Source organism: Dermacentor andersoni, chromosome 1, assembly GCF_023375885.2.
Source record: "Dermacentor andersoni chromosome 1, qqDerAnde1_hic_scaffold, whole genome shotgun sequence".
Lineage (NCBI taxonomy): Eukaryota > Metazoa > Arthropoda > Arachnida > Ixodida > Ixodidae > Dermacentor > Dermacentor andersoni.
The window spans coordinates 199,959,612-200,086,909 of record NC_092814.1 but is presented as its reverse complement, the minus strand read 5'-3'; the positions used below and the strand labels follow the sequence as shown (position 1 = coordinate 200,086,909).

Below are 127,298 nucleotides of genomic sequence, written 5' to 3'. Positions count from 1 at the left end.
AGTGAAGGGAAACAGCAGTTTTCTACAGTGAGAAACCAGAATACAATAAGAACCAAATCCAGAAAACTGGATTGTGAACACCAGCTTTCTTGTTGACCATGTTAAAGGAGCACTAAACACTTTTTAAACACTAAAAAAACGCAAGAAAACATTCCTGATCTGTCATTAATGCGTGCGGCAAGGGACTTAACAGTCTTGCGTAATAAATTGCTTTCTCTCTCCCACAGCTTTTATAACCCCACTTTTCTTCCACCTTGTGCAATGCAAGTGGTGAAGTTGCATGAAGCCTGGTGGCCCATAGACTGTGGCCATTGGACACATGCATGCACACCCTTCCATATTTTCTAGGAAATGAAAAAGGGGTGATTTCTCGCATGTCCTTGTCTCTGCTCCTATGTAGCCCTCGGCACCTTTTGTCAGATGCCAGCATCAAGAAAATGTCGCAGTTTCACACGAGAAATGAAATATTGATTCGATAGCAAATGATTAGACAGCTATATGAAGTAAGAATAGTAGTTTTATCGGCCGTATAAACTTGTAAACATTTGTTTACAAACTAAATTAACTAGCATGATGTCACACATGCACAGGCAAATATGAACATATCTCACTCGATGACCGTGTGCACTTGCAGTCAAAACACTGGCGTGAGCGAGGAAGGCAGCAGCAGCGAGAAAATTGCCCTTCGTGCTGCCTCTCGCTTCAACGCAAACTAAATATTAAGAACACGGTGCACACGAAGTTAGGCTAAGTGTGCAGTTTGGCACTACTTTACTGGCCTTCGCCCAGCTCTGCTGGTCTCTGGTGTTTGCAATAGCAGAGCCACGCACAATTTTTGGTATTGTGGAAGGGTAATTGACTAACACAGCTCAAATCAGTCTCTTTAGTGTCCCTTTAAAGGTTGCTGTCAGAAGCTGTGGTATCTATAATCTACCTTAATGCATTTCATTACAAAATTTAAGTAGTAATGCGATGTCATAGCTTGGCACCCGCTACTAGAAAATTTGCTGTGTTGCAACAGATCAGCTCATTCCATGGTATTGCAGCAATTAATTACACACACTATCACAGTGTTTGTCAGTGCTCTGCCAAAAGTACTGAGCTGTCTGCGAAGTTGATTAGGCACACTGCTAGCTGGCCAACTTCATGCATTGGCATTTTTCAACCTCCATGCAGTGGGTGCACATATGTGCAGACTTCGAACTTTGTAACGTGTGTAGCACATAACTATTCTTCCTGTTGTTTATTGATTTCCTTCCTTTTTATTTATTTTAAAATTTTTGTAGACCTATTCCAAATGTTCAAATTATGGTAAAGAGTAATATGAGACAATCTCTTCACTGTTCTGTATTGCATGCTTGAAAGTGTGGGGAGCAAAATATTCAAAGCGCTAGACTGAGATGTAAACAGGTTAAAGATCAAAGGGACATCTCGACAACCTGCACCTTTCAGATGGTGTTATCCAGTTTAGTAATGCTGGAGATGATTAAAACATGTCTTCGGCCTCGCTGGCCCCGTCGCAAAGGACGCTTTCCTACTGCTTTGGGGTGTAGGAGGCAAGAAGGGTACGGGAGAGGGGAGAGACTGGAGATGTCTTGCAAGACAATATAAGGCTAGGATTAATACTGTTAGCACAACAAAGTGCAACCTAGTACACAAACACGCATACAAGTCATGTCTTAACTGAATTTTACTGGAGCAATTTATAATGTAATGAGATTTAATGGTGCTTAATCATTGTTTTTTTCCAGTGTTTCTTTATCTGATGTGTCACTGAATCAAGATCATGTGCACTTTTGAGTACATTTGATTCATGCCCATCCGTTAAGCCCTGTGATACGCCACTTGTCTTTTTTTCTTCATGTACTGTGTCACAGTGTATTGCACTGACAGTATTAAACCTATCAATGTAGCCCAGCTTTCCATCCTGTTCTACGCTGGGTTTGCAAGGAAGCAAGAGCTATGATTCGTAACCAGCCTTTTGAAACAGTGTACGAGTACTTTTGCCTAGGCCATTAGACACGGGGACTCGGGTAATGAGAATTGAGTCTGCAATAAACACCACTTTGAGTCTATTTGGTAGACAATCCCACATCATGAATATTAGCTTGCTTGCATCCACCAGAAGAAAAGCATGTAAAACATTATTCTGTCGGTAAAAACTAATTGTGCTGAAACTTCGACGATAAAAGAACTTAAAAGGAAGCTAATAAGGACTGCACAGCAGGTAATAAAAATCATTTATAAGCATGAAAGACAGGAAAATAAATATGCTTGCCAAGTCTGGGACCTGAAATTTCCTACCCTGCTCTCATTACCGGAGCATTTCTGGATTGCACTGCCTGGTTTGTAACCAACGGCTATTCAGTCAATTGCCTAGTGGGATTCTCCCCACTACCTGTCTATCTACACTGCTGTCTAAACGCCAGCAGAACAAGCGGTCCCAGTGAGTTGTTACTAGTAGGAAATAAGCAGTTTCACAGGTTGTAATCCAAACTTGTATGGATTACAATTTACGAGATGTTTTGTCACTACTTGTCTTCTGTTTTTACTTTGCGAGAAATATTTGTTGCTTTACATTATGCCCAGCTGTACTGTCTTCATTGGCACAGTTGAATCTCCAAAAAGATTATATTCCAGTTAAAAGTAATAGGAAGAAATTTAGTTAGCCAGGTAATAGTATAATGAAGCAGATAGCTGGCTTGCTCTGTCAGGTAGTAGGATAGGCATCAGGGAAAGATAAATACAGTAGGTGATATTAATGCAGAGGAATACAAATGTGAAAAGCATTTATTGCATGCTCCAGATGCACCAAGCATAGCCAACTTGAAGGTTAATGGAAGGAAGAGCAAGCGGTTCGTGTTCTTTTCAGGCAGAGTCTTTGATGTCACAAAAAGTACCAAAGCCAAGTTCGTAATGTTATTGAAAATTTTGCTCCTAAGCCTTGGATTCTTTGTGAGTTTTCCTTGCTTTCCCAGCACTTCCAAGGCCTTCATACCTTACTCAATAAGGACATCTCTAAGAAAGAAACATGCTCCATTCATATGGATAGAAGATTATGAGCAAAATCGTACAGAGCTTGACAAAGTCTTATCTTCCGTCTGTCTTGATAGGTGTTCCATTTGCGTGGAGTGAAGATTACGAGCAAACTTCTAAAGAGCTTGACAAAGTCATATCTTCTGACTGTCTTAATACCCCTGGAGTTTAACGGCTCCGAAACCACCTCAGGTAGTTATAGAAACAATAGAGTGCTCCTCTCCAGGCTTTTCTGCTCCCTTCTTCACATGTGATGCCAACAGGGTCATGAATGCGACTTCACCAGGATAAATGCAGTCACTTGGTCCATACACGAGAGCATCAATTCTCATCTGTCAGTTGGCACACCAGCAACTGAGCAGCCATGTAGTCACATGCCCTCACTTCCTTGTTGTCTCACTTGGTTGTCATGTGCAATTAACTGATTTCACCTCATGTAACTTGTTTTGCACTGTGCATGCAGTGCAAAACAAGTATGTATGTAGCCAAAAAGCGTGGAGTACTGACAAAAACAAAAGTATGTAGCCAAAAAGCATGGAGTACTGATAAACTGAAGTTGATAGTATTTTCAAACAAGGGTGCCAACACTACACATGGTACTCGCCTAGTGTCCGTGTGGCTTTTAGAGAAGTGCACAGCAAAAAGGAAAAAGTACCTGTGGGGAGGGTAGCATAGGTGAAAGAGAAACTATTCACCTTTGAGCTGAGTGGTCTTGTGGCTTAAGAAGCCTTTTGACTTCTGCATAGACACGTCACTCTACATAAATGGGAGCAGTCCTTCACCTGCGTGGCAACAGTCACTAGGGCACCAGTTCAAGGCTACAGGTTATTATTCAAGCACCCTTGCAGAACAAGAAAACTATGCTATAATAAATAGGAAAGAGAATGTTCTCATAGCGGTGATGGCCATCGGGTATTTCAGAACATAACTTGAAGGTTGACAATTCAACATTTTTAGTGACAACCAGGCTTTTACTCAACTTGTGAATCACTTGCAACTCAAAGGCAGAATTGCAAGGTGGATCAGAGAATTGTGGTAATTCACATTTAAGTGGCACATCGACCTGGCAACAAGCTCGCAAAGACTGATGCACTGTCAAGGCACCTTTTGCCACCACCAGATAGCAAAAAACTGTGTGCCAATGATATCTGGGAAGGCGTAGAGGAAATACAACTGCAGAGCAAGAAGTTCTACGTACCAGAGACATGCCAACCAAGAATTTTGTCTCTCTACTATGACAGCCTCAAATCAGGTGGGCATGCTGAATTTTGGACGACGTTTAGAATGATAAACCAGCATTTTACATGGGAAGAAACAATACAAGTGTAAAAGTATGTCTGTACTTGCCACCCATGTCAAACGTTCAAAGCCAAATACACACTCAATGTAAAAGAAATTGTCATTCCTACATAAGGCAACACTTGAAGCAATCAACCTCAGCTTCACTGAAGTAAAAAGAAGGGGAAAGGAGTGCAAAAGACATAGGTTTTTCTTATAGTGACTGAGGATAGTACTATAAGTATGGCAAAAACTAAAAGCAAAAAGATAGGATGCCAATTGGGATTGCCCCTCATGGAACGAGATCTGTTAAAGACAACAAATTTTGGTCTTTGATAAAAAACATGCATTACGCAGCAAAATATAGGCAGAACAAGAGGTATCAGATGTATTAAAATTTTTTGGACACCATACCACCAAGGAGTCAGCACACTCGTAAAATGGTGGATTCTCGACCTAAAAATGTGTTTGGATGTATACTCTTATTTCTCTGGTAGGTCACTGGTGCAACCCAAGCCAAAGTGACCTACAACACAGATGGCTTGGGTTGCAGTTTATACTCTGCACATGGAAGAGACCCTTGGCTCCCAGCAGGTCACTAGTGAGGAATCATCATGGTCTCATTTCTCTTCAGGAGACAGCTGAACAACAAAGTATATATATATATAACTATATGACAAAAGAGGAATTACAGAAAATGGGTGCTATTGCAGGTTGCCTGCAATATTGAACCCATTAATTTAATCATCAAGAAAGGAAGTCACCCGCCGTGGTTGCTCAGTGGCTATGGTGTTAGGCTGCTGAGCACGAGGTCGCGAGATCGAATCCCGGCCACGGCGGCCGCATTTCGATGGGGGCGAAATGCGAAAACACCCGTGTACTTAGATTTAGGTGCACGTTAAAGAACCCCAGGTGGTCGAAATTTCTGGAGTCCCCCACTACGGCGTGCCTCATAATCAGAAAGTGGTTTTGGCACGTAAAGCCCCATAATTTAATTTTTAATTTAAGAAAGGAAGTACTCAGTGGCTCCAAGTGCCAATTTAACGGTTCATACATGATCGTGAAGACAGCAAAGAATTCTCCAGTGAGTTTAGAAAGAGATTCCTGGGAAGACAACTGAGCCTAGCTTCATTGGGAACATTGTCCTGTACCACTCCAGGAGGGCTAGAGTTTAAGGTCTTGGAATGTGGAGTGTTGAGAGAACAAAGTGAGGAACATGACAGAAGCAAAGAGAGAACAATGGGCTCGTAAAAAATGCAGGAATGGTTTGACCAGTCTCCACTGAGTTCGCAGTTTTCCAAAAATTAAAACCCCTGTTTATGGTGATATAAAAGTTATTTTTGAATATAGACAGCAATTGAGAGTTTCATCAGCTAACTCTAGGCAAAATATAGTACATATACAACCACTGAGAAATAAATGTTAGCCAACCTGAACTCAGAACAAACATCATTGTCAACCTGCATTAGGTGTCTGTGTTCAAGCTGCAGTAGGTGGTGTGGTGTCGAGCAAAGTGAATTGAGACTTGCAGCTATTTTCATTAAATTCTGACACGATCACTTTTTTAATATGACATATATTTACATTCACAGCACATAATGTGACCTTTACTGCATCAAAGCAGCAATCAATCTTCAGGATAAATCAGATCTCATAATTTCTGAATTTTCTCAGCAATTCATCAGCAGGTTCCTTGCTCCTCCAACTTGACAAAGCATCACTTGAATCATCCACACCTGCAGTACACAAAGAAGTACATATTGCACAAGTATCAATAAAAGATGGAAAAAAAGTACTATTCTGACATGTTCTCTTCCTGCTCTACACTTCCCTTATTTTTTATCAGTTAATGCACTGCCTAGGCCCCATGTTTCTCAAACCCAGTACCAGTAGTTGCTACTCAGGGCCTGTAGCATACATCAAAATAGAGAAACTAATGAACAAGTATAACCCATTCCATGCCGCACTATCACAAATTTTTACAAAAAATGTCCAAATTGGCAAGTGACTATGCTACAAAACATTTAATTACAAAAGTGGCCAATTCACTCCATTACGGCATAATTTCTTATGAAAAACATTGCAGACATCTTAAGTGTTTACTTAATGACAATCTCACCCATTATTGCAATACTGAAGCTTTACAGCACTATACCATATACCATGTGGTAGGTACAAAAAGAGAACATGAAATTGATGTTCGCCTACAGAGTACACTTGTAAATACTCCACTGGGTCACCTGTATCCTCCACATGAAACGTCTAAACTAGAAATGCCAAAAATTGGAAGTGAAGCGGGCATGCAGGGGCTTTGTTTACGTCGAATTTGCACTGCTGTCTTGTGATGTCAAAATTTCCAGAAGCACTGCTCTTGGAACACGAGCTCAGTGCATTAAGGATCGCTGTGTCTTCTTCACTCAAAGAGCAGTACACTTCATCTTTGAAATAGCTCAATTCATTGCTGAAGTCAGCTTTTCTTTTTCACAAAGAATCCAACAAAGCTTGAGCTTCCTATGGAACCATCTTTAAAAGTGCCAGTTGCCAGCTTCTTTTACTTTCTCTGCCAAAATAAACTCACTCCTGCTTGCGCTGCCCCACAAATTGTGTGCTACCATCCACCAGCACTAAGACGAAACTAGCTCGGCCATGGCATTGGCAGAAAGTGAAAAGTACCATCAACGAGCATAGCTCATCCTTGGCAGCTTTTACCAGAAACGCATGAACGAACCCAGCTCATCCAAAACACAGATAGGGTTAAAGATCTTCCACACACAAGCACAGAGCACTATCTTGTGGCCAAAGGCACAATAAAATGTTTCCTTGGGTGTGCAGATGCACATCTTTCACTTCACGTGCTGGCACTCGTGACAGAGACCGCTAACTGAAACAGACTGTCAATAAACGTTAAAGCAAAAGTATGTTGCTACCTTTGCTCTAGCTGTTTTATATGATGCTATTTAGAATCAGAACTAAACTACAGTTATGTACTTGGGAGATTTTTCTCATGTGCAACAGTCAAATAAGCAGCTCCATTATATGGTTAGAAATTTTGTTAATACATTTGCAAGTGTCGTCCACAAAGCACTTGCTTTGTGCACGACAGGGCTTGAGTGCATGCTTGTGCTCATATGCTCGTCTGGACCATGCTATGTGGTGCAGACTAGCTTTGTCCTTCACCAGCTTGACCGTCGAATAATAGCCACATCCAACTTGCATGTGCTATCAATAAGTCTGCCAAGGCATCTAACCAGGAGCAGCCAGGAGTTAGCGCACGCTAGCAATCATGCATGTGGTGTGTGTGGTCTGGCCTTAAGTTTTGCGGGGTTCAAGGCTAGTTGAGAGTTCAAAACTAGTCAAAATTAGCGAGACCCGATGGCTACGACACCGATAAGCAGGGTAGCCAAAGCTTAATTGCTACACAGGCAGCCGCGGCCGAGCGTGAGCAGACGACAGTGAGCTTCTTCGGGAAGTACGTAATTATTATTGAAATTCGAAAGCAGATTTTCGCTTACTTCAGCCTGTTTATTAAACTTCGTCAATAAATATACACAGTAACAGTAGGAAAAAGCAGACTGATCAAGCACCCTTCTCGATTGATGTCAGTTGCTGGCCAAAAGCAACCGCATATGGGAATCCGCTGCACTACGAAACAAAGCGTCCAGAAAACAGTGAGGAGCAGGCTTCTGTTGAAAAGAAAGCATCTGAGAGAAAGGCGACTTTGCATTCCGCTAGCTAGCTCCATGCACTGCGTATGACTGCAATACTTTGCTGAGGTGTTCATATCAGCGTATGCTATCTGCAGGCTATGCCTTTTCACGAAGCCCAAGGGGTCGTTCACGACCCCTTTAAAGCAGCATGTTATGAAATTCTCAATGAAGCATTAGAATGCCATCATCATGGGCTGTTAAGAGGCATTTCCTAACTACTATTCAATGGTAGTACGTATTATGGTTAACTAGTAACTATAGAAGTGATTGTACAAATATTTTCACCAGCTTGAAACTGCTGTTCTTGAGAGTAATCCAGCAAAATTTAAGGAGTCTTTAACAGCACTTTTTGTTTGATCCTTAAGACAAAACCTTTTGTTCAGATCTTGTATGTCTTGTGTTCAACTTTTGTTACTATACTGCTATTGACACGTACACTGACAAGTGAAGATAACAATTCTAATTTTGTTCTTAATTGTACTTGCTTTGTACTTAATTTTGTCATTGACTGTCAATCTGCTAATTACTGTTAATCACTGTTCTCGTTTTTTAAATTTTTCTGTTTCCCTTTCTTCCTCCCCCCCCATTATGCAATGTCTGTTTCTGTCTGTTTCTCCCAATACTTGTTACAACTCACAATTTCAATGGTGAAAATGTTCTTTTCGGTTGAACTCACTTCATATTCTATATCTGGAAAATGGCTGCTGTTCTGCTGGTCATTGCAGTCATTTTATGACGTGTCCTTTTTGTCATTGGTTCTCCCCCCCCCCCCTTTATTTATTGCCCTATAAAGGGCCTTTAAGAGCAAAATAAATTATCATGATGATGATGTTAAAGGGAAACTAAAAAGACAAATATCCGAGCTGCATTAGTAACTTAGCCTTCTACAATACCAAATAAGCCACTCTTATCATGAGAGGAGCCTGAATAAGCCAGAAAAGAAAAAAAATGAAATATGGATGATGCTAACAATTACATGGGTGAAGTTCCCACACAGCTAGACATGATGTCATGAATTCTGACAGCGTCTGATCGAGCCCATAGTTAATTTCTGATCAGTACAGATGGACTACATAGTGGTCTAAAAGAGCCAAAGACTAAACTAGGCAATCTTCAAAAATGTTTACTAAGCCACAACCACCCAAATATGAGATGGCACCTTGAAATCTAAGACTTCACACAGACATACTGGCACTGTAGTTTCAGCAGGAAATTCAACAAATGGAAGTTTTACATACATTTACTGTTCTACCTATTGCCGTGAAATTTATAAAAATAAGGTTCTCAAGTTTATCACTCATTATTGATTTAGTTTTTTCTTCAGTGTCCCTTTAAAGTGAGAATGTTCATATTACAGCTAAGCTGACAGTACCCATGAACTCATAACTAAATTAGTCTCTGCACCTTTTTGTATATTTCACCAGTACATGAAACCTCAACTAATGAAACAGTATTTGAGATCTCTTGATGTTTCATTTAGTTTTACCATATGTGCAGATAAAAAAACTATGCTCACGAGTCATTATGCACTGTATGGTAACAAAAGTGTTTAAAAGACTCCACAATGGTAAATTTGACAGGAAACAAGATGTGGAAGTATAAAAATGCCTGTAAAACTTGCCCATAAGCAATAAAACAAGCCGATTTTATTCCCAAACAAAGTAGATTTCCAAAAAATTGTTTGTTGCAGTGCATTTTGCACAACTGCTGTGACATGGCAAAATGTTAAAGCTAGCATTACAGTACTGGGAAATGCATATCACCAAGATGAACTTGTCTGCACACATGGCAGACTGAGCACAACATGGCTGCAGTCGGTTTGGCAATTTAAATCAGTAGTGCCACACAACACAATATATCAAATAATGCTACTTACGCATTTGCATAGGTGCCTGATGACAGCAATCCATCAGCATTGGTTCCTTAGTCTTTTTGGTAACCCAGTGTAGAGACTGACAAAAATATTCAAGTAAAACAGTAATTTTAAAGGGTGTAAAAGTATCACATTAAGCATTGTAGCATTCATGCAATCAATGAAGCACAAAAGTTCAATAAGTATGCTCAACTGCATCTTTTCTTTTATACAATTTGTTCTAACAAATATCTACACCTATAGATTTGACTTTTTCTTTAATAGCGATATTTACACACACTTGTGCCAGCACGTGTGGGCAAGTGACTATGCTACAAAACATTTAATCATAAAAGTGACCAATGCACTCCAACTTGAATATATAGTAGCTTGTATGGTACACTGATGACTTCTGTAGGTTGCAACATAAATAGATTTAAAAGTTCCAGGTTAATCTGAACCACACAAAAAAATCCACAGAACTTTATAGCATGCGCACAGTAGAGGAGGTCAGCCATGTCTCTGTAGTGATGCATCAGAGTGAATTTAAGCTGTTAGTCATGTGAAGATATACCTAAATTAAGTCACGTTTTTACAATTTTTATCCATTTTCCAAAGAGGGAGGGAGCAAGGAGTGACATCCAGGTGACACTTGCACACAGTTTTTTCTGATATTACTGCTGTATACTCGCTTGCATGTTGCAGTAGATGCTCAGTTGCAGTCAGCACAAGTGCCCTGTCTTCCATCTTTACTTTGTCTTTCATTCTAGGTGCCTTTTCAAAAATGAACCAGCACCAACTCTCCCAGCTTGCCATTATTCTGTAGCCCTTCCTGCACACATTGGTGGAGACATTCTGACGGTAAGCCTACCGAATTGGGGGGCTTATTGACTAAGGGAGAGCATGCAGTGCATGTGCACCATAACAGACCATAGTTGGAGGTCAGCACTTGAAAGAGATGGACATGTCAGAGAATCCAGTGGCGTTTCTGCAGCGACTTGGAGCATGGACGCCAGCCTCATTTTGTCAGCGTTTAGTCTAGGTTCATTTGAACTGCTAAAAAGGACCACTTTTGTTCCTGTTTTAACTAACCTCTGGGCTCGCTACACTTGCTTGTTTACAATCCACAGTTTCCTACAAAAATCACTAGAGGGAACTCAGGCACTGCAATCATTCAGCTACCACGGGAGTTATGGTTAGTTGATGGATTTGTCTAATACTTCATGCTTGTAGTTTCAATCATTCTTGTGACATGATTTATTACGCATTATTTTTCTAAATTTTCAAGTACTCATAGTTTTATAAATGCAGCAAGGCAATTAGTCTCTGTGCACATGAATGATATGTGAGAATAGTTGCATTTATAATGCAATATGTTGTTCAAAAGAATCAATTTATTGCAAAGCCACAAAGCCGTTTGAAGCCAGAAGCTGGGGGAAATTCAAGTACTGGCCATCATTCCTATGTTGGCTGATCCACCATACTTGCAGCTCCTGTAGGCATTGTAGGACTCTATAGCACCAGAGTTCCTTCCAGTGATTTTTGTAGGAAACTGTGCTGTAACCATGGTAAAAGTGCTACCAATTTTCATGAAAACAGGCTACAGTATATGCATGTTTTCTCTTCATGCATGCTGTGAGTGCTTGGTATTGGCTGCAATATTTCACACTGGTAGAGTGGCAAAATTAAAAATTAAATTAAGGGTTTTACATGCCAAAACCATGACATGACTATGAGGCATGCCATAGTGGGGGACTCCAGATTAATTTCGACCACCCGAGGTTCTTTAATGTGCACCCAATGCGTGGTACATGGATGTTTTTGCGTTTCGTCCCCATCGAAATGTGGCAGTGGTGGCCAGGATTTGATCCAGCGCCCTCAGGCTTAGCAGCACAATGCCATGGTCACTACACAACCACGGCAGATGACTGGTGAAATGGGTAAGGTTATGTGCCAAAATTTCGAATCAGAGGAACTGTTAACTAATGTGTATGCTGAAAATTTTCAGCTGAATAACTACAGAGCACACAACTCCTTTTACGTCTGTCATCACACAACATTAAAAACTGATCTGAATCATAATCAGCACCATCTCAAAAAAAAAAAAAACACTCGAGGAGCACTTTAAATTCAATGATGAATGCATACAATGATTACTATGAGCCACATGTAACACCAAGAGCAGATCAACAAAACCTTGGTTTTACAAAGGCTGGTACACCTACTGTAATGAATTAGTCTTGGAACAGCAATCTGCAAAGTGGTATGAAAATCTTCCCACATATATTTAGCACAGGCTGGTGCACCTTCTCACCTCTTTCTCTTAACCTGACATGATACAACCTGCCCACCAAAAGGTAAGTAAAATTCTTTCATGAATAACGTGAGAAGAGGCAATCCATTCATCACTTTTCATTACTTTTTTTTAATTAGCCTTACAGATTTAGAGCTTTGCAGCTATTGAAGGCAATTTACAGTGCAGCAATTTAATTTCTCAATTAACAAAAACATGGGATGAATGAACAAAATATATGTGCAAGTAATTGTCAGTTGAGCAGCATAACTAATGGTTTTAATATACAGGTTGTCCCACATAACTTGAGCCAAAGTTTTGAAATTGGAAGGCACTCCAGACGCAAGTTGAACTGAATGCATAATGTTGGCACTGGCCTAAAGTTACTCGGGCTACTTTTTATTTTCCTCTTAACTAACAGATTAGTTATGCTTAATTAATCAACTGTTTAAGTATTGGCTGCAGACTCGAAGTGTGATACGCAATGTTGTAGAGCACCTTGAAAAACCTCTCAATCAATTGTTTCCAACACAATACATCTCACGTGGTTCTTTTTTCCACGTTCCAAAGAAAGCCCGCGAAATATTAAAAAATACCACGTGACGGGCCGCTTGCGCACTGTTACTGTACTGCTCTCAAGCGTGCGATGCATGAACAAGGTCAGCTGCAGCGAGACTGGCCCGCGACAGGGCGTTATGACTGGTGTAGGTATCTGGGCATGCGGCTTTTATCGCATGATGGCGCAAATGCGTGCTGCTGGCCGAGCGGTGCCGAAGCGATAAAGTGTCTAAGGCGACGAAAGAGAACAAGAACATAGCTTTATTTTTTTTATGCTTGAAATAGGCAAGAGCTGGCAGTCTGATGACGGAGTATAAAGGGGTTGAGTGGGGAGGCGGCGTTTGGGCCAGAATCATTTTCCAGTGACCTTCAATCCAAAAAGCGCCCTTTGATTATAATGCGTGTTCAAAGAGGTCACCATCTGCTGCAATGCACATTTGGCATCTCATAGGCACATTTTCCGAGGCGTTCTTGATCATGGTATCAGGGATGGAGTTGCAGACTTGTTTTAGTTAGTTCTTCTAGGTTCTCTGATACTGTGGTTGGTGTCTGGTATACTTGATCCTTGACGTAGCCCCACAGAAAGAAAAGCTTTGCTGCTGCCGAGCACGGGAGCACCGTCATGCTGGTACCAAATATCCATGATCCTAGCCAATGGAACTTTGCAAAGAAAATCCTCAAGCGCTCCATCAAGGATGTCGATGTATCTTGCACCTGTAAGCGTGTTATCAAAAAACACTGGGCCAATGATAGTGCCACCGTAAATTTCACTCCACACATTAACCAACCACTGATATTGGTGATGCATCTTCAAAACCCAGTGAGGCTTTTCGTCACTCCAATAGTGAGAATTGTGGATGTTCACTTGGGCATTACGTGAGAAGGTAGCTTCATCGGTCCACAGTATTTTGTTGACAAAGCCTGGGTCCTCTTTCTTCTTGATTATAATCCAGTCTGCTAAGTCCTTTCGTTTCTGGAAATCGCGGGGCTCCAACATCTGGTGCAACTGCACGTGGTACGGATGAAGTTGCCTATTCTTAAAGGGCCCCTGAAACGGTTCAGACAAATTTTGTAGACATGTAGGGTACAGCTAAAGTTAGTCATTTGCACCACAATTTGTATGAAGTGTCTCATATTGAGAGAGCTACAGACAATTACAAGTTACCCTCATCCATAGCCATGCATTTTCTCCTCAACTCGTTTGCCGAGTGATCGGGGCTAAGCTCTGCCTTCACTGGCACTGTGTCATGACGGCACGTTGCGTCGTCTACTTCCGGTTGTCTAGGAGCAAGTGCGCAAAGCCTCTCCAACTTTTCCGCGAGCTGCTTGGCAGTCGACTCCAAGCGAGAGCTATCAAAGCAGCGTGCGTTGCGAGCATTCTGTCGCAGCGCCGAATGTGTCTGGTATTGCGGTAACCACAGGCGAGCTGGGCATTTTGATGAATGGGTGGAGGCATAAACTCAAGCCGATGAAGCAACTTTATTAGCATAGATGTACATCAGCGGCATGATCGATCTGCACAGTTCAACCACCTCTTGGCGCAGAGCTTAACCAGCCAAACAAAGAACTAATATTGTTCTAACTAAGTGTAAAACATTTTAAACATTTACAAAAACAGCATGTTAATGATTAGGCTCCTGCGAAAAATTTACACCAGCAGCGAAGAATACACTTCATTACTGCTACTGTGTTTGGTTGAGCTCTGTGCCACCAGGTGACTGCATCGTGCATATCATTCACATTTGCGCTTCTGCTCATCCCGTGAAATGGCACAGTGAAGCGGCCGGGCCCTGTCCCCTCGCTTGCGTTTACCCGAATACCGGACTCGCGAAACGCTATTGTGGTAGTAATCCTCCGGTGTAAAGTAGCAGCCGCAAACATGCAAATCCTGGCGCCGATCGGATACCGATAGTCAGATGCGCTGCAGCCACTCCGCTCGTCTGCTGCTTTGCCGAAGCACACGATGTCGCAGCTTGACATATTGCCAGTCGCTACATTTGCAGCCCACAGCGCAACAGAAGCGATTCATGGTGCTCACGAAAAAAAAAGACAGACCGACACTGACCACGGAGCTCTCGTCAAGACGGAGCACGTTATAACACAAGCAGACAACACTTGCTGTGTGCCGGAAGTGCTTAAGTGTACTGAAACATTGTTATGGTGCATTCTCTTCATGTTACTTTCTTTTTATAAAAACAAATTAACTACCATTCGAACTATTACGAACAATATTTGATCACAATAATGTTGGAAAAATTATTGATGACGCACCCTGGGTAGCCAATCGGATAGCTCGCCCTACTGACATCATTAGGGCAACTTACGTCAAATGTGTAGGAGCGACTGAAAATTCAGCTGAGCAGTGTGCTGCAATCGGCAGCGACATAAATTTTTAATACCTTATAATAAATTACACGCTTTACGCGGATCACCTAGATGCGTCAATTAATCATGAGAAGGTCCTACTCTAACGACTCAGTACGTTTGTACAAAATCGTCAAAATCGTTTAAGAGTCACTTTAAGTACTCTTGCTGAAGACTTTGACACTCCAGCTTCAGCACCCACTATACGAACGCTTGCATGTGAGCCTGAAGAAAATTTTGACAGAATATCTGTCTCCACATCCTTGCCCAGGATTGAAAATTTATACTGTTTCTTCGTAAACGTCCCAGTCTGTCTAAGCGTTTCATATGCACGAACAATCGTCGTTGAGCTCGGACGCGTACCTGGATGCCAGCGTTGAAATAGCTCAACTGCGCGCCTTCTATGTCCACTTGACGCACCTAGAGCCGAAACCATATCCGCTCTTTTCTCATTGGAGTAAGCCATATCTGCTGCTCAACGTTGGTCATAGCCAAATAGTGTTGCTGTGGAGAACATGCAGGGATACGAGCGCCTGAGGAGCACTGGATATATTGCAGTTCGCTGGGATTGGTTCAAAGGAGGTGCATAAGGTATGATCTACATCCGGTAAACTGGAACAGCCTGCGGGCACACACTCTCAGGGACTGACGCGTCGGTCACGGTGCGCAAGTCTGAAGCCAGATGCGGCCACCCGATACTGCAACCATGAAGCGATGCGCACATGCGGGATGTGAGATCAAAAAAGAACATCTGGCAGACAGTAAGTGTGAGAAGTAGAGCAGATGGGACCAGTGCGAAAAGAGTCATCGCCTGAAGAGGACATGCGTAATCTTTGAATATAGCCAAGGTTTTTTTTTTACCATTAGTTTTGTTCCCATGTGATTTATGCGCTGTTATTCGAGCCCTAAGGTTTAAAGTTGTAGCACCATCGTTCAATTCAAGAACTACTTAAAGGTCATTTGTGTAAAAAGGCAAAATTGTAGCAGCCATCATCGCCTTCCATCGTTCCCACGCGCTTCGCCCTTTCCTTCTTTCAAGCAGAATTAAAATGCAACTTTCGTCTTTTCTTTTTCGTGGCCTTAGATGCTTCATTGCTTCGGCAATACTCAGCCAGCAGCATGAATTTGCACCGTCATGCGATAAGAGCCACATGCCCCGATACCTACGCCAATCAAAACACCCTGTCACGGGCCAGTCTCGCTGCAGCCGACCTTGTTCATGCATCGCACGCTTGAGAGCAGCACAGTAACAGTGCGCAAGCGCCCCGTCACATGGTATTTTTTTATATTTTGCGGGCTTTCTTTGGAACGCAGAAACAAGAAACACGTGAGATACATGTATATCGTGTTGGAAACAATTTATTGAGAGGTTTCTCAAGGTGCTCTACAACTTTGCATATCACACTTCGCGTCTGCAGCCAATACTTAAACAGCTGATTAATTAAACATAACTAATCCGTTAGTTAAGGGGAAAATAAAAAAATAGCCTGAGCAACTCTAGGCCAGTGCCAACATTATGCATTCAGTTCGACTCGCATCCGGAGTGCCTTTCATTTTTAAAACTGTCTCAAGTTATGTGGGACAACCTGTGTGCATGTGTGTGTGTGTGTGTGTGTATATATATATATATATATATATATATATATATATATATATATATATATATATATATATATACAGTATAGTGAAACCTCGTTAAACTGTAGTTGGCCGGAGCTCGGAAAAAGTACGTACTCAGCGGTAGTACTGTTTAACCGAAATAGCACAAGATCGCACCCACTTACCAGTTAAAAACGGAACACAGAACTCAGAGAGTGCAATGAAAGGGGAAAAGAACATGCAGTATTTATTCACTTCGCACGACAAAAGTGTTACTTTCGTTTGATGCCGCCGCGGCCTATCAGCGATGACAGCGGCCTCAAACTTACTGAAGATGCGTGCCAGCTTTTCAGCCAGTCCCCTCTTCTCGGCAAACACTCGCATGGCAGATTCCTCGTTGGCATTATGTATTCTCCGTGCATGCATGCGGTAGCCCTGCAGAAGTTATGGGGCACCTTTTTCCTTGCAGGGTGCTTTTCTCGTCGCGACGATTGCATTCACGAGGCTGACGTAACATGCAGCCTCTGCCACTGTCGGGCCTGAATCGCCCGTGCTGTCGCTTTCCATGTCGTCCTCATCACTGTCCCTAGTCGACACTTCGGCAACGATGGTGAAAAGTTTAACCTCGTAGCCGACATCTCTTCGCGGTCGCAGCAGCGCTGCCGAGCAACTTCGTCGCGTTCCAAATGCCACACACCGTAGTCAACAGCAGGTCCCTGTCGCGTGCCAGCACCGACTTCATTGTGTCACGTTTGATAGCACGAATGATGTCTAATTTTTCTTCTATGCTGAGCACCCGGCGTCTTTTTTATCCGAGCTTCAGCATGACGCGAGTCCCCGCTTGCACGATGCCACAATTCCCGGCCTGGGAAGCTCCCCGGCTTCGGTGGCAGATGTAATTGGCGCCACCTATGAGAAGGGCGGAGCGGAAACCCGTTTCCCTTGCACTTTTGTTCATTTTTTGAACGTGCATCACATCACGTTAAAAGAAAAATTTTTGTTTTCGGAAACGAAGTCAATAACGCGAGACCAAAGATGTGTTGTGTTGGAAGTGGAATTTTTTTATGCCCCGGCACATGCTGGTATAAGTAATGCCAATGCACGGCGTAGCGCGCGCATTGGCATTGCTTGCGAGCTGGCTCGTGTTGCGTGGTAGCGTGCGCGCAATAAAAAAAATTAAATACAGAACGCGCTGCATACAGGCAAAAACAAAAGAAAAGTAAGTGGCGCGCGCGGCATGGGGGAATGGGAGCGGAGCGGGTCGGCATAATAAAAACAAAAAGAAAAAAAAAACGCTAGGGGTAGGAGGCGCCTCGCCGTTGCTGTTCCTGTTGCCATGACAACGTAAACAATCGTGTGTGCCGCCATTTTGCTAGAGCATCGCCCTCCTGTTAGGGCCGTAACTGAAGGGAACCTTGGCACTAGCGTCGAAAGAGCATCTGCTCGAAAACAGCCAATGGCAGCCATGCGGAGATTCATCCCTGGGACAATGCTCTCTGGCACGGCGCCGAAATGATGTTGATGTTGATGTGGCTTCACGCACAAACGCACAGGGCACTTGCAGGCCGTTGTTCCGATCTCTGAGGCTTGTTCTGCCGGGCCGCCCGATGGAGACGACGCACCGCCGTGCTTGTGCGACGAAAAGTGGAAACACTACGTGGTAACCAACACGTACGCAAAAAGCTGGTACAGTTTATGCGGATACAAAAAACACATTATGTTCCATGGCCACTGAGTCGGGGATTTGACTTGACTACTTTTAAAACGAAACTACTGTTTAAGTAGTTTGATAATGCTCTCAGGGACGGAGGAAGCCTAAAAGCAGTGAAGAAGAAACTAGGCATTGGCAAGAATCAGATGTATGCGTTAAGAGACAAAGCCGGCAATATCATTACTAATATGGATGAGATAGTTCAAGTGGCTGAGGAGTTCTATAGAGATTTATACAGTACCAATGGCACCCACGATGATAATGGAAGACAGGATGGTCTAGAGGAATTCGACATCCCACAGGTAATGCCAGAAGAAGTAAAGAAAGCCTTGGGAGCTATGCGAATGAGGAAAGCAGCTGGGGAGGATCAGGTAACAGCAGATTTGTTGAAGGATGGTGGGCAGATTGTTCTAGAGAAACTGGCCACCCTGTATACGCAATGCCTCATGACTTCGAGCGTACCGGAATCTTGGAAAAACGCTAACATAATCCTAATCCATAAGAAAGGGGACTCCAAAGACTTGAAAAATTATAGACCGATCAGCTTACTGTCCGTTGCCTACAAAGTATTTACTAAGGTAATTGCAAATAGAATCAGGAACACCTTAGACTTCCGTCAACCAAAGGACCAGGCAGGATTCCGTAAAGGCTACTCAACAATAGACCATATTCACACTATCAATCAGGTGATAGAAAAATGTGCGGAATATAACCAACCTTTATATATAGCTTTCATTGATTACGAGAAAGCGTTTGATTCAGTCGAAACCTCAGCAGTCATGGAGGCATTGCGAAATCAGGGTGTAGACGAGCCGTATGTAAAAATACTGAAAGATATCTATAGCGGCTCCACAGCCACCGTAGTCCTCCATAAAGAAAGCAACAAAATCCCAATAAAGAAAGGCGTCAGGCAGGGAGATACGATCTCTCCAATGCTATTCACAGCGTGTTTACAGGAGGTATTCAGAGACCTGGATTGGGGTGAATTGGGGATAAGAGTTAATGGAGAATACCTTAGTAACTTACGATTCGCTGATGATATTGCCTTGCTTAGTAACTCAGGGGACCAACTGCAATGCATGCTCACTGACCTGGAGAGGCAAAGCCGAAGGGTAGGTCTAAAAATTAATCTGCAGAAAACTAAAGTAATGTTTAACAGTCTCGGAAGAGAACAGCAGTTTACGATAGGTAGTGAGGCACTGGAAGTGGTGAGGGAATACATCTACTTAGGACAGGTAGTGACTGCGGATCCGGATCATAAGACTGAAATAATCAGAAGAATAAGAATGGGCTGGGGTGCGTTTGGCAGGCATTTTCAGATCATGAACAGCAGGTTGCCATTATCGCTCAAGAGAAAAGTTTATAACAGTTGTGTCTTACCAGTACTCACGTACGGGGCAGAAACCTGGAGGCTTACGAAAAGGGTTCTACTTAAATTGAGGACGACGCAACGAGCTATGGAAAGAAGAATAATAGGTGTAACGTTAATGGATAAGAAAAAAGCAGATTGGGTGAGGGAACAGACGCGAGTTAATGATATCTTAGTTGAAATCAAGAAAAAGAAATGGGCATGGGCAGGACACGTAATGAGGAGGGAAGATAACCGATGGTCATTAAGAGTTACAGAATGGATTCCAAGGGAAGGGAAGCGTAGCAGAAGGCGGCAAAAAGTTCGGTGGGCGGATGAGATTAAGTTTGCAGGGACAACATGGCCACAATTAGTACGTGACCGGGGTAGTTGGAGAAGTATGGGAGAGGCCTTTGCCCTGTAGTAGGCGTAACCAGGCTGATGATGATGATGATGACTGTTTAAGTGAGTACAGTTTAACGAGGTTTTACTGTATTTTGGTTCAACATTAAACAATTTTTAGAGATTGCCTATGGCACTTAGCACAAATCTTTACTGAGCTGGTATACTAGAAGAGGTATAAGTTAATCACACTGGAAATCAGTACAAATAACTGAATAATTAAAAAAATTTCACGAATTGTATAAGTGCACATATTGCAAGACACAAATTGAACCCAGTAATTTCGCAAGGCACATTTATTTGGAACAAATTTGGAACTAGCACCAGCTTTGAGATAAGCACTGTCAAACTTGCTGTAAAGATGCACTGTTTGTTAACGTTAATTGTTAATTTTGTTAACGATAAAACAAAACACCCTGTATGTACCGGGTGTTTCTAGGAATACCTTAAGTACTATATAAAAATACCCATTTTGAAATGAAAGGATGGTTTCTTCGGCGACATGCTATCAGTGGTGGCCACCATGGAGTGATGGTTATGCATTGTAATTAGTTGCTAATTAACAAAAATCGTTAATTGACTTTGACTCTTTTAATTTCAGTAGGCTTATTGTAACTGGGAAATTGTAGTGAGCTCTCCGCACAAGCTGCATCAACTTTTGGATCTAGAAAAATGTGATTACCCACGGAATTGTGGAACGGCCGGTTTCAGCTATCACAGTGCGCAAAAACAAAACTGGGAGGCTGCAGCAAGCTCAAAGCCGCACTCCTCGAGGCAACATTCAGCTTGCATCACCCAGCAGTGGGCAGCCGGTGGGCTGCAACAGCTTGGAGCACGGAGCCGCAGCGCACTGGCTGCCCGCTGCTGGGTGACATAAGCAGAACATCACCTCAAGAGGATGGCTTTGCACTTGCTGCAGCATCCCAGTTTCAGTTTCACATGCTCTGACAGCCAAAATTTGTCGTAACACAGTTCCACGGGTAAGTGCAATTTTCCAGATACAAAAGTTGACATCGCTTGTATGGACAGCTTGCTTCAATTTCCCAATTACAATGCGCCCTACTGAAACTAAAGATTTCAAACTCAATTCATGGATTTTTTTTTTTAATTTGCAGCTAACTACTATGTATCACTCATCAATCCATGGTCGCCACCTTTGACAGAAATGCCCATTTATTTCAGAATGGCTAGTCTTAAATATTACTTAAAGTCTTCGTAGAAACACCCCAAACATTCAAACAGCTTGCCCTGCAGCATATGTAGGTATTTAAATGAAAGCCCTCTTCATGTAAAAATTGTAGTTGGTTAATGTTTTCTCAATGTTGTACATTTTTTTATAAATGTGCAATGCAGCAAGGTTGCAAAAGGAACATGTGAACAGTGCTGATTATTTTGCAGTGTTTGCACAGCAAAAAGCACAAAAGAGCAGACCATGACTAATCTTGCTAATGACTGAACTGCTTGGTTCCTTGATCTTATCAACAAAAATTATTTCTTGCCATAAAATGTAGAGGTTACAATTTGAAATGTGTATATGTTTAAAAGACACTCAATTGATAATTCAATTTTAGAGAAAACTGTCAAGAGCTGCACAGTCACTTTTGTTGGAACATTTCCTACAAAGTTTGTTAAACACACAATTTTTTCCATACTATGTGGCAAGTGGAAGCAGAAAGTAAACACAACATATCCAATTCAACATTCCAGTTATAGAGATAAACCAATTAGACCAATCAGGTAGTTACAACAATACAGACAACAGATAAAAACATACCGTAACATTAAGGTTGACATACTGCTGAAATGGCATGCTGAGGCCCGACTTTCTCCACTTGTCATATTTTTTTCGTTTTTCAGGGTCTAACAGGACATCACGTGCTTCTTGAATGTTCTGGAATTGCTGGGCTGGTTGCAAAGAGACAGAGGTGCACTTTCACTGAACCACCAGTTACAAATACAGTTGAACCTTAATTTTGTTTAAGAATTCATTTATAAAAGTTTTTAAAAAATTCTATTAGCAGGCTTTCATGCAAGACTGCACATCTTTTCACAGAAAGGTATAGCAAAGCAATTCTGTATTACAGTTTCATTTAAGAAAGGGAAAAATTGTCATCCAAGAAGTTATAAAGGAAGCTCACATGGGTTACTCAGAAAGGTTCGCAGTTGAAGAAAAATTTGTCATGGGTCTGGGATTTTTTCTAGTTTTTTTTTGCAACTGCAAAACTTTCTAAAAAACCTGTATTTTTTTTTTTTTTTTTTAGCTTCATGCTACAGTCAGGTGGACAATAATTTTTCCCTTTCATGAACTAGTTTCTCCACGTTGTGGGCTTCTGCAGAAATGATTTGCTTGTTTCAGTTTCACAAAACCTTTGCGCACTGCAATTTTTCTTCTTTTTTTTTTTTTGTAGGAAATTGCTTCTCCATTGTATTAGTGTTGTTACTTTGCTCCTTTTGCTTGTTTTCGAATTTATTGCTGTTTATTGTTTGTCATTCCGAAAATGCCCCTCCTGCTAGGGCCAAAGAATTGGCCTGCAGTATGGTTAAATAAATAAACAAATAAATAAAAATTTGGCAGTATGTGCATGAAGGGCCCATTTGGAAGAAGCGAGTAAAACACTTAACCGTAGCATCTGCTAGTCTGGCACCTTCTCAGTACTTGCAGCTGGCACATTACATTCATTCTCATAAGCTCAAAAACAAGGACTGCGCAAAGAGTGATGGAACGAAGAATGCTAGGCATAACGTTGAGACAGAAAGAAAGCGGCTTGGATCAGAGAGCAAATGGGTATAGCTGATATTCTAATTGACATTAGGAAAAAAATGGAGCTGGGCAGGTCATGTAATACGCAGGTTAGATAACCGGTGGACCATTAGGGTTACAGAATGGGTGCCAAGAGAAGGGAAGCACAGTCGAGGACAGGAGAAGCCCAGGTAGGGTGATGAAATTAAGAAATTCACACACGCTAGTTGGAATCGGTTGGCGTAGGACAGGGGTAATTGAAGATCGCAGGAAGAGACCTTCGTCCTGCAGTGGGCATAAAATAGGCTCATGATGATGGTGGTGATGATGATGATTAATTGATAACAAGCAAAATATAATGTGAGCTTCTTTGAGAACAGTGATGTGGAGCCAAGCTTTGCCCAGCACGCCTATCTGATCAACTTTCATCGCCAATGAACTGTAATTAAGTTTAACCATAGTGTTCATGCAATTTATGTGCCTAGGCATTGGCATGGTGCCAACTTGCCAACTTCACCACATATCTGCAGAATACTACTAGTTTGCATTTTTCTCTTTTTATGCGTTTGTATGTGTGTAAAAAAAGGCAGAGGGGGGAGGGGGTTTATTAGCACAGCAGTCACAAGATCAACTGCTCTGAGTGCTCAGTGGGACTCAGTGTGCTGGCTTGCTGCTGCATGGCAAATTTTCACATGCAAAAATGCGTCAGTCTGGTATTATCATGGTTTACATCACCTTAAATTGTTGTTTTGAACATTAATTGTACCTAACCATACCATAGTGAAGGCCTCATGCTCGTATATGGCAGCAGCAGCAGTGCTGCTTTGATAGTTTTTGTGGCTGTCTATATTTCAGTTGTGTAATTATCATCTAAACTTGCACTGAAATATTATTTAACAGTACTCCTGGAAAACGTAGTAGCTGATAGGTCAGATATAAAAACTTCAAATTTGTATATCGAAACCTCAACTTGACAAGATTTTCAATTTCATGATGCTCTTGAGCACAAATACAACTTCGTTAAGGTTTTTCACTATCTGTTAGATTACATATAATCATAAAAACAATGCTTCATGTGACATGATGCACGAACTTACTCTGCTTGCCCAAACTAGACAGCAAAAACTGCATAAGAATTGTATTTTCTAGCCACCTGAAATTTCAAAATGCAGTCGCTGCTTCCAACAAGCAACCACCGGCCCTTCTTTGCCATTTTGTACTTTATTACTGTCGCATCCCTCTCACAATGTGCTGTAACACAATACCAATGGGCCAAATTCTAACTAGCCAAGTCACTTTCAAAATGTACTGTATCACAGGTTGCAGTGTTTGATTTCAAGACTTGCTTGGAGATTCAGTCACAGAGCCAGCAGCACACATGCTCTTATCAAGTGACAGCAAACGAAATGGAACTGTAATGAAAGCAAACTATGGTGCACACTGTATTTCCGTGGCACTATACAAAATTTTACTAATGTATTCTGCAGGCATATCATTTGCCTCCAGATAATAAATGTGTACCTGCTTCAGGGTCGCCTGGGTTCTTGTCTGGGTGGAATTTAAGCGCTTTTACCTTGTACTCACAGAGGAGTTGTTCATCCTGCAATGAGGCGAAAATACTCTGAATTAGGCCAATTCCTGATCAATGTAAACAATTTTGCATACCCTCTACATTCATGCAAAGCTATTATATTGTTTTACTTGTCATCTTACAAATAGTTTCTTTTACGGCTGTTGTGGATGACTAAATTTACGAAGCGTGACAAGTGTAGATATGGGAAAAGCTTTACCCTTAATTTACCACCAGCAAATTTAAATGTTTGACTGTTTTTACAAGATTACAAAAGCAAACGGGGGTGTACCTCATAAGTTATTCCGTATGCATAATTCTTTTTTTTTTTTTATGGTCTAGCCCATCTTAAGTATGCAATTCCAGTTCGCTAGAACAAATTACTACATTCACAATTAATGCAGCAAAATGAACGTATACATATGACAGTCAATTGCATCCGGACGTTAATTAGTAGCTAGATGTAGCTTTATTTGTGCACGCAGGCCAGAGAATCGTAAACACGTCCCCAACGTCCCTTTCACACCTTTTCGTTGTTCTAAGGTAACATACCCTGGCCGATATGCGTACCGATTTTTCAAATATATGCTGGCACATTTCACGCATCGCTTTTCTGTTCATGAACTGTCTGTGTTCAAACGTCGACTGTGCACGTTCACATTTGGATTTTTTTCTTTTTTTGCCATGTTCGTTACAGTCAATCCACACAATAAAAACAAAAATTATTAATTTGAGTTGGCGCGCATGCTACCACCGCCTTCAAACGCAAGCATCAGTTCGAGCAGACATATGAGCTAGATAAAGCGAAAGGAAAGAGGCTAAAGAAGTTCCTATCAGCCACTTGTTGATCTCTCGACGACCTTGCGCGGCTTATCGATTGAAAGCAGTTGACAGCCTTTACAGATGTACTTACCAGTACTACGTAGCAGTAATGTGAACTCTAAGGTCGCTAAAGGTACTTAGTCGCCACAGAATGATGGCACAACAGCGCAACTGTTTAGAGAAATGCCGCGAGACAACGTACCGAAGAGATTTCGTCGCACCCAAGTATCTCGTAGTAGTCGGGCTGCGCTTTGCAACGGCCCTTCATAACGTTTTCTAAAAGGGATTCCATACGCACAAAATAGATTTACTTTTTTTCCCCTGATCCGAGACAGGTAAACGCACAGAACTTGAGTAATGTGTACTTTTCACCACATACAAATCGCTGGGTTTCGCTAGTTTCGCCTTCGCTGCGCGGTTGTTGCCCAAACTACTTGCACTGCTTCTCTAGGTACTTAGGGACGGCACACGAAAGTATTTCCATTGGTATTTCCCTAGCACTTCCCTCTTCCATTCTCTCTCGCTCTCTCTTTAGCTTATCTGTCTTTTGGTGAAGTGGCGAAAATCACCTAGCCAACCGAGCGATCAGAACAAAAAAATTAGGGTAACGCAAAGCAACAGTGGTTACAGCTGCTCATGAAAAGCGTTACGCACAACCACGCCAACCACGCTGGCAAGTAGCGCTTGCTAGTCTCGACAGTTGATTGCTGCCGGCGAACTTCGGAGTGCTTGTGTACGCCCGCTGGTTTACGTCGCGGTTCGCAGTAAAAAGGAAGCGCCTCTGTAGAGTTCGTATTGGTGGGTGTCTTTCTTTTTTGCTTTTGCGTCCGGTAGAATATTTGGCCACACCGAATCAATGTTTTCTTGTTGCATGCACTTAATGCCGTGTTCCGCCTACCAACAAGCGCCATCACTTTCGACAGATAGGTTCGTCGGTGCCGGAACCAGCCCATTGGCAGACGCACTTTTGTAATCTACGCGGCGACATGGCAAGCAATGTTCCCCTCGTGACTCTTTCATCGGGACACAAGATTCCTGCAATCGGCCTTGGAACTTGGAAGGTACAAAACATGTCTTGAAGAAATGGCGCGCTTTTTAAATGGTATGCGAAGTCGCGGATAACCTTATTTTGCAATTGCCGAAACTGCCATATAAATTATCGCAGCATTGCTAACATACACACATGCCATATTCTGTGTGTAAAACACCTGCCAATTGATTTTATGAAATTGTCATACGTATATGCCAAACATGCATGACTGACTTATCACTTTTTAAACGTCGTGTCTTGATTGTATTAACATTGTCGTACAACTTACGAGCATGCTAATATGAAGTGCTGATACGCGCTTGACTTTCTTAAACGTTTTAGTAGGCTCTTAGTAGTGCTGTCAAAACGAGACTCTTTGTACCCTTTTGCCTTTTTAGTTTATTTTGGCTAGGTTAAACATGTAAGGCAGTGAAAGGTATAAGCTAATGGATGTGGCCACATGGCCTGTATGCCTCTAGTTTAAAATGTATTTTTCATAAGGGTACCTCATATGCATCATATAGAGCATGTATTTCTCATCATGCTTTTGGAAATGTATACCTAGCAAGGTGAAATGCCAGAATACATTTTAATTAAATTTTGAATGCAGAAGGGGGCAGAGTTGTTCCATAAAAAAATGAATAACCAACTAAAACATATCACATTCGTTCACTGTGTTTACGTTACATTGCTATCAAGTTAAAAATCATAATTCACTGCGTGCACTACAGCCGCTGCATTAGTTCCTTCAACTAGAAAAAAAGCTGCAACCTTTCAGTTCATTTAGAGGCGACTTACACTCAACCTGCATGGCCTCCTGCATGCTTATAGGTGTGCAGAAAACGGCACATGTCACACACAGGTGGTTTTCCACATCCATTGAGTGAGAGTCTCCCCTTATACTACTACCTTCTCTTAAAAGATGTCATAACCCACTGTGATGGCTGGCGTAGTGGCTTTGTCATTGTGCTGCTAAGCCCGAGGGTATAAGGTCAGTCCTGGCCGCAGCGGCTTCATTTTGATGGGGGCAAAATGCAAAAACTCCTGTGTACTGTGCATTGAGTAAAGAACCCCAGGTGGTATGCCACATGGCATGCCTCATAATCATATCATGGTTTTTGGCACATAAAACCTTGGAATTTGTTGTGGTACAGGGTTGTTTGTGCAATATGTGTGATCAATGGGCAGCTTTCTCTGGCACACTTGCCACAAGCTGCACATACAAGCACTGCATGGAATTTCCACAACAAAGTTGGCTTCTCTACCACCCTACCTGAATTATGGCCATGCGGACATAGTTAAAATTTATGCATTTATGTCTGTTACACCACCACACTGTGGAATTCTTGTTGCTATATCTGTACATGCCAATTCTTCAAACAGCATGCTCACTGCCCTTGTCTTCTTTGTGAATGTACAAGAACAGAAAAACTATTTTAAGAAGCAGTGTTTCATGAGGAGAGGTGCAGCATCTGTGGAACCACGTCACTTAAAAGGGAAGCTGAAGAGGTTTTAGAATCGGAAGATTTATGGTGGTTTGGAAGGCTGCCACTGTTTAATTCAACTCCTAAAGTTATTTTCTTGATTGTGCGAGTAGCAGCTCCACAATCGCTGTTTAAATTTTTGCGTGCCTGGTGTAGCGGAGAAAGACTGGGCGTGATGATGACGTCAACACAGTATTCACGCGAGTGCTCTAATCTAATCATGTGCCTCGCCAATACCGAGGATGACGTCATGATTGTCTTCGCGAACAGATCCCATTAACCGGCCTGTAGCGTTTCCCGCAGGCGCTGCTGCTTGTTTTTGCTAAAATAAAGCAACTTGCGGCAACTTGTGGCCTGTTAAATTAGGACTTTCATGTTCAGGGTGTGAAAAAGCTATATTAATTCACTGAAACCTCACTTTTTGTTCAGCTCAGCTTCCCTTTAATTTTTCAACACCAGCTTCTTTCGATATCGTAGATTTTCATAGCATTTAGTATGCACTAGTAGTTGACTGCTAAACAATAAAAAGAGGGGTACATTGATAGAACAGAAAATTATAGGCATAGCATTAGACTAGAGGCGAGCAGCATGGATTAAAGAGTAAACACAGGTAGTTGATATTCTAGTTGAGAATAAGAGGAAGTGTAGTTGGGTAGGTCATGTGAATGCATAGAGTAAGCACACTGGTTTTCTTTCCATTTAACAGAATGAGTGCCGAGAGAAGGAAAACATAGCTGAGGGCAGCTGAACATTAATTGGCATGATTAGGTTTGATAGTTTTCAGGCATATATTGAAGTTGGCTGATGCGACATAGGGTAATTAAAGATTGCTGGGAGAAGCCTTTGTGCGGGAGTTCTGCTGTGGACTTTAAATAGGCCCCTGCTGTTGACACTGTTCTGATGGTCTAAGCAGAAACTAAACCTGACAACTTTTGTGGACTTCACAAAAGGGGCCCAATATAGAAAAGTGCTGTGAAATTTGCAGTGGCAGACCAACATAATGACATGATTCGGGTTCAAAATTCAAAAGCTTTACCACTCTAATACTTTTTGTTAGCATTAAATAACTGTGGTTTGACCTTTATTCTCTCCATTAATAACCTGCAGCTTTCCACCAAAGAAAGTTAGTTTCCAAGGCATTATTTATCAGTCTAAATTGATTTAGGCCTTCTCCTTATGTCCCTTTGAAAAAGATAAGGACTAATGGGGATTAATGGATAATTATTAATGGTAAAAACACTAAGGCCCAATTAGAAGTACAAACAAAATTTACATGTAACAAATTTACAAAAAGAGGTGCAAGGGAATAAAACATGGCTATAATATTTATCTAGGTACGATAGAAAATTGATGTGATCCAAAGTATTATTTCATTACAAGGTGGCACAGTTTGTGCTGTCGTTATATGTGTTGCAGAAGGGGAGCATGAAGCTGGTGTTTATATGAAAGGCATCGTGATGTGTATATTGGAGTTTGATATCATTCTCTACTTTTGCTTTTAAATAAAGCATATTTGTGCAGCAGATTTCAAGGCGATGGTTTGGCAAACTAGATACCACATTTAATCTTTTATTCTCAGCTGATCTAACGACCCCGTAAATCAAGGAGTGAGAAATGTAGTGTTGTGGGGACCATATATCTATGTGCTACTCTCTATGGCGCAGGAAGTGGAGGTTGACATAAGAGGAGCATGTCACTGAGGGGGGGGATATTGCCAACATTTGCTGAGACTCTTCCATATTTTTGTCATATGAACATGGAAAATTTCCTGCAGTGCCTTGTGCTGCAACTGTGCCGCAGTTTATGATCCCATGCACACACAACTGTTTGAAGTCTGCAGTGTAAATGTGGGACAGCAGCTGGCTTCAAGCAAACTTAGCTGTTCCACATTGAGAAGTTTCAGATTTGGTACTGTTTATTAGCTCCTGAATGCATACATATTACCAAGCTCGGAGAATTATAATTCACTCATTCAACTTGCTTACCCATCTGGAAACCATTCAGATTCTAAAAATTGTTGATTAATTTGCAAATGAATACCTTCACATTTGAATGGAAAGAAAAAAAATGAGTGAACCATATACTGTGAATAAGTTATAGCCTTTCATGCAATCAAGCAAACCATGACTTTAATGCTGCTAAAGTGCCTCATTCCCACTCCTTTATTTACATAACTGTGTATGCAATCAGTATTATGTTGTGCACATTTAAATAGTGCTCTTTCACTACTGAGCAATAAGCTAATTAGTGCAACATTGACTTGTTTTGCTCTGCTGTTGCGGCAAATACATCGATGTCATGACAGCCCACACACTGTCAAAGAGAAACATAAATTTGAGGTTGTTTGGAACATTTTGCTAAAGGTGAGTATGGCAGCCAAGACATGACAATTGCACAAGGGCCACCTCTAGCATGTTACGTGTTCGTATGATCATTGTGGTGCCCCCCGGCAATAGTAGCAAGCTAGAGGAGTATACGTCGGACCTGCTTCTCCATTATATTATAGAGCTAATCTCTCTCGTGTCCTGCTGCTCTGTTTCTTGCAGTAAATGTAGAACCTGCCTGTAAGGCCATCAAGGTGACTAAATATTTTAATTTTCCTTTACTTTACTGGGAGAGCAAAATAAAAATTATTTTATTAGTTAAGTATCCTAGCATCCATATCACCATGGCAAAAAGAAAAAAGTAAAGGTCTCCCACAAGGGGATTAGCTTTATACCACACATTTGCCTATTGGCATGAACCATTGGGACTTGGAGTTGCAAGCTTTCTTTAAATGTGTAAATGCTCATGGGTGAAGCATGTATCCTGCTGAGGATAAGTAGAGACCACTGGACATAGTCTTGCTAGTTTTCTCTTGGGGGGATGGTGAATGTGTGTGCAGAGGTGAGACGGTGCATTTCAAATATATTTAAAAGACCTTGTTAACCAGTCAACATCTGTTTTGTTTACAGCTCTGGTGTTATAGTGCTGGGCACATTTGCTATTTTTCCAAACACCATATGCATATTGCCTTGCAACTAAACTGATGTGCTGTATTCTTTTCATTCAACAGTCTCAAGTAGGTCAGGTGTATGAGGCTGTCAAGATTGCCATTGATGCAGGGTACCGGCACATTGACTGCGCATTTGCATACCAGAATGAAGAAGAAGTTGGAAGAGCAATTGAAGACAAAATTAAGGATGGCACTGTGGAAAGGAAAGACCTTTGGATCACTGGGAAGGTACGTACTGCTTGAATATCTATACGAAATTTCATGGCTAGTGTGTGAATAATTTTTGAGTTCCTAATCTCTTTAAAAAAGTTAGTCCATAATGGATGGTACTGCCATGTATTATGCAGAGTAAAATTGAGAAGCAGTACTCTTTTATTTGTGAAAGCAAGTTTGTGAGAAGTAGTGATAAAAGAGTGCACAGTGTGTGCAGTTCTTAGGGTGGGGATGGGCACATCAGCGCTATCATATAAGAAAATAAGAGCTTGAACAAGGATGAAAGAATATAAAAAATTATGCAATCATTGTGATTTAAATGAAAGTTATGTATCCTCTACTGCTAGAAAACTCGTAGACCCCTACCTGTGGTCTATGAATTGCAATGAGTCCTCAAAAACATTCATTGGGGTTTATGGCCATACGAGAACAGCTCTCATGGGTGCAGCAATGTCAAATACTAAAAAGTACCAATACTGCAAAAAAGGTCAGCCTTTAGTGAGGCTTGCCATATGCATTTTGAAAGAAGAAATTTAATTGTTCAATGTGTAAGTGTTCTTCAGCATACTGATGGGGTAATAAAACTATGCTGGGGTTGCAAGAGATGTCATAGTGTTGTGGAATAATTTTGGCTATCTGGCCCCCTGTGTGCTTGTAAATCTATGTAGTAGACAAGAATTTCTATATTCACTGTGAACTGAGTCGTCTCTCAGTGGGCACCTAAACACACAATAGATCAAATTGAACATCGCAGTTTTAATAGTTTCATGTTATTATTCCACAATGGTCCTATTTTTTAGTGGAATGAGATGGAAATTGAATGTAATAGTGGAATGGGGGGGGGGGGGGGGACCAGAGTGAAACCAGAGCTGGCTTTCATTTGCCACCAGTCTTGCAAAAGCAACAACTTATATACAGAATGTCCCAACTATCACGCACCAAGATTTAAAAATATGCAAATGCCACATAGCTGGACAGAACCAAGGTAATGTTGTTTGCTGTCGTTTGGAGATACTAAGTACTTTTTGCATTCTGCTTAATTACATAATTGCTATTAATTAGTCAATTGACTTCTCAAATATAATTAGATGAAAAGTGTCAGTGACGAAACTGTAGAGCAACATGAAAAACTCTCAATACAGCTTTCTGTTGCTCAATACATGCTACATAAGTTTTTCCGGGTGAAAGAAGCCCACAAATACACGCAAAATTGCCATGCGACTGGCCACTCGAGGCATTTTGCATGTATTTGCAGGATTCTTTCACGCTCAGAACACACTTATATGTAGCACGTATTGAGCAGCAGAAAGCTGTATCGGGAGTTTTTCATTTTGCTCTACAATTTTCTCATTGACACTTTTCATCTAATTATAATATTTGAGAAGTTTATTAAGTGCATTTCAAGTGCAATTAGGCAGAATGCAAACAAACTCTTGCGTATCCCCAAGCAATGACGCATTACCTTGGTTCTCTTCAGCTATGTGGCATTTGCAGATTTTTAAATCTTGGTGCGCGATAGTAGGGGCACACTGTATAAACAAAATATATTGGGCATGTAGGAATCACTGCTAGTATTGCTGACTTGTATAGCTGATCCCACTAAGCTTGCTTTCCTAGACACTCAATAAATGACTAGTTTATGGCTATTTTTGGGCAACGGCATTGCAACCTTTTATACTATCAACATTCTGTGAGAACCTGATGTAAATGGCCGGTAATAAAATTAAAATTCCCTCGAGATCCAAAAGTAAGTAATGGCTTATACATTTTCTGCACTCATTAAATACATGTTATCATGATGTATAACGACCCCATTCATAACAAACATGTGGTCATGAAATTGGCAGTACTGCTGCTATATTGTGATCTACATGAGGGCAGTGGTGTAACAAGCACATTCTTCACTCATCAAGAAGATTGACATTCTGCCATGATGCTCCAACCTTAGTTCTCACTGCCCACCAGTTAGCGCATGGCACATTGGTGCTCATGCTTTTCATTGACATCCCTGCAAAAGCAATGAGAAAGTTAGCAGGCAAACTGCCACACAGTCAGCACATCCTGGCATTGCCTTCTGTGCATCATCTTATGATGTGGAGGTAGCATCAGCTTCTAACCATGTGGTTGAGCCTTAGCACAAAGCAAACTATTAAGGCCCACGTTTAACACCTGTAGTTCCTTCAAGGACACTTGTTTTTGCTGAAATTCATGCGAATGGGCTTCAAGTCAAATAAGTTAAGCTCTGTAGTTTCATGCTCCAAGTGTGGCATAGTCTTTGCAAATGAGTAATAAATATTGGCTGTAAATTCAATAATTACTGGCTCTAAAGTCAATAATTATCACCTAATGTAAAGTAATAATTATAACATTGGCGCTCTAAACAAACATCACCATTTTAAAGATACAGAAGGAAATAATTTTTCTGGGAAGCATGGTTTGTTGAAATCAGCAATAGTATTGGCTATCAACCCTCAAAGATAAGAGCTTTTGTGCAACATGAATGCTGAACTAACAAGGAAATGCCTCAGAAAAGCAATTTATGGTAATATATAAGAAGCCCTTCTTGTGGAAGCCTTGCAACAACTTTTCATTTATAGTGGATTGGAGACTAATGACGCAGTTGTATTGACGGGACGGTAATGTAATGGATCTCTGCCCGTCTGTATGTTGCCTTGCTCAGCTTTGATATCAGTGGATCGGTATTGTTTTACACCAGCAGTTGACTCTACTACCATATATGTGATTTATGTATCACATAAGAAAATGTTGCAGGACCCCTTTGAGTGGTTTTCTGAAGCTGTTGAGTCACTAATTGACCCCATGCAAATGAAGGCATTGATGCCTCAAAGCTGCACGCACAGACATTGGTTTTCTTCAGGAAATTTAGGGATAGAGAAATCGGTAATGATAGAACAAAAATGTGGAGCTGGCTGTCACTGATTGCCAGCCTTTGTCTACAGTAAAGAACTTAAAAACCGCGGTAATATAGTTAACGCTGAAGTCCCTCTTTCTTTTTTTCCAGAATAAATTTTTGACACATTAATCGCCTTATTTTAGGAGGTACAATTTCAGCAAACACATGAATGTAACAAACAAAATCTGCATGACAACCAGGTGCGTTATAAGTGGGCCCAACTTAGTGTTGTCTTTAGGTATCCTGCAGAAAGTTGAAAACAAGCAAGGCTGTGTGTAGGATGGTATGCAACAGTCATCATAAACTGATATATTTTCTTTAGTCATTACTCTAAACAACACACTGCAGGCTCTGTATGATCAGAGTAGTCACTGCACTAAATGAAAAATGTTGCAACATTTCAGTGCTGGAACACTTACCACAGCAGGAGCAAAGTGTTTGAGTGCTGTGAGGTGTCGCTGAAAAAGCTGCGCCTGGAGTACTTTGACCTCTATCTCATGCACTGGCCAATGGGCTACCAGGTGAGAGTGAAAAAAGCCTCCTGTGGTTATAGGAATTTGAGATAGTTTCTGCACATTTTGTGTATGAAATGTTTGTTTTGTGATGGTCTGTCTTTGTTGCTAGCATTACACATAGAACAAATCACAGCTTAGCAAAATGCTATTGCTATTCAGCTCCTTGTATGGTCATTTCTCATGCATTTCTATTTGAGAAAATATGTGTATCCTTTATCTTGGAATATTTGAAAGTGTTTGCAGCACCCATCACGGCACAAAGAGTACCATGTTCTTGCAGTGATGTGCTATAAGTTTAATCCCCACTCAAGGTGTTTTGCATCTATATAAAAGTTGCAACCTAAGTAGGCATTGACCCTTTTCGTTTTTTCTCTCCTACCAATTTGCAAGGGTTGTTGCAAAGAATAGTAAATGGAGCGAATTTGACAAAACTGTGCAAACCCATTTCAGCCACTTACTGCAAGAGACTTAAACTTATTGTCCACAAGACATCCTGCTTTCTTTTTATGTCGGTCAGTGCATAGTTGGACGGTTCTAAGTGTTTTTTCACCATTAGTCTCGATTCTGGGGCATGTCCAAATCATATGGTGAGCATCCACTGCAGATACATGAGCAGAACTTTAGCCGTGTCACATGGTCTTTGGATGTGTTACACCATCTCTAAGTGATGGCAGACGTTAAGGCTGTCCTGGCCTAAACCCTCCATAGAGGGACTTCCTCCACTTGGTAACTGCTATGGAAAAGGAAACAACAGCAATATGGCATCGAGCCAATGGTTATTGTAATTGCTAACATTTTCGAAAGTAACTTCCAGCAATAATTACCTACTTCCCTGCAAGCAGTTTCCTGCTGGAACTGAACCTTCTATGGTCTTGGAACTCTTTTGCTTGTGTGATAGCTTGCAATGGCATCAGCTATTTTCCTCAATTCCTTGCTTATTCTGTCAGAGGTCACATATTGCAAGGCTTCTAGATGGCTTCATTACATTTGTGGCAGTGTTGTCTAAGGGCATATTTGTTGGTGACTGGTGCTACTGCTGTTCCGTGCAGGAAGGTGGTGATATGTTTCCTCGTAATGAAAATGGAGATTTCATCTTTAGTGATGTGGACTTCCTTGAAACTTGGGAGGTAAGTTTAGAAGCTCGATCATCAGAGCTGTTCAGCTCTACATAATGGTCCTTATTTACCTTTTTCTTTCTACTGTCATGTTTTTGTACAGGCCTTGGAAGAATGCGTGGAAAAAGGGCTAGCAAAGAGCATTGGGGTCTGCAACTTCAACAAAGACCAGCTCCTTCGTCTCCTAGAAGCAGCCAAGATAAAACCTGCAATCCTGCAGGTTCGTGCACTTAAAATACATCATGGAAACCAAAACTTAAAATTTAAAGCAGCAAAGGCTTAAGAAATCTCCATTTAGTAGGAATCCTTAGATTACAGCACTTACTTATTTTCCAAAGATAATATTTTTTTTAAATTTGACATTCATCTTCATACCTGTGACAAAAATATCGGTGTTCCTTGTAGCTTCTTCTCTCAGTGCATAAGGAAGGCTGTAGGCACCGTAGAAAGATGCTACCTATATGAAATGCAAGTGTATTTGGAACATTTTTGGGGTGCATATCCCAGAACTAAACCTGGTTTCAGCACTGCTATTAAATGGACATGCTTTGAGCGCCCACCGTCTTCCGTTCCACAATTACATGTGTGCTACGTTAATATAAAAGTTGGTTAACTTAAGCTATTTTAAAGAACTAGTTGCAGTTACTGCCTACTTTTTTACGTGTACAGCTACAAGTATTCGTTTGCCAAAAGAAATCTTTTTTTCCTCTACTGCGCCTTCTTTTTCCTTGTTTTCCTTTTCTTTAATCTTCCTTTTTTTTCTGTCTTTAATTGCATTTTGGCTTAAGGTGGGTTATAGAAAGATTTGAAGGTGTGTTCACTGAAACACCTGGGGCAGAGTTGTGCCTTCTACAGAGCTTCATGTCCGAGACAACACAGATACAATAATCTCACCTTATTGGATCCAATAATAAGTGGTTTTGATTAAGGCAATGATGGTCCAAATGCACCATTTACACCATTTTGCTACTATTAGACTTGCCTGCTCCTGCCTGCGCCCACTCAAGTACCATTTGTGCCAACTGGGCAGAAGTGCGGTATTTTTGCATTTTCACGACAATGTAATGTTTTCAGTAGGGATGCATCAACTATACGAATCAATTTGTGAACATTCAAAATAATTCTATTCATGACTCCATTCTCTACTACACTAGTTTTCATATACAGTAGAGCCTCATTCATACATTTTGGGAAAACGTACGATCTTAAGGAACTAAAAAATTTGAGACTCAACTAGTGTTGACATCTACGTAATGCGAAGCATCGTGAGGATAGTTGTGGAACAAGACGCGTCGAGCTGGCGGTGCTCCCAGCGCCCAGAGGCGCGTTTTGTTGTTTTCCTATTGCGTGGTGTTTTAAGAGCGTGACGGGAAACCGAAACGAAATCGAGCTGGCGGGCGATGCTGGATGCCGCCAAAGCGAAACGAGATGCCCACATCACGCCGCCTGCAGCAGCAGAGAATGGCGGCGTGTTTGTATTATCGCATAAAAGCATGCGGTACGCTACCAATGGCACAATGCACTACGCGCCACGCGCTATAAATCGGATAGGTGAAGATGCTTATCGCAATAGGTTTGGCGGCGATAGCTGTGAACACGGCGTGCGATGAGGCTGGAGATTCGCTGGTACCGAAATAAGAAACTGTGCACGCCATCATTTTCACGTGAGACAGGCAGCTATATACTGTTCTTGATCGCGCACACCTCGCCCGTTTTTTTGTTCGCATGGGGTCTAGAGGCTGGAGAGCGTATATGATCGCAGTCTGCAGCAGGCATGGCACCGCATTTCGGTTATCACATATTAAAAGCGCGCTACGCTTCCGACGGCACCACGCGCTGTGAAACAGATAGGTGAAGGTGTTTATCACAGTGGGATTGGTGGTGATAGCTGTGAATGCCACATGCGACGACCCGACCAGAGATTTGGTGGTACTGAAATGAGAAACTGAGTGCGCGCCGGCGCTTTCACGTGAGACGAGCGGGCGAGTATTGCGGTCAGGCAGCTATTGTTCTCGATCGCGTGCGCCTCGCGAATTTTCTTGTTTACACGGGCTCTAGCAGGCGGAAAACGTATCATACAATCGCAATTTGGCGACATACTGAACGTTGATGCCAAAAAATCATGTTCCGGGGACAGATTAACCGGTAAAACATGAGCGTAACTCTATTGGGTCATTTTTTTGTGTTCTCGATTGCAAACATTGGTGCCGGGAAAATGTACGCAACGGGAACGTATCAACGAGGTTCTACTGTGTTTAATGAAATACTCAGTGGAGATCGATACATTGCATGCAGTGTTACCCCGGTACTCAGTTGGTTTATAGACAAAAGAAAATTTAATTCTGGAGTTCTTACCTCATGCAACCACAATATCATTACGAGGCTCGCCTGTCTTGGTTCAAGGGTCGTCTGGGTCATTAACTCCAGTTGAAACAATTCCTATACCTGGCACTGACAAAGGGAACCGCGACGAAAGCAGCACCAACTCATTAGCCACTGGAAGGCACGCAGATCGTATCGCACATCTGTGTTCATGCATGCAGATTCATGCATTTGCACATACAGTTTAGAACTTCCTGCCAATCTGTGAACTTCTATGCACGATTGCAGTAGTTGCAGGTTTCGATGGTTGTCAAAAACGTGGATGCATGATCTTGGAACTAATGGCCAGTTAGCCACTCATACGAACATGCTAGCGGCAAGGTTTCCACAACGGCTTGTGGAAACCTTGCTGGTCACATCGGCCAACAGCCAATTTTTCGCCATGGCACACTGCCTTAGCTGTTAGGCCTAATCGGTAGTGCTTTGAAAGGTCAGTCGGGTATCGGCGACAAAAGTTATGGTTTTGCACCGAATCGACTTGTATCTCTTCGCAGAGGCCACGTGACGCATGGGAAGCAGACAAACTGCCTCACAACAAAAGCGAGTGTACAGGATGGCACGAACGTTGTTGTTCTCCACTGCCATCACTGTCTTTACAAAACACCATACAGAGGCCTATCATCTTGGCACCGTTCATAGATGCATAGTCCCCTGTCAAGCTTCTAGCATTGTTATTGGGTTTAACACATTTTGATGTGCTGTAGTATGCTTTAGCATACTACAGCACATCTGTCATTTGGAATGCACATGAGACATTTGCCATCGCTTTTTGTTTTGTGCCTGACAGCACAAATTGTTTTACAGTCAAACCTCAATATAATGAAGTTGTACTTGCAGCAAAAAAACTTAGTTAAATCGTGAATTTCGTTAATTCGAGGTTTTCAAGTTTCAGCATTAAAATGAGCTTCACAAATTCCCAGAGCATTCTGGGTGGATAATATCTTGTTAGTAAGCACTTATAAACAAATTGCAAGAATGACGGGCCATCATAGCCCTGTTATGAGCACCAGCGCGTGCAGTGCAGATCGCACCAAGAGCAGTGCATCGACATGGCTGACAGCGTACGAGATTTGCCTATGTGGCGGCGCATGGCCCCGTAAATCATAAGACGCCATAGCTGGCCACGCTTAGTGCCTGCATCCGGTGCCCACAAATTAAAAACAAAAGTGTAAAAAGATATGGATATTGGTCCTGAACCATAAAAAAAAGATAGTTGATGACGGTGGCAAAGGGACTATACAAAGTAAGGTTTGTAGTTTTATTAGTGTCACGCCGCTCAGGCAGACATTAACAGATTTCACTCGATGACCACAAACTTGCAGTCACAACGCTGATGAGCGCTTCGTACCATGTCTCGGAAATTGGAGATAACGCGACCACCAACACTAGACTTGTGGCAGTCCTCCCCACCCCCTACCAACGCGTGCTTGATCACGTTACCGCGCGTTCACTCCCTCCCCATCCCTTCTGCACAGAAGGAATCATCAGCTCTCATGTTTCTCCAAGTTATTTACCAACAGAATGAATGGCGCAATGGTGTTTCCCGCCTACCGCATCCCAGCGCTAGTGCTTTGACAGCGGTTTAGCCCCTCAATCTTTTCATACAGAAGAACATTTGAAATAACTTTTTGCCTCATCTGACATAGTTTTTTTTGCTAGATTTACTAACCATGCAGGCTCCAAGTACATGATTGAAATGGTCGAAAACTTTATTAAATTGTAACTGCGTCACGAAGTTACTTTGTTAAATTGTGGGAAATAAGTACACTGTTTTCAGTGCAACTAAGATTGGTAAATGAAAATAGTTTGTTAAATCAACATTCATTATGTTGAAGTTTGACTGTTAACACATTTGTAATTTTATGTCCGTCTTGCGCTCAGGCACAAATCTTTGTTCTCGTTGGCCCACAAAATTTAGTTGTTTACAGAATTACGTTCCTTACCTACCCAAATAAAAGTACTTGCAACATACCGTGCATAGTACACCGTCCGTGCAGCTTAATTGGTCGCTGTTGGCTTTGTGTCTCACTTCACTGTTGAGCAACACTTACTAATTGCACAGTAATAACAAGCTTCGCCAAATGGCTACAGATTACTGCTGAACTACTCCAAGTGTTCCAAAAAGACAAATTTTTCTGCTCGAAAACTGCTCCAAAATGCTGGTGAGGCTGCACCTAAACCGCTCCAGAACGACATTTTTCCTGCTCCAAAAATTGCTCAAAATCCTAAACAGGCTGGGCCATCACTATTAAGGTAATTGTTTCCATGTAATTAGTGTCATCCAGGCATGTACAATGTGCAAGTGAAGTACCTACTTCTACAGTGTGAAGCCTTCAAGCTCAGTACAGACCTAAACATGCTTGCAAGTTCACAACTTTGCTTGCACCATCTACCATGAGCCACTGGTTGAGATAACTTACTTTGAGCATGTAGATAGGCAGGCCACTATTGCAAGTGCTTTTTGTTCTGAAACTGGCTTTCATGGCTCTTTTTATTCTTTACATCATCCTAGCCTCAGTGGTTGCCAAGCTTTAAAGTGAAGTCATTCCTTGACACTTCACATAGATTCCAGCGTAGATCAATGCTTGAATCTTTGCTGCACATCATCATCAGCCTACTGTCCACTGCAGGGCAAAGGCCTCTCCCTGTGATCTCCAATTACCCCTGTCCTGCACCAACTGATTCCAACGTGCACCTGCGAATTTCCCAATTTCATCACCCCGCTTAGTTTTCTGCCGTCTTCAACTGCACTTCCCATCTCTTGGCACCCATTCTGTAACTCTAATGGTCCACCAGTTATCTATCCTACGCATTACATGGCCTGCCCAGGTCCATTTTTTTCACTTAATGTCAATCCAAATATCGGCTTTTCCTGTTTGCTGTCTGATCCACACCGCTCTCTTCCTGTCTCAATTACGCCTAACAGTCTTCATTCCATCGCTCTTTGCGTAGTCCTTAACTTGTTTTCAAGCTTCTTTGTCAACCTCCAAGTTCCTGCCCCATATGTTAGCACCGGTAGAATGCAGTGACTGTGCACCTCTCTCTCTTTCTTTTTTTTTCCGATGATAGTGGTAAGCTCCCAGTCAGTATCTGGCAATGCCTGCCATATGCACTCCAACCCATTTTTATTCTGTAAATTTTCTTCTCGTGATCAGGGTCCCCTGTGAGTAATTGACGTAGGTCAGTGTACTCCTTCAGACTCTAGGTTGACGGGTGATCCTCAACTCTTGTTCCCCTGACAGGCTTTTATCTTTTTCTTGTGCATAATAATGCTCAACACCGCTCTTACTTTCTTTGTTAAGGTCCTCAATCATTTGTTGCAGTTTGTCCCCAGTGTTGAACAGGACAATGTCATCTACAAGCTAAAGGCTGCTGAAATATTCACCATTGATCCTCACTCCTAAGCCTTTGCAGTTTAATTGCTTGAATACTTCTTCCAAGCATGCAATGAATAGCATTGGAGAGATTGTGTCTCCTTGCCTGACCCGTTTCTTTATAGGTATCTTTCCGGTTTTCTTGTGGAGAATCAAGGGTAGCTGTGGAATCTTTGAAGATATTTTTGAAGATATTCACGTATGCCTCCTGTGCTCCTTGATTACGTAATGCCTCAATGACTGTTGGTATCCCTATTGAAACAAATGCATTTTCATAATCTATGAAAGCCATATAGAGAGGTTGATTGTACTCTGCAGATTTCTCGATTACCTGATGATGACATGGCTATGATCCGTTGTAGAGTATCCCTTCCTGAATCCAGCCTGTTCTCTTGGTTGACTGAAGTCAAATGTTGCCCTTGTGGCGGCCTCACGGTTGCACAGCAGCAGCCAGACACCCTTTCCCCTTTTGACTCGATAAAATATCACGGAGTGTGTGGGAAAGGGAAGCGGTGCAAGGGAGTGCAACCGAGCCGTAGAGGCTGAACGAACACAAAAATAGTCAGTTGTTGCTTGTTCTTCAGGGATGCATCACTCGCTTCTTTCTGCTGATTTCCAGCCGCGCTCGCGTCCCACACTACATTGGCGACCCGGACGAGCAGCAAGTGCTATGGACACACTTCAAGGCACCGAAATTCCGACACTCTCCGGTGTCGACGTCAAATTGCCTCCGTTTTGGACTGCGGACCCTGCATTGGGGTTCATTCAGGTAGAATCACAGTTTGCTGCATGGCGCATCACAGCAGATTCCACGAAATACCATTATGTGGTGAGCGGTCTGCCCCCATCAACCGCTAGCGAAATTCGAGACCTGCTACTTTCCCCACCAGCAGGGAATGTTTACAATGCGTTGAAGGCAACACTCATTCGCAGGATCACGCCCCCCGAAAGCCAACGGCTACAACAGCTTCTCCATGAAGCCAACCTCGGCAACAGGACGCCAAGCCAGCTGCTGTGTCATATGCAGCAATTATTGGGCAGCAAAGTGGATGGTCTTGACAGCCTGCTGTTCCGAGAAATATTTCTACAGAAAATCCCCCCGAACATCAGAATGGTCATGACTGCCTCAAATGAGAACGATCTATCCAAGCTGGCCGAGTTAGCCGACAAGATCATGGCGGTAGCTCCCACATATGTCGCGGCCGTCACAAGCGAACCGTCTCCACATGAGCAGCTTCAAGAGATGAAGAACGAAATCTCGCGTCTCATGTATTCCGTGGCCGCCCTCCATACCGCGTCATGGTCAACCAGTCAGAGTGCTCCGCAGTCGCCTATGAAACGCCAAAAACTATGTTGGTACCATCGCAAGTTCGGCAACGCTGCACACAAATGCGTACCACCCTGCGAGTTCTCGGGAAACGCCCCGGGCAAGCGCTGAGGGCGACCAGCGTTTCTGCCATGCAAGAACAGCGCTCATCAGTCCTTTTCCTAACCGACCACAGCAGCGGTTTCCACTTCCTTGTCGACACAGGCGCCGAAGTGAGCGTACTTCCAGCATCGCTCGCGAACACATCGCATTTGCAAGCAGTCAACAACACGGCCATCGCCACGTATGGAAACCACTCCCTGTCAGTCTGGGCCTGCAGAGAACGCTACGATGGATTTTCATAGTAGCAGACGTGCAATTCGCCATTCTCTGGGCGGATTTTCTGCGCCACTTCGGACTGTTAGTCGACTTGCGTAACCGAAGGTTACAGGACCCTGTGTCACAAAGTGATGTAAAAGGCAAGCCTTCAAGACGTACGCCGCTCAGCCCTACGCTGATCAAGCCAGCAGGCCCTGTTCGTTTCACTTCCATACTGAGCGAATTTTCTGACCTGACACACCAGCGCCAGGTGGGATCCCCAGTAAAACACGTGTTTCACTAAATTACTACTACTGGACCACTGGTTCACGCTCGACCACGTCGATTGTCGCCTGAGAAACTGGTGGTGGCATGACAGGAATTCGACCATATGTTGGAGTTGGGTATCATCCAACCTTCTTCCAGTCCTTGGGCATCTCCCCTCCACATGGTTCCTAAGCGATCATCGGGTGACTGGCGTCCTTGCAGGGACTATCGAGCGCTGAACAGTGTCGCAGCGCCTGACAGGTACCCCGTGCCACATATTCACGACATACTGGCAGGTCTGCATGGGGCCAAACTTTTTTCAAAAATTGATCTCGTGCGGGCATACCACCAAATACCTGCGTCGCCAGAAGACGTCCCCAAGACTGCTATCGCTACATTCTTTGGTCTATTAGAATTCCTGCGCATGCCATTCGGCCTTCACAACGCGGGTCAAACGTTCCAAAGGTTTATCGATGGTGTTCTATGGGGCCTCAATTTTTGTCACGCCTACCTGGACGACTTGCGTATTGCGAGCACCACTCCAGAAGAACATGAAGAGCACCTATCTGAGCACGGCATTGTCGTCAATGTGGCCAAGAGTGAACTTGGCGTGCCTGAGTTATCATTTCTGGGCCACATAATTTCGAGCTCGGGAGTACGGCCACACCCATCTGAAGTGCAGGCCATACAAGATTTTGCACTGCCAACCACACAGCGCCAAGTGCGTGAATTTCTCGGATTGCTAAACTTATACCGCCGCTTTGTGCCTAAATGCGCCCATATCATACAACCGCTTCACGGACTGCTCAAGGCAACGCAAGGATCTTCGAATGACCTGCCTTGGTGGGAAGAAGCGAAAAGGGCTTTCAACCAAAGCAAGCAGGCCTTGGCAAATGCGGCTTTCCTGGCATACCCACGGCCAGGAATTCCCCAGTGTTTAATGGTCAATGCCTCAGACATAGCCATTGGCGCTGTGTTGCAACAGCTGAGCGACGGCACATGGTACCGGACTGCATTCTTCTCAAGGAGGCTGACGCCTACTGAGCACCGCTACAGCACCTTCGGGCGCGAACTGCTGGCCGTCTACTCGAGTAAACGCAACTTCCAGCATTTCTTGGAAGGCGTCGAGTTCTTCATTTTAACTGACCATAAGCCACTGACCTATGCTCTCCGCTCTATGCGTTCGGACGGTGGCACGTACACGGCCCATGAACTTCGGCAACTGGCATACATCTCAGAGTTCACGACAGACATTCTCCACGTAAAAGTGAGCGACAACATTGTTGCCGACACCCTGTCGCGGAGCGCTATAAACATCGTCAACACTCTAGAAGGAGTTAATTTCGACGTGCTGGCGGCAGCCCAAAGAGAAGACGAAGAGCTAAAAAGCCTCCTAACAACAAAAACGGCCCTTAAGCTACAGTGGATGCAGATTCCGGGATCAGGCGACCAGATTCGCTGCGACACCTCCACGGGCAATCCACGCCCCTTCGTGCCTGCCAATCTACGTCGCCGCATTTTCCTTTCTGTTCACAAGCTGTCGCATCCAGGAATCAAAGCTATACAAAAGTTGCTCACAGCAAGGTTCATCTGGCCAGGTATCAACCGAGACGTGCGTTGCTGGGCAAGGATGCATACCGTGTCAGCGTGCCAAAATTCATCGACATACTGTGACCCCGTTGGCAACGTTCGCGCCTCCAGACGCGCGTTTCGACCATGTACACCTCGACATTGTCGGACCTCTGCCGCCTTGCCAAGAGAATGCCTATTTACTGACGTGCATTGACAGATTCACGTGCTGGGCGGAGGCCATACCTATAGCGGATATCACAGCTGACACGGTTGCCCGCACCTTCTTGCACCACTGGGTTGCTCGTTTCGGTGCACCATCTATAATAACAACGGACTGTGGAAGGCAGTTCGAATCATCACTTTTCGCCAGCATTATGCATTTCATTGGTGCATCTCGCATCAGAACAACCGCCTACCACCCGATTAGCAACAGCACGGTGGAGCGTTTCCACCACCAGCTCAAGTCTGCGCTCGCCGCAACAGAAGAGCACAACTGGATGAAGGCACTACCACTCATCCTCTTGGGAATCCGGACAGCTGTCAAGACTGACATCGGCAGCAGCGCGGCCGAACTGGTGTACGGAACGACATTGCGTCTTCCAGGAGAATTCTTCACGGGCAGCCCACAAGACGGTTGTACAGCCACCGCAGCCTACGCACCTAGGCTACGAGACATAATGGAAAACCTTCGCACTACGTCACCGCGACGGGCAGCGCCACGCGCGGTGTACGTACCGTCAGAACTTGCTTCGTGCACATACATGTTTGTGCGCCACGACGCAGTTCATCGGCCACTCCAACCACCATATAACGGGCCATTCCGAGTGCTGCGTCGAGGTGAGAAGCAGTTCACTATCGACGTGCGCGGTCGTCACGAAGTGGTATCACTTGATCGACTGAAGCCAGCGCACATTGAAGAAGCAGACATCGTTTCACATGTGCCGTAATCTCTGACACCACCCTCCAAGGCTCTACTTGTCCAACCACGCCAAGTCACAACAACACGCAGTGGACGAGTCTCCAGGGCACCCCGTCATATGGACTCGTGAACAATTTAAATCGTCCTATGAACGTTCGCTAACTCACTAGGAGGGGAAGTGATGTGGTGGCCTCACGGTCGCACAGCAGCAGCCGGACACCCTTTCCCCTTTTGACTCTATAAAATATTGCAGAGTGTGTGGGAAAGGGAAGTGGTGCGAGGGTGTGCAACCGAGCCGTAGACGCTGAACGAACACAAAAATAAAGTCAGTTGTTGCTTGTTCTTCAGGGACTCATCACTCGCTTCTTTCTGCTGATTTTCAGCCGCGCTCGCGTCCCGCACTACACCCTTATTCTATTGGAAGTTATCTTGGGGAATATCTCATACAGTATGGAAGTAAGCTAATGGGTCTATAATTTTTCAATTCTTTAACGTCTCCCTTTTTGTGGATTAGTATAATGTTGGCACTCTTCCAGTTCTCTGGGACCTTTGAGGTCGTGAGGCATTTTGTATAAATTTAAGGGCCACAAGCTTTTCAAGCATGATATCTCCTCCATCTTTGGTTAAATCAACTGTACACAGTACAACTAGCAGTGGCCTGCCAATCAGACTCTTGCTGATAATAAAAAATTCTCAACCCAGTGACCTGTGGTAAAGGGTGCAAATGCATTCTACAGCACAATGTGCCCGTGCTGTAGGCTAAAATGCAGGTGGCCAGACGCCTTTGTCAGAGTACACAGACCACCCTACGTGCACAGATCTGTTGTTGCTGGGCCCCATGAAGGTGCTTTAACAGCACTCTTAGTTGTCTAAAGAAGCTCCAGACAGCGTCCCTCATAGTCAAAGCATTGGAGCACCAGGGGCACTATAACATAAAACTATTCCAAACTTTTCTATTCCAATTCTGTAGCCCTCTGCGATTGGTCAAAATCTTTTTTGGACCACCCCCACTTCACCTGTCTGTCACACGACATCGTGAAAACTGCGATAGCTCCCCATATGATATGACATGTACACACCGATCATGCATGGTTTGACCGAACAAAAGAAAAATCATTATTTCTGATTCGGCGCCTTTTTGCCATTAGCCCTCGGATATTGCTCAAAAGTTTTTGGGATGCACCCACTTCACCTGCCATTTGTGCGACGTCACAAAACCGCAAAAACTCACCGCGTCAAAGTGACGTGTGCACGTTAAAGATGCATTATTCTGCCAAACAAAACTGAATTTTTTTCTGAATAGCTGCAGGCTGCCCCGTTCCAAAAGGAATAAAAGATGGCTGCTGCCGATCGCTCAGGGACTGGCTACTCGCACCTGCGGGAGAGCATGGGTTTAATTGCATATAATAAAGCTTTTTGCATGGCCATGTAATGCTTTCGAGCACTTTTTGGCACATTTACGACCTCGTTCTGCCCACTCTTCTTTGCTGAGGATCCGTTTTAGCGTCATTCTTAAGCTTCCATTGCATGCCGCCACGATTGTCGACGAGTCGCCGCAAGCTAAGTAAGAGAAAGCGGACTAATCACTGACGCCAGCATCATCCTCTTTATCTGGTTATCGATTTTCAGTGCAGTGGGTCGGCCCCATCGAATCCCTCTCCGCTTGAACGTGCTCCTCGCCTCTTGTCAGCCAATTAGATAAGACAAGCAGCTCAGTGCAGGCAATGTTATTCTTTTTTCAAGCAAACAAAAGTGACCTGCTATGAACGAGGAAAGCGCTTGATTGGTCTGTTAAGACAACCGTAGGGGTGACTGCCCAATGCTTGCGTCTGTGGTTACGCAAATTTGACGTTGGGAGGTTGGAATAAAAATATATTGGAATAGTTTTACGTTATAGGGCCCCAGGGTTGCTCTAGAGGTGCCCTGGAGTCTGCTTCAGTCATGCACACTGCAACCTGTGCACATTTGATAAAGGTACAGAGAAGTCTAAATTAATGCAACAAACTGAGTGGTTTTCATTGATCTTCCCTGATGTAATCGTGAGTAATTTAGCCTGACTTTTTTTAAAAACCACAAGTCCTGAGATAGTTATATGGTGCATTTATGCATGCATTTAAGCTACTTTGGACTTTGTGGATTGTTTAGCTTTCTAAAGCTCTTCTTTCACTTATTGTGATTATTCTTGTGCATTTCTAGATTGAGTGCCATCCCTACTTGAATCAGAGTGAACTGATTGAGTTCTGCAAAAAGCACAACATCGCTGTTACTGCCTACAGCCCCTTGGGTTCCCCTGATCGCCCATGGTAATCTGAATTGTGCAATTGTGTGAGGGATTGTTTTTATTTGCACAAAGTTAATGCTCAAGAACAAACAAAAGCACGCACTATTGCCAGAGGAGCTTTCGCCACATTAAGTGCCTGCATTCAGTGAAGGAAAACATTTGTACAACTTGTACTGTTCTGCTGTGCATTCTTGTATGCATTTCTGAGTACGTTACCCAAGACAGTGCCAGCAATCAGGGTCATCTGTATTTCATCATGCTGGGGCTCTCTACTCATATATACCACTAGCTTTTACTGTATATTTGATAAATGAATTGTTGTTCTATGACGAAAGTGGATAGTACAGTGCGTCGCCAGTTAACAATTTTAATTTGCTTGATATATTTGTGTTGTTGCCTTTATAAATTCATTTGGCAAATCGGTTTACGAATGCATCTTGACAAATTGCCACAGTTAGATGTGCTGGCATAAGTCATGTTTCATTGTATTTAATATATTATAAATTATGAAATGATGCTGCCCAAACATTAAGGAGACACTGGTCATGAAAAACTTCTGATAAATGACAAACAGATGTAAGGATTGCTTTGATGTTCTCCCTTGTTTTGTCTTTTTCGACAGCCTTTGACAGTTTCAAGCTGTATAAACTGTACTATGTAATAGTGTTGCTGGTCATTATTAGGTATGTGCTAAATTGGGAGCTCCTTTACAGTCATAAATATGCTTATCATATATAGGAGAGCTACCATACCAGTGGCCATTTTCCATAAGAGTGGAAAAATACCTTCCAAAGGTATAGCATTTTCCAGGACAGGTCAATAGTGGTAGGCAATATAACACACTCTGCCTAGGAAACTATTTGTTTAGGGTCATGGTGAACCCAGAACTAGAGCACTGGCAATATAACTTATTCTGCCTAGGAAACTATTTGTTTAGGGTGTGGGGAAACCAAAACTAGATCAGCGACAAAAGACATGTAGTTGGGACAAGTTCCTGCAGAACATCTACTTTTTTTGCTCATGCTCATGGCACAGGATCCCAGCAGTCTGTCGCCATCGCCTTCTTCAGACATATCACAATAGTGGGCACTGCATCTTTGTGACATCAGTGTGTAAACAAGGTCTGAAACATGTCGTGTTCCTTACATGCCAAGGCATGCTATGAACAAATATAACTTAAACTGTAAACTCTTAATGTAGCATTTTATTTTTAAGAAATGACTACTCATAAAACTTTCTGCCATGTTTCTTGGCTGTTGTGCTGTTGTACCTTCTACACTTTATGCTGATCATATACTATAATGCAGTACACATGTAGCAGTGTTGAGTAAGGTAGAAAAAATAATGAGCCATTCCACTCTGTGAAGGCGGATGATCAGCAAAGCTGTGTAGCACACAACAAAGAGGTGGCACAGAATTTCGAACAAAGGTACAAACACATTTATTGTCTTGATCGGTGGTCATCGTGACAAAAGGTACGCACACACATTTATATTTATACATTCCACAATCATTCATGCTATATATATAGACATATACATTTGTTATATGTCTTCGCGTTTTCATTTTGCAATATATTGAGGCAAAGAATTTGAGACCAAAACCACTGCACCGACTCGTAGTGTGCGGTCCATGCCTTCACAGAGGTAGGGTATCAAAGATTGGGTTGGGATTACTTGCACTCTCCAAAACGGAGGTGATGGGACGGCAACAAACCCACCCCGCGTGCATTTATGGATGGTTTGACTGCTGACCGGCGATAAGGTCCATGCCTGATCGACCATGGACCAGAGGCATAGGACGGGAGGTGGCATAAAAGCAAACTTGGTTTAATAAAATAAAATCAGGCCAGAGACATAATGAAAAAAATATAAGCAAACTACAAGCAGATGATGCAAAGCTTTGCGTAAAGTGTGCGGGTCACACACAACACACTCTGACGCAACGCGCGACACAAAGTCCACCACGTGGAAATTTACAACACTCGTGAAATAATAAAAAAATATGTGGCGTAAATGAAAAATGCACACGACAATAAACGCGGCAAACACTACACCAACAGAACATACAAAAATAAACACACGAATAATTAAATGAAAGATGAAACGCGATTAAAAAAGTCTGCTTGAAAGTTCTGAGAGCAGGTTGGATAACTAGGCTTATCTGTGGCGTGCTCGCCAAGATGCCAATCTGATGAAATATTGGGCTGCTGGTACCTCAATGCCACAGATTTTGACGGACTTGCACCGTCTGTCGATCTACCGGCGAAGACTCCGGCTTGGGGGTTTCAGCCTGCCAACCACATCTTCAACTGTCTCTCCTCGGTGCAGGACCACGCTGCTCCATCTTCCAAACTACTCTGCCCGCTCGCCGCCGCTAGCTCGTCCTTCATAAAGCTCTGGCGACCCACGTGACCAACCGGTCCCGCGAGCTAAGGAACAATAGGGAACTTTCCTCCCTACTGCCGTGTAAGTGGCGTTGCGACTGTGGCGGCAATGGCAGCCATGTCGAGATGGACATGGGCACGCACTTTGTGACAGAGGGGCAGTATGGGAATGCTAGCATGATGAGCGGCATCGGAGCCAGCTGTGGAGAAGACAACAACGACGAAGGTGCGAGCGATATATTGTGGCAAAGAATTTGAGACCAAAATCACCGCACCGACTGGCATTGGGCCAGTGCCGTCAGCGCCTTCGCAGAGGGAGGGGCAGTATGGGAACGCTGGCATGATGAGTTCTAATGGAGCCAACTGTGGAAGAAGACGGCGACAAACGAGTGAGCAGTGGCACGAGTGTGTTGCTGTGGTTACATCGAAGGGTGCCAACAAGCCAGCTGTGGTAGAAGATGACAAACATGCGAGCAGTGGCATGAGCCATTGCTGATGATATTTTTTTCTCACACAGATTTGTTGACAAACACAAAAATTGCACGGAACCCTAGCCACAAACAGCTTTGCTGTGAAATCCAACAATTTCAACATATGGTTATATCCGAGATAATTTTACATGCCTTTAGTATTTGGTGCAGTAGGCAAAGCTCATCATAATAAACAGCGTTATATTAAGAAGATTGCATTCTATGCAAGCTAGTTGTGAAGCCTATGGGTACAGTGCTTACAGAATGAAACACATCAATTTAGGGCTAGGGAATGCCCATACTTTCATTTCTACCGTCTGCTGTTTGTGTGACATCAACATAATTTTTGCTGACACACTTATATTAGCGTCCGCATCACCCTTACTGACCAGATTCATAGGCACATGACATGGTAATCTCAAGTAATTGCATATATGGAGTGTTCTTCTTGAAGTTTTCCTGTCTTTTCTTATTCCTTGAGCATTGTACATGTGCGGAACTTCCAAAGCACTTCTTGATGGCCGAGGCAATCTCTGTATATTCTAACAAATATCTATTCTAATTTGTTAAATGTTTGATAGGCCCCAAAAATATGACAGAATATTTACTAAATTATATTTCTTCACTACAGAAAATTTTGCTGATGAGTATCTTTATGGGCATTAACATTTCATGTGTGCATTTCATAGGGCAAAGCCAGGAGACCCACTTCTCATGGAAGAGCCTGCAATCAAGGCCATTGCTGAAGCCCATGGGAAAACTCCTGCTCAGGTATATAGGTGTCCCTTTTGTGTTTGCAGCTATAGCACTCTCATGTGAAACTATACACAGTTCAGCATTAATACACCCTTCTGCCTTTCTGGGTGAACTTGAGGGCACTCATAAACATCTGACCGCAATGGTTGGTGAAGCCAGTCTTATATTTAAAATCATTTGAAATTTCTAGCTTATAAATTTTGAATTTCTTCATCAATACTTTTTATTTTCACTATGCTCAGCCAGGTTGTTTAAACATTCCCATTTTTTACACATCTCCAATCACTTGAAGTTCCTAGATGCATATGCTGTGTTCATATCATCACTCGTTTTTAAAAGTGGAACGACCACAAGCATTTGTGTGTTTTGAGAGTATCTAGAGGCCCTTCCTCAAATTGTGTACCACGTACATGGATTGCACACATCTAGTACTTATTGGAGCAGCCATTGTACAAAATGTACATTGAAAATTTGAATGTACATGAACATGCATTGCAGACTGAAATCGAAGGTCTGTTTACACATGCATGCAATGTAATTTTAAAGATGTACTATCACAGAGGCTTGCAGGTACTTCAGAATTTTTCTGTAAGCAGCTAGTCTCATTGCTTTTTAAATAACCCTGATATCGTTGTCTTCCCTGTCAAGAAATAAATTTTTTGTGTGAAGGAATGTGTTGCACTCTTATGATAAAACTGCACACTTTTCTTTTGTGTTCATGCAAATTACTGAACAAACATTAATAGAAATGTACATTCAAATGCCTAGCATGTCTTTTGGAAACTGGCTGTCATTAAAATAAGTGAGCCCAGGATCAGCCAAACAGTACTGCAGCTCAGGTGTCTACACGCTACACAATCTACATTCTGCTAGACAGCAGAACAACGTGGTGCATCAAACAGTATCATGAGACAAAAGGCATCAGAGTTTGGTCTTATCTTTTTTAATTGTAAGTAATGAAGTCGAGGTTTTGACGGAAGCCCGTCTGGTCGGGAGGCATCATGAAGAATGGTAAAAAGAAGGACACCGACCACTGAATGAATACAAGAAAAGACGTTTCGGCTCCCCTGACGGGAGCCTTGTTCACAATGAAATCAATGGCGTGCGATACAATGTTTATATGGTTTTAAAATATGATGTAAGCAGCGCGTGTAGATGGGGGGGAGGGTTCCGTCATTCCGGTTGAGGGTGTTATCTGTCATTTGGATTAGGAGAGATTCCAAGTGGTGTCTTGACGTCAAATCTCTTTCTTTTTCTAATATCTTCGCGTTATCCCAATCAATCCTGTGGTCCAAGTCATCTGCATGCTCTGCCAAGGCGTTTGAGGCGACTTTTTTCTTTTTTACATCGTTGATATGCTGCTTCAACCGCTGCTCGAAATTTCCTGTCTCGCCGATATATACGCAGTCGCAGTCTTCACATGGAATCCCGTAGACGATGCCAGGAAATTTAGTCTTTGGAAGCTTGTCTTTCACGTTTACCAGCCGGTGGCGTAATTTTTTTTTTTTTTTTTTTTTGGGGGACGGTACGTGAGCTACCTGGACGTCATAGCCGCGTGCACTAACGGTTCGGCGCCGGCGCTCTACGGTTTGCCAAAAATACATAAACCTAACGTGCCGATGCGACCTATTGTTGATTTTACTCGCTCTCCGCTTCATAAACTGTCGAAATACCTTCATAAGGTTCTTTCCCCTCTCGTTGGTAGAGGCAGCACGCACGTTCACCATTCTGAAGACTTCATAAACAAGATTCGTCATTTTACTCTCGACGATCAAGAAGCGCTTGTCTCGTTCGACGTCGTGTCGCTTTTTACAAGCGTTCCTATTCGACTCGCCGTGGAAACTTGCACCGCCATTCTGGACGATGACCCTACCCTACCAGAAAGGACGCCCATCGACGTTCCTGACTTGAAGAGGCTCCTCCTGTTCTGCCTGGAGAACACCTACTTCACTTTTGAAGGCACCTTCTACAGGCAAGTGCACGGGACACCGATGGGCGCATCCATTTCGGTAACCACTGCAAATTTAACTATGGAATGGCTTGAGCATCGAGCACTCGCCTCTTTCTACTCGCCGCCCAGAGTCTTCCTACGTTACGTAGACGATGTGTTCTGCATAATTCAGCGAGAACAAATTCCTTCATTTTTGTCACATTTGAACAGTATTGAAGCGTCCTTACAATTCACAGTCGAGGAAGAAAAAGATGGCGAGCTTCCTTTTGTGGACGTCCTCGTAAAGCGTGACAGGCGCAATCTGGCATTCACCGTGTACAGAAAGAGCACACACACAGGCAGGTATCTGCATTTTAATTCAGTGCACCCGATAAACCAGAAGAGATCGGTAGTAGCCTCTCTTGTCGGCAGAACCAAGCGTATCTGCACAACGCCACAAAGCCGTGCTGCCGACCTACAAGAGGTCCACCGTAATCTCTCGGCATGTGGCTACCCGAAGTCGTTTGTGAACTCGGTGGAACCCCATCTGTCTCAGCCCCCAAGGCCTGACTGTGTGCTCCCAAGAAAACGCGCCCCCATACCGTATGTGCCCGGTGTGAGCGAGGGCTTAGCCCGCGTTCTACGCGGCTATGACGTCCAGGTAGCTCACGTACCGTCCCAAAAATTACGCCACCGGCTGGTAAACGTGAAAGACAAGCTTCCAAAGACTAAATTTCCTGGCATCGTCTACGGGATTCCATGTGAAGACTGCGACTGCGTATATATCGGCGAGACAGGAAATTTCGAGCAGCGGTTGAAGCAGCATATCAACGATGTAAAAAAGAAAAAAGTCGCCTCAAACGCCTTGGCAGAGCATGCAGATGACTTGGACCACAGGATTGATTGGGATAACGCGAAGATATTAGAAAAAGAAAGAGATTTGACGTCAAGACACCACTTGGAATCTCTCCTAATCCAAATGACAGATAACACCCTCAACCGGAATGACGGAACCCTCCCCCCCATCTACACGCGCTGCTTACATCATATTTTAAAACCATATAAACATTGTATCGCACGCCATTGATTTCATTGTGAACAAGGCTCCCGTCAGGGGAGCCGAAACGTCTTTTCTTGTATTCATTCAGTGGTCGGTGTCCTTCTTTTTACCATTCTTCATAATTGTAAGTAGTACTTTGCCACATCCTGCAGTTTTTGTGGGTATCGGGCTGGCACAAGCTTGACTCTGTCAGTAGCATTGATCATGGAACATGGTGACGTGATGGCCTCTGTAGCCTATCTGAAGGCTGCACCAGCAGAGGGCACCAGACCAGTAGACTAGCCTTAAGCCAAGGAATTCGGGCATGGGAGTCTCAACCAACTGAGAAAATCATGCTGATAGATCATTAGGCCACTGGGGAATGCAGTCAATACCCATAGAAACCACCAGAGCTGCACATGACATGGGTCCTCGTGGTGTGCTCAGGAGGCAGTGCGAGAGATGGCCAGGTGTTATTACAAGCACTAGACTGGACCAGGCTGGTCTCGTAGATCAAACTCTTCAGAGCATTATTGAGGTCCCTGAAACAGACATTCAGTACAAAGTCAGCTGGTCTTGTGCCAGGGCTACTTAGAAAGCTACTGAATTTGTAGCACTCACATATCTCTTTTCGATGCGATTAGCATTAAAAAAAATTAGCATTAGCTAGCTGTTCGTTTGTCCATCTGATCACCATTTTCCTGCAAATTTGGGTCTCTGGGTAGTCGCATGGTCAAATGGGTAGCGTGTCGGGCTGCTGTGCTAAGGGAACTGGTTTTGAAACCAACCATCGAACAAACTTGGGTCACTTGGTGTGTAGCACTGTATGAACCACTCTTCAAAGAACCTCTCTGACACTGACATGGGTCACTGGGGATGTGGGACTGAGTATGTAACGTGGGTATGTACTGCACTTCAATGAATCTCTTCTACACTGACTTGGAGCACTGTGTTATGTGCCAGTCGGTCTGTGCTGCTCTTCACTGAACTTCTTTGACACAAATTTGGGTCACTATGTATGTGCCAGTAAGTGAATGCCGCTCTTCAAGCAGCATAACTGGGTAATTGCCGTGGGGAATGTGCTACTTTATAATAACAAAAAACATCCTTTTAATTTAACTTTAACTTTAATAGGTCCATTAGATTGCTTTCAGTATTGTAAAAAATATTCACCAAGATAATTTCCAATAGAATCAGCGCAAAACTTGACTTCAATCAACCAAGAGAACAGGCTGGCTTCAGTTAAGGATATTCTACATTGGATTGCAACCATGTCATCAATCAGGTAATCTAGAAATCTGTGGAGTACAGTCAACTTCTCTATATGGCGTTCACAGATTATGAAAAGGCATTTGATTCAGTAGATACGAGAAGTCATGGAGGCATTGCATAATCAAGGAGTCCAGGAGGCATACGTAAATGTCTTGAGAAATATCTGCAAAGATTCCACAGTTACTTTAGTTCTTGGTAGCTAGCTGGGCAAGTCGGTACAACTTTACTATCTGCACGGACTCGCCCAGCTTTACTGTAAGTAAATATACTTTGGTTCTCCACAACAAAAGTAGAAAATCACCTATCAAGAACGGGGTCGGGCAAGGAGACATGACCTGTCTGGTGCTGTTCATTGCATGCTTAGGAGTATTCAACTTCTAGACTAGAGAGGCTTAGGAGTGAAAATTACTGGTGAATATTGACATGTGTACTTATATTTATCGGGCGACCACGTTTCACCGCCTAACAAATCTTATCACACAGCGCGGGACGCGCCTGCATGTATCCGAAGTTTCTGGGAAGTTATCGATGCTTCTATCCGCTGTCTGTTGTCGCCGAACCTTGCGTTATCTGATTTCATCGCATGACGCGAATGGTGTAGAACTTTGTGGAAGGCACACGGGTCCCAACGATTAGTCTGCAACATTCGATGACTGCTGTATAAAAGCCGACGCGCTGGACCCGCTGATCAGATTTTCGACGATCGCCGACAGTGTTCGCCGCTATCGTTGTGCTATAAGTGTAGCCAGTTTTTGTGGGCGCAGGTTCGCCCAATAAAAGTTAGTTTTGTCCTTCACAGTATTGCTACTGTGCTTTTCAACGTCACCACCACGTGACATCTGGTGGAGGTGCTTTTTGTTCATGTACCGGACGACCCCGACAAGCCGTGATCCAAGCCTGGACCGCAAAGAGAACACCAACGTAGTCCCGGACCATCGAGCAAGCCGCCGTCTTCAACCGCTGCCCCCGGAGCACGGACTTCTACCAGAGAAGACCAAGGAGATTGTGACAAAGGCAACCCCAATGGCAGCCCCAGCGTCCCCCATCGTGCTGCAGCAGCCCAGGGAACCATCGATGTTCCGCGGTTCCACATTTGAGGACCCGGAAAGCTGGCTGGAAACGTATGAGAGGGTCGCTACGTTTAACAGCTGGGCAAGCGACGACAAGCTACGACATGTCTATTTCGCATTGGAGGACGCCGCCAGGACGTGGTTTGAGAATCGAGAAGCCACCTTGACGACGTGGGACCTCTTCCGAAGCGGCTTCCTTCAAACATTTACAAGCGTCGTGCGAAAAAAGCGAGCCCAAGCTCTACTGCAGACCAGAGCGCAGCTGCCGAATGAGGCTATCGCTATCTTCACTGAGGAAATGAGCCGTCTTTTCCGCCACGCCGACCCAGAAATGTCTGAGGAGAAGAAAGTCCACCTACTGATGCGTGGTGTAAAGGAGGAACTTTTCGCCGGAATGGTAAGAAGCCCACCGAAGACCATCGACGAGTTCCTTCGTGAAGCGACGAGCATCGAGAAGACACTGGAATTGCGGAACCGGCAATTCGACCGTCGCATTAAGCCAACAAGCTACGCCGGAATTCAATCACTGGCCACGGACGATCTGTGCGAGACCATCAGGGCCATTGTGCGCGAAGAACTGCGCAAGGTCTTGCCATTGTCGCAGCCTCACGTGGCCTCTATCGTCGACATCATGAAAGAAGAGGTGCACCGATCGCTTGGAGTTCCCGAGGTGCAACCACAATTACCGCAGCCCCAGCCAGATGCGATTACTTACGCCGCCATCGCACGCCGTCAAGGTCCCCCTCCGCGGCCGCGCCAGGGCCCTGTAACGCCGCAATTTCGTCGTCCGCCACCGCCAGCACGACCACCCGTCGGCCAGCGCACCTACGCGAGGAAGACGGACATTTGGCGCGCCCCCGACCACCGCCCGCTCTGCTACCACTGCGGCGAAGCCGGCCATGTGTACCGCCGATGCCCATGCCGCGACCTGGGATTGCGAGGCTTTGCCGTCAACGCACAGCGCCCGAGGGAAGGTGAACGCTCTCGTGACATCGCCAACTACTTCGCCGCTACTCAGAGGAGCCCTCGACGACCGTCCCGTTCGCCGTCACCTGGCCGCTACCTGTCGCCGCAACGCCGACCATACACTGGCCCAGCCCGGGGCCGGTCCGTCAGCCCATATCCGGAAAACTAAAAGCAGCAACCGATGGAGGTGCGGTTGCTGTTCGTCGAACTGACGAAGATCCTCCCCCGCGGACGAAGACGCCCAAAAGACTGTCTCGACGACATAACGACGACGACACACCGCCGTCCCGACGAAGTCCGGCAGGAAAGAACACGCTGACGAAAGACCACCTGACGACGCCACGTACCAACCACAGGTCAACGCGACGCAGCCGTGATCCGACGCCAAGGCCTAACTGTAACGCAAGACAAGAACAACCGACCTCGACGTGCTTCTCGACGGCCACGCAGTCACCGCCTTAGTAGACACAGGAGCCGATTACTCCGTCATGAGTGGACCCATCGCAGCCCAATTGAAGAAATTTAAGACTGCATGGGAAGGCCCGTTAATTTGGACCGCTGGAGGACACCTCATCACGCCGAGTGGAATCTGCACGGCAAGAATTACCATCCATGACCGGACTTACCCTGCCACCTTCGTTATCCTGCAACAGTGTTCACGAGACGTCATTCTCGGCATGGACTTCCTGAACCAACACGGCGCAATCATCGACCTGAAGTCAAAGTCAATAACGCTGTCGGAAGATCAAGCGATACCGCCGGAGAGCCCTTGTAGTCACCATGCCTTGAGTGTGCTCGAAAATCAAGTGAGCATCCCGCCTCGCTCCAGCATTGTTATTTCGGTCGGCACCGAAACACCCGGTGACGTAGAAGGCGTCATCGAAGGCGACCAAGGTCTACTGCTCGACCGTGAAATTTGCATGGCAAGAGGGATCGCTCGACTGCACGGAGGAAACACGAAAGTGTTGCTGACAAACTTCAGCCAGGAGTTCAAGCACATCAACAAGGGCACGAGGAACGCATACATCGAGGAAATTCAGGAAACCAGCGATGCGTTTGTCCTCTCGGATTCTGCCGCATCTACCTCGAAGGCCACAGTTTCCGAACCAGACTTCAACATAAATCTAAGTCTCCCCCTGAGTAAGCAGCAACAGCTCAGAAGTCTGCTTCAGCGATACAAAGAGTGCTTTTCGACGTCGTCGAGGATTCGACAAACACCAGCCGCAAAGCATTGCATAATAACCGAAGAGTGCGCTCGACCACTCCGCCAGAGCCCTTACCGAGTTTCGACGCGAGAACGCGAAGCTGTAAGACAACAAGTCGACGAAATGCTGCGTGTCGACATCATCCAGCCGTCGAAAAGCCCGTGGGCGTCTCCAGTTGTTTTAGTGAAGAAAAAGGACGGAACCCTACGTTTCTGCGTCGATTATCGTGGACTGAACAAAATCACGAAGAAAGACGTATACCCCCTCCCACAGATAGACGATGCATTGGATCGGCTCTGCAATGCTAAATACTTTTCATCGACGAACCTCAAGTCTGGCTACCGGCAAATAGAAGTCGACGAAAGGGACCGCGAAAAGACCGCCTTCATCATGCCAGACGGCCTCTATGAGTTCAAGCTTATGCCATTTGGACTGCGCTCGGCGCCTGCAATGTTCCAGCGCGTGATGGACACGGTTTTAGCAGGATTGAAGTGGCAGACCTGTCTCGTTTATTTGGATGACGTCGTCGTCTTCGCCGGAAATTTCGACGATCACCTTAAGCGGCTTGCGAGAGTATTAGAGGCCATCAAGTCATCAGGGCTCACTCTGAAGCCGGAAAAGTGTCGCTTCGCTTACGATGAGCTTCTATTCCTAGGCCACGTCATCAGCAAATCTGGAGTACGCCCTGACCCGCAGAAGACAGCTGCCATCGCAAAGTTCCCGCAGCCACTCGACAAGAAGGCAGTGCGCAGATTCCTTGGCATGTGTGCCTACTATAGGCGCTTTGTCAAGGATTTTTCACGCATCGCGGAGCCGCTAACACATCTAACGAAATGTGATGTCGAGTTCAAGTGGCAAACGCCGCAGGCCGACGCATTTCAAGAACTGAAACGACACATGCAGTCACCGCCGGTACTTGCACACTTCGACGAGGACGCCGATACTGAAATCCACACTGACGCCAGTAGCCTAGGCCTCGGTGCCGTCCTAGTCCAGAGGAAAGACGGAATTGAACGGGTGATATCTTATGCTAGCTAGTCACTGTCAAAAGCGGAAGGCAATTATTCTACGACTGAAAAGGAATGCCTCACCATCATTTGGGCTACAGCAAAATTCCGCCCTTACCTCTATGGCAGGTCATTCAAAGTCGTTGGCAACCATCACGCGTTGTGTTGGCTAGCTAACTTAAAGGACCCTTCAGGACGGCTGGCGCAGTGGAGCCTCAGACTGCAAGAATATGACATCACCATAACATACAAGTCCAGAAGAAAGTACTCTGACGCCGACTGCTTATCACGCGCCTCCATCGATCTCCCGCCGCAAGACGACGAGGACGACGACGCCTTCCTTGGAATAATAAGCGCGGGAGACTTCCCTAAACAGCAGCAAGCAGACCCGGAGCTAAAAGGCCTCGTCGAGTACTTGGAAGGGAACACCGACGTTGTCCCTAGGGCCTTTAAGCGCGAGTTGTCTTCGTTCACGCTACAAAACAACCTGCTCGTGAAGAAGAACTTCTCACCAGTCCGCGCCAGCTACCTTCTTGTACCGTCAGCGCTGCGTCCAGAAGTACTGCACGCCCCACACGATGATCCAACTGCTGGGCACCTCGGATTCTTCCGGACGTTGTCGAGGATACAGGAAAGATATTACTGGCCACGTCTGACCGCCGACGTCGCCCGTTACGTCAAGACATGCCGAGACAGTCAGCGTCGCAAGACACCACCGACAAGGCCAGCAGGATTACTACAGCCGATCGAACCTCCTCGTCGACCATTCCAGCAGATTGGGATGGATTTGTTGCGGCCGTTTCTGACGTCAGCATCCGGGAATAAGTGGATCGTCGTGGCGACGGACTACCTCACCCGCTTCGCTGAAACTAAAGCTCTACCGAAAGCCAGCGCAGCCGAAGCGGCGAAATTTTTCGTCGAGCACATCCTGCTGCGACATGGTGCCCCAGAAGTCCTCATCACCGACAGAGGAACGGCTTTTACAGCAGAGCTCACCCAAGCCATTCTGCAATACAGCCAGACAAGCCACAGGAGGACAACTGCCTACCACCTGCAGACGAATGGTCTCATGGAGCGCCTGAACAAGACCCTCGCCGACATGCTAGCAATGTACGTCGACGTCGAACACAAGACCTGGGATGCCATCCTACCGTACGTAACATTCGCTTACAACACGGCGGTGCAAGAAACAACGCCGATCACGCCGTTTAAGCTGGTTTACGGCAGGAACCCGACGACGACGCTCGACGCCATGCTGCCGCACGTCACTGACGAAGAGAATCTTGATGTCGCTACCTATCTCCAGTGCGCCGAAGAAGCCCGACAGCCGACACTACAACCTCCGACGACGCTTCGTCGAGTACGAGCCCGGCGACCGCGTTTGGGTATGGACCCCGATACGCCGACGAGGACTGAGTGAGAAACTATTGCGATACTATTTCGGACCCTACAAAGTCATCCGACATATTGGCGCACTGGACTATGAGGTCGTGTCAGACGGCATTTCGCATTCACAGCGGCGCCGCGCACGATCTGAAGTGGTCCACGTGGTGCACCTTAAACCCTTTTACGGACGCTGACGAAGTTCCTTATTTTGTTGTTTTCGTTGCTACGAGTGCTTTTCTTTATTACTTTCGTTTGTTTGCAGCATCGGGTCGATGCTTTTTAAGAGGGGGGTAATGACACGTGTACTTATCTTCATCAGGCGACCATGTTTCGCTGGCCAACAAATGTTACCGCGCAGCGCAGGACGCGCCTGCATGTAAAAGAAGTTTCTGGAATGTTATCGATGGTTCCGTCCACTGTCTTTCACCGCAACTTGTGTAATCTGATTGCATGTATGCGCGACGCGAATAGTCTAGAACTTTGTGGAAGACACGCGGGTCCCATCGGTTAATCTGGAACATTCGACAACTGCTGTATAAAAGCCGACGCGCTTGACCCGCTGATCAGATTTTTCGACGATCGCCGACTGTGTTCGCCGCTTTCGTTGTGCTATAAGTGTAGCCTGTTTTGTGGGCACAGGTTCGCCCAATAAAAGTTAGTTTTGTCCTTCACAGTATTGCTACTGTGTTCTTCAACGTCACCACCACGTGACAATATCTCGGCAGTCTTCGGTTTGAAAGGGAAAAAATTGTCATCCACCTGAATGTAGCGTGAAGCTACAAAAGGAAACCCATACGGGTTTCACAGAAAGCACGTTTCGCAGTTGAGGAAAAATTCGTCCTGGTATGGGACTCGAACCCAGGACCAAGGCATTTCTGGGACGGTTGCTCTACCATCTGAGCTAACCAGGAGGCTAGCAGATGGCAGCGCGAGAGCAAATTAATCAACAAGTCGAAGCACAGGGACTCAGAATAGAGCAAATCGGTTCTGTGGAATCCCGTAATGTGGAGGAAGTATTATGAAAGGGAAAAAATTGTCATCCACCTGAATGTAGCATGAAGCTACATTCGGTTTGCAGATGACATTGTCCTGTCCAGCAACACTGGAGATGAATTGCAATGAATGAGAATCTTAACCGAGAAAGTGCGAGAGCGGGGTTGAAGATTATTATGCAGAAGACAAAGGTAATGTTCAATAGCTTGGCAAAGAAACAATATTCATGATTGCCTGTCAGCTGCTGGAGTCTGTAGAAGAGTACATTTATCTACGTCAGTTACTCACAGGGGACTCGGATGTTGAGAAGGAAAATTACAGAATAAAAATGGGTTGGAGTGCATACAGAAGACATTACGAAATACTGACTGCTAGCTTACCACTGTCGTTAAGAAAAGTGTACAAACATTACATTCTACTGGTGCTAACATACGGAGCAGAATCTTGGAGGTTAACAAAGAAGCTCGAGAACAAGTTAAGGACCACGCAAAGAGTGATGGAACGAAAAAGTCAGGGGTAACGTTAAGAGGCCAGAAGAGAGTGGTGTGGATGTGAGAGCAAATGGGGGTAGCCAATATTCTAGTTAACATTAAGAGAAAAAAATGGGGCTGGGCAGGTCGTGTAATGCGTAGGGTAGGTAACTGATGGACCATTAGTATTACATAAAGGGTGCCAAGGGAAGGGGAGTGCAGACGAAGACAGCAGAGAATTAGGCGGGCTGATGAAATTAAAAAATTTGCAGGTGTAAGTTGGAATCGGCTGGTGCAAGGCGGGGTGAACGGTGATAGTTAAGAGGCCTTCATCGTGCCATGGACCTAAACATAGGCTGATGATGGTGAATCTCTCCAGTGCTCGGCAAACCCGCATCGAGTGCAGACTTTACAGTGGCACCAACATACGGTGCAGTGTGTGCAGCGGAAAGTAGCGTGCAGAAGCAGCAATGCAGCGGGAGGGGAACCCGGCTGCATTTTGACCAGTCGATGTTGCGATGGGCGATTTCGGCCTTCCGAATGTACTATTAAAAAACCTTTGAAATATCTCCTGTGCTGGGCAGAATCAAACCCACTTCTCATGGGTTGCTGAAGGACAGCAGCCCGATAGTTTAGCTAGGTGCGCCACAAATACCACATTTCATTGAACGTCTTTCACGTCAACGCTTTAGCAGGCTGGGTCATGAATGCACTGGGTATGTGCCGCTCTTCACATAACCTCGCTACAGCTTAGGTCACTGAGTACGTGCCTTTCAGTGTGGTTAGAGAGGAAAAACTTGCAGCATTAAAACACAACGGCACACCACACATCTCAACTCGGAGGCAATGCGCAGACTTCTCGATAGCACCACTAGGGGTTGCAGTGTGTCTAGAAAAAAAAAAAGCACAAGAGATGAGCTCAGCTGCCACATGATGTGTTTCTCGGTGCTTGCACCAGTACACCATGCATTTCGGAGATCACGTGGAGGTTCGTGGTGGCTGCGGCGCTAGATGGTGCAGAGTGTTCATAGGGAAGGTTGAGAGAGGAGTCCCGTTGCAGTACACGTCTTGTATGTAAGATGTTTCAACGGTGGCATTACCTTATGTCACTATATTGCTTCAATGCTAAGCACATTACCGTCGACAGTCATCATGAGATGGGTTCTGCCAAATTTTTTGTTTAATTTGGCTGGATGTACAGTCACTGTGGCAACCAGCGTTGTCTTTCTTCCGTCATGCCAATGCACATCACCAATATCATAACACTGGCATTAATTTACACTTTGTAACATGAGATCCATGAAAGTTTGAACTACTTTCTAGGCTTCTTCCCTCACAGCCAATGGTGTTGCTTTATGCATTGAAAATAGGCAATTGTGTCCCGTTTGACATTGAGCCATCATGTACTGTTATCAAAATAAGAATTTGCTGCTTTCCAGGAGGTATACAGCGTCAGCTTTTTGTGTTCTTTTTTCCCCAGGTTTTGATTCGCTATCAGATTGAAAGAGGAGTGATTGTCATACCAAAAAGTGTGACAAAAGAGAGGATCATCTCCAACTTGAATGTATGTATGCTCAATGATAACACACATAAGGATGTAGCTGAAATTTTCATTTTGTCTGTGTGCATGTGACCTGGCAAGACATAACACAAGCACTGCTTGTGTTGCTTTTTGGAGCTTGATAGTTTTGCACACACATTTGGTGACTGTTTTAGTGAACCAAGCCACTGTATGATTTGCAGGCTATGTAATATTTGTACTTCGTTTTAGGTGGTCCTCATGTACAACCAAGCCTAAGATTGTGCATGTGCCATTGTTTTTTCTGGAGCTGTCGTTTATGTCCCTCAGAGATGTTCAAGAACTCTGCAATACATGCCGCAGCACAGCCATAACATAAGTGCATGCTAGCCTGGAATACTGATTACTTCCTGACAAGACTGGTGCTCTTGTTTACATGAACAGCTCATGAGGTTAGGCCATTTGACACTAATTTTATTTATTTATTTATTTATACTGTCGATCCCATTAGGGATCATAACAGAAAGAGCATTTACATAGTTATGTTACAATTTAACAATAATAATTCGCACAATATTAAGATTACACACAATAGATAGGCAATTAGCAAAGGCAAACAATATAGCAGGCAGAAAAATAATGTAATACATGGTAATAATGTTACGAAAAAGCAAGAGGTAATCAAAAAGGTCAACAATTTACAAAGGGGAACAAAATGGTAGGCATTAATTACACAATAATACATGGCAGTAAATTTAAGAGTAACAAGGGGTAATGAGATAGTCTATCAAATAGCAATGGTGGTAGGTAATAATTACAACAGGAAAACAGGTAAACAATGTGCATAAATAAACAATAGTACTCAGTAATGGCGAGTAATACAAGTTGTAAAAGTTGGGTATACACAAGAGGTAGCAATCCATAAGATACGTTTCAGGTGTCGTTAAATGAATTGGGATTATGTACACAATGTAATGAAATCAAGTAAAATAAAATGGCACACAAATAAATGGTGACGCATGTACGTCATAATTGTGAAGCGTGCAATTCGTTTTCGGCTAATGTTTAAAAAAGTAGATAAGGTTGGGCTGTTTGTAATACTAGGGTCCAGCATATTCCATTCTCATGTCATTAAAGGAAAAAACGAATGCTTATGACTTTCCGTATGAAATGGGCGTTCGTTTAATCATAGCGAATGTTTATGTCGGGTGAGTCGTGTTTGTTCTATAGATAAGTATTTGGAACTGTCTATTTTTAATTCATTATGAATAAGTTGATACATAATTTTTAATCATGCAAGCTTGGCTCTGTTTTGTAAGGTCAGTATACCGGCCTGTTTTAGCAATTCTGTGGGTGAGCCTGTTAACCTATATTTATTGTAAATATATCTTAGTGCCTACCTCTGAATTGCTTCTAGTTTGTTAACGAGTTCTTTGGTGAAAGGAAACCAAACAGCGTTAGCATATTCTAATACAGATCTGACAAATGTGCGACAGTCGAACCCACTTATAACAATACTGGTTTTAACAATATATCAGTTATGACAATGAGAAGCTGCACCGTCAACTTTTCTATGTTTTCCATGGTGAAATAACCCACTTACTACAATGCCCCGATGCCGCATTATCATTTATAACAATGAAGTGTGGCTGCTGGGTGCCCAAGCTGAAAGGTAGTGAAATTCGGAGTCCTTGAAAAGGAAAAAAAAAAGAAAACGAGAAATTCGAGCCGCTGCACGATGGGCCGCTGCTGCATTCATTTTCCAGCCATCTCCGCACGCCTCTCTCCTATCACCCTTCCACCCCTCCGAACACAAATGGGCTGCGCCCATAGCTCTACGCCGCCCCACCCTCCAAAACATGAATGGACTACGCCAACTGCGCTGCTCGCAGATTGCTTGCATGTTGCTTGCTGGCTTTTCATTCAGCGCAGTTCTGCTAACAGCTTATTCGCTCACGTTCGTCTATATTGCTTGCGTTGAAATCGTTCCTGGCCACGCGGTTTCTCAGCGTCGTTTGACCAACAGTTGGTTTGACTCGCCGCCAAAATGGGAGATGGCTGATGCGCCCGCTGATCATCGGCAATGAACGACGTTGCCGTTGAAAAGAAAGTACATGGCCATAGATTTGGAAACTGCTTCTAACCGATGAGGCAATCGTCGCAAACGTGCTTGCTTCAGATAGGGACAGTGACGACGGCAGCGACGACGCGGTAGGGCAAGCTGCCTCAACGTTGTCCTCACAGGAGGCCCGGCATGATTCAGTCCCTCCAGGGCTTCGTTTTCGTGAGGAACCTACCGCTGCACTACGTGGAGCGCTGGGATGCCTTGGAGAAGGATGTCGGCAAGCTTTGCGTAAAGCATGTAAGGCTGACAGACAGGGTTTGCTCGTGCAAGCCAGTGAGGAGTATGTGGCGAGATGCTTGTGCTTTGTACTGTATGTGGCAAGATGCTTGTACTGTAAGTTGTAGTGCGTCTTCATTTTCCTTGTCTTCATTTCCCCCCCCCCCCCGAAATTTTTTCGTGCTGTCCATGCACCGCCGACCAAAGCAACCCCGGCGCCGGAAATCATTCTGGATTTTGTCTAGAACGTCTTTTTGACGCTCGAAAAGCCATTTCACCGCGAAAATTTCGAACTCCGGCTGGATTTCGCGGCAACGCCCATGCACTGGTAGTCACATAACGCAAGCAGCCCCATCCAAGCACAAAGTTTCAAGGACGTTTTGATGGCGAACGGGCTCGCCGCGGCATCTCGTGGAGGCCGCGGAATCTACACTCTATCGTGGAATCTATGGAGCGCGTGGATGTCAATTCCGAAACTTTATGGGTGTAAAGATCACATAAACTTATGATGTGAAAGGTGCATTGACATTTCCAAACGTGTGCTTTAGAGTTTCAATTGCGGAACTTTGTAAGTTTGATGTTCCCATAAATATTTGACGCCAAAGGTTCATTAACTCTTCCAAAGCTGTACGTCAGGCCATACAACGAGACAAGCCAAATCAACACACTATCAGACAAGTTGACAAAGTCCGGCGTGACGCCCGATGAAACGAAGCGTTGTGGTGGTTCATTCGTGCCGTCATGTCACAAAAAAAAATATCAATTTTTTTTTTTCACCTGCGCGATAGCATTCAGTGAAGACATTAAAGCCAGCCCAAGGTAACTACGTTCTTATTTATTTGTTCTACTTTGACTTTTAATCGCGAGGACACATTGAGCCTCTTCAATTTTTTTGTTCTCGCTCCCCTACCCGCGGGCTGCCAGAGCCGGTCAGAGCGCATGCGTTTTTCTCCTGTTGCCCCGACCACTGCGCGGCGCACTTCAGTGCGTGTTCGGTTTTCTCTGGCAGAGTACATTCTCTCCTGGCAGAGTTTTGGACGCTTTCTAGCTAGCAGACGAGAAAAAGAAACAATGGTCGCTCGCCGCCATCACTGTGGAGACTCGACGGATTGCACCGCGTTCGCTTGAGCGCAACCCCTCCAGAAAGTCTTGTCTCGCCGGAGTAGGATACCGAGCAGTATGCGCACGGTTCTTAGTGGACCAAGCGTCTCGTGTTTTCTTCAATATTCCTTTAATAGCCACATTAGTTGCCCAAAGTAGGCATTCGATTGTGACCAACATATTTTCCTTTGCATTTTTTTTTTCATTACGGTGCCCCCGCCCCACAAAAGGAAAAAAAGAAAAGACGTTGCGGCGCAGCAAATTGTCGCATGATGAAAGTTCTATTTTGTTACTTCTTTTGCAGAAAGTAATGGGCCATGGGACGCTTCAGCGGACGGATATTCTTATTATATTATTGCCATAGCAATTATATGGACACTCTAGGCGCATTCCTGCCGTCGCCCTCATGTTCCGCATAAAGTCCAAGGGTGATAACGTCGTGACCGCGTGCCGCATGCTGTATGTGCGAGTGAAAGCATAAGGATGCATGGGTGAGGCGACGATGGTGGCTCAGTCTTGCGTGCGCAAGAGCGAAAAGCGGGGAGGAAGCACGCCGCTTTCCGTCGCGCGCGATACATCGGGGGGAGTGGAAGGAATGGGGGAGGGATCTAGGATTCTGTGAATCTGTGATTGCGCAACATGTTTACTTGCCTTGTTTGACCCATTATATACCGTGACTTTTTCTTAGATACGTAGATTTATTGGAGATTTATAAGTATGTTTAGATATCTTGTTGCGAGTTTTTGTGCATACGTGCAGTAAACTTTGTTTCCAGTGGCACTTTTTGCCCTTTATCAAGCTGTATCTTCGCATTTGTATATTCCATTCTATCTTCGCATTTCTAATGTACCAGGGTGAGTCAAATGAAAGTGAGCCTACCCACCCTGCGCAATTATGATTCAGTTCATTATCTGCAAGGCCTACGCGTAGCAGACAGGCATCTCTCATTTACAAAAGGGACATGCAGGTGTGAGGATAAATGTTCTTTAATGCTCTCATACACTGGGTTGAACATGGTTGCGTGACGTAATGGACACTCCAAAAGTTGAGCAGCGTGGTGTCGTGAGGTTTTTGACAGCTGAAAGTGTTTCTCAAAAAGAAATTAGTCACCGTATGGCTGCCGTGTGCATTGAACATTGCATTTCATTGGCCACTGTGAAGCGTTAGAACAAACGGTTCAAAGAAGGTCGTGAAAGTTGCAAAGACGATCCCAGACCGGACCGAAGCCGTTGTGCAATCACCCCTAACAAAAGTGCAAGGTTGATGAGCTGATGACACAAGAACGGAGGATAAGCATCGATGAACTGGCAGAGCGTGTGAACATCAGTCGCGGTTCGGTTCACCGTCGCCATTCACGCCATAATTAATGAACATCTCGGTTATCGGCTCTTGTGTGCGCAATGGATGCTCAAGATTCTGAACCACCGCCAGAATACGGAGAAGTTCGGCGCTGCCTTTACTCATCTGATCCGGTATCACAATAAGGGTGACGATTTCTTGTCTGCAATTGTGATCGAAAACGAACCATCATGCCACAGCTACGAGCCTGAAACACGACGGCACAGCTTACAATGGAAACATTCGAATTCACCAGCCCCAAAAAATCAAAGGCCTTCATTTTCACCGGAAAGGTGTTGTTGACTTTATTTTTTGATCGTCAGGGGCCATTACTGATGGAATTTGCTAAATCTTGAGAGACTATCAATTGTTTCCGATATTGTGAAATGCCGGATCGGCTGCGTGTCGCAATCAAGAACAAACTACGTGAAAAATTGACGAATGGGGTCATCTTGTTCCACGACAATGCCCGTCCCCACGTCGCTGGTGTGGTTAATACAAAACTGACAAAGTTCAAGCAGGAAACGCTGCCACATCTGCCATACAGCTCAGACCTGTCGCCTTGCGACTTCCACATTTTGGGGCAACCGAAAAAACAGCTCAAGGGAACCAGATTCGTCTCGGACGACGACATGAAAGGCAGTTGCAGACGTTTTGAAGCAACAACCCCAGGAGCTTTATGAGACAGGAATTACGCGACTCGTTTGTCAATGGGACAAATGTCTAAATGCTCATGGAGGCTACTTTTAAATAAAGTACCCCGTTTGTCATGTATTCGCATTGGCTCACTTTCATTTGACTCGCCCTCGTATATTCTGCAGAACTCCTGCTTCTTATACGTGCTCGCTGTTGCGACTATAATTTCGGTGCAATTACTCGTGATACATGACCGGTGACAGCTGCTCCTGCGTAACACATTGGAACAAATGACAGCGTCATTGAGATTTTTCACTGGCCGTTGCATATGTACAAGAACGTTAAACAAGGATCTTGAATGACAAAGTTTCATTAACATATTTGTCCTCAACTTGTTCATTTCATGGCCTTTACATTTTTCATATCAGCGGCATGCACTGCTTTGCTGGTTTCGAACTGACGTAGTTCTAAAGTTCGTGTGATATTTTCTTTTCTTACTAAATAGACAAAAACATGGAAGCATTGACATCAGTTATGTTGGGCACAGTTTTTGGCACATACGAGTATAATATTTTATTTAAAAAATACATATTTTACTTGTATTGACAGTGCGTAGCGTTCAAGAATTCGTTTGCAGCATCTTTGGCAATGGCAATGCAGTTATTATTCATTTATTTGATCCCTAGGCAAATTGTTTAAGAGAAACCTTTTGCTCGGGCCCAACTCTGACGCGGCCGATTCAGATACATGTAAAATGCAGAAACGCTTTTCTGAGATAACTCCCGAGTCGCTTTTAATGAAATTTGTTGCATTTGAGAGAGTAAGTTAAATTCTAGTGTCTGTTGGAAGCGGAATTTTGATTTAGAGCCCGAATTTTGTTTAAAATATTTTGAAGAATTCGAAACTTAGAAAAATATAGAAGCACGAAGTTTACAAATTAATAGCTCTGCATCAAGAACAGATATCGCGGTTCTGTAAACGGCATTCATTACACTATTCAAAGTGGACAAATTCAATATGTCTATTTGTATCTTATGTGAATTGGTTATGTTATCTACAAGGGTTCTGCAAAAGCCGTATTTCCATAATACTCAATTTTTTGAGACTCATGTTTAACATCAATTTTGTCCACTGTACATGTACTATTATGTGCAATTCACAGAATTGTTATATCAATTTTCATTGCTGATTTACAGAGTTGTAAACTTCATTGTTTCGTTTTCAGAAAATGTTCTATTTTTGCCACTTTTCAATAAAATAATGACGACCTAAATCGAAAATTCGCAACAGACAATCACTAGAATTTAAGTTTTTCTTTTAAATGCAACAAACCTCATAAAAATTGGTGAAGTGGTTGCCGAGAAAAACGAATTCTCCTTCTACATGTATTTAGATAGGAGCATCCGACCTAATATTTCCTCTTAGGAGGAGGCCGAGCTGCATTGTGAGCCCCCCCCCCTGAACGAAATTTCTAGCTACGCCACTGCACAGCATGATGTGCAATTGACTGTATAATGCTCTTGAATCTACTCCACAGCTATTGTAAGTTGTTTACTTTGTGTCAAGTTACTCCAAAAACCAATGATTGGAAGAACTATGGGAACATGGAGAGTTTATAGCATTTGTGTGAATAGTGCAGAAAGAGATGCACGAAGCAAAAGTACTTATGGAGATTCCATGGAATGAACCACTGGTGAAGCTTATGAAAAGGCAGACTACACTACACTGTGCTTTGAGTTGAGCTTGATGCAGTTCTCGATAGTATTGAGTTACTTGGCTACCTTGCAACAAAAAGAGTAATCAAAGTAGAAACTTGCTGCACAACCTTATCAACACACTGGACATCAGCAATCCCTGTTACACATTCCAATTCCAGTTTTGGACATGCTTGTTATAGTAGGCAAGACGGAACAGGCTGTGAAGGTTGAATAAAAAGCCTTGCAAGCGGTATCTATGTGCAGCACAGATGCCTGCTGCATGTATTATCTTCCAATAGCACAATAAATAGTCCGTTGTTGCTACATGCAGACGTCCACACGTGACACAGCACATGCACAGGTGGTCCCTTGCGGGAACAAATTGGTGCAGTGAATTGCACATCATGGTGTGCTGAAATGTTCAATTTTAAGCTTGTGGCTGTGTCACACTACTCATCTTTACATCACAATGTGATACACTTTTCTTTAATTGTCATTTATTACATTGTTAAGGGGCCCCCATTGCATAATATTGGTGGTTGCTTCATACTTTAGCAAATTCAGTATATGGCCTCAATATGAGCACTCACCCTTTCATGTAAGAATACAGTAACGATGTTATGGTATTGTCATCACTGCTCTTTACCACGTACCAACTATTCCCTACTATAAAAGCTGCCTCCTCTTTAAAGTGCTATATTAATGAGACTACAGTAGACTCCGCACAAAACTCAGAGGGACAGAAAATATAGTTAGGTGTATCAGAAGTTTTGTTTATGTGAACGACGCAAGACAGTACAAAAATTACTTAATTTCAAAGTTGTGGAGTTCTTTAATTTCATTGCAGTGAGAAAGAAAAGTATTTTTTGTACTGCACTTGGAGTATCAAAGCTTCTTTCACACAAGGTATTTGTCCATGTGCTCTTGGTTTTTGATTGTCACCATCACGATCAAAGATACGCGAAAACTAGCAATGTGAATGTTGCAGAGCAGCCGCTGATGCCACAACAGCACAAATGACTGATATATTAAGTTTTCTTGGTTATTTGGCATGACTATTTGAAATTCTCAGGGTGTCTACGAACCGGGAAAACTGAGAATTATCAGGGTTTCTCTGTATGTCTGGAAAACTCTGGGAATTGTCAGGGAAATTACAAAAAATCCATCCAAATCGGGGAAAGTGGCTGGTGAGATTGACAAAGCTATGAACACGATCTGCGGCACAATCTTGGAGGCCGTGTGCAGCAGCGCCGTTGTGACACACAGCGTCCAAGACCGACACGAATATTGTGACGACGTCAGAGGCTGTGTGCAGCTATGGCGCTGCTACATGCAAGCTCCGAGATTGTGCCTTAGATACCCGCTGTGCATCATAGCTCTCTCTGCAGTTTAAGTGGCACCAATAACCAGCCAGCTGCCAACGGTCTAAAAGGCAACTGTCAACATCATCATCAAACGAGTATGGCCATATCTCCATTCTGTGGTAATCTTGGTAATCTGCAGCATGCCCGTGGGTGCGCTTGTGTACGTTGTGCTTCGTTCATGCTTGGGTCATTTTTATCGTTGTTTTGTGGTGAGCTTATCTGAGCTGCTTTTAAAGATACTTGAAATCGTCACAGTCGCAAACGTCACAGTCAACAAAGTGCTCATTTAGTTATGACTGGACCAACACCAACGTACCCGACTTTGCAAGCTAGATTAAGCTTGTGCCCAACAATGTATATAGCGCACAATGCACAGTGTGCCACAAGACGTTTCGCTTCAGCAACGGGAGAAAAAATCGCAGTATCTAGCCACGCTGCAAGTATAAAGCATAAGAATGCCGTGAAAGCACTGGAAAGTGGCTCCCAGACACGTGTACTCTCGTTCTTTAAGCCAAGCAGTGCAACCCTGAGGGCAACCAAAGGGTTGATAGGATCGCTCGCGAGCATACAAACCAAGCCGGCCTAAACAGAGATCCTGAGGACTTCATGACAGTGATCCCAACGTACTCTGACATACTAAATTACCATAGGGGGACGAGGATCAGATATCCCCCGCCCTTAATATACTCAATCAATAGCAGGCAGTTTACTGGTGAAAGCTGCAGACAGGAACTTTCCCAAATTTACATATACTATGCAAAATGTTCCCAAGTTAATACAGGGACACATGCCCGTGGTGTGGCGCACACTTTATCACATCACATGGGAGTGCAATACGAATAAGGCATTCCACAAAATAGAAAATCTGAGTGCGGAGCAGTGGGAGAGCATGCTCTCCAGCGGCGACCCTAGCCTCCAGCGGAGGCTGGTGGATCATGCCCGACGAGCAGCCACGCTCAGTGGTGCCCTGGAATAGGGGCGCCGACCATACAGGCCGGAGATCGTCATCAACCAATAGAAGACGAAGACATCCGGCCCGACCGCTGAATTACTCTTTCTAGAGCAATAAAGTTTACTTCCTCCTCCTCCTGTCAACTGCAATGACTGTCAACGAAGAGGCAAAGAGAACAGGCCCCTCATCAATGCCTCCTGCTACATCACATAGCTGTACACATCTCGGTACGTGGCTTTCTATTGAAAGACAATGTTACAAAGGCTGAGATCATATGGTGCATGAATTCTGTAATAACTCGTGCATCCCTCTGTTCCGTGGCATCATCAACAGTGCTCTTTCTGTTGATGTTCCAGTCTTGTGAAATTGCCACGAAAGTGCGATTGGGAAAAGACTGTCGGATATACTATCTGTCATGGCATTGCGCCATCCTTCCGAAAGAAGCTTCTATCAGCTCTTGCTGAAGCACCATACATAGCTGTAGCACTTGATGAATCGCTGAACAGAGTAGCGCAGAAAGAACAAATGGATGTGCTGGTCAGATACTGGGATTCAACTGGCACTGTGGTAAAAATTCGATGCCTGACTTCTGGTTCTGAAGACCTCACATTTGCCTTCAAGAAAGCCACAGAGAACAAAGCACAAGGTATTGCAAGTGTCAATGGATGAACGAAATGTGAACTTCAGTTTCTTAGATCCCTTAAGGAAGAACTTAGTTGTCATAACAGTCGACAAATCCTGGACATTGGAAGCTGTGGCCTGCATGTGGTCCATGGTGCTTTCATAACAGGCCATGTTAGTCTTTCTGCATAGCATTTATAACCTTTTCAAGTGTGTTCCAACGCACCATACTGATTACATTTGGATCACAGCAAGCACATTGTTTCCTCTGAAATTCTGTGCGGTTCGATGGCTTCAAAAAAGCATGGCGATTTCGAGTGCTCTTCAGGTACTTGTACTACCAAACTTAATAAAGTATGTGGAGTTCAACTAAAGCCAAGAGCAAGCCGACGTGCACCAGCTACACCACAATTGAGACGCTAGTAGCTGACACGGTGCTGCCAGTAAAACACTTTCATGCTACCATTGGCCGAGAAATTGAAGCCATTCCAAGCTGAAAATTCAAACAGACAATCCAATGATCCCCTTCCTTCCTGCAGCATTGGAGGCTATCTTACGATCACTGTTGGGATAAATCATTAAGCAAGAAATCTTGCACATTGCTGACACGCCCTTCAAGTTGATTAGAATAGATTTGGAGAAGCCCGAGAACATTGTTTCTGTCAACACTTCTGATATTAGTTTTGCTGCCAAGAATGAACTTTGAAAAGCTGCAAAACCATCCCAACTTGCACTGCTTAATTTCAAGAAGGAATGCATTTCTTTTTTGAAGGTGTGCTCACAGAACATTATGAAAAGGTTGCCTCTGAAATACCGGCTAACAACAGGAGTGACTTGCTTGGATCCAGCCTGCTCCTTGTCAGTGGAGGTTGGCGAAAAACGACTAGCAATTGCGCTGGAAATACTCGGAGCAGCGGTGGCTGACCGGCTTGGAAGTGGAACGGGCGCACCAATCCTACGTGCAAGTCTGTTCGCTGAGCTCTGCACAGCTACTTCTGAAGAACTTTGATAGGACGGCACAGATACTGGACAACTTGTGATTTGAGCTGTGCTCACGAAACCATAAGGAGTTTATCTTTGTCAAGATTATCCTCGCCATGTCCTATGGCAATACTGCTGTCGAAAGAGGTTTTTCTGTAAATAAAGAGTGCCTCATGGAAAGCCTGAAAGAAGAATCTGATTATGTAGAGAATAGTGTGTGATGGAGTTTCAGCAACAGGTGGTGTAGCCAGTGTTGACATTACAGAAAGTATGCTGGAAATAGTGCATGGCACAAATATTCGGTGGAAGGAGGAGCTCAAGAAAAAGAAGCAAGAAAGGCTGGATGCATCTGAGGCTGAACAAAACAGGAGAAGGGTGGCTACCTGCATCAAGGAGCTCCAACAAAAGAAGCAAAGGCTTGTCAATGAAGCACAGAATGAGGCTTCTCTACTTTGCAAGGAAGTTGACGCTTTAAATCGGTGAATAAATGTGCTCATAATCTCGTTTTCGTGCTGCAGTAAACTGCTTTGTGTGTAGAATCATCTATGTGAATCGTGCCTTTGTTTGACTCTGACCTTTCTTTTTTTATGTTCACGGAATTATTGACATATCAGGGAAAACCTGGAAAATTCAGGGAATTTATATTAAGTATTTAGTAGACACCCGTAATTCTTGTCAACCTAATCCTATTTCATATTAAGTGTTGCAGCTGACGAGGTAAGTGCATTCCAGTTCCATTTAATCAGAGTTTGCTAACATTGTTCCTATGGGTGGCCCGCCAGAGTTGGTACTCTCGTCCCGTTTATCTGGCATTTTTGTATAAGAGTTTCGTTTATCCAGAGTTCACTGTATATGGTACCATAATTTTTTTAAAGACATAAGTACCACTTTGGTTTGCTAGTTATCTGTGAAACTGTTGAGCAAGAACAGACATTGTAACTAATGCTGTTAGATGGGCTAGTTTCTTTCTAGAACTGCGCAACATGCTACGAGCTTAATTAGACTTGACCCAAGGAAGGAGTAGGAAAAGAAAAAAAACTGTTGTTTTGTTTATTACTTGCTTTCCATTTAATCGTGTTAACCCCAGAAAGCCCAAATCCCGTTCCACATTAAGGAAAATCATTACTTGATCACCTTTATTTCTTGCTGTGAAGAGTACCTTCGTACGAAATAAACAATGAAATGTTATTAGAGTTAGAAATAAATTAGTATACCAATTAATTGGTTGGTTTGCTGAGATATCTACAGTGAAAACTTCACTCCAGCATGTCAAAACTGCTACTGCGAGCTTTCCGTTAAGTTTCAAAACTCGTTTAAATCATACTTTTTGGTACACTCATTTTGGTATATCAAAATGCTATGTTGGAATTCGTGAAGTTAAATAACATGTTTCTGTGAACAAACAGGCTTTGTTTGCATCCCAAAACCACACCTGTTGGCTTTGTTTTAGCCTGTATATGAGTTCAATCGTCAAAAGGAGACCAAAAGAAGAGGTGACGAGATGTATCACTGTTTGCACCAGGCTGCTCTTTTCTTTGTGCCATGTTCTGTCGTGGCTGCATTCTGCATTTATAAAATGGCAACAGCAACACATCGTCATTGCTGACTGCCATAAGGTGGCATTATCGTTGCATTTTAGAGCAGACATGTTTTTACTTATCCATACACGCAAGAGCACAAATGTGTGGCTGAGTGGCAGTGCTATGCTGCAATACCCCGAAAAAGTGACTCTCAAGCTGTTTAGCATCACGGACCTCTTTAACCACTCACTCTCATTCAGTGCCCCCTTCAAGCATTTCCTAAAGAATAGTGTGTATGAGCAGCAAACAAAAAATGTTTCAATCAAAGCCTTTTGTACCTGCATGAGCAGCACTTGCATTTTGCACTGAGCATTTCTTCTCTTTGATGGTTGCATCATTCCCCAAGGTTTTTGACTTCAAGCTCACCCCAAAAGAAATGGAGACTATCAACAGTTTTAATAAAGACCACAGATTCCTTGTTCTTTCATGGTGAGTCCACTGTACTGTTATTGTTGATTATACAATTCCATATCGGCACAATCTTGGTTTATCAAGTAGTTTCTGTATTCTGTAAATTTTTCTGGCTAAAAGTTATGCTGCACATAGTGAACAAGCTTTTTAGGCATATTTTAAGAATTTACAATGGTTAAATATTAAAATAATCTTGTACTGTAATATGTAAAACAATCCTGTTTAAAGGGACGCTAAAGTGAAACAATAAATCAGTTGACTAATAAAGCATTGTTTGAGAACCCTGCAGGTGGTCATTTCAATGTAAGTTTGATTATTAGATGAGAAAATGAAGGTCGAAGTATCAGCCTTTGAATTTCGCGCTACGTCAGTGTGACGTCAGGGATTCCGAAGTATGTTTTCGCATTTTGGCCGCGTTGGCTGAGTAAAGGTTCCCGAAACTTGCCATGTTTAATATTTGGTTCCTTTAGAACACAATATAGTCAATCTGTACCGCTATATAAGGAAGTAGGCCCTGGAAGATGCGACCAAAATCCGATGTCGCAGCGAGCAGGTGCGGGAACTTCAAGGAGGCGTCGCCACCTGTCTTTCGTTTTTGCGCTTTTTCTTGCTTGCGAAGCGTCTTATTGAGGAAAGAGTGGTGTTTGTAGTGTCGTAGAAAGGTAATTTACTCATGCACAAGAAATCATTTTTCTCTTTAGTGTCCCTTTAACTATTTTAGAAAATGTGTGCAGAGACAGACCTTACAGTGGGTGTTGCGTAGTAATTTTTCATACTTCACCTACATTCTACTGCAACGTCAGGTCAATGCTGCATGTTTAAACAAGTGCGTTCTACAGGCTGTTTACTTAAAATCATGGATTTCAGTTGTACAGTGCTTTATCAGCTACACGGAAAGTTTTTCAAACTTTGTTCCATGCATTGCTCAGCTCACCCTTCTACAAGTTGCACAACACTTGTCATTTCTTTATATCTTTTGGCTCAGCTGTCAGGTGCAATGTCCTCTTTTTCTTTCTCCCATTTTGCCCTAGGCAGCACTGGGTAGCTGACAGCAAACTAACTCAGTCCAACTTGTCTGCTTTTGTGGAAGTAAACTCTCTCATTGACTGTTTCCTTTTGTTACGAGGCATTCTTATGAATGGCTTTATAGATCTGCCCTAATCCTATAGATTGAGGTGCACCGCAGTAAAAGGCAGGAAGCAGTTTTACCGATCCTGTATTCTACACATTTTCCACATGTGTTGGGTCATTGCCACTTTTACTAGATGCCTGCCACATGAGTGAAAAACCAGTTGCCAAACCCGTTCCCATTCCTATTGCCCTCTAGTGTCAGTTGCGAGCACCACGTGCCTAGCGGAACCACTGGGCGCTACCTTGCGTGGCTTCTGAAATCGCCATCACGCGTGCACTCCGATTTCGAAGGCCATTAGCCTCAATCGTAGCTCAGCGTATGTTTGCAGGCATTACAGGCGAAAGCTATTCTAGAGTCGGACAACCAACCTTTAAAAAGCGCACCCAAAGGATTGTGCCAACCGTGGTTATGCCGTGGTACCGACCGCGTAAACACCGCGCACTAGGTCACCAGCCGTTGGCATTGCCTGCCGCCCACGATGAGGATGGATGGATGTTATGAGCGTCCCCTTTGGAACGGGGGGGTATGTTGCGCCACCAAGCTCTTGCTATTATACTGCCTAATGCTCTACCTAGGTAAAAAAAGAAAATGAAAAAAAATCTCCACGATAAATTCCCGTAACTAAGTTTTCTGACCCCCTATTGTAAACATTGCTTTTGTACGTCTCCATTTTTTTTTTCGTTTCCCTACTCCTACCAATCCTTCCAATCGCCTCTTACTAATCTCTATTGCGGACATGTTTACTTTTCCCCTGCTCTCGCTGAACCCAGGGGCTTCAAGGAGGCCAGTAGTGCCTAAATCGACCGCTGGGTAGATGTCTTCGCATTCTAATAAAACATGTTCCATCGTTTCCCTAGCTTTACCGCAGCAAGCACATGCTTCTTCCTTCTTATATCTCGCTTTTTAGGTGCGTGTTCTAAGGCATGCTGATCTTGCTTCGAAAAGTAATGAGCTTCCCTTTGAGTTATAAATTGTTTCTTTCCTGATTGTCGCTCGCGAACGCCACCTCACGACACTTGTTCCCAACTGAGGGCAGGCCTATTGTGCTGGGAGCTCGAGCCATTCCACTGGCATCTAGTAAAGGGGGCAGTGGTTAGGCTGGTCATCTATTATTTCTTCATTCGAATAATTTTTACACAGAAGCTGTATATGTCTAGCCGATTTGTCCATCCGTCTGTCGCCTGTACGCTGAAAACTCCGGCGCAACCCCATACGCATGCACGAAAAGAGAGACTCGATTGGCTGCGCCAGTAGTGACGTCGTTGCTCTCCATCGCAGCCGAGCATGCGCGCAGCTGTTTCTCTCCGGTTCCGAAATGGGTAGGCCGCGCGCCATATGTACTGCTGAGGAGCAGGCAGCTTTAAATCAACGCCGCGAGCATAATCAGGAACGAGCTAGTCTACGCCGTGCCGATGCTGCAGCCCAGGCACAAGAATAGGCTTGTGCAGCCGAGCGCAAGCAGCAACTGCGTACCGAGGATCCGGCAGCCTACCGAGCCGTTGTTTAAGGAACCGCCGGGATTAAGCCAGTGCTGAACACCGGGCCGCACGTTTCAGCTTCGCTAGTTAACCATCTGTACGGAGTGCTTGGGCAGTGATTTTTTTGTTGTCTTCACTGTGCCACGGTGCTTCCTGTGTACATACATATACTACTACCATATTGAGTCAGTGCAGCAGATAAGACCCATGCACACATGTGATGTAAGTCTGTCGATACAGAGGAACAGCACATGCATTTCACTGTGAAACCCAATGTCCTCTTGTATTTTTCATATAGCAGTCTAACATAGGAGGCCCCGTGGAGCACTATTTCTTTAGTACTGCAGTACACTTCCGTTCATTCGATTTTTCGGTTCATTCAATCCTAAACGAAGTTCCCGGCCGGCGCCGGTATGTTTCTGTGGGCCCAAACTTCCATCATTTCCATCAAATTGGCCTTCGCCGAAAAATTCTAACTTGACTGGTCAGCTTCGCCGCAATAATATATTCTATGCGGTGAAACAGCAATAATATAAAGGGGCCATTGTCACGGGAAGTAGTATGCATTTGTTATTTATACATGTGCGCACGCGCCGTCTCTGGTCTCAATACGAGCGAACTAGACGGTTAAAAAGCACTTCAGAGCTGCTTGTGACGTTGCTGTAGAGATTTGAGCCTTCGTTTCGCCCGCCATGCATATCTCGTATATGAGACCGTTAACGGGGCCTAGTACGCGTTCCTTAATAGTGCGCACGCGCCGTGCACCGAGAAGCGAAACCATCTGTGTTTTGGGAAAGCTAGCGAGAAGGAAGGCAGTAAGATTCAAGAACTCAGTCGAGGGGATGTTTAACGCAGAACCGTTTAGCGCGAAAACAAACGCCAGAAACGGCCGCCGAGCGTATACCTGCCATGCAAGAGGGAGCGCTTAAACTCAACAAAAGAACAGGGTTACATCTAAAGCTGTGAGGTCCTGCCAGTAAACTTATTAGCCATCTCGGTGCTCGTACTGTGACCAGAGACAGCTAGTTTACAAGTATAAATTGAGCAACACGTGCGATGCCCCGCTATAGTAATACCTTTCCCCGCTTGGTATGCTTCGCCGCGTAATGTAGGGTATGGAGGCGAAGCTAACTTTAAAGGCAACTACTGCCAATTTACCAGCGTGTTTCGGCGTTATTTCTGCCTTTTGTTTAATTCAACACGTTGGATAATTCGACCGGTTTCGTCGGTCCCATCGGGATCGAATTAAGGGAAGTCGACTGTATACCAGTATGTACTACCTGTTGCAATTATGCCTGCATTTATGGGGATGCGAGCTGCTGCCGCAGCGACGCAAGCATTAACTTGTGTCTCCGCCTGCCGTCAGCTGCAGAAAGCAGTGTTTCAAGAAGGTAAGTCGCCTGTTCCAAGAGTGGGCAACACGCGGCAGCCCTCCCGGAAATGCTGCTTTCTGCAGCTGATGGCAGGCGGAGACAAGTTTACGCTTGCGCTGGACAAGTTTACGCTTGCGCTGTCGCGGCAGCAGCTCGCATCCCCATAAGCGCCGGCAAATTTGCACTTTTTTCGTAAACACCAGACACTTAACTGTGCCAAGTGTTACACTATACGACGTAGACTCCAAAATGCGATATTTCTGCGTAATTTGAGCAAGAAAATCGCAGCGGTGAGCACAAAACCTATTTTCGAACACGCGCAGCGAAATATTCAGGACCCTGTACACCTGCACCATGTACCATCTCCTTCTGCTCTTCTTGATTTTCTCTTCGTACACGCCACATGCCATGTGATTTCCATCTTGCCACACATGGCACACATTTATTGGCTACTGCTTACAATTAGCTTTAGAGACAGCTTAATTGTGGCATACACCAAGTTCTGTAAAAGCTGTGAATTTAAAACAAGTATCAATCAACCACATTGCAGCGGCCTCCCTCCCTTCTTTGTTGTCACAAAGCTGATAATGCTGACCTGTACGATATTGAACTTGCAGCAAACAAGTAGGCAAGTCCGTATAATTTGCTCCTCTGATTTTTTTTTTCCATATTCTTTTTCGTGCAGGATCAGCAGCCACAAGTACTACCCATTCAAGGTTTGAGCATGAGACAGCACCTGTATTAAGCTTACCTGTTGGCAATTTTGATATCAGAATTTTGAATGGCTGCATTTAACAATGAATAAAGCAAGTTATAAAATACTGGTGTGGCTTATGCCTTGTTGGTAATTGTTATCAGTTAAACTGCTTATATACGCACTCTATAGCCTCGATACAGTTAAACCTCAATATGACTAACTTCAATATAACGAAATTCTCGATATAATAAAGTATTCAACATAACTTTTCCGTAGAACATGTATTTAGAACCTCAATAAAGCGAAGTGTTTATACACAATTTCAACATAGCGACATTTTACTGCTGCCATGAAAGAATAACGAGACAATGGAAACTTCCGCGGACGCAGATAATGAAATGGTCGAATTGCAAGTGGCTGCTTGCGAACGCACCTCAAATCTTGCGCCGCGTGACCAAGAGCGACAGCCGAAGCGGAGCAGCGTCATGTTCAGTATTTTTAGTTGGGGTACAATATGATCTTATCGCGCCCGAGCGCTTGCATGCTTTGGGTCATCTTCCAACGTCAAGTCTGAAGGCCCACCTAACTGACGTCACGTGTGTGCTGCTCGCAGTGGCGCCATCGACCTCCTCGGGGTAGAGGCTCCTTTTATGGAGCAGTGGGAGCCTATGCAGTAACTCTACCTCGGAGCATATGGCGGAAGGGTGCAGCTCTTGTGGTGCAGCAGTGCAGCTCATTCGCAGCAAGCATCACGTCCAACGCTCCCATCAAGAAGCGAAAGCGAGAGGGGCGCGAAGGAGGAGGCGCCTCCCTCTTGCTTGTGTGCGACGCGAGAGGAGTGGGCTTTTCGCAATCCGCTAGCGCTGGTGCGCTCGAAAACCCACAATGTTTGCTCACTTTTGGCGTAGATTCAGAGAGGCACCTTCTATGAATGCCCGTGCAGATCATCGTGTGTTGCCATTTTAGTCGGGGAATGAAAGCACACGCTGCGACGACGTCGCTTAGTTCATGCGGAGGTTCGGTGGGGTATGCGTCGCCCCGAAGATGTCCCATGCTGTGAAAGACACATTATCAGCGACACGGTTTCTTAATGAAACGCAAGCTTCATGCATACCTTTCAATTTCGCATACAGTTCGTGCGAATTTTTCGAGCAACAGTTGTGAAAGGTGCGAGGGCCGCAACAGGTACGGGCTGTTCGATACCGGCCGCCGCAACCTATCCCAGCGGGATAGGGCAGCGTTCTTTCCGCTGCTGGCATATGAGCGTTCCTGCTGAGCTGCTTACGTCAAGCTCACGTTTTCTAATATTTCGCCTGGCGCTGACTAATTTCGACGGTTTCCCGTCGGTCTCATCTCGTACAACATCGAGGTGCGACGCCTGCAACGCTACTGGCGACGTTCCTCTTCACGCCAGAGTTGTGAGATGCCCGGTAGCTGTCCTGGTAGCTATCCTGGCGCCCATCGGATAGCGGCTGTCCAATGCGCTGCAGCCAATCCGCTCGTCTACTGGCTTGCAGAAGGACACGATGTCGTAGTTTGACATATTGCCAGTCGCTACGTTTGCAGTCCACAACGCAACAAATTCGAATCATAGCGCTCGCGAAAAGACAGACCGACACTGACTGCGGAGCTCTCGTAAAAGACGGAGCACGTTGTAACACAAGCAGAGGACACTTGCTGTGTGCCGGAAGTGCTTAAATGTACTGAAAAATTGTTCTTGTGCATTCTCTTTGTTACTTTATTTTTATAAAAACAAATTGACTAACATTCCAACTATCACAAACATCATTTGTTTACCATAAAGTTGGAAAAATTAACGATCACGCGCCCTGGTCAGCCAATCGGATAGCTCGCCCCACTGACGTCATATGGGCGATTGCCGTCATGTGGGTAGGGGCGGCTTAAAATTCCGCCGAGCAGTGTGCTGCGATCGGCAGCGATGTGCATTTTTATAACCTTATAATAAATGACACGCTTTACGCGGAGCACTTAGACGGGTCAAATAACGATCAGAAGGACCTACTCTAACGACTCAGTACGTTTGTAGAAAATCGTCAAAATCGTTTCAGGGTCCCTTTAAGCATAATGTAACTATTTCTGTTGAATGCATTTTTAGAAAACACGATACCAGTCGAAAAACATCACTTTATCAGCGTATGAACAAAAATATTAAATATACTACGCACAAAAACATGTTATTAAAGACAACATTGGTGCACACAACTACATAACAAAATTTGGCGGACGCTTAAGGTGCAACTCCGGCGATTTTTTGACCATGTCAAGGTAATGGAATATTTAGGTTCCCGAGACCCTCTGTCACGCGTCTGATAGCAAAATTGTTGCGCAAATTCGAAAATTTTTTTACATAAACAAAAAAGCGCAAAAGCGAAACCCAAACCTGACCAAGCAGCCGAGCGAACCTTTTTGTGTGACTTCACGAGTGTCCTCACCAACTACGCGACCCGGACCGGCTTACCATCAAGACTCCGTAACCTAAATGACGAGTCAACCTCACGACTCGCGACTTACGTCAGCGAGTGCTAGCGAGGGGGCTCCCTTCCCGAAGTTGGAGGGTGTTGCCGAAGCGTGGAAACGGGCCCGCGTGGAAACGCCACGCGGGCACATCGTTCGTGACTCTCGTGCCTGCAACCCTGCAAGAGCTCAAAGCAAGAGAAGAGCTTCAGCGCCGCGCAGAGGACATTGTTGACAAGTGGCTAAAGAAGCAAGCCGCTACCTCTCATCCTGCGGTTGCCGCCCAGCCTGGGGCCCCACTTGATAATACCAGGACCCCGGCGGCCCCTGCAGTAGCTGTGGAGCCGACACCGGCGAGCACCCTGTCTCTGACGCAGGTCGGTACCCTTGCTGAAAGGGTCGCAGTCCCGCTGCCCAGCTCTTCAGACGAAGAAGAGATGGACCAATCGAGCTCGCGGAAACGCGCCCGCGAAATCGAGAGCGAGGACGAGGGGGTGGCCGGCCCTCGCAAGCAGGCACCGTGCGTTCCTCCCCACTCGGAGAAGCGCGTTTCTCCCGACGAATCTCACGAAGATCAAGCTGAAAGGACGGACAACGGCGGCAACATCTCCCGACACGCCGGAGAGACGGTCGCAACCTCCCCCCTGCCTGACGCACAAGATGACGCTCCGGCCACCGAAACAGTGTCAACAGTGTCGTCTGCTTCGACTCCCCTCGCGATGGAGAGTACGGACGCCATCTCTCGGCCTCTCGACAAGGTGCCGGCCGCTTCCCTCGCACTCCCTCGAAACAAGGGCGCGACTGCGGCCACAAACGTCGTCTGCTAGCTTTGGGGGTACGCTGCCTGCTACCACGACTGCTGCAGCGCACACTCCCAATCCGAGGGTTTCGGCACCGTCGGTGCTTCTGGACAAGACCCTCGCGTCAAAGTTCCTGAAGGGCCCGCCACGCCAGATACCTGCACAGCAGAACCTGCGGAAAAAGAAGAAGAAGCAGCAGCAGAAGAAGGCGAAGAAAAACACTTCTACTGCTCCAGAAGCTTCTATTTCCCGGGTTACCAACTCCTCGCAGCGTGCTCCTGAGACTGCAGCCACTACAAAGGCAGGGGAGCGTGAGGACCTCTCAGCTCGTGAGCCACCTGCGGATGACTTCCAGCTGGTCCTGTCGAAAGGAAATCGGCGCCGTGCAAGGGCTTTGGAGAATGCAGCACTCCCAGTCAACCCTGCGGTCACAGGCACGGTGCTCTTCCGCCCATCTGCACCGGGTGGAGCCTTCCGGAGTGCCCCGCGCCTCGCACTCGCTGCGGCACTCTGCGCGACCAGGTGTTGCTGCAGTTCGTATGAACCACAAGCGCAACATTGTGGCCGCCGATACGACCACTCGGGCAGGCCTTGAGGAGCTGCTGGCAGTCACCGAGCTCCATGGCATTCCAGTGACGGCCTGCCTACCGGCGGAGAGTGGAAAGAGCACCGGCTACATACACGGGATGGACGGGATGCCTGCTGACAAGGACCTGCTGGAGGCCATCGAGTCTTCCGTTCAGTCCTCACAGCAACAAAGGACGGCAGCACGGTGACCATACGGTTTGCGGGGCCGGTCCCCCCTGAACAAGTGAGCATCTTCAAGCTCTTGTTCAGGGTAAGGCCGGCAAGGCCTCGTCCACTACAGTGCCGGCAATGCGGCCGTTTCGGCCACGTGGTGGAGAGCTGCAAGTGGCCGACAGGCTGCATTTCCTGTGGCAGGAGCCACCCTGAAGGCTCCCCTTGCCAGACAGTCCGCTGTGTGAACTGTGGTGGCGCCCACACCACGGACACTCCGGCCTGTCCCAAGTGGCAGGAGGAACGACGGGTGGCCACCATCATGGCATCCTCCACCACTGCACTGTCCAGGCGTGCGGTGCAGGCAGCGGTCCGTGAGGAGAGCCAGTTGGAGCAGGCCACTACACCCTCGCCGCGCTCCTATGCAAACGCAGTCAAGGGCATCGCTGATCCTTCAAGGCGTCCGGTACCAGCCCCACGCAGCTCCCAACGTCCGGTGCCGCAGGCCACTGTTGTCCTTTCGACCACACCCCCTACCGCCCCCTGGTGCTGACAACCGTGGAACAGCTGGTGGCAAACCTGCTGCTGACTATGCAGGCAGTCAGCACCATGCTTCCTGCTGACCACCCTCTCCACACCATTTGCCTACAGGCAGTGGCACTCCAGAACTAGACCACCCAACATGGCTGATTCCTCTGCTACAAGGAAGGGCCGCCTTCGTCCAAGTGTTCTCCAGTGGAACGTCAACTCACTGCGGCGGCGGCATGCGGACCTCTCGCTACATCTCCTGCAGAGTGAATATGATGTGCTTGCTCTGCAGGAGGTATACGTTGCTGCAGAGAAGCTGCGACTGCCAGGCTACGTGGGCTACAGTGCTCGCACTTCCTGCTCACAGGAGTCATGCCAGGCTGCCCCCTGCCTCGATTACACACATCAGCAAGGAGCTCCCCGCTGCGCAGTGTACGTGAGGCGAGAGCTACCCCAGGTGGAGATACAAGCGGCTGACCTGTCTGGCGGGCCGTTTGAGTGCTGTGCAGTGCGCGTACGCATCGGGGGCGTGGACACTACTATCGCCTGTGTGTATGTACGACCCTGCCAGCCTTGGGACCCCTCCTGCCTGCTGTGTTTGGCTAGTCACCTGGGCAAAGACTTCGTCCTCTGTGGCGATTTCAATGCCCACCACACAGCCTGGGGTGGCCGGCACTGCTGTCCTCGTGGCAAGGCACTACGAGATGCTGCTTACCAACTCGGCCTGCAGATTCTAAACACTGGCGCCCCCACTTTCATCCGGCGTGGAGCTCGTCCAACACAGACTGCAATCGACCTGAGCCTGACCACAGAGGACTGCCGGTACAGCTGGGAGACGCTTCCTGACACCTGGAGTTCCGACCATCTGCATCTGCTCCTGTCTCCTTTTCGAGGCAAGTCCCCCAGGAGCAGAGAGTGCCTCACAGTCAATTGAAAGGCCTTCCGTGAGCTCTGCCGGCAGGCGGACAACGACGGGGATCTGTTGCAGATGATCGTGGAGTACGCCAATGCCGCTACCATACGCTCTACTGTCGCAGAGGGCAAACCAGTTCCGGATATACGCCATTTAGAACTGCGAGCTGCTCGGCGCCGTGTGGAGCGCAGGCCCCGGCGCACCATGCTTCCGGAACAATGGACGGCCTACCGCCGCGTGGATGCTGTCTGCCGCCGCCACGCCCGACGACGTAGACGGCAAAGCTGCGAGAGCCTCTGCTCCACCATCAGTCGCAATCCAGATGGTGCTAGAGCTTGGCGCCTGCTGAGGTCACTGATGGATGCTCCAAGCGCTCAACGCCAGTCCTTAACCGTGGCTGTCCTCATGGGCATCAACGAGCGGGCCCTGGTTGAGCGCCTAGCCGACCGGTTTGCTGAGAGGTCTCCAGTCCCGCAGATCCTGCCCTCGACGGTCGCCACAAGACGCTGCCTCCCTCCCTGCCACCATCCAGAGTGGGTGGCAGCACAGATCTCCGCCCAATGCAGCGAGCCTCTTCGCATGCACGAGCTCGAGTCGGCGCTAGCTCTCACACGACGACGGAGTGCTCCAGGAGCCGACGGGATAACCTGCCAGATGCTGCGTAACCTTGCAGAGCCACAACGGGTACGACTCCTGGAACAGTTCAACTCCTCCTGGAGCACCGGGGTCCTGCCTGAGAGCTGGCTGATGGCTGTGGTGGTGCCTTTGCTGAAGCGACGGAAGCCTGCGAGTTCGCTCTCCTCCTACAGGCCAGTCTCCCTTACCTCTTCAGCATGCAAGATGATGGGGAAGATGGCCCTATCACGGCTCGAATGGATAGCTGCCCAGCTGAAGTACTTTGCAGAACAGCAATCTGGCTTCAGGCAAAAGCGCTCAACGGCGGACTCCATCGCAGATGTGGTGGCCACCCTGGAGGATGCCAGGGGCAGTGGGGACGTCGCCATGCTGCTGCTCCTGGACGTACAGAGTGCCTTTGACCGGCTGCCGCACGAGGTGATCGAGGCTGCACTGGACTGCTTAGGCGTCACTGGATGTCTCCGGGACTTCATCTCTGCCTTCCTGGTGGGCCGGAGTTTTCCTGTGCGGGTAGGCAAGGTGCTCAGCGATCCCAGAGACATCACCTCCGGTGTCCCGCAGGGATCAGTGCTGAGCCCTTTCCTCTTCAACCTGGCTCTGACAGAACTCGCAGCAGCACTACCGGCTGACAGCCGCTACCCAGTCTGCTGCGCTATCTGCGCAGATGACGTGGCGCTGTGGATACGAGGACCCTGGACAAGCACCGCTGCCATCCGGGGCTCTCTACAGAGGGCAATAGAAGCGGTCATCTCCTTCCTCGGTGACATTGGCCTCTCCGTGTCCCCGGCAAAGACAGAGGCACTACTTGTACACCCGCTGACCTCCGCACGCCACTACGTGAAACAGCTGCGCATTGCAAACACCACCGTCCCATGGAAGCGGGAGGTCACATATTTAGGTCTAACCATTGATCATCGGCTCTCCTGGATTCCTGCTGCCAAGGCTGTCACCTCCAAAGTCCGAAGAGTCCAGGGGGCAGTGAGCAAGATGCAGCAGCGTGGTCGGGGCTGCACCGTCAAGTGGGCGCTGCGGATGAACCAAGCTGCAGCCACATCCATCCTGCTATACGCCCTGCCGCTGGTTCTACTATCTCCGGCCAGGAAGCAACAGCTCGAGAGACTGCACAGGAGTGCAGCAAGGAGCATCCTCGGTCTCCCCAAGCACTCCCGAATTGCTGCCACACTGGCTGAGGCTGGCGAATGGCCATTGTCGCTGCACATGCTCCAGCGTGCCCTTGGGCACATTGACCGTCTGCACCGTGCTCCAGATGATGGGGCTCTGCTCTGCCGACTGCGGAGCTAGCCGCTATCTCGCATGGGGGGCCTCTGTCAGCTCTACGAGGAGCTGATTGTGCAGCGACCAGTGCCCATGGTCACATCTCCGCCACACGAGCAACCTCAAAGAGGTGCACCTATCCCTGAATGGAGCATCAAAGCGCCGGACGCCAGCAGCAGCACTACAACAGGCTGCTACTGGCAAACTCCTGGAAGAGCTGGACGGCAGGCTGCTCGTGTACACGGATGGCTCCGTGCTCTCCAATGGCTCCGCAGCGGCGGCCTGTACCATCCCATCTGAGGGCAGGAGCAGGCAGTGCCGACTTCCTTTTCGCGCGAGCTCCACAGCAGCTGAGCTGGCGGGACTCCACCTGGCTGCAGACCTACTGGCTGAGGACCCCCCCCCCCCCCGACAAAACCAGTGGCGGTGCTAAGTGACTCGCGACCGGCTCTCCAGGCACTCTCCGATCACCATCGACACGGAGTCACTGAGACCCTCCTGAGAGCAAAAAGCTCGGCCCTCTCTGCAGTGGGGGTAGCCATCTCCTTCCACTGGCTGTCTTTCCACGTAGGGATCGCTGGAAACGAGGAGGCGGATGTCCTTGCTAAGGCCGCCCACCACCGAACCGTTCCACTCACCAGAGCAGTCGCAGCATCGGACTTCTCCAGGCAGCGACTCAAACAGCTGCTCACTTCCAGCCATCCGGATAGCAGGGTAGCTACCAACTGAGCCCCAAAACTCCTCCCTGAGAACGGTCTCTCGCGACGGGACCGTTCCACACTCCTTCGTCTGCGCACGGGCTCCGTGTGGACGGCAGCTAGGCTTCATGCCAAGGGACGCATCGCCTCGCCGGCCTGCAGAAGGTGCGGTGACGCCGAGACCCTCGAGCACCTACTCTGCACCTGTCCTGCATTAGCCCAGGAGCGCGCTCCAGTCACTGCCACCTACCGACGGTATGGACTCCCGGCTACCTCAGAAACACACCTACTCTTCCCGGCCCGCTACCACCTTCCAGCACTGGCAAGCCTGCTTGAATATATGTACTCAAACGGGCTCCTAGATCGCCAATAGGCTTCGGCCTCCCATGGCCTCTGCCTCACGCGCCGGCCATCGCCCCTGGATTATGCTGACGTATGCTGCCTGAAACCTACCCTCCCTTTCCCCCTCTATCCCCTCATCTTTCATTCTCCGCCCCCATCCCCAGTACGCTGCGCCGTGCTCCCATATGGGCTGCAGAATTGAGCGTACTTTCCCTCTCCCAAATCACGAAGAAGAAGAAGAAGAAAACCAGGCAAGCAAGTTACGCTCGATAATCTAAGACCGATTGCACTCACGTCTGGCGTCGGCAAAGTCATGGAACACGCAGTTCTCACCCGCGTGACCGACTTGTCGATGACCGCGTGACGCGTTCCCGCCGCAGGATTCCGTCGCAATCCCTCCACACAAGAGTACTGCTTCAGCTTAAACACCACATCGTAGACGACACTACCAGCTCCACTAAGGCAATTCTCGCCCTCGATATTAAAAAGACCCTTGACAACGTTTAACACGAAGCGATCTTCAAAACAGTAAAGAACGTAGAATTACGTTAGAGATTTCCTTGCGGGAAGGCGCGCACGCGTCGTCGTAGGCGACGAGGAATCGCCGAAATTTGAGACGGGTCCGTCCGGCCGGCACGCCGCGAGGCTCCGTCATATCACCATTACTCTTTAATTGAATTCTACTCGGCCTACCACCTCGTCGAGCAAGGGCACGACATCGCGTTACAGTGGATTCCAAGCCACAGTGCCTTGAAATTAACATAAGTAGAAGGATTGCATCGCAGTCTCTACGCGGATGACATCACCCTCTGGGTTCCCGGGGGAGGATATGACGGTCACGTCGAGCGAACGCTACAGGCGGAAGTAGATGCGGTACAGGATTACTTGCGAGGAACGAGCCTCGAGTGCTCGGCGGCCTAGTCCGAACTCTTAATCTACAAACCCACAAGCAGAGGTCGTAAAACCCTGCGCGACGAGGGGCGGGAATACTCCAAAATACGCATTATAACAGCAGACGGTACTCCCATACCGCACGTAGACAAAATTAGAATCCAGGGGTTACACCTGCAGGCAAATGGCCATAACGGAGAGACGGTGCGAAGACTTCGTCGTTCGGTAAAAAAAAAAAAAGAATTATGGGGTTTTACGTGTCAAAACCACTTTCCCATTATAAGGCACGCCGTAGTGGGGTACTCCGGAAATTTGGACCACCTGGGGTTCTTTGACGTAATTAATTTATAGGATTTTACGTGCCAAAACCACTTTCTGATTATGAGGCACGCCGTAGTGAAGGACTCCGGAAGTTTGGACCACCTGGGGTTCTTTAACGTGCACCTAAATCTAAGTACACGGGTGTTTTCGCATTTCGCCCCCAGCGAAATGCGGCCGCCGTGGCCGGGATTCGATCCCGCGACCACGCGTGTTTAGCAGCACAGAGCCATTAAGCAACCAAGGCGGTTTTCCGTCGTTCGGTAGACGACACGCTCCGACTCTTGTGTCGCATCACGAATAGACGCAATGGTATGCGCGAACACTGCGCGATCCGTCTCGTGCAGGCGTACGCGATAAGCCGCATAACGTATGTTGCCCCCTACCTGAAGTGGATAGGGTCGGAAAAAAACATGGTCGAGTGCATGATACGAAAGGCTTTCACGAGAGTGGTCGGCGTTCCACTCAACGCGAGCACCGACATGTTTCTAGAGCTCGGACTTCACAACTCACTTGACGAGTTAATTGAGGCGCACAACGTGGCGCAATACGAACGATTATGCAAGTCAGACAGGTCGGCGCATCCTCGAATCGCTCAGCATCACGTAGCACACTCAGCACGGAGAAAAGACGGCGGTACCGGTCACGGTCCGCGACCGCCTGATCATCCCGCCGCTTGCCAAGAACATACACCCGACGCACCACGTTGGGAGACGCAACAAACGAGCAAGCGACCTTCAAAAGAAGTTTGGCAACAGCAGCGAGGTGGCGTACGTAGACGCCGCGCGGTATGGAGAAGGGAGAAGCGCACACGCGATCGCGCTTGTAGACCGCACGGGTAAGTGCCTCGCGAGCGCCACGGTGACCACGGGACACGGAGGCGGCCGAAGAAGCCGCGATAGCCCTAGCACTCGCCGCGGTGCCGAACGCTGCGATCGTGATCAGCGACTCGCAGGCGGCAATCCGCCTGCGGCATCGCGCGCGGCATCGCGGCATCGCGCGCGGCCACGTCTCGCGGGACTCCAAGTTTACTCTAAATTTAAGACGACGGCGACTCAACATCGCCCTCGCAACCCCGAAATTCTACGGTCTTGCTCCTCTAGACCCCGGCACACACCGACGTCCCGCTCGCGGGCAACGAGGCGGCCCACGCCACGGCTCGAGGTCTCGCGCGCCGAACCGCCGCAGATTATGTGGCCGTTGCCTCCGGCCCCGAGAGCGGGGCATCGGATCTGCCGGATGGGGACACTACATGTATACGACAGAAACACAACGGGCGTGGGCCGATCGCCTGGCCACGTTCAGAGACCTTGCCCAACACTACAGACTCGAAAGACGCAAATTCCCGCCACCGCACGATAAATTAAACAGGAACGAGGCCGTAACCTTACGCTTACTCCAAACGCACACCTACCCTAGCCCGACCGTCTTACACCACTGTTACCCAAGATTATACCCGACTGATGCACGTAAAGCGTGCGGACAGAGAGCAACGCTGCGACACATGCTCCGGGAACGTGCCGGCAACAACGGTACTGAAACTGCCGCCGTTCGCAACGCGTCCATAACGGCGGCCGTTACCAGCGTACAGGTAGACTCGAGCTCGCTTTTTCCCGAAGCCGCCCCATCTGCGGGGGGCGTCGAGGACCTTCTCCGTCGACGGCGCCGCCGCTGGGTGGCGGCTCTCAAAAGTTCGGAGCTAGAAGACCAGCTCTGGGCCGTCCGGCAAGCCGAAGATACCGCCCGAGTCCAAGGACTTCGAGCCGCCATCTGAGCCCACCACAACAAGAACTGCGGGACCATTCTTTTTAATACAGCTTATTTTCTTCTTCCCTTAATCGGAACCAAAATATTCGCTACTCCCTATAAAAGGAAGGACTCAACCTCTACAAGTTTTTTTTTTCTTCTTGCAACACCAGTCTTCTGTGAAGAAGACATTTTCCGTGAAGACATGTGCCGAACGTCCAGAGCTCTCTTTTACGTGTTAAACAGCGTAGCAGTCGCGGGTGACTTGTTTGCTTGCTGTTACGAATGTTTGTCGCTCAGAATCGAGCAGCTTCATATAGCGCCAATTCTGCTATCGATGTTTGCGCCAACGAAGGTGGAAATGAAGTGAGGGAAGTCCCGCAATATGACAGTTGCGGAGAAAGAAAATAACGCTATTCTTCGGCTGTCGAAGCACAGCCGACATCAGATAAAAATTGACAGAGGATGCAGATTTAGTACATGCATTAAACGTGATTTCGTCTATCTGTAGCGACAGAACGACGATGGTCGAAGTATACAGACTGACCAGGATGCACGCAGGAATATGTGCGTGCAGCAACGCGTTTGGAAACCGCTTTTTTTTTTCTGTTCTATTAAGTCACTTAAGTTCTGGCGAATCCGTCACTTTGGACTTCCATTTACTTGCATGGACTTACAGGAGGTCCGTGCAAAGTCCGAATCATCGGTTTTAAAGTTCCGAATCATCGGAAGAGTAAAGTTTTGAGCGCCAGGCACCTTATCGTCATGTTCTTTTTTTGTTAACAGCGAAAGCTGTATGTGACTAACCTTCCGCAGTTTTTTAGGCGTCCGGCAAGAGAAACGGACTTAGCAATTTCTAACAAACCCATACAGGTGCAATGCGGCGGCGCAGATATAAGCATCCAGCTCTGGCACCTCCTGCGCTGGGCCTGTCGTCTGCAGCAGACGTCCACACGTCTGTACTCAGTCTAGTGTTCTGCCCTGCCCGTCCGGATTGCTCTGCGGGAGGCACGAAGGTTGAGCAGGTGAAGATCCGGGGCAGGGGTGTCTGGTAGGGCAGAGCAGTGAGCGGTGGCCGCCTGAGCGCAATCTGCGATGCCGGTCAGGAAGTCACAGCCATCGACCATCTCACTGCAGCGCTTCCTCAACAGGGGCCAGTCTGTGACGTGGCATATTCTAGTCCCTGGCGCCCTCATCGACACAGGGGTGATCACGATAGGGAAGTGGTCAGATCCCCGTGTGTCTGGTGTTTTGGCCTAGTAATAGGTACACTGCTCTGTAGTGAGGGACAGGTCGATGGCTGTGCTTACTGCTCGTCGGACGAAGGTGGGTGCCCCATTGTTCATGATCACCAGTCCAGCTCGGCTGATGGCGTCGAGGAGGCCTTTGCCTCGGCTGGTGCAGCTGCGGCTTCCCTAGGTCATGTGGTGTGCGTTAAAGTCACCGCACAGCACTGCATTCCCACCGAGGCAAACAGCCAGCTGGTCGAGGCGGGAGGTATCCCACGGCTTTCCTGGACAGATGTATATGTTCGCCACAGCCGTGTACTGGCTTCCAAGTGCACCGGGACGGCGAACGACTCCAAGGGGCCACCCACGATGTCAGCAACCAGTAGAACAGCATGCGCCAGGCTGCTGCAGATGTAGATTGCCATGCGTGGCTTCCCTGGCTTGTGGGCTCCATCCAGGCAGGGTGCCGCAGTGCACCTGCATGTGGCACAGGTGGTGGCGCCCGAGCAGCCAGGGAGCCGTAGCTTCTCGGCCACGGCCTGTACCTCCTGCAGTGCGAGTACGTCGAAGTCGTATTGCAGGGGGTATTCACACAGCTCTCCGTGCCGCCGCCGCAACGAGTTTACATTCCACTGTAGCATCCTCGGGCGGCAGGACCTCGATGGGTTGCTAGCCATGCTGGTGCTGGGCTGATGGCACGCCTCCCGCCTGGAGGCTGAGGGCTCGGAGTAAGCTATCAGCTAGCAGCATCTCTCCGATGACCTTCAGTGTCAGCTGCAGGCTCGCGATCAGCTGGATCTGGATAGGCCTGTGCTGGTGTGGGGAAGGAAGAGAAGGGACGCAAATAGTTCCCTCTCCTCCGAGCAGGATCGCATTGAGGCGCCATACCTGTTAGGGTGCACGCTTTTCGGTTGTGTTCAGCTCCGGAGCGAAAATAATAACAGTTCCAACCGGTTTGAGTAAACGTTCGCGTGCCACATGGTTTCCCGGAAAACGCGCGGTGTTCTTGAAGAAACACACGAGTTAGAAGTACGTCTGGCACCTTTTTTAACTGGAGAAAAGAATAATAAAATTGAGACTCCATGCACTGTTGCGCTTAGGCATGCCATAATTTGTACATTCAAGGGTTTTGTGGAGCCCTGTGCGGCTATCCAATGCGTTACCGAACCCACTCCCTCCCCGAAATATTCTCGTTGATTGAATCCTAACGATTATTAAAATGGAAAGTTGGGCGTGTTGGTATACATTCGTAATGGTAACAGCGCGAACAAAACGACGACGGAGGGAAAGTATATAATAATGAAAGTATATAATACGGTATGTTTCTTGTACATCGGGCCGTGTATTTTGTAAAAAAAAACCGCGCTCGTCCTATGTCCTTTCACTCTGTCGTCGTTTTGTTCGCGCTGTTACCATTAAAATCCTAACGAGCACTGGCACAAAACTGTTATTTCTTTCAGGTTGCTACCGACCCCATAATCACGATATGAGATCTAAGTTCCTCGAACATGTCGCATAAAAATGAAATATACCATCTTTTATGCGACACATTCAAAGAGCGTGCCAAATGGAGCGCGGCTTCAAGCCCAACAAGCCCTCGGGTGTCGAGAACCTCAGACCCATATCACTCACGTCGTGCGTGGGTAAGGCTGCGGAACACGCCGTTCAGAACAGAGTCTCCAGATTCCTCGAAAACAAGGGACTGTTACCACACACCCTCATCGGATTTAGACCCGGTCTATCAACTCAAGACACCATGATTTTAATCAAGCACCGAATCATTGATGACCCCATTAGAAACGCCAAGGCCATTCTCGGGTTGGATCTCGAGAAAGCATTCGATAACCTCTCTCACCAATATACATTGTGGACACCATTTCCGACCTCAACCTCGGAGCTAGATTCCACGCGTACGTCAAGTCATTCTTGGATAACAGGACGGCTACGCTCCGATTTGCCGACCTCTCCACGGAGACACTCTCGTTGGGGAGCAGGGGCACCCCCCAAGGCTCGGTCATCTCCCCTATGCTTTTCAACCTTACCATGGCGGGACTTGCTGAGAAACTCGGACAGATCCACGGGCTCGAGCACACCATATACGCAGATGATATCACCATGTGGGTCTCCAAAGGAACCCCGGGCATGGTGCAGGACATCTTGCAAGAAGCAATGAATACCGTAGAAGAATTTCTAATTCCCACAGGACTCAGATGCTCGCCTACCAAGTCGGAGCTGCTCGTGCGCAGACCCACGCAGAAGGGCCGCAGGCCATACTCGTCAGACTTCGATTATAATCAAGAAATTACCGTACGAACCAATTCGGGACACGCCATACCGTGCGTCGACAAAATCAGAGTCCTGGGTATGATCGTAGAGACTAAAGACGTCAATGCCTCTACGGTTCAGAAGCTCATCACCAAGACCAACAACGCTATCGGGCTCATCAGGAGAATTGCAAGCAGACACAGGGGCCTCAAGGAACATAATCTCATCAAACTCATACATGCGTTCGTCACCTGTCACTTCGCATACGTTGCGGCAATGCTCAATTGGTCACGATCCGAAAGAGACAGACTTAATGCCCAAATCAGAAAGGTCACCAAGCAAGCCCTCGGCATTCCGACCAGCACCAGCAACGAGAAGCTGGAGCACCTGGGCATGCACAACACCCTGGAAGAAATTGCCGAAGCCCAGCAGCGCGCTCAGCTTGCTAGGCTTTCGACGACACCTCCGGGGCGCACGATCCTAGGGAAGCTAGGCTTTTCCCAAGGAAACATAGAAAAAGACTTTGCGGACCTCCCACGGGACATCCGTGCCAAGATAACGGTACGACCTGTACCCAGAAACGTACACCCCGAAAACAACAAGGGCAGACGACAAGCGAGAGGACAATTCCTCCTTGACCAAGCCTTGGCGAACCGCGAACGCTCAGCTTTTGTGGACGCGGCTGCATACGCGGGAAACAAAGCTTTCGCAGTGGCGGTTGTGGACGGCCGCGGATCCACAAGACATGCAGCCACGGTAATCGCAAGGAAGCCTGAACAGGCCGAACAGGTTGCGATCGCTGCTACGCTCACCGACGACAATCTTTGCCATATCTACAGTGACTCCATAGCCGATATCAGAGCTTTCCAAAAGGGCACGGTCTGCGCACAGGCTCTCAGAATTGTTACAAAGAAAAAGATTAAGAAACACGTCATATACTGGTTTCCGGCACACTTAGGACCAAAGATCGGCGACGTCCCCAACCTTAACGAGGCGGCACACGAGGCTGCGCGCGCGCTTACAGACCGCGCTGCTTCACCCGACCACTCGGAGAACAAGGACGCCCCCACTACATACAATGAAATCACTAAACACTACTACCTACAACGTAGAGAGTATAGCACGCCACACCGCACGCTCACTCGAGCTCAAGCGGTTACACTCAGGATGCTACAAACAGACACATACCCCACGCAAAACAGACTACACCATTACATGCCTGAGCTCTACGACAAGTCTTATTGCACCAATTGCAATAGATCCCTTAACGTATGTCATTTACTCTGGCCGTGCTCGCAAGCTCACGTAAACTACGAACAGGACAAGCGCAAGTTTGAAGAAGCAATCCGGAGCGAAGAACTCGCTCTCCAACTCTGGGCCGTCCAGCAGGTCCACGACGCCGCTAGGAAACTCAACCTCCCGGTTCCGTCGTGGGAGACGCCCACTCCATGAGAGCCCAAAGCTCTCGTGGCCTGCAGGACCTCTAATAAAGTTGATTTCCTCCTCCTCCTCCTCCTCATAGCGCAGGGTGTTACGTCTCAATACGACAATGAACATTCCTTGGACGTTCCCCACGAGGCCGTCCTTTCATCAGCGCGCTCCCAGACGGCGACGAGACCCGACATAGACTGTGACGCGCAAACAAAGGAGCTCACTTCGAGGCGACAATTGCCATCCTCCGTGGAAGCGGTAATTACCGCGAAGACCCCTCTACTTGACCCTCACAGGCTGAACTAATTGATGAAAGGAACCAGCGTCGAGGACTATACCGTGATAACAGCGTCGACTTCTTTCCCAGATTGTGAGGTGGCTGCCTCGTATGCGGGGGCAAGGGTACAATATAGCAGGTGGAACGGTGCGACAATATGGAATAGATATTGCGAGCGGTTCGACGATTATGACTGGCCGAGATACAGTCATCAGATTCCCTAGCCTAGTCTCCTAGAGAAGACGGCTGTTTTAAAAGCGGAGACTTTTGGTGCAGTGGGAGTGGTGCTGACGTGTCCTGATGTGAACTCACACGTTTAATATGTTCCGACATGGAGTGGGCTTCCGTATCTGGAGCCAGTGTAAATAATGTAAAATAAACCCTTTTTCCTTCATTCCTGCAGGGGCATCTGCGTTAGCAGGCGTTTGGTGTGTTGCGACACAACGTACCCGAGCACACGAGGGTTGGACCTTCCCGCGTCTAACCGTGCGTGGCTTAGCCGTGTCCGGAGAAAAGGGGATCCTGGGGGTTGAGTCAATTCCTGGTGTTCGGACCTTTACGGCCCCCTCGGCGGCGGCAACACACCTCTTTGGCCTCTGCTTAACGTAGACGGCACCCCCGGACTGACCCACCCGGGGGAAATCGGTAGTTGCCTTTCCTATCTAATCTTCGTGTTTCTCTTGCTTTCAGTCTTTCCTGTCTTCTCTTGGCTTCTTTTTACTTCCACTCTTTCGAGGCAGCAAGGGTTAACCTTGTGTGGGATAGCCAACCTTGGGTATAACAGATTTGGTTATAGTAGTGTCGTATAGCTGGCGCGTGCAAGGCGTGTCTTTTCACGGTCCTGCAGCGTCCCCTTGTTGGGCTCTATGGTGGGTGGCTGACGGTGCTGCCGAATTGCCGCATATATCTATGGCAAGTTCTTTTCCACCACTTGTTGATCGCCCTCATAAACGAGGGCGCACCGAAGAAGTATTTAGGTTCTATGGCTGTCATAGTGAAAACTTTCCCAAATTTCATGTCATTCACTTCGAGGAAACCGCAAAGTCAGCGAGAATGATCTCTCCTTTTCTAGTGTCAAAATCAATAACCAATGTTCTTGGCCAAGGCTTTAAAGTTTCCACACTTGCAAGTGGAGATCTTCTTTTGGAACTCCGAGATAAATATCAGTATGAAAGGCTTCCGAATCTTGTCTCCTCTTTTCGGGACGTTCCAGTGAATGTGACACTGCATCGCACCATGAGCACCAGCCGTGGTGTTGTATCTGATAGTGACCTGATTGATCAGACAGAGGCTGAACTACTTGAAGGCTGGAGTGACCAGAATGTGATCATTGTAAAACGAATCAAAATGAGGCGCGATGGTAAAGAAATACAGACTAAGCATCTTATTCTCACATTCGGTTCAACTGTTCTGCCCGAAACAATCGAGGCAGGCTATGTGAAGATTAGACCAGGCCGTATATCCCAAATCCCCTCCGATGATTTAAATATCAAAGGTTCGACCACAGTTCCCAGAACTGCCGTGGCCGACTAACCTGTGCCAAATGTAGCGACCATGAACATCCGTCCGAGTCATGCGAGAACACTCACACTGTGAATTGTGAAGGGGAGCACCCCGCTACTCGCGGTCCTGCCCATCTTGGAAAAAAGAAAAGGAAATAGTGGCAATCAAAATCAAACAGAATATTTCGTTTAAGGTGGCACGCAGGCGCGTATCGTTCTTACGAAAGAATAGCTTTGCCGAAGTGGCGCGTCAGGGGGCAGCGCCACAACGGCCTCCGGCAGCTGTCCGGCCCACATATATGGCGTTTTTCACTGGTCGATCTGGAGCGGCCGCCGAAATCCTCGAGCGAGCGCTGGGGTTTCACAAATCCGAATCGGCCAGCGGAGCGCAAAAACGCTCCGCGGTGGATCACACAGGAAGTCTGCGTACACGTCGTGCGAACAGGTTCCGAAAACCATGGCCTGCTTCCGTTCTGTACGTTTCCACGGCAACCACACTCGCCGTCCCCCGTGTGTAATTTGACTGTGGCAGTCGCATAGTCCGTCATTTCCATGTCGCGCCCGCAAGGATTGTGCATGGACAACGTGCGTAGAAGTCTTCGTGCAGCACCTGCGTCACTTCGTAATCGCTGTCGTCCGAGCTCTCATCGCTAAACGCGAGCGCTGCAGCAGCACCGAACGCAGCCATTTTGCGAAGCAACACAATGTTGTGCGTACCAACCGGGTACCGATTTCGCTTGAAGACGGAAGTGACGCGAGCTATTTCCGCCCGAATCCGCGCCTCGGCGGCGGAGCAAGTGAGAGCGATCCGGCGCGGAGCCAGTTGATCCGAAACGACCAGTGGAAAGCGCGAACCCGCTCCAGATCGACCAGTGAAATTCGGATTCGTTGCCGCAGAGCAAGAAATCCTGCTCCGAATCGACCAGTGAAAAACGCCAATAGTGAGCCGACAGTGACGTCACTTGCCCCCTCGGCGGTTGCGGCTGGCGCTGCTCCGTCGTCCGAGAAGAAGCCATCGACCTCCGGGCTGGTGGCCTCAAAGGCCTCATCCCTTGACAAGAGGCCTACTCAACAAACAAATCGCTCACAAGAGCGGGTGTCCAGCGCTTCGCAGGAGGCGATGGACACGACACCTAGTCAAACGGCGCCACTAGCGCCTAAGGAGCTGCGAGAATCTCTCGACCGCTGCAAAAAAGAGAAACATCGCATTACAGGACCGGCAAAGGGCCCTGTAACCTAACTTTTCTTGTGAGACACACAACACTAACCATCATCAGCCTAGTTACGCCCACTGCAGGGCAAAGGCCTCTCCCATACTTCTCCAACTACCCCGGTCATGTACTAATTGTGGCCATGTTGTCCCTGCAAACGTCTTAATGTCATCCGCCCACCTAACTTTCTGCCGCCCCCTACTACGCTTCCCTTCCCTTGGAATCCAGTCCGTAACCCTTAATGACCATCGGTTATCTTCCCTCCTCATTACATGTCCGGCCCATGCCCATTTCTTTTTCTTGATTTCAACCAAGATGTCATTTACCCGCGTTTGTTCCCTCACCAATCTGCTCTTTTCTTATCCCTTAACGTTACACCTATCATTCTTCTTCCCATAGCTCGTTGCGTCGTCCTCAATTTCAGCAGAACCCTTTTCGTAAGCCTCCAGGTTTCTGCCCCGTAGGTGAGTACTGGTAAGACACAGCTGTTATACACTTTCCTCTTGAGGGATAGTGGCAACCTGCTGTTCATGATTTGAGAATGCCTGCCAAACGCACCCCAGCCCATTCTTATTCTTCTGGTTATTTCAGTCTCATGATCCGGATCCGTGGTCACTACCTTCCCTAAGTAGATGTTTTCCCTTACCACTTCCAGTGCCTCGCTACCTATCGTAAACTGCTGTTCTCTTCCGAGACTGTTAAACATTACTTTAGTTTTCTGTAGATTAATTTTCAGACCCACCCTTCTGCTTTGCCTCTCCAGGTCAGTGAGCATGCATTGCAATTGATCTCCTGAGTTACTAAGCAAGGCAATATCATCAGCGAATCGCAAGTTGCTAAGGTATTCTCCATCAACTTTTATCCCCAATTCTTCCTACTCCAGGTCTCTGAATACCTCCTGTAAACATGCTGTGAATAGCATTCGAGTGCTGATTGCCGTGCTATCGTTTGATAACGAAGCTTTCCCTCAAGTCTAAATATTTTAAGGCAGTTTTCCTAGTCTCTAAAGCCGCTCGAGTTCGCTCTTCTCCTAGGGCGGCCATTTTTCCAAGAAAGTATGCCTTCCAACCACTCGGAATCCGACTATCGCAGACAACATCAGTCCCTTTCCACGTAAGTATGAGGCTCGGAGCAGGAGCTATGGCGCTTGAAAGTAACCTGGGGCCTGACGAACCAACCGACTGAGCTATCTTTCCGGGCAACATCCAACGGTCACGAGTTCAAATCACCTGCTTTGTTCCTTTTTTTCCCCCTTTTTCTTTCGTTTTTTTTCTTTCTGTTTAATGTCTTTTCCTTTATTTTATCACTGTACGGGAACCCTCCTAAAATAAGAAAAAGAACGATATATATCTTGAATTATGTATGGCCACACATGCGCAGGTCATAAATACCAGGTTCTCTAGCCGAGTGCCATCCGTGCGGTATAACCGAGCTCAGATTGGTCCACCTTGACTGATCAAATAGGGCACCACTGTAGGTTAAATGAGGCGTACAACTCCTGCGGGACCCGCCGTGGTTACTCAGTGGCTATGGTGTTAGACTGCTGAGCACGAGGTCGCGGGATCGGATCCCGGCCACGGCGGCCGCATTTCGATGGGGGCGAAATGCGAAAATACCCGTGTACTTAGATTTAGGTGCACGTTAAAGAACCCCAGGTAGTCGAAATTTCCGGAGTCCTCCACTACGGCGTGCCTCATAATCAGAAAGTGGTTTTGTCACGTAAAACCCCATAATTTAATTTTTAATTTAACTCCTGCGGGGACGGTAGAGTATCCGCCTCCCGTGCAAGACACCGTGATTCAAATCCCGGTGCCGCACAATTCTCCACCGGAAAATACGAAAAAAAAAAAACGTGTGTTGTGAAAATTGCACAAACAGGCCTGGAGTGCGGCCTGATCCCGGTGACCAGAACCGGTCACTCTCTCATCAGAGCAGGATTGGCCACCCTGGTGCAGTACTTGGCCACAACCTCCTATATGAACGCAACAATCAAACCCCGGCCCTCAGTCCCCAGCAGCTGCGAAGCAACTGACCACGGCGGCGGTCAGACCTGCGACGCTGCAGAGGGTGCTAAGAATCCCTGGCTCCGGACAGGCCGCCATTGGAATATGAACCTGGCAACGTTTAACGCTAGAACGTTATCTAGTGAGGCGAGTCTAGCAGTGCTATTGGAGGAATTAGACGGCAGTAAATGGGATATAATAGGGCTCAGTGAAGTTAGGAGGCCAAAAGAAGCATATACAGTGCTAAAAAGCGGGCACGTCCTGTGCTACCGGGGCTTAGCAGAGAGACGAGAACTAGGAGTCGGATTCCTGATTAATAAGAACATAGCTGGTAACATACAGGAATTCTGTAGCATTAACGAGAGGGTGGTATGTCTTGTGAAACTTAATGAGAGGTACAAAATGAAGGTTGTAGAGGTTCTACGCCCCTACATCTAGTCATGATGACCAGGAAGTCGAAAGCTTCTATGAAGACGTGGAATCGGCGATGGGTAAAGTCAAAACAAAATACAGTATACTTATGGGCGATTTCAATGCCAGGGTAGGCAAGAAGCAGGCCGGAGACAAGTCAGTGGGGGAATATGGCATAGGCTCTAGGAATAGCAGAGGAGAGTTATTAGTAGAGTTTGCAGAACAGAATAATATGCGGATAATGAATACCTTTTTCCGCAAGCGGGTTAGCCGAAAGTGGACGTGGAGGAGCCCGAATGGTGAGACTAGAAATGAAATCGACTTCATACTCTGCGCGAACCCTGGCATCATACAAGATGTAGACGTGCTCGGCAAGGTGCGCTGCAGTGACCATAGGATGGTAAGAACTCGAATTAGCCTTGACTTGAGGAGGGAACGGAAGAAAATGGTACATAAGAAGCCAATCAATGAGTTAGCGGTAAGAGGGAAACTAGAGGAATTCCGTTCCCATTATGGATACCCAAATATTACGATGGAACGTGAGAGGACTTCTTGACTATCTTGACGATGTTAAAGAACTCCTTCACAAATTCACTCCAAAGGTGCTGTGTGTCCAAGAAACACACCTAAAATTAACACCGACCAACTTTCTAAGGCAATATGCCACTTTCCGCAAATACCGTGATGATGCACTCACCTCCTCGGGGGGTGTAGCCGTAATAGTCGATAAGGGCGTTGCATGTCAGGAAATAAAACTCCGAACTCCCCTCGAGGCAGTTGTAGTCCGAGCTGTGCTATTTGGTAAGCTAATCGCAGTTTGTTCGATGTACGTCTTCCTTTCCTGTCAACTTTCTAAAGCAGAGTTTCAAAGCTTCATCGATGAACTTCCTCCTCCATACATAGTCGTTGGTGATCTAAACGCACATAGCCCCCTGTGGGGTGACTCGCGTTCTGATGCGCGTGGGCGCCTGGTAGAAAATTTTATATTTTCTTCGGGTGCATGTTTATTGACCAAAAAAGAACCAAGGTACTACAATGTTACACATAACACATACTCGTCCATAGACTTGAGCATAGTTTCGAGTTCACTATTTTCGTACCTGAAGTGGTCTGTACGTACTCAAGAACCCCCTATGGGAGCGACCACTTCCCAATTACATTAAAGCTAACAAAACCAGATGCATGCTCGCCGCATTTCCCTCGATGGAACCTCGAATCAGTGAACTGGGAACTGTTTCGAGAACTCGCATATTTAGGCGGGGACGACATTTCTGATTTTAATGTGGACGATGCTATGGCATACCTAACTTGTTTTATTATTGACGCTGCAACTAAGTGTATTAAACAAACTAACGGACTGGCAAGTAACCGTCGCATCGCATGGTGGAATGACGAATGTCGAAAAGCACGCAAAAATCAAAACAAAGCTTGGGGATTGCTTCGCGATTCTCCAACAGCTGAAAACCTTATTAATTTCAAACAGGTCAAATCTCAAGGTAGGAGAACACGTCGACGTGCAAAGAGATAAAGCTGGGAGCGGTACATATCTGGGATAAAGACGAGGCAAAAGTGTGGAATGGAGTTTATAAACTAAAGGCCGTGGAGACGAACCCCCTGCCCTTAGTAAGTACCCAAGGAGATGGCCTGGAAGACCAGGCAGATTGTCTGGGTGAACACTTTGCGTATATCTCCAGTGCATCTTTATACACAGAATCATTCCTGAAGTTCAAAAAACGCGTAGAGCGACCGCCCCTTGATCGTAAATGTGCCCAAAATGAAGATTACAACTGCCCGTTCAGTTTAGCTGAGCTTAAAACTTCTCTTGCTTGTTGCAACAGCTCACCACCATGTGGTGACAGTATCATATATGAAATGATCAAGTACCTCCACCCTGAAACACAGAAGACACTCTCACTTTTTAATGTCATGTGGACGGCTGGATATATTCCATCTCTTGGAAAGAAGCTATAATAATACCCATACTCAAACAAGGTAAGGACCCGTGCTTGCCTAGTAGTTACAGACCTATCACTTTGACAAGCTGTCTCTGCAAGCTCTTTGAAAAGATGATAAACCGGCGCCTAGTATATCTCCTTGAGAGCAACGGACTACTAGATCCTTACCAGTGTAGTTTCAGAGAAGGCAGGTCGACCGCAGACCACCTTTTCCGCATTGAGGCAAATATAAGGGATGCCTTCATACACAAACAGTTTTTTCTCTCCGTATTTCTTGATTTGGAGAAAGCATATGACACCACATGGCGCTTCGGTATTATCCGAGACCTTTCCGTTATGGGTGTCCACGGCAGTATGCTGAGTATCATCGAAAGTTACTTTTCTAACCGCACATTTCGTGTAAGGGTGGGCCACGCCTTGTCGAGGTCTTTCACCTAGGAAAATGGTGTTCCAAAAGGTGGTGTGCTAAGCTGCACACTGTTTATTGTGAAAATGAATTCTTTGGACATGGCTATCCCACGAACGATGTTATACTCCGTATATGTAGATGATGCGCAGCTTGGATTTAAATCATGCAACTTGGCTATCTGCGAACGATATGTCCAGCATGCCTTAAATAAAGTGGCAAAATGGGCTGAAGAAAGCGGTTTCAGGTTGAGCCCACAGAAAAGTACATGCGTTCTTTTCACAAATAAGAGATGAATAGTATCATGTCCTGCTATTGAGTTCTCTGGTAGCAGATTACCTGTAAGTGCCGAACACAAGTTTCTCGGCATCATATTGGACTCGAAACTCACATTTATCCCGCATATTAAATACTTGAAGGCTAAGTGCCACAAAACAAAGAACGTATTGAAACTTCTATCAAGTACAACATGGGGCAGTGACAGGAAATGTCTTTTGAACTTGTATAGGTGTATTGTCGGCTCACGTCTTGACTACGTCGCGATGGTATATCAGTCCGCTACACCAAGTGCTTTAAAGATGTTGGATCTTGTCCATCATTTAGGAATCCGCCTCGCGACCGGAGCCTTCCTGACAAGCCCCGTACAAAGCCTTTATGCAGCAGCAAATGTATGGTCACTCCATCTCCAGAGATCATATAGCAGTTTTACATATTTCCTTAAAGTAAATTCAAACCGCGAACATCCCTCTTATTCATGCATAAACGATATGACCGCTGCCACACTCTTCAATAAACGACCTGCAGCGAGAAGGCCGTTCTCTTTGCGTGCTAGGAACCTTAGTGAGGAAATGGGTGTTCCAGTGCTTGAACTTTGTACTATGACTCAAGCGAAACTGTTACCGCCATGGCAGTGGCAGCTCATAGACTGTGATATTTCGTTTGTAGATGTTACGAAACATGCGCCAGAGGCACATATTAAAATGCATGTTCTAGAACTCCAGTATAACTACTCTTACACTGAGTTTTACACAGACGCTTCCAAGTCACATGCAGGGGTTTCTTACGCAGCCATCTGCCCATCTTTCTGGGAATCCGGCGCATTGCACCCGGAAACTGTAGTATATTTACGGCCGAAGCCCATGTACTATTGTCAGCAGTGAATCATATAATGTAATCAAAACTTCGAAAAACAGTCATATTTACAGAATTCCTTAGCGTCGTAAAAGCCCTGAAGTCGCTCTGTAAACACAAAAACCATGTTCTTCTTGAGCTGTACTCCGTTCTGTGTAGAGCGTACATATCTAACCAGCATATCATTATATGCTGGTTACCTGGCCATAGAGGCATCGAGGGTAATGTACTAGCTGACCAAATGGCCACATCATTCACATCGCAAGCTATATTATTCCTACGGCTGCTGTCCCTGTCACAGATCTGAAGCCTTTCTTACGAAAGAAACTGCGAAGCCACTGGCAACGCTTGTGGGACGTGGAAAGAAAGAATATAAGCTTCACTTGATTAAGCCACAGTTAGGTTTCTGGCCCTCGAAAACGAAAACACGAAGAACCGATGTCCTATTCTGTCGACTCAGTATAGGACACACCTATGCCACTCACAATTTTTTACTGACTGGAAATGAGCCTCCAACCTGTGGTAGATGTGGTGAGAGACTGACCGTCCACCGCGTCCTCCTGGAGTGTCGAGAAGCCGAAGCTGAGAAAAAGAAACATTTTCCTCTTGTATATCGCCAGCACACCTCTCTCCATCCTGCAATGTTTCTTGGTGCAGAACCGTTCTTTGACACCAAAGCAATTCTAGGTTTTTTGAATGATGTCGACTTGCAAGCTTTTAGCGCCATAAATTCATAGCACATCCTCTTTACAGAGGATGCCGCTGTCATGGTAGTTTTGTATAGCACATGCCTCCAGGCCCTTACATCTCAAGGGCTCTGTTAAGGCAGTATAGTGCTTCTTGCAAATGTTTATCTATGACATATTTCACTATATCAAGATTATTTAACAATGTATCTTTCGTGCCCATTGTACAGCTCATTAACCATTGGCATAATTTTATCTCGTATAGGTTTTATGCACTTTACAGCTTACTGTTCTTTAGGCCCCTTTATAGCCACGTAACATCTACCCTTCGTCATTCATAGCTCCAGTGCGAACACTTTAACACAGGCCTGGCGCTCTTTGGCCACATTGGGCCCTTGCGTCACAAAACGTACCACATTCATCATCTCTTCATTCCTACTACTGGACGTACTCATCAATGCGCCTGGAGAATTCTTGGCCTAAACGCTACCCCGAGCGGCAACAAGGGTTTGATGCAAGGACTCCGCTAAACGTCACGAAAACCGGAGTGTCATGGTTAAGTGGTATCAGTGATGTGCGGATTGGTGCAGTGGTCGAGGCCGCATGATGATAGTCTTGGCGGAAGCTTTTGACGGGAAAATAATAGGGGAGTGGTGAGAACGTGTCCGGCGTGTTCTGATAGAAGCAAGTGCAGATGACTAAGCTTATCCCGTGTCAAGTGCGAGAAGCGCCGAGTCAAAGAATGGCCTCTATCCATTCAGCTTTCGGCTGCACGGTCATTGTGCGGCTTGCAACCGCTAGGAATTAAGCACTGCACCAGGCTGACTTATGCATACGTCAGCGTTTTCTGATAAGCACGTAACCACTGCCTGCAATTCTCGTGATGACTATAGAGTCCTTGTAAACTAACTCTATTCCAACAAGCCGCGCTCCATTTGACGCGAGTTCTGAACTGGTCACAATAAAAGAGGATATAAGAATAAAAGAATATAAGTAGTGCGGTCGCCAGCTAAGTAATAAAGCAAGAAAAAAGGCGGAACACAATTCTTCTGTACTTATAATGTTGCTAATACTTCACTACCGTGTGTTATCTGTTCACTTTTGCAAAAATGAAAGGCGCAAAACTGAACAGTTGGAATTAACACAACTTTACAAACACTCCCTACATTTTGGTGAACTCGTGGATTTATAACTGAAATATTTAGAGGAGTCAAATAAATGACGTGGAGAAAGCACTGAACAAATATAAAACATGCGCAGTCGTTGCCAAAATGCAAAAAATTTAAAAATGTGTAAAGCACTGATTCACACCTCGTAATGTGGACTAAAACAAATATGTAGTGCGAATACTCTGAGCGGAGCTCGGAAAATTGTGTGACATATTTAGCGGGCTGGGTGGAGGTCTCGGAAAAAGCTTTTTCCGCATTATACATGTCCCATCCTGACTTTCTCCACAGCGCGCGCACGCTTCCTCACAAAAAGGAATACCGCCACCTATAAGATACCGTACAACAGAGCCTATATACACTAACGCCGTCCAAAACCACGCGGTTTGTTTTGTACAGTCCGATCAAGGAAGCTCGCCCTCCTTTCCCCTCTAATCGCCGGATGGATTCCAGACCGAGTTTTGCCGCAGCTGCCGCATGAATCCCTCGCCGCGGGCCAATAAGAATGCCAGACCGCAAATGACATCGCTCGTAGCATTCTGCGAATGGCAATATATTGCTCTGTGCGAATGGCTTCGACCGCGTTCGAGCTCGGCATCTCGCAGTCGTCTCCAAAGGCTGTGTCGACTGTCGCGACAGCGGAGATGTTAATAAAGCCTGTGAAAAATTACGTGGTTCTTCTGCACGACGAGCGCCATGCTAATTGCGACAAGTATTATGTTGAGAAGGGCGAAATGACACTTAAATGCACGCAAACTCTACGGGAGCGGCGAAAACGAAAAAAAAAAGAAAGTTGGGATTCGGGAATGGAATGGAATGGAAAACTTTATTGTTTCTTTAAGATATTAGCGAGTTGAGGACGAAGTCTTCATTCTTGAAAACTTTGGGTCCTCTTCAGCCTTGGGTGGGCCCCTAGTCCAGGGCACCACTGAGTCGGGCCACCTCGCTTGCGTGTGCTATGAGGGCCCTTTGGACCCCTAGCTCGCAGCTGGTGAGCCGGCTCTCCCATTGCTCCGCACTTGGTGTTGTATGTTTGTGGAATGTCTTGTTTCTCTCGCATTCCCATGTGATGTGATATAGTGTTGGCCTTGCTCCGCACCACGGGCATACGCCGCAATATTGTGTGGGGAACATCCTGCTTAGTACGTAAAGATTTGGAAAGGAACCCGTCTGCAGTCTACGCCATCCTGCGGCTTCCTCCTTCGTCAACGCTTTGTGTGGTGGGGGGTATTGGAATCTTCGCCCCCTATATAGGTTTAGCAGCTCTGAATAACTGTCCCCGCAAGTAATCTGAGGCTCTCCCGGGGGGACTGAGGCGCCCGCTCGGATGGTGAAGCCTCGAGCTAAGCTGTCCGCCCCTTCATTGCCCTGAATCCCTGCGTGGCTTGGTATCCAGATTATGTTGTGTGTAGGTTGTCCTTCATAGAGCGGTGCTCTACTAAGGATCTTGAGTGCCGTGCTGCTTATTCTACCCCTGATATAGTTTCGGCACGCCTCTTGTGAGTCTGTTAGGATGTTGAGGGATTTTCCTATCCTGTATCCTTCCTCTGCTGCCAGTGCAACAGCTATTTCCTCTGCTTCGGTTATGTCTAACCGAAGCAGAGGGATTCGGGAAGGTAAACTGCGCGCGAGCTTTGCGCCATTAGTAATATATCGCGCGCGCTTGTCTTCGCGCTCTTTCGAGAGCTGGCAGCAGCTCCGGCAATGCAAAGAGCGAGCAATGTGAACGACGCGGCATTTCCGCGGATAGAGATTCCGCGCCGCTACTAAACGTCGATGTCCCAGTGTGAACTCTAAATGCCTGCATTGCACCGTGCTATCAACTCTCTAATCTCAGCGCGAATGCATTTTCTGTAAGTGTCCACATCTGCTGAAGTGCTGATTGGCTGGCCTGGGGTATACCAGCCACTAGGAAGCAGGCGCCCACAGCCAATTTCCTCAGTCGCTGGTTTAGCTCCAGCCAATGAGCGGCGGCCGGAATGGACAGTACACTATAGGTGCATGGGCACCACCATGGAGGAAGGAAACTGAGGAGGGGCCCTACCCCCTCCGAGTGCTAGGAGAAAACTGTGGAGGAAATGACGTAGTAGATTCTCCTCTTTTGTGCTGTTTTTTTATTTCTTTGCTGCAGCGGCCACGCCTTTCGGGCCACAATGGCGGCTTTGTTATGGTTCTGTGCACTCACAAGTGTTGCTCCGTAGGTTTCGTACCGTGGCAAAGGCGGCTTGCGGGGAGGTTTGCGTTGGTCTCCGTGTTTTGTTGCGCTACGTTATCTGTACCGTGCTCTCCCGGATGTTGCTGTGACCAGGTGGGACAGGAGGAACTAAAATGCGTTAAATGAACGCGCATGCAACGCTGTGCGCAATGTACCGCGCCACGGCAATGGCAACGGACGAAGGAATGTCCGCGGGAAATTTCGCCCTCTTTGGCGGAATCATGCTAACGTGCCATCGCAGGCCGAAACCGATGCGTTTCAGAATCTGTACAATGAACGCCTTGCAGGTCAGTGATTCCTGCTTTTGACAGCGCATGTGGTGCATTTGCGGCACGCAGAACATACGCTATGAATGCATAGTTTGTGTGTAACAACTTGCTTTTGTACATATTAAAACACATGTTGCTTAACTGTTGCTTGTTCCTCGCAGTACTCACGACAGCACGAAGTCTTTTAAGCAGAGCGCGTTCGAGGTTCATGCACACCTGCACAGGTGTACCACAATACACGTGCTGATAGAGCGTTACGCAGATTATGTGCATTTTGCTGCCCTGAGCACCGTGCGCCTGCCAGCCGACGCTTCATCCTGGAAGATGGGAAAGGAGCGACTGCTTTGACTTAAGGAACGAGTCCTCGCTACCGCAGGCGTATCTTGTCTGTGCGCGCGAGAAGCGTAGGAAAGTGAAGGTTAGCGGATGCGCTGCAAGAGTCGGCAAGGCTCCACAGAACGTACGCCTGCGAAAACATCAAACGGCTGTTCCGTGGTCGCATGTAGGCCGGTTCTACGCGCGTACTGTTCTGCACCGTGCGCCGGCTATCGCAAAACTTTGGTTCCGTGATGCTTCACTTACCGTGGTAATAAGGCACCTCAGGCCGCAGTCACTGAATCAAAACGCGGTGTCAGAAATGACATTCTGGCTCCTCGCCGGCGCGCTGTCGTAGTGATGCGCTGCCACCCGAAGTTTGTTCAATAAAGCACGACAATTCCTCAAGCGAGAATGTATTTATGCTCATAGACTCCAACTGGATCACAAATGGGTCGGTGTGTCGTACGTGTCTCCAGTGCAGCGAGAATGCGTACATCTTTTTCGTATCGCCAGACGTCTAGCTCGCAAGACTGTCTGAGAGCCCCAGAAAGCCCAAGCAGAGAAAAGCAAGTAGAAGGCAGCGATAAAGGTGACCTTTTTTTAAAAAGACACGCAAGAACTGGGGGCAGTGGCCGGTACCTGCGGTTGATGAGAACAGTTCAGTTGGCTGGCCTTATAAGGCATGTTTATTTTCATAAAAGCCGGTAAAAGCAGCCGATTCGACCTCACGGCCCAATTTGCGAAGTTCATTATGAACTTCTTTTAACATGACTTCGGCAACGGTAATGCAATGAGATATCGCGATTGTTTAGTATTGCTGCGGAGCGCGCGCGTCCGAGCAGCCCGGTCGCGCGCAGTGCGGCGTGGTTCCCGCGAGAAATGTAAACAAGAAAGGATAGCTGGCCCGGTAGGCGGAGCAACGCCGTGAGCAACGCCAACCTCCGGCTTCACTTTAGCTTCGCAAAGAGTGACGTCAGGGCCTCTCCTTAGTTTCCTTCCTCCATGATGGGCACTTACGAGCACGCTTCCCCGACGCCACGGTGGCTCCGAGGTTGTGGCACAGAACACCTATACAAACTTAGAGAAGGGAAACTGTACCTTCCACAGTGCTACGGAAATAAGCGTAGCGGTGGCGTCGTGAACTAAAGTATGTGACCACGGGTGGCGCTGTACAACAGGAAACGGAAACGGAATTTTGCACACGCTTCACCAGGTTTGCACACGCTTCACCAGGTTTGCACACGCTTTACCAGGTGTTCTGTGGCTTTACTGGGTTTCTGGCTGCTGCGCCTCGATCGTGCTCCCGCCAGTTTAGTTGCTGTGTAGCAAACGTAGCGCCTACATATTTATGTAGGCGCTACGCTTGCCACACAGCAACCAAACTGGCGGGAGCACGATCGAGGCGCAGCAGAATACATGTAGCGCTGAGTCATATCGAGTTAAGGCACACTCTGAACTGACTTTTAAGGGCATTCCGAGCGGTTTTTCGTTTATTACGCCGCCGTTACGGCGAGTTGTGCCGCCGCGCTCCAGCTGTTGCATTTCGTGTAGGGCTACTGACAGAATGCGGTTTCCAGGTGGCACGATGGCCTCGACTGGAATAAACGCACACGACACCAAAGATTGAGTAAGCCTGAAAATATTTTATTTGCATTTTACAAGTACAACAAAAAGCACACGTCTACGCATCCACACAAACGCGGTTACATAGTCAAGAACATAGTCAAGAGATGGCTCATTAATAAGGGTAGCACAAACGCACAAGAAAGAAGACCTAAGCTACAAAACGTACGGTCGGCTGCTAAGTATATTAATTTCCCTGTCACCGCGTGTCACTTTTATACAGCATCTTTACAGCACTACCAGGCCGGGTAGTTTGGCGGAAAGAACGCAACAGCTTATACGGCCGTCAGCTGCCTCTTCCTTACGGGTGTCATAATTATCCTAATCTCCGCATCAACGTCGTGCAAGTTCGCATACAGGTATCTGTATCTGAACCACATGTGCCAGCTTAATACACGTGTAGTGAAATTATGATAACCACTGCGTCTTATCAAACGTATTGGTTTTGCAAATGCGCATTACAGCTGACGGAACGACATACTGTAAGTGAAGCACAAGAGAACAAGGACAAAAGGCGGATACAACACTTGAAGAAATGAAGAATTAGTAGGCATACAGCAAACAAGCGATGACGGAGAACACACAATGATGCATCGGGTGTTCTGCGACATCGGTTTGCGTACTTACGGTGTTATGGAGATCAACGGCATAAAAACGTACCTTCAAGCGTACTCCCTCAACCTCCGCCGCATTCATTATCATAGTCAACGCCTAAACAAAATGAGGCACTATTCTTTGCCAAGAGTAGACCTTCTTACAGCAAGTCTATGTAATGACTCGCAGACGAAACCAGCATGCTTTCGAAAATGTTTTACCGCCGTAGTATTCGAACGCCAACGGCCAGGAAACACATCGATACCAATAGGCTGTCGGCTGTCGGTGGTTAATCGAGCACAAAAACCTTGACGCTATGACTAAAAAGCAGCTTCAACAATCAAATTAAAAGAAAATCAACTGCCTATTTGCCTGAGGTAAAAAAGCATCCTTAGACACCTCGATTGTTCATGTCAATGGTTTGTGTAAATTAAAAAATTCAGCATGTTCAGCGCCCCTAGCAGAGAAAGCACAAATTAAACTATTCGACCAAATTACAGTAGCTCCACTTGCGCGCTTATGCTGAAACGCGCCTCGATTGATTTTTCGCCCTCTGTGGCCATTTGTTGAACTTGAGAGTGTGCGGGGCCTGGTTGTGGTTGACTGAGGTTATGCCTACAGTGAAGCCCCGCCCACGTGCCAGCCACTGTTCCTCCGCGAGGTTGCAAATAGTTCGCACTTCAAACTTTCCCTGTTACCTAAATAAGGCGGTAACCACACGAATAAAATTATAAGCGCGCAATTTTATACGTTTTCACTGGTATATTCTAGTGAAAGGGTGAAAGCCTAATTTTTATTGTACTGAAATAAAACGCTTGCTTCGCTGCAACTATTTACGCAGAAGTTTCACTTCAGCTGGCAGTGCAATTTCATGACTAGAACGGTGTCAGCGGTGAAGTTAACTGTACCGCGGACTTTTGAAGAGTGAAATGCTCGGGCTCCATACACGTTGTCCATGTCTATTGCACATCTCATTACTTCCGCTGATGAAAGGCTCTTCAAGAACAGCAGACGCTCCGGAGGAATCAAGTACGACGCCATTTTGAAATGGTCGCATGACGACGATTTTTTCTGCTTCTGTGATTGGCTGGCGGAGTAACAATCCTGCACTGTCCGTGTGCCTTGGTTGCCAACTGCTGTTTCTTTAAGTTGTATCCTGCTATAGGGCGTGCGTCATGGCACACGTCACGTCACTGCCACTATCACTGCCTCCCATGCGTCACTTGAAATTCGGATTTCATCGGTTCTGTGCCTACTGTGATGCACTCTCGATGCCAAATCATGAGTGCATAAAATGAGGTGTGCCTAGTGTGTGCGTCATTGTAAACGTCACATCCCTGCCTTCCACGCGTTATTTGCTTTTCGGATTTCATCGGTGCTGTGTCTACTGCGATGCACTCCGAAGCGTCTACCTCAGCGGCACCTGTGAAACGAGGTCGCCTACGGAAGCACGCCACAGAAGACGAAGCAAGGGAGCACGAAAGAAGACGACATAATCACGTCAGACTTACCTTTAGGCATAAAATAAAATTAATTGTTCTGCAGTAAAATGGTCCGAATGCGTCCAGGTTGTGGCCAACGCACACACACACACACACACACACACACACACACACACACACACACACACACACACACACACACACACACACACACACACACACACACACACACACACACACACACACACACACACACCGATTCAACAGAAATAACTTTAATACCACTGCACCAAATTTGACGAGGTTTGTTGCTTTTAAAATGAAAACTTCAAATATAGTGACTGTTGGTTTCCAATTTTAGATTTAGGTCGACAAATTATTAAAAAAATTGACAAAAGTTGGAAATTTTTAGAAAACGAAACTATCAAGTTTACACTCTGTAATTCAGCAATGCAAAATGATATCGCAATTATGTGAATTGCATCTCATAATACATTTAAAGCGGACAAAATTGATATGTCACACATGAATAAAAAAATTGTAAAATGGAAATACAGTTTTTGCAAAACTCTTGTACACAACGTAACGAATTCACGTAAGATATAAATTTACATGTCGAATTTGTCCTCTTTGAATGATCTAATGGATGCCGTTTACAGAACCGCGATACCTATTCTTGATGCAGAGCTGTAAACTTCGTGCTTCTATTGTTTCTTTCAAACCTTCGAATGTTTGAAAATCTTTTTTAAAAAATTCAGGCCCTAAATCGAAATTCTGCTTCCAACAGTCACTAGAATTTAACTTTCTCTCTCAAGTGCAACACATTGCATTAAAATCGGTACAGGGGTTATTTTGGGAAAACGTTTTTATGTTTTACATGTATTTGAATAGGCCGCGCCCGAGCTACAGCTTCCTCTTAAGTGTCTCTGCTGAATTTTTAGTGTAACTCCTCCCCTAAATATCGGCTTAGAGGTCACTAAAATGGAATGAAAAAAGAAAGAGAAACAAATGCGCGATATCTCTTATTAATACCTAAACACAGCGAAACAAAATCCCATTGACCCTCTTATTTTCTTTTAAAGCGAAGCTGTCTTTACCCAACTATAACGCTGGCAGCGAACGCTATGCACAAAGGCGAGCTTCGTGTATATTTTTTTGTTTTTTTTTTATGCTGTACAAGGAACCGAGGGGGCCGTGCTGTTCCTGCATTAGACAAACCTCAAACGGCAGCTGGAAAACGCTATCGCGTTAAAAGGGGTTTGTGTTTGAGTTTCCGCGTAATATAATTATGTTTTCTCGCATATTCAAATTACAATCCGACACTATCATGTCTATAGGTTGTAAGTCCTACTTTACGATTTTTCTACGTATTTTACATTGAGAAATCAAATTAGTTAAGTAATTTCCTTGTGCTACATGGAGGGCCTGGTTGGGTATTCTTTTTGATGAAGCGACGTGCGACGCTGGACCCCGGACGCGGGTTAGTGGCTGGTGGACGCGTATGGCTTAATTTTCGACCAGCCTGGTTCTTGTAGACAGCCCATCAAAAGTATTCACTGAATATACATGTCGGAGTTCATTTCATTGAGTTGGGCCCGAGCTAAACCTTTCTCTTAAGGCGAAGGAGTTGGGCCCGACGCGGCCTGTTCAAATACATGTAAAACGCAAATACGTTTTTTTCTCAAATAGCCCCTGGACCGATCTTAATGAAATTTGTTGCATTTGAGAGAGAAAGTTAAATTCTAGCAACTGTTGGAAGCGGAATTTCGATTTAGGGCCTGAATTTTGTTAATAAGATTTTCAAACATTCGAAGGTTTGAAAGAAACAATAGAAGCATGAAGTTTACAAGTTAATAGCTCTGCATCAAGAATAGGTATCGTGGTTCTGTAAACAGCATCCATTAGATCATTCAAAGCGGACAAATTCGACATGTAAATTTATATCTTACGTGAATTCGTTATGTTGTGTACAAGGGTTTTGCAAAAGCTGTATTTCCATATTACATTTTTTTTTAGATTCATGTTTGACATATCAATTTTGTCCGCTTTAAATATATTATGAGATGCAAATCACATAATTGTGATATCATTTTTCATTGCTGAGTTACAGAGTTGTAAACTTGATAGTTTTGTTTTCTGATTTCTTTTGCGATTTTTTTAATAAAGATTTGACGACCTAAATCAGAAACTTGAAACCAACAGTCACTAAATTTCAAGTTTTCATTTTAAAAGCAGCAAACCTCGTAAAATTTGGTGCAGTGGTTGCCGAGAAAAACGAATTCTCCTTTCACATGTATTTAGATAGGAGCACACGAGCTAAAGCTTCCTCTTAAAAAGCGTGTTTGCAGTGCTGGAACATGGTAAAAATGATTCAGTCCCAGCGCACAAGCGTGGGAATAAGCAGGCAACTCGGGAGTACAGTCAACCACAAAATATTACGGAACACGGAATCTGAGAAAAAGTTGAATATCTGCGTAACCTCACACTATACTACTGCTATATCCTATATAGCTTACTATACGTATTTACAGCATCTAGGTGAGAGGAAGACGAAGTGATTCTCGTAGAGACCACTGTTCCTTCGCGCTGCAGTATTTTCGGCTTTTTCCCGTGTTTTACTGAGAGACGCCGCTCCCATTGCCACGGTAATGGAAGTGGAGTCGGCAGAATGCCGACGCGACGTGACTGCTTCGGCAGGTACCGGCCCGAGGAAGAGAAATTGCCGTCCTAGTCAAGCTGACAGCGAGGACACTGTGCTGTACTCCTGCTCAAGCGATGACGCCTCAGAAGACGAAGGCTTCGAAAGTGTGGTACATCGCAAGGCCAAGAGAAGAAACATCACCGGACGGCCTTCGTCAAGTAAGTCTACCGTCGTTCCACAGCGAAGGCCATTGGCGCACACAATTCTTTTTGTGCCGGACACACCTGCCGACAACCTCAACCGCCTTAATCGACAAGCGATTTCCGTTTCTCTGGAGGCTCTTGTCCCAGGAGAAATCAAAGATATCAGAATTAATACTCGAAAGAACGTCCCGGTTATTGACGTCCACAACCGAAGCGCAATCAATGCTTTGATGGCAGTAAAGCTCCTGGGCAACATCAGTGTCCACTACCTCATTCCGCAGGACAACGAAACCACGGCTGGTGTCGTTTATGACATTGACACATCCATTAACGACAGCGACCTGCCAATTTAGTCAAACCTGCCACAGATGGTGTTGCCTTGCTACAATCTCGGCGCCTTGGCAAGTCGACCTGTGTAAGGCTCGTGTTTAAAGGTGACTGCCATCACATGTAAATGTCGGCCACTTTAGGCATGTGGTACGACCTTTCGTACCCAAACCACTTCAGTGCAGAAGGTGTCAAAGAATTGGACATGTGAGTGCTGTCTGCCAAAATACAACGATATGCGCACGATGTACCGAACAACACGACACTGACACTTGCCGTGCAACAGAGCTCAAGTGCCCAAATTGTCAAGGATCGCACGCTGCATCCTCAAAAGACTGTCCACGCCTAAAGAAAGAGCAGAAAATCTTGCGAAAAAGGGCCAGAGACGGATCATCACACAGAGATGCTTCTGCAGCGACAAGGCGACATCGCTCCCGGAAACGAGAGTCTACAAAATCCTCTTCTGGTTCAAGGGAAAAGTCTCGTCCTGCAACTCCGCCTCCTGTTCCATCTGTCTCCAGTAAGAGCACGAATGTCAACGATAAAAGCGGCCCTGCTATTCCTGCTTCATCAAGTGAGGTGTGGCCAGCACTGCCAAAGACATGCCACGCGCCAGAGCCACAGCACATCACTCGCCACTTAACGTCAAATGTCACTTCAGTTGACCAAATGCGAGACAAGGATTCACAAGTGATTGATATGCTCAAATCCCTCACGAATGTCATGCGTCTACTACTGACAAAGATGGACACTCCGGCTGCTCGTATAGCGCACTGCAAGTATTGGACGCGCTGACTCCAGTACTTGAAAGCATTGCATAGCACCATGGCCCGCCCCTCACTGCCCTTCCACAAGGAAGTCAAGAAAGCATCTTTACTGCAGTGGAATGCCCGTGGTCTCAAATCAAGAATTTCAGATTTTAGACATTTTGTCTTCGAAAACCGTTTTGCCATCCTCGTAATTTGCGAACCGAACGTGCAGAATGTTATACGGATTTCTGGCTAAGAGGCATTCATGTCCTCTACCTGTGGTGATGTGAGCAAGGTAATTGTATACATTAGATGTGATCTGACTTACGTGTTGCACCCAGTCCCGCCTCACGGCGACAACCAGTACGTTAGTTTAATCGTGAAAACGAATAAGCTTACGTTCACACTCGTCGCTGTGTACATTGCTCCTTCAAGTGGTTTCGACTCTAAACGACTGCACGACATGCTATCAGCGACACCGGGCCCTACGATTCTCACCGGAGATTTTAATGCTCACCATCCGCTTTGGGGGAGTTTGAAGGTGGACTCCAGGGGAAGGAGACTAGCATCCTTTGCCACACAGCACGACCTTTACTGCCTCAACGATGGTAGTCCAACATATTTACGCGGGCTTACACACAGCAGCTGCCTAGACTTGACCCTGGTTTCTCGGCGTCTTGAAAGAAACGTGCAATGGTTTCCAGACATCAAATCACATGGAAGCGAGCACATTCCGACGTACCTGAAGATCAAGGGACTATCTAAATGCCCCTCCACGACCTTCCGGAGAATTTACTGGTCGGCGTTTCGGTCGCACATGGAGGAAGTATGTCAGCAAGGGAACCATTCAAGTCTGGAACACGAAATTCAAAAAGCCATGCAAGATGCTACGCGTGCTTTTCAGCCTTTCCCGAAATACGAAGAATATGAAGCCGAACTGCAGCGACTACGAGCAGTTAGCCGGCGGGCTGAGAGAAGATACAGGAGAACCAAATTCATCCATGATCTCAGAGAGGCACGGCGGATGCAAAAGAAGATTCAACGTCGCATCGATGCACTACAATCTCAAAGATGGAAACGTTTCTGTGAGTCGTTGGATCCACGTCAGCGATTATCTCAGATATGGAGAACTGTGCGTGGACTTCGCGTATCACCACAATAGCGTGTTCCTTTCAAATCCCTCGCTTTGCACCAAGGTCGCAGCGAAATAGACATTGCTGAAGAATTTTGCTCAAGACTTGCCAGCTCGCAGCTCCAACGCGCACTTACACCATGTGCCACTCCTGTGCCACGGTATTCCCGCATGGATGTAATTTTTTCGCTGGAGGAGCTTGAAGCGGCACTGGCGACTTGCAGGCGCTCTTCGTCACCTGGCCCGGACGGGGTTACCTATGCGGCGCTCGCCGATCTTAGGCAGAAAGCACGACTCATGCTGCTAAACCTTTACAACGAGTCATGGCGCAACGGTTTGGTTCCACGTGAATGGAAATGCAGCCGCTTGGTTCCACTTCTCAAACCTGTAAATCACCGTTAGATTTGTCATCGTACCGCCCCATCGCCCTGGCCAGTTGCATAGGGAAAATAATGGAAAGAATGCTTTTGACTCGCCTGGAATGGTACCTGGAAAATTACAACGTGTACCCAGATGCTATGGCTGGCTTCCGGCGTGGGCGCTCATCCATACATAATGTCATCAATTTGGTCACGTTTGTTCATTATCAAAAACGACTGAAACGACTCACTGCGGCATTACTCCTTGACATAAAAGGCGCCTATGATAATATAGCACATTATGCCATTATAGAGGCTCTGATTGAAGCTGGTATCGGTGGCCGCACTTTTCAGTGGCTGTGCCGTTATTTGACCGACAGGCATTTCTTCGTGGTGACCGAGGATGGCGCCACGACTCAACACCAAACGTGCCGTGGAGTACCGCAAGGCGGAGTGTTGAGCCCGACGCTATTCAACCTAGTGCTCGTTGGCCTAGTCCGATCCTTGCCCAACACAGTGCAGGTTTCAATATATGCCGACGATATCTGCATTTGGGCGTCTGCTGTAACACGACTGCAGGCACGAGCACGGGTACAAGAGGCAGCTATGCTAACATCACTGTATTTGCGAAAACAGAACTTAGAGCTGTCTTCAGAGAAATGCTACCTTGTTACATTCACTCGGAAGGAAATGAAGCGTTACACTGTAAAGGTCAATGCACAAGCAGTAGCAAATGCACGGAAACACCGCTTTTTAGGGGTAATTATTGACCGCGACCTATCATGGAGCCCGCATGTGTCATACCTGAAGAAGAGATTATTGACAATAATACATCTCCTCAAATTTATCGGCGGAAAGTCATGGGGCACTTCGGTGCGGTCAATGCTGCAGCTTTATAACGCCTTGTTCCTCGGTTTCGCAAGATACAGCCTCCCTGTGCTTGGGAACACCTGTAAAACAAACCTGTGTGTACTCCAGGAACTACAAGCTCAAGCCCTAAGGACGTGTCTCGGTCTTTCGAGGTGTGCGTCTACAGCGGCAACGATTGCCATAGCTCGACATCACCCAATATCAACGTACTTAGTAACCGACGCTCTCAGAGCGCATATTCGCCACGTTGCCCGACTACCTTCTCACCATCTTGCCGCTCTACCCGCAGAAAGGCCACTCGCAACTATCAGTCGTATAACTGCTGCCAATCGTACCTCATTGTCATCGAACTACATGCCTGCAGCAAGACCATCCTCACCTTTATGGTGCCTGCACAGACCTGAAATACGCCTCACCATCCCAGGAATCACGAAGAAAGCCAACATGCCGTCGTTTGCCCTTAAGCAGGCCACATTAGAACTTTTACATGAGGTGCACAGTGGTCGCGTACACGTTTACATCGATGGCTCATTCACATCTGCAAGTTCAGCTGCTGCTGTGGTGATACCAACAAGATCCGTCAAAATACAGCTAAAAACGTCACATGCATCATCAACGACAGCTGCTGAACTGGTAGCCTTGCGTGCGGCTCTTCATTTCATTCAGGAGGAACCACCCCATGCAGGTCAGTCTTCTGTGATTCCAAGGCAGCCCTACAGAGTGTACTCTCAGCACTGCGCCATGGATCACATGAGCAGCTCGTCGCAGAGATCAGAGAATTCCACCATCGACTAGTTGACGAAGGACACGATATAATATATCAGTGGTTGCCTAGTCACTGTGGCATACATGGCAATGATCGAGCAGACGCAGCTGCCCGATCTGCCCATGACGGCGTCAACTGCGTTGCCATTCCTCTTTCGAGAGCCGACGCAGCGAAAAAACTTTCCGTACTTGCGCGTGACCTGACATTAGCCCAATGGAATTCATCTGATTTCACAAGTGCACGCCTCCATACTCTGGACCCTAATTTACAGCTCCATATTCCACCCGAGCTTCCACGACGTGACTGCACCCTTCTTGTCCGTCTATGGCTTGGAGTAGCATTTTCAAATGCTTACTCTTTCCTTATCGGAATGGCCAACACCCCACTGTGTGACTTCTGCGGGTGCAACGAAAAGATCGAGCATCTTCTTTGTCAGTGCTCTCGTTTTAACCCACAAAGAGCAGTCCTCTCAGCCACCTTAGACAAACTGGACAAGCGCCCAATGACAGAAAACAAGATCCTTGGAAACTGGCCTACGCGAACATCAGCGCGATCGGCTATGAAGGCGCTGCTGCGGAATTTAAAAGACACTGGACTTTCTGACAGACTGTGACTGCACTGTGTGACGCAGGATGGTACGGTGACACTGCGTAACACTAGGAACGCCTTTGCGGGCTGCGTGACAGTGCCCACAGAAACAGTTTGTGTGTACGTGCGTGTGTGTTTAGTATTTTTATTTTTTTATTATTTTTTTAAATCCTTCTCTCTCTCTCACCTATCACATCCCCTTGCCCCTCCCCCAGTACAGGGCAGCCAACCGGGGATAATCTCTGGTTAACCTCCCTGCCTTTCCTCTGCCTTTCTCTCTCTCTCTCTCTCTCTCTCTACAGCCTCTACCATGCAGTACATGTGAACAACATTGTGATGTCCGGTTTTACTGTTTGCTGTTACATGCTGCTCGGAAATCTGAGATCCTGTGGTCCGTAAACTTTTGTGGTTGACTGTATATATATCTCAATACGATACGAAGTAAAACAAAAACACGCAAAGTTTTCTACGAATATTGTTTAGGAAGCTCTGTACGCTGTTACGGTTGGCGTGTAACATCCCGTGCAAAAAGGATGATCCAAAGGCCATGCCTAATCGATACGAAGGATGGATGCCTAATTTGCTATGGGTGTCTGGAGTGGTTGCCAGTCTGGCGGGTGCCCCGCAGTGTTTACGGGCCTCTTTGTGTCTGTGCGTGACAGGAGGGAGGGCCGCCTTCCGCGAACTGTGCGACTCAAGGAGAGACTCCTTTCCGCGAACCAAACATGGACCCATGGGTTGCCGCCAGCTGAGGCAAGCATGTGCAACGCCGCCTAGCAGAGAGGGAGCAGCCGCCCATCACCGACCAGACTCAGTACATGTCAAGTGACGTTGACGTGAGCAAAATCCCGCCTACGATTTTAGCGGGCCTATTTAAGCGGCCCCGCAATGTATTTTTATTATTCTTCTCTTCTTTTATATCATTCACCAACCATGGAATAAACAGTACAAGTTTCGCACTAGAAATCGTCTCGCCCCTGCCTGTTCGCCAGGGCGCGACCGCTGGATTAAAAAAAAAAAGGTGCGGCCTGCCACGCCTGGCGGGTTGCTATGGGAGCGAACGTGACAGCCGTAGTTGCATTCTCGGCCGCTTGGCTAGGCCGAACGGCACTAGCCCTCGGGGACGGGACGCGTCGGTTTTCACGGCCGACGGCGTTCGAAGCGCGTTCCTCACGCACTTTCTATGCCGATCCAAGACAACAGTCCCCGACTGGCAGCGCCGCGGCGGATGACAGCGTTTTCGATGCACGCGGCAGGCCACACCTTCTTTTCTTTTCTTCTTTTTTTTTTTTTTTATCCAGCGGCCGTGGCCATGGTCTACCGGACGCCCGCAGCCTGCCGACAACGCCACGCTACTCAGCAGTAACGCCGGTCGAGGTTCGAGTAACCGGCGTCGCAACAACGCCTACGACCATCCTATGGCACCCTACTTCCGCTTTCACTCGTTCCGAATGGGCGGATTTAATTTGGCGCGCCTGCTTTGAGGACACCTCGACTGCGAACTCATGCGGAAATCATGCGATTTTCTTGGACGACACATCGAATATTATGATTAAAGACATGCTCCCAGCACCTCTGGATAAGCTACTGGGAATGCAGTTTCTCACTGTGCTTCATGAAATCCACGGCCGGGCTATAATGTAACAATTCTAAATTACAAGGAAGTTTTCGTGCTTCGTCAGTGGCCCGAGCGGCGCCCCGCGTATGCGTTGGTGCGGAATAAGAAAAGAATAGGATCGCGCTAAAGGAATCCTTACATATACCACGCAGTCCATGGTGTCCCCATCGCAAGTTTGTGCAGCGTCAAAGCACCTACAAGTGTTCTTCTTTGGGTGGTCTGGTGCCCTATAGGGTGTTACGACTTTGTGTTGCCGAAGCTGAACAACGAATCAAATTGAATCCGCGGTGGCTTAGCGGCTTTGGTGCTGTGCTGCTAAGCACGAGGTCCCACGGCGGCCGCATTTCGATGGGGGCGAAATGCGAAAACACCCGTGTACTTAGATTTAGGTGCACGTTAAAGATCCCCAGGTGGTCGAAATTTCCGGAGTCCTCCACTACGGCGTGCCTCATAATCAGAAAGTGGTTTTGGCACGTTAAACCCCATAATTAAAAAAAAAAAAAGCACGAGGTCGCGGGATCATATCCCGGCCACGGCGGCCGCATTTCGATGTGGGCGAAATGCAAAAACGCCCGTACCCTGTCCATTGGCAGCACGTCAGAGATACCCTGGGGATGAATATTAATCCCGGAGTCCTCCACTACGGCGTGCCTCACAGCCAAATCGCGGTTTTGGCACGTAAGACCCCAGAGTTCAATGAACAGCGACTCGAGGCACTTTCTGAGATACCATATAGGTTTTTTAGTGCAGATTGTGCATCATCATATATACAGAGTGTTCTTTCTTTAGCTGCACCAAGTTTTTTTTAATTGCCTGTGGCAGATAGCACAATTATAATCCTTGGTCTAAATTACTCGGTGAGGCGGCCATTACTTCTACGAAAAATCAAAACCGTCATTAAATGATTAGCATACTCTCACTAATTAACACATTCATTAATTATATTATGTCACATATTTCAGTCTATTAATTGTAGCTAGGGGGTATGCAAGGTACATTGACTTAGAACTAATTCTCAGGAGTGCGTCAGTTTCGAGATGGTCATTTTTAATGTGCCCGACGAAATGCACTGGCGTTCCAGTTACATTTGTGCTTCAATACACAAAACAGCGTTCTCTTAAAAAAAAGTAAGTGAAACAACAGTGCTTCTTACAGCGAAGCTGTATATGGCTAGCTGATTCGTCCGTCCGCCGCCTGTACGCCGAAAATTCTTCCGGCGCAACCGCATGCGCGAAAGGAAACCGTGCGATTGGATGCGCCAGTAGTGACGTCGTTGCTCTCCATCGCAGCCGAGCGCGCGCGCAGCAGTTCCTTCGGCTCCGAAATGGGTAGGCCACGCGTCATAAGTACTCCTGAGCTGTTTGTGTGTTGAAAGCAGTAACTCTGTGTTGCTGCACCACAACAGCCCCCTTGTCCGGGAAGGACCGTTGGCCGAAACCAAAGCCCCCCGCCCAGTCAACCCGGGTTGAGGGGGGAAACCGGGGTCAATGTATCGAATGATACTGGGTTGATGAGTACACGAAAGCTCATGGGAGCTCAAGCTCACTGAGAGAACCGCGCGGTGTTACGCACATAAGTACACTCGGCGTCTAAATATTACGGACCGCTGGGTCTGAGAAAACACTCAATATTTCCATATTCGGGTTTCCAGCGCGTACAGTATAGTACACATATGTGATGCGAACGACATGGTGTTGTGCTGTTTTGCTGGCTGCGTATACAAACTTCTCGGGAATTCAACTTTTCCGGGGAGCCCAACGTACGGCAAACTTTTTGGCGCCGTCTGGTATACACGCACTCTTCCCTGCACTACCACTCTTTTTCGTCCAACTTCGTCCTTCCCCTTTGCAGAGTAGCAGCCTATAGTACGCACGTTGGCTCAAGCCATGTGGTCAAACCAAGTTGGCTCGCTTATATTTGCTGCGCGCATTGTCTCCTTCGTACGTCCTTCGATCCTTATCGCACATTCATCGTCGTCGCTGCTCTGCTATGACGTCAACCGCAATCGCGCGATGGCAGATCCTGGCAGATCTGTGGTCTCCTGCGAGTCCTGGACAATCGATCGTACCATTGATCCGGAATCCAATGGGTTGAAATATATGAGTTAGTGGAATGCAGCGATCCGTGAGTGCGCACGCACAGCAGTTGGGCTGCATGCAGCGTGTGCGTCACACGTACGCACGCAATCGCTACAAGGCGGCGGAAATGCGCCGCGAAGCACTCGGGTCGGGCGGGAGAGCCCTCGAAGACGAGATAAACCGGCGTACACGAGAGGCGATAATGAAAGCGCTTGCCACGCTTCGCGCAGTGTATGAGCCACCGCGACACGACCGGCACACGATGCACGTGGCGTGTCAGTGACGTCAGTCTTCTTTTCCGCGCACTTGCGCGGCGTTACAGAGCCCCTCACCAGGT

The 127,298-nt window shown here is 46.4% G+C and overlaps 2 protein-coding genes and 1 pseudogene across 6 annotated transcripts; 2 read left to right on the top strand and 1 right to left on the bottom strand.

The window, feature by feature from the left end:
- Nucleotides 1-5,848: 5,848 nt before the first annotated feature.
- On the bottom strand, nucleotides 5,849-25,709 carry LOC126546886 (dnaJ homolog subfamily C member 12-like). Its single transcript, XM_050194607.3, has 5 exons — nucleotides 25,483-25,709; nucleotides 24,410-24,488; nucleotides 21,923-22,053; nucleotides 9,898-9,973; nucleotides 5,849-6,050 (listed from the first exon to the last, which is right to left on the bottom strand). Exons 1-5 carry the CDS (start codon nucleotides 25,570-25,572, stop codon nucleotides 5,959-5,961), a joined length of 468 nt encoding a protein of 155 aa, XP_050050564.1. The 5' UTR covers nucleotides 25,573-25,709; the 3' UTR covers nucleotides 5,849-5,958.
- A 132-nt stretch (nucleotides 25,710-25,841) lies between these two features.
- LOC126546885 (aldo-keto reductase 1B-like) lies at nucleotides 25,842-82,260 on the top strand. Of its 5 annotated transcripts, none has more exons than XM_055062957.2 (11): nucleotides 25,842-25,953; nucleotides 26,204-26,341; nucleotides 30,850-31,017; nucleotides 34,321-34,437; nucleotides 35,481-35,558; nucleotides 35,650-35,766; nucleotides 47,881-47,987; nucleotides 51,511-51,592; nucleotides 64,396-64,479; nucleotides 77,392-77,474; nucleotides 82,125-82,260. In XM_055062957.2, the coding sequence occupies exons 2-11, from the start codon at nucleotides 26,267-26,269 to the stop codon at nucleotides 82,159-82,161; spliced, it is 948 nt and encodes a 315-aa protein (XP_054918932.1). In that variant the 5' UTR covers nucleotides 25,842-25,953; nucleotides 26,204-26,266; the 3' UTR covers nucleotides 82,162-82,260. The 5 variants fall into 5 exon arrangements, with proteins under 5 accessions (XP_054918932.1, XP_054918931.1, XP_050050562.1 ...); XM_055062956.2 differs by having other exon boundaries at nucleotides 25,847-26,078; nucleotides 26,208-26,341; XM_050194605.3 differs by having other exon boundaries at nucleotides 25,847-26,078.
- On the top strand, nucleotides 73,052-77,385 carry LOC140215469 (uncharacterized; annotated as a pseudogene).
- Nucleotides 82,261-127,298: the final 45,038 nt, after the last annotated feature.

Coding starts and splice junctions, on each gene's coding strand:
- LOC126546886 (XM_050194607.3), bottom strand. CDS start 25,572: ATGGAATCCCTTTTAGAAAACGTTATGAAGGGCCGTTGCAAAGCGCAG. Junction 9,974..21,922: donor ATGTCAACCTTAATGTTACG/GTATGTTTTTAT, acceptor TATTTTTGTCAG/TCTCTACACTGGGTTACCAA. Junction 6,051..9,897: donor TCAGGCACCTATGCAAATGC/GTAAGTAGCATT, acceptor TGTGTACTGCAG/GTGTGGATGATTCAAGTGAT.
- LOC126546885 (XM_055062957.2), top strand. CDS start 26,267: ATGGCAAGCAATGTTCCCCTCGTGACTCTTTCATCGGGACACAAGATT. Junction 26,342..30,849: donor TCGGCCTTGGAACTTGGAAG/GTACAAAACATG, acceptor TTCATTCAACAG/TCTCAAGTAGGTCAGGTGTA. Junction 77,475..82,124: donor AGATTCCTTGTTCTTTCATG/GTGAGTCCACTG, acceptor TTTTTCGTGCAG/GATCAGCAGCCACAAGTACT.